The sequence below is a fragment of the Limanda limanda genome, chromosome 21 (assembly GCF_963576545.1).
Source record: "Limanda limanda chromosome 21, fLimLim1.1, whole genome shotgun sequence".
NCBI classification, from domain to species: Eukaryota; Metazoa; Chordata; class Actinopteri; order Pleuronectiformes; family Pleuronectidae; genus Limanda; species Limanda limanda.
In genome coordinates this window covers 20,883,544-21,005,439 of record NC_083656.1, presented here as the reverse complement: position 1 = coordinate 21,005,439, position 121,896 = coordinate 20,883,544, and the positions used below count along the sequence as shown (strand labels likewise).

At 41.0% G+C, this 121,896-nt stretch overlaps 5 protein-coding genes across 6 annotated transcripts in view; 2 read left to right on the top strand and 3 right to left on the bottom strand.

Moving 5' to 3' along the window:
* Positions 1-1,471: 1,471 nt before the first annotated feature.
* Positions 1,472-6,913, bottom strand: LOC133027956 (nucleoside diphosphate kinase A2-like). The gene is made up of 5 exons (XM_061095139.1): positions 6,824-6,913; positions 4,839-4,971; positions 2,284-2,385; positions 1,980-2,092; positions 1,472-1,892 (listed from the first exon to the last, which is right to left on the bottom strand). The coding sequence occupies exons 2-5, from the start codon at positions 4,965-4,967 to the stop codon at positions 1,778-1,780; spliced, it is 459 nt and encodes a 152-aa protein (XP_060951122.1). The 5' UTR covers positions 4,968-4,971; positions 6,824-6,913; the 3' UTR covers positions 1,472-1,777.
* Positions 6,914-23,763: 16,850 nt separating this feature from the next.
* tmem94 (transmembrane protein 94) lies at positions 23,764-59,672 on the top strand. 2 transcript variants are annotated; one of them, XM_061094989.1, is made up of 32 exons: positions 23,764-23,876; positions 25,560-25,932; positions 33,168-33,287; positions 33,558-33,685; positions 34,508-34,644; positions 35,251-35,456; positions 35,572-35,723; positions 36,490-36,592; positions 36,721-36,807; positions 37,069-37,185; positions 38,982-39,056; positions 41,304-41,408; positions 42,651-42,824; positions 42,982-43,203; positions 43,295-43,607; positions 45,483-45,656; positions 45,793-45,895; positions 46,396-46,604; positions 46,706-46,887; positions 48,116-48,248; positions 48,934-49,049; positions 50,128-50,227; positions 50,975-51,083; positions 51,790-51,979; positions 52,642-52,719; positions 53,034-53,119; positions 54,500-54,581; positions 55,244-55,404; positions 55,617-55,711; positions 56,917-57,010; positions 57,203-57,373; positions 57,932-59,672. In XM_061094989.1, exons 2-32 carry the CDS (start codon positions 25,909-25,911, stop codon positions 58,002-58,004), a joined length of 4,119 nt encoding a protein of 1,372 aa, XP_060950972.1. In that variant the 5' UTR covers positions 23,764-23,876; positions 25,560-25,908; the 3' UTR covers positions 58,005-59,672. The 2 variants fall into 2 exon arrangements, with proteins under 2 accessions (XP_060950972.1, XP_060950971.1); XM_061094988.1 differs by lacking the exon at positions 38,982-39,056.
* Positions 59,673-65,597: 5,925 nt separating this feature from the next.
* On the bottom strand, positions 65,598-84,470 carry plcd3b (phospholipase C, delta 3b). Its single transcript, XM_061095077.1, has 16 exons — positions 84,380-84,470; positions 77,789-77,844; positions 77,589-77,700; positions 74,541-74,769; positions 74,167-74,296; positions 73,195-73,420; positions 72,755-72,956; positions 70,943-71,087; positions 70,295-70,447; positions 69,414-69,557; positions 68,761-68,914; positions 68,537-68,653; positions 68,256-68,434; positions 67,557-67,692; positions 66,205-66,354; positions 65,598-66,097 (listed from the first exon to the last, which is right to left on the bottom strand). Exons 1-16 carry the CDS (start codon positions 84,468-84,470, stop codon positions 65,937-65,939), a joined length of 2,385 nt encoding a protein of 794 aa, XP_060951060.1. The 3' UTR covers positions 65,598-65,936.
* A 2,590-nt stretch (positions 84,471-87,060) lies between these two features.
* acbd4 (acyl-CoA binding domain containing 4) lies at positions 87,061-96,172 on the top strand. The gene is made up of 11 exons (XM_061094695.1): positions 87,061-87,254; positions 88,240-88,353; positions 88,864-88,984; positions 89,680-89,764; positions 90,142-90,262; positions 90,707-90,865; positions 92,041-92,138; positions 92,663-92,849; positions 92,933-93,150; positions 93,409-93,468; positions 95,351-96,172. The coding sequence occupies exons 2-11, from the start codon at positions 88,263-88,265 to the stop codon at positions 95,477-95,479; spliced, it is 1,269 nt and encodes a 422-aa protein (XP_060950678.1). The 5' UTR covers positions 87,061-87,254; positions 88,240-88,262; the 3' UTR covers positions 95,480-96,172.
* Positions 96,173-97,955: 1,783 nt separating this feature from the next.
* Positions 97,956-121,896, bottom strand: part of LOC133028338 (rho GTPase-activating protein 23-like) — a 62,567-nt gene continuing 38,626 nt past the window's right edge. Inside the window, exons 2-24 of the mRNA XM_061095533.1 lie at positions 116,487-116,678; positions 115,196-115,226; positions 114,462-114,554; positions 114,027-114,105; positions 113,877-113,937; positions 112,021-113,464; positions 110,333-110,497; positions 109,070-109,178; positions 108,112-108,151; positions 107,105-107,242; positions 106,149-106,457; positions 106,011-106,072; positions 105,773-105,879; positions 104,513-104,625; positions 104,171-104,323; positions 103,989-104,067; positions 103,233-103,306; positions 103,032-103,121; positions 102,829-102,954; positions 102,692-102,736; positions 102,450-102,543; positions 100,779-100,810; positions 97,956-100,674 (exon numbers count right to left, since the gene is read on the bottom strand). Of these exons, the coding sequence (XP_060951516.1) occupies positions 99,685-100,674; positions 100,779-100,810; positions 102,450-102,543; positions 102,692-102,736; positions 102,829-102,954; positions 103,032-103,121; positions 103,233-103,306; positions 103,989-104,067; positions 104,171-104,323; positions 104,513-104,625; positions 105,773-105,879; positions 106,011-106,072; positions 106,149-106,457; positions 107,105-107,242; positions 108,112-108,151; positions 109,070-109,178; positions 110,333-110,497; positions 112,021-113,464; positions 113,877-113,937; positions 114,027-114,105; positions 114,462-114,554; positions 115,196-115,226; positions 116,487-116,678 (4,626 nt within the window). The 3' untranslated portion in view covers positions 97,956-99,684. The remainder of the gene's footprint in view (positions 100,675-100,778; positions 100,811-102,449; positions 102,544-102,691; positions 102,737-102,828; positions 102,955-103,031; positions 103,122-103,232; positions 103,307-103,988; positions 104,068-104,170; positions 104,324-104,512; positions 104,626-105,772; positions 105,880-106,010; positions 106,073-106,148; positions 106,458-107,104; positions 107,243-108,111; positions 108,152-109,069; positions 109,179-110,332; positions 110,498-112,020; positions 113,465-113,876; positions 113,938-114,026; positions 114,106-114,461; positions 114,555-115,195; positions 115,227-116,486; positions 116,679-121,896) is intronic.

Here is a 121,896-nt window from a genome sequence, read left to right as displayed (position 1 = left end):
AGCATTTGGTTCTTACAGGAGCACTGTGAGGCAGTAAGGATAAATGACAGACACTTAAAGGAGCATAGCAGTGGGTCAGCAAGGATTTTAGGAAAAGTCATATTCACAAATCACTATTGTCCTAATGAGGCGTCACAAGGAGCAAAATCCTTCATCCTTAACAGGGAAAAGAAAACCGAGAAAGCAACATGCAAGCACGGCGACACACCAGGGCACGGGGGGGCGAGAGCCATCAGTGCAGCCAAAGTCAAGCCCCCTCAGGCATTTTAGTAATCTATATTTTTTATTTTTTAATAATGAATATATAAATAATAAAGACTACTTAAAAGTTAATAACCATACAGCGGCCCGCTCCTAACTCGATCCCAGACTGCGTGCTCAGGCTGCAATTGTACCATGGGTGTGTGTGTAATGCAGTTCTTCTTGTGGCCGCACTGACGATATTTTACATCTAAGGTTGCCATAGACAATTATTCTGTAACATTGTAACCAAGGCATTTTAGTGGAGCATATATATTCATATACTTGTGATAGCTTGTTTACCGGTATGTTAAAAGCATGTGTGCAGTTGTCGTTGCTGCACTTTGGATATTCTTTATTAAATCTCAAATTTTGTGATAACCTTTTTGTCCAGAAACAATACTATTGCAGAGTTGTCTTGTTATGCATATCGTATTTCTATTTATTGTGCTTTTGAATGTGCTATGAATTGAAGCTGCATATGTGCTGCCTGGTGCTGCAAGATGATTGTCATTTCCTTGCAGTCATATGTAGTTTGTTTAACATTATTTTGGCAAATTCAGTATGTAACAATACCTATATTGAATGTTTTGTGCACCATGTGTTTTTATAGGGAAAAATTAGAACTTCCTTTTAAGGTTACAGAACTGTAAGAGATGCTGGGTGAATGAGAGCACATCAAGTATAGTAGGTATTGCCAGTAATGGTAGTATTTGAGAGTATGCATATCATATGTCTAAGCAATGTATTTGTAAGCATAACCCATGAACAGCTACATAAATCATCTGAATATTATTTGTGGTATAAATGTTTATTCATTTTAGTAATGATTCATCTAATAAAACAGATTTCTAATAATTTTGCAGCTTTTTAGGATGCTCTTGCATTTAACTGCAACATTGGTTTTCATATTAGTATTTCTGCAATTTTGAGAAGTGTTGTCACAAGTCCTCAAAATGATTATCAAGTTTCCAATTTACTGAAGGTGTGGCAGTGCAGTTTAGCAGAGGGAGTCTACCTGTAATGTGTAAGTTCTAGTTTAGAAGTTATTTTGATTTAACATTTTACAGTCTATATTTGAAAATAACCTCCTGTGAGGCTTCATCAGTCCAAGTTAAACAAACAGATCTTTACAGTCTGCCGAGGATCCTGCATGATCCACATCACATTCATTTCAGATTTATAGGATCATATGTACATTAGTGTGTAATCTGAAGGACGAGACAGTTGGTATTGTGAGCGTTTTATTGAAAAGCAGATCACCTTTAAACAACAGTCAAAGATAAGTTTCAAATCGTTAACTACTGTCAAGGAGAAGATGGAATGTCACTAAATGGAATGAGCTCAGGAATGTGCAGACTAGACCTCCGCAGAGACCAGATCCAAGTACAGTATGACAATGGAATGAGGGAAATGCGGGGACCATGAAGAACTTGAAAGTTCTTCCCTTTTCTACAGATGAAAAACTGGAAATCTGGAGGCAAAACTTTCAGTGGTCTCTGACCAGGGAGGGAACTGCTGCAGGAGCCAGTACAGCTCAGTAGAGCCAGCTGAAGGCACAGCTTTCGTACTTGACCACCTCCTCATCTGTGAACCACAGGGCGATCTCCTTCTCGGCGCTGTCTGTCGAGTCGCTGCCATGGATGATGTTCCTGTGAAAAGGAAAAAATTAAATTTAATCCCAGTCAGCATTTTACATACTGTATGGGACGTTTACAGCCGTCAGATTCAGCACTTACTTGCTGACGTCGATGCAGAAGTCTCCTCTGATGGTTCCAGGCTTGGAATCAGCTGGGTTGGTCTCACCGAGCATCACTCTGCCTGTCTTCACGGCACCTTTGCCTTCCCACGCCTGTAAACAACAGTGATGGTGAGATAAATTCACTTTTCTAGTAGTCTTCAAAATGAAAACACGTTTCTGTAGCAGCAGTCATACTGGACGATCATTTGCACAGCAGCCTGGTAGCAGAGCTCTCTCCAGAGTTTAGCCTTTCGTATATTGTACAACGCAACATACTGTCAAATACAATCATCGCTTCTTACCATGGCAACAACTGGTCCAGAGCTCATGTAGTTGATGAGGGTAGGGAAGAAAGGTCTGTCCTTCAGGTCGATGTAGTGCTGGTTCAGGAGTTCCTTAGAGGCCTGCAGCAGGGGAACACGTAGACACAACGTCAGAGTCCAACTTTACTTACACTGATGCTGAGAACACATTCCTTTGCCCTGAACATTTTCCTGTGCTAGACATCCTACAAATGTGGATTGGTCACATATGACCAAAAGGGGAGCGATTTTCAGGTCCGCCGCCCGCACCGCGGTCACCAGCGAGATAAGCTCGCTCTCTGTTTGCGCCACGTAGGTGACGCAGGCCTGCTTCGCTATCTTCTGGATCAGCGGAGTTGTGTTGTCCCGCGGCATTCTGGCTGCGGGTGCGGACGGCAGCCCGGTGCGCTACTCTCGTTCGCACGTGATAATCGCGCACGTTGCGATTAGGAAATCGCGTTTTATCATATCGCGATTAAATCGCAAATGCAATTAATCGTTCAGCCCTAGTCTGAAGTGTCTGCGTCATTGACTAGAGCGATATGAAAAAAAAACAACATTTAAACATGTCTCGAACTCTAAAGCGAGCCAAACAAAGTAAACCTCAGTCCTGTACGTGTCATAATAACTTGATCAGTGATGGTGTTTTTTAAGTGTACAGTGAGCGCAGGTCAGATGTGGAGTGAGGAGGAAGCAGACTCCGACAGAGACACAGGATGACTGGACATTTAATGCAAGTCTGTCCTGAAGCAGCAGTGTTATAACTATTCAGTGGTAAAAACCTGCTGAAACTAAGAATATAGCTCAAAACATTATGTTCCGTCAGTGCATCGATGCGGAATCGTCCACTTCTGTGCAGGAGCCCAAACATTAACAGGTGTGCTGCTGCCCCTAACTCTACTCCAACCACATGATTAGGTCAGCTCTAGGCTAATTGGCGGTTTGTGTTGTCAGTCAAAACATGGACACAAGTCTCAACTTTCTAGCGAGGAAATGTTATATCGCGATAATTATTGATATCGTTTTATCACTCAGCCCTACCATTGACTTCATTCGTATTAGAATCAGCCGCTACAAAGTTTTCCCAGAGACTACAGAAGTGTTTTGTGGACTAACACTTCACCCAGCCCTCAACCAGCATAGTGGTGAGTAGATAATAAATGTTCATTTTTCAGTGAACCATCCCTTTAAGAGAGGTCACTGTGGGCCACCTCCCACTTGAAGGTGTGTAGATTAGAAGCGTTGCCTCTTGATGCTGCCACCCTTGAGTATACAGGCTATTTTAGCGGAGGATGTTCATCTTGAATTAATTATCTTGGAAGTCTTCCACAGTGAGTCTGGCTCTAGAGGTTTCTTCCAGTTAAGAGTTTCTCTCCACAGAAAATCTGATCTAGCCCATTTTAGCAAATCACAGTTTGACCAATTGGGCTTTGACAAGGTGCATCTTGTGCCCTTAACCCTCAATAAGAGAAAGGAAAAACGACTAAAAAGTCTGCTATGTGTTTGCTTGTTGTGAAAATTGTCAACCTCACTTCTCAGCAGACAGCTTGTGGTTTTTAGTTCAGAAACTGGAACATGTCAACATGCTGTGGGGTGCTTGGGTCTTTTAACTCATGTATTCCTTTGTAAAAATAAAAATGTGTTGAATAAAAAGGTTAATTAATAAACACTTGGCCAAATATGCTAATTTTTTTAAGGAAATCCTCCACCATGTCGATCAACTGCCATAACATCTGACTCCTTTCTGACTTCAGACCAAGTATTAATAGCACCTCACAAGGTGGCGTTTGTCTCAATCTCAAGTGGGTGAGTGTAATCCGTGTTTGTGCCTGAGGACAACTGTGGCAACCATACAATACATCCCACTCTAACAGTGTATAACCACAAATCCTGTAAGAAGATGTCTCAACCAATCAAAAAGAGCAAACATCCAGAAAAACAGGCCAAATAACACAAAATTCAGTCTGCAATTTATTTAACCACGATTCCCTTTCAGAAAGACAGAGCTCAAAATGACTCATAACTGAGAAGGAAACATTTCAGTTGGATGACTAGTTGAAATTACATGCAAGTCTAAATTCAAAAAGCTCTTCCTCCTCTGGACACTGTTCAGTGATACTTAGTCAGAAAGTACTTGGCTCCCACTTAAATTTCCCTTCCTGCTGAATTACAGACAGCAGGATTAATTAGAATCAATCTGGCCCTCAGTGACAGTCATTTGTATCGAGACCCAGAAAAATACAGGTCATTTTAAAAAAAACAGAAATTCTTTCATAATGCAGGGTTATAAATGGTGCACAGTAAAGAAAACATCCCAATCTGTCACAGCTCAGATGTTCAAGGATCAGGGGACGCTGGTCGTGCTGCAGTCAGGAATAGACAAGCGCAGGCTAAGCTGCTCACCGGAGGTCTTAAGGGTTACTCTGCACACTTACATGATCATGTGCACATCCTAAAGCAGTTAAAAATATCACCCAGTGACCTTCACGAAAGGAGCCACTGTAACATCCCTCACCCTAAAAGGTGAATGCAAGCATTATATTCTGTTTACTTACATGAACCATCTTCATGGCCACCAGTTTGAAGCCCTTAGCCTCAAACCTCTTGATGATTTCCCCAACGATGCCCCTCTGCACACCATCGGGCTTGATGGCAATGAAGGTTCGCTCCTTAAGCTCGGCCATGATTCTGAAAACAAAGGGGAAAAAAGGATTTAAGACAATTAAAAAAAAAAAAAAGGGTGTAAACTCCTGGAGGAGGAAGCCCGAGTGTCACTCACACCACTTGGTTGCATTTGGCACAGGCGGGGCCGGCTGCCGAGGGCCCCGACCCCATCGTACAGGGAACGCACAGGTGATGTGAAGGTTAGTGCCGATCTGACTACTGACCCACTGTGGCTTGTGGCCAGCCCCGCCCACACAGGAAACAACCTTATCCCTGGAATTCCAGGTACAGCGGACAGAGTCCAGCACAGGTTTAGCTGCTCACACCTTGTGCATGTAGCAAGTCCCTGAAGAATTAAGTCACTAATAATTTCAAGAATTTAATTAATTATGAACCAATTTATTTTCCATGTGTAAAATTGTCTTAAACTTGCAAGTGTAGGAGTCCTTTGAAGGGCCCAACACATATGGATTTTAGGGATCCAATTCAGTTCTTTGTTAGATTTATTGGCAAGTGGCCAAAATATCAAGCCTCATTACTGCCATCTACTGGATCTTCATCAATCAGACAGAATTGAGTAAGAAACAGTACAAAGAAGGAAAACTGAACCCAGGTAAAATATGGAAAAGCAACACGATCAAAATGAGTTTTGATGCAACTAATTTCCTACGTTACACGGGGAAAAGAGATCTGAAATATATTCTGAGTCCATGTAGTGATTTTTAGGCAATTAAAAGGACATTAAAATCTGTTCTAAAAACAGTGTGTAGCCTAGTAGTCTTTAGTTTTTGCCATTTAAACATGTAAAAACACGGATGCAGTAATCCAGGCGTGATGAGCTCAAATGTAAAATTATTTCAGTCTCTTCAAAAGCTTAACACAGGTCAGAACACTTGGCATATTTCATAAAAGCATGACTGTACAAGTTATGTGATGTGCCGTTTGAAGCGCAAGCTGCATTCAGAACAGGCTTGATGTGCTCCCACATTAGGGAGTGACAATTTTTTCGATACCTATTAATCAATATTAAACATTAAAAAGAATTTGGCAATGATTCTAAGGCGTTATTTAACCCTTATGACAAATACATGCATTTGAAAAAACTGCAATTGCAAAAAGGCGACGGGGGGGGGGGGGGGGGGTCGGTCTATTTCACAGTCAGGATGAACTGCTGGTCAGACAACAAAAGAAAGTTCAGGACACCTGCTCGAGCTACATTATAGTTTCACTTTTTCCAACATTTAACTCAGATAATCACACACTCACACTAGACCAGATGAACGTTATGCGATCAGGCTCCGCCAGGTTGTACAGCTCACTGAGTTCACTCAGGAAGAGGATGTGGTCACTGGTGTAAATGTCTGTGAGCTGCTGGCTGCACTTTGACAGTTCTTCAGTCTGTCAGATGATCGAGCTTCCGGCTGAAACTCATTCAAACCAGACCACAGCTCCATAGATCTATGCACAGCTCCACCAGCAGCAGCAGAGACCCATTCAGGGAACCTGGGAATCTCCAGCACAGGCCCGGGCCTTCGCCAACAGCCACATGGTCTTTTGTTCGCGGCGCCGCAGACCAATCACTTCCAGCCCCGTCAGCCGGTCAACGCCTCACTGCGCCACGACCGCACCGGAACAACGTGTCCTTCACTTCCACATACAATGTTTCCTTATACTTTTAAATAAATGAGGATTAACTGAGCTGGAAGGAAGCTAGTGTTTGTAGATCACGTGTCGGTAATGCCGGCTTCTTCAGATAAGTGTCAAAATGAGGAGCGCTGGCCTCAAACTGCTTCCTTTAAACCACAGGGCTGATAAGGAACGTGTGTGATGGGCAGCTGGACACACACAGCGGTAAAGAAGCGGAGGTGGACCTTACCTGACAGTAGAGAGATCCGGTGACAGCAGCTGAAAGCCTGGTTGACGTGGGAGAGGAGCACGGAGGCTGCGCGAGCCGCCTTTTATATGCGAGGCTGAACTACGGCAAGTCGGAGGAGCCACAACTGCAGAGCGCGGAACGGGGCGGGTCACGTGTGCGTGAAGCCCAGCTCGAGAAAATCTTCCCTAGCTAAAGTCAGGAGCATAATCATGTCGTGTTATGATTAAGTGCAATATACATAGAGAGATTGTTTATTGAAATATAAGACTGTCAAAGAAGGTGTTGAAATGGAGGGGATATAGACAATACAAATAATTACAGTGTAAACAGATGTGTTAGTATTGTGACATTCAGTTGAATTTGTTGTGTAGTCCCAGAGTTTGGTGCATACTGGGAGCAGTGGTGGTTGTACAATGACAGCAGCAGGGAGGAAGGACCTGCGCTACTTCTCTTTCAGACACTGAAATTATACGTTCTTATACACAATCACTCTTTGTTGTATTTATTATACGTAATTTTGTGTCTGCTGAAACAAAAATAATCAGGTCTGAGATAAAGACCACCTTAAACCTCTCAGACTGCACCCTTTCAGTAACGTCAAACTATTTTACAATCCAAGCCCACAGTGGGGTGCATGGTTCAAAGTAAACCTGACAAAAAACTTTAGAAATCTGAAAAATTATATTACCTTAAGTATGGTAAGAATAATATAATCAATATTGCTGTGTAAAAACAACTGAAGTTAATTTCACTTCAAATAAAATGTTCTGTTTGATTAGGCAAAAAATTTAACCAAAGCCGGCAGCTTGGCAAATTTGTAAAATAATTTAACACAGAAAAGTGAAAATAATTTATCATTTCATCAGACTTCATTTATCATCATTACATTAAATTATGACTTCCTATCAAGGAGGTTATGTTTTGAGCAGAACTACTCCATCAGTTTTATTGAAACTTGGTGGAGGGATGGGGTATGTGGCAAGGAAGAGCAGATACAATTTTGGGGATGGATCTGGAGAAAGAGGCAGATTCAGGAAACTTTTTTATCACAGATCTTGATGAAAAAAGGCAAATATTTAGGATATGTTGCCATGGATGTGAGGTCCATGGCAACAAATGTTTCGGCAAATGTTTTTGAGACTATAGGGCCATGTGGTTGAAAGTTAAGCTAGGTGATGTTGACAGATATGTCATGATACTGATTCATTCATGTTTTACAATGCGAATATGATTCCTGACTGACTCCCCTCCAGTCTTTCCTCTGCAGTTTGAGACAAAGTGCTGAGAGTACTTTTTTTTACACAAAGTTCAGCCTCTCTGCAGATGTATTTGGTCATTTTAAATTTACATATAGCAGCTAGTACATAGAAATAAAAATGCTGGGAGACATGACATTCTCTGCTCCACGCACACCATTAAATGCTTAACTTTCAGGCTGTTTTGTATTAAAGTCTGTGTTTGCAATCCTAGGTTTCCCATTATGACCACCATGATAAGAGGATTTGACTCACACAGATGTGTTTATATGAAAAAATGTTTGCACACATGTTCTGTATAGTTTATTTACTGATTTATATACTGTGTAAGTATTCTATATCCTCGGGCTTGTAGCCTACGAATAAAGCTTTTAAGATGAATTAAAGATTGACATCTGCAGTTTTTATATTTTATGGAAAGAGCTGCATGATAGTCATAAAGTCAGTGCGCTTTGCATCATATTAATGGAAATAATCTTGATACATCCTGTGTGTTCCAGCCTTGCTCTCAATACCTTATGTAGATTAATGGAGTTTTCTGAGCCTTGCTTCCTAGGAGTATGAACATATTATGTATGTCGGGCCTTATCAAATCTCTGAGATTGAATCTGCTTTGAAATATCCAGTTCTCATACGTTGCTTCCTCAGCTGGCTGCCACTGGCTTTATTAGAAGCTGCAGCAGAGTGTGAGACCCAGAGATGAGTGCATCCTTCACACTGGGAGTGTTTGTGGCTCCGCTGCCTCTGATCAACTCTGATTGTTAGACGGATGGAAGACATGGTGGAATACACAAAGCCTCAGGTTGAGATCACTTTTCCTGAGGTGAAATGAACACCCCTGCGCACATGCACATGCTTAGAATTACAACTGCCCAGTTCCATCATAATATATGCTTGCTCTCTCTCTATTACACACACACACACACACACACACACACACACACACACACACACACACACACACACACACACACACACAGACACACACACACGTTTCATTGACACTCGCAATCATTCATTGCAAAATTGAGTTTGCAATCAGTGATTTACTCTGCTGCGGCGTTTTGATACTCAACCTTCATCAGGCAAAACTCCTATGCCCTATATTTGGGGGACTGACATTCAGTGCTGCCTGACTCAATTTAATGGGCCTTAGTAGAGGTGTGTGCTCTACTGAGTGTCATTATTTCCCCCTGTTATCATTTTCTCTCCCTGCATGGGCTCTTTCTCCTCTCCTCTCCTCTGAATTACTTTCTTCCTGCACCTCTTGCAGTGAATGCTCCTTTAAATAAATAGAGAGTTAATCCATTGTTCTAATCTCCTTCTCTCTAGGCCCAGTCCTATTTTTACCAGGGTTTAAAGTCAGGATTAAACCATGCTTCTCTCACTCTATCTACCTCTGTTTATATAAGGGATGAAATTATTGACAGTTAAGTACACCACTCCAAAGCTGTGTTTTGTCGTGGCTTGTGCTTCTGGCAGAGTAGCAGATGCAAAACAGGATGCAAACTAGTTATTCAAGCTCGGGAGAAACAGAACAGACCAACTGACACAAAGTGAGAAGAAGCCCTGTGCAGAGGCAAAGAGACACAGGGGAAACATGGGTGCACTAGAGCAGGGGGTAAAACAACTGCAGACATGAGGAAGGACATTTTCCAAAATGAAACAGAAAATAAGAAAACTAAATCCATGGAAATTAATAGATTTGAATAAAATTTTGAATAAAAAAAAATATTCAAACAAGAGCAAATGTCGTTCCATATATATATTTAAAGAAGTGTGTGTGTGTGTGTGGGGGGGGGGTGTGGGGGGGGTGTTCATTTTGTTACTATGCTATATTTGTGGCTCCAGGTGTTTAATCTATAATTCCTCCTACAGTTTATAAGAATAATTATAGATAAAGACCTGCAGTGTCTTTTATGAGCCACACTAGTCATTAAGTCACTCAGAATTATACTATTATTAATACTACATGTATATTATTATTACATAACAATAATGGAAACACAGCCTGTGATATTCAAGTAAAACCAAGACGTGTATCCCTCTGAGAAGGGATATCGGTGCCAGTGGACACTGAGCTGAGGAATCAGGTTGGTGATCTCAGCAGAACAGAAGGAGGACTGGGCACATATCCCAGAGGCTTGGAAGACTCATGGCCTGGAGGCTAGACGTTACAGTTGGTACCCCTCAGGATGGTGGCAAGTAGGCCAGACAGGCAGAGCCACTCCACAGGGCCAAGATGAAAGCAAGGATGAAGGCAAGTTTGTCAGTGGGGGCAACCTACTGGGGTCGGGAAAGGTATGGCCAACCAGGAACATGGAGCAGGAGTCGGCTGGACCACAGACTAGGGTTCAGGAGTAGGAGTTGGATGGGCCACCAAAAGACAAGACATCAGCTTGAACCCCTGACTCAGGAGCAGATACAAATCGCTGCAGAGCTGGTCAGGAGGTAAACACCAGGTAAACAATAATAAGAGGTCCAAGTACCAAGTCACTCAATTGGCAGATCATGTTCTGCTGTTACCTCACAGGCCTCCAGGCCCATTCAGGACATAACCGGTGCCCTACTTTGATGATTTCCTCTAGACTGTGCTTAACGCAAAAGGCAGGCGACATCTTCCGCAGAAAATATCAATCAGTTTACTTTGTAATAGAAAATCGTCATTTTGCATTTGGTAAATGTTGATAAGGATATTCTTGCAGTCAAAATGTTTGTTTATAGCATCAGACTGCCTATTGAAAAATGCAAATAAGTGATTAAATGCACCATCAAGGGTCCCTTGTTGTGCTTTCAAATTGGGGAGCAAAATTGGAAAGAAATGAATATCGGTGGGTCCACCCAGAGATTTAAAATGAAATCGAAAGCAAATTTCCTGTATTTTCATGCAACCTAAGCTCTTGGATTAGGTCAAGAAAGAGCCACCTACACAACTCGATAGGAAAAAACAATAATGTATCAATCTGTGGATATACCTGGGTGGATTAGGACCTGAAATTGTTTGATATTTAAAATTATATTTCTAACCAAACATTACATTGTTATGGTTGCAGACTATGAGATCATCTTCAAAATGAAACAAGGACAAGCATGAAATGATAACACATCACAATGTGGTTTAGATAACTTGGTTCAACAATGATAACCATGATAATGACAACTCAGTACAGAGCAGCTGGAATACATGGAGATATGTAACCTTGTATTTCAAAATTAAAGAAAAGTAGTCTGTCCAAAATTAAACAAGTTTTGCTCCAATCGATTTGTGATGAGTTGGACTGAACTCCAACTCATGGTCCAGAAAAAGGGTGGTCCAAAAAGGTATGTTTTTTTAAATCTTGTTTTGGTCAGTTGCTGCAACTCAAGTTATTTTTCATAAAGAAAAAAAAGTAGAGTAGCAAAAGCTTTTTCCACCTAATAATAATTTATGAGGATGCATTTGCTCCCTACTCAGGTGCCTCTTGGTGTCATGCTAAGATTCTTTATCGCTGGCAGCGTGGAGTGTGGCTGGAGTGTGTATGGATAAGGCTGAACACATGCATGAACACACAACTGCAGCACCACCTGCCAGCCTTATCGGTCCATCACCCACAAGTGCAGAGATGCACCAGAGTTCACTGACACTGATGCAGAAGTTGTTTTTGTTTTTGCTGGATTCGCTTTAATGAAGACCGTAGATCTCTGCAGCATCCTCCTGCCCTAAGAGGATTATTACAAAGCAGAGAATCATTACTGTAATATAACCAACATTGCTTTGGGATAGAAGTCATGATGAGCCAAAACGGCCACAGTCCAATGCCTCTGACTGTGTTACTGCATAAGGAACTGGCGTTAATTCAAAAGGGAAAGAGGCCTCTTTCGAAACTGTTTCATGAATGCACACTTTAAAGTAATACTGAACCACTCGGATCCACGATTATATTCTTATCAGATAAAAGGGTTTTTACAGACATGACCTTGCATAAGCACATAGCCACTCCACTTACCACTTACCACTAACACTTACACACACACACACACACACACACACACACACACACACACACACACACACACACACACACACACACACACACACACACACACACACACACACACACACACACACACACACACACTTTGGCATAAAGTTCCCTTGCCCCTAACCTTAACCATCTAAACTAAGTGCATATCCCTAAATCCTTACCCTAACTAGTAAACCTACACCTAAATTTAAACCTAATTCTAATCCTAAAACCAAGTCTTAGCCCTCAAACAGCCCATTGGAAGTGGGATCGGCCCAAATGTCCTCACTTCGTAGTTTCTACGTTTAAAATGGTCCTCACAAAGATATCTGTACAAGTACACAAACACACACACACACACACAGTTTCCCACCGTTCCATGTATATGAGCTGTTGAGCTTTTGTCAGAGAATCTGTGCAGGAATTTTATCACATTATTTCACAGACCTGAACTCATGATTCAGACCTTTAAGCTGCGGCTCCTGAAACACACACAAACACACACAGAGCAGCGAAATAACTGATGGTGTCTCCGTCCTGTTTAAGCCCTGAATAAAACCATCTCTGATTCTCAGAAATCCTTTTGAGGATAAAAAGCTTCACAGCTTAATCCAGTCCATTGCCTCCAGAGGTAGCCATGCAGGACCCCAACCAAGACCGGGCCAAGCAAGTGCACAGTTATGTAATGTGATATAATCTGCTGTTTTATATGATTTACTGCACAGTGAGAGCTCTTTCTTTTGAGCCACACCATTGATATGATAAAAAGTGATAGCAATGTCCGTCTGTCGCTTGCTCATCCTTCTAGCTTTTAACAACACATGTTTTTATTTATTTATAACTATTGGTTATTAATTTACCTTTTTTAAATTTAATTTATGAATGGGACAGACTGTAAAATGACTTGCTCTTTTTGGAATAGATGATTTTTCTTAATCCGAATCTGAGCTCCACCACTTTGGTCTTGACTGAAATGTCTTAACAACTTTTCCAAGATGAAAAGTTCTGAAGAATGAAGGGAGAGGGTTCTCTGTGTCTGTCTTGTGGGAACAGAGATGCTTGTCTGAGTGCAGAGGCTGGAACAGAGCAAGAGGTTGCTGACACCTCTGTATTGAAGCTGTACAGGACAGAGCAGGTCAGAGCAGTCCCCAGATCAGCTGGTGATGCTTTGTTAAACTGTCTGAAGTGGTATAGCAATGTTGCAGAGTGGTAAAGGTGTTGCTTTGCATTAAGACCAGTTGAATTCAGATATGTGGTGTATTGTGTATATCTCTTGGTTAGTTAATAGAATATTGTAAATATATAAACTGTGGTGAAAACATGAACAAATTGATACTGAATGTTGAAAACTGGGACATTTGGTGTTTCATATTGGTTGACTTCTTCTGACTTTATCCAGTCAAATAAGCCCAATGCAGCTAGGAGCTCCTGACGAGCAGCATTATGACTGTATAACCAGCGCTGTGATGTTCAGTGTGAGTATATTCCTGAAAGATTATAGGCCCATCCATGTAATCCTGGTATTAACTCCAGATGAAAACAAATCTACATATTATTATTATTATTATGCCTCATACAGTGAGTTTGTACATTTTGCTCTTAACTGTCACTAAATGTCAGAATACAGCAAAGGTATCTGCATCATTTGAATCCAAATTGTAAAGTTATAACATAAAGTTACCTAAAGTTTGCTTGATGTGATTATCTTCTAACAACTTTTACTATGATTTACATGTTTCTAATATTTGCAGGACATTGGAAAAGTAATTGCACTAAAGAATTAAAACAAAAGCATAAATCAGCTTGACAGTTAATAGTGTATCAAACAGCACGTTTGCATCAGAGATGAAGATGGTAAGTAAGACCGGAGTGGCTTCTCTTCTTCCAGAGACAAATGTTTCAGTATGATAGTCTCACCTGAAAAGAGAATGTGGACTAATACCACACACTGTACAATTCAATCTATCAAAATGTGTCTAGATTTCAGAAGCTAGACAAGCTAGTCTGGTGGCAGGCCTATGCTTCCCTCTGCTGGACAACACTGAAATGCAAAACACTTCTCGACAGTTTGCTGGGTTATGATTTGATTTTACTGTGGCGTAAAGAGAACTCATGTTACATTGAAGAACAATTACACCAGTTACTTCAAAAAAGGCTGAATAGCTTTAGTTTAACATCTTTTTTTTTTTAAATTTAAATAAGATACTGCACTCGGACATAACAATGTCTTGTAGTTTTCTGTGATTTCTTATAATGTATCATATGGAGGGACCCTGATTATGCCCATACAAACAAAGAATTTTTTTTACTGTACAGTATTTAAGGGAAAGTCATGAGTAAACTCAAAACGCAGATATCAAGTGTTTTTATATTCAAGCAAAAAGTCTAAATACAAAAACAAAGACTGTTGTGTCTGTTAAGTGTCTTTCTATCCATCTGAGAGAAAACTATTCAATGACAGTTTAATGACAGTACATGAGACAACTCAAATATCTATACGTTGATTTTGATATTGCGCTTGATGAATAACTAGACTTGGACCAGGATGAGACCGGAGGAATCATTCAATTTATTTTCTTTATAGGTAAAAACAGTTCTGTCGGACGACCCTCACTCCCTGGAGTTCAAATCGTTGCTTCTTGTTGGACACAACAACACAGAGAAGCGTAAATACACACAGATCCACATTAACAGGTGCAATGACATTTTTTACAGTGTATTTGTGACAGGAAATGCTTGAAAGTCTCTCTTCACTGGTCACATGTCAGTAAATAAAAATGATTCCCAAGAAAAACACTTACTGTCAAGTTGAAATAAAGAAGACACTCTTTCATAACTGCCACTTGTGTTTTTGAATCAATTTATTGCAACAAACTAACCTGAGAATAATTGCAATATTTATAGAGCAGCTCTATCACCAATTACTGCAGAGTGAGGCAGGAAAGAGGAGGCGCTAACGATTTGACTCAGAATAGGACACAAAGAAATATTTACCTCAAAGGAAGGACATGATAGAGGGAATGAAGACAGCAGGACTAACAGGAGTAATACTGGAGTGTGGTGGAAGAGGTCAAGGCAGAAAAAATCTGGTTAACTTTCTAAAGAGAACAGGACTGACAAGACAAACAAGTCACTGTAGGAGTTCACTAACTCCAGAAGATGGCAGTGATGCAACAGACAGCAAAGAAGCAAGCTGCCGTTAAGAAGAAGAATACGTTGTTGTTGTCATGATTTGAGGCCGCTGTAACAGTTACCGAAGCTGTTTAAGGATAACTATCGCTATTTGTGACTTATTCCCTGAGATGTATAGTTTATGAATGTTTATCAGAGTGTTACTGTTCTGAGCACCAAGAATAAGTGATTTGTATTTCTCCTCCTGTATTGTGAAACAGGCTGTGCTTAAATGTTGTTAATGCTTTGCCTATGTTTTGTGTCATTGATCTGAAGCCTGAAATCCCACTGCTGCCAGGCTGCATTAGGCCTGTATATTTGCAGAATTTGACAGCACTCTGTGTTTAGACAAACATAGAAGGGCTGGGTACTATTCTAACAACAACATCAAGCAGTCCGATGTGCACAAAACACTAGGAGTGTACCTGGATCACAGTGCAGGTGTTCTGTCCTTGTACAGAGTCTCATACCCCATGACTCTCCTCCACAGAGTCCAGACCACATTCGCTCAGCCTCTCTTTGCTGGACTTTTGGTTTGTTCTGGATCAGTAGCTGAGTTCATTCATCGCAAACTGACTCAGGTCCTTTAAAGAGCAGTGATTTAGATTCTGTGTTTAAATCTTGAACTTATTTTGTCTCCATGTTTGTTGCTCAAGTTTGTTGTTGTGACATTTCCGCTCCACACAGAGATCAGCTGTCAATTAATCATGGTGGGCGGCACTTTAACGTCCTCTCATTGGTCGTTGTGTTGATATTTGAGCTTGTTGAGCTGGAGACGTGCTGCTCACTGCTTGTTGCTTTAAGCTGCCAAAGCTTGAGTGCATCTTTCACATTTCTCCCTGTAGAACAAGTGCAATCTGAAAACTGATGCACAACCACAAGAGGCACCCTCCTGTTTATACTGTTGACGACATCCTGTGGTGTGGGTTGTGCATACAACTTTAATCTGTCACAGCCTGGCTCTATGAAATATTCAAACATTTTTCTTTACCTTTAACCACGCTGCAGAGGTTATCCAAATGAATCCTTTTCAACATGTGGCATGAAAATCTAAACTTCAGTTTTTCTTGGCTTTTTCAGAATGATGTGTGGGTGTATGTCCAGTACACTTGCCCATATGAAAACATAAATATTATGTTTTGCAGGATATATTTTCCATGCTGTGTGTTAATATTACTGCATTGCTACAGTTTTACCTCTTTGTTTTCTTCTCCACCTCCCAAGCTTAAAAGTTGAAATATGTAACTGCACTTTTAATTTAAAAAATCCCCTACATGACCGTCTGTTTTCATTGTTTGCCTCTTTAAAGTAGCTTTAAGTCTTTATTTGTATGTTCCTTCGTTTCTGTACCCCTTCACACACTAACTGAGCCCATATTCACAAATCACAATTTGTCTCATAGGGCTTTACCAAGGTGTGACATCCTCTGCCCTTAACCTAAAAAAACCTTTTAAAGGGTAAAAATCCACCAAGATCATGATCCACCATAAAGATCAGATGCCACTATCATTCACATTCATTGTCCACTGCCGCCATCAGGATCCACCATCAGCTGCCACCTTGGTCGTGGTTCATCACCATTTTCAGACTTTTAGAGACTTTAGGGACGATACGTAAGCCTGAATTCTGGGAGCACAGTGCTCTATGGGGTGATTTGGTACTATCAGCTCTTTAAGGTATAATGGTGCCATATTATTAAGGGCCTTGAAGGTGAGGAGGAGATTTAACTGGGAGCCAGTGTAGTGAAGCCAATACTGGAGAATGGTGGTCTCTTTTTTGCTTCTTTTCAGGACACGTGCTGCAGCATTTTGGACAAGCTGTAGAGTCTTTAACGACTTACTGCTGGAGCCTGATAATAAGGATTTGCAATGTTGGGACAGGGTTTTTGTGAATCCAAAATGAATTTGTTCCGGAGAAAACCAGAGCAATGGATCTCAGTCTCAATCCTGTAAATCATTTATAATGTATTAATTATCTATGCCTATGGAGTAAAAGCAACAGAAACACAATAATGAGAATTATAAGAATTCACTGTCTTATTGCTAGAAATCACACTTGTAACAGAAATCATGGAGAGCAGTAGGGATTTGTAGAAACAAACATTGATGGCCTCACCCACAGGGGTGAAGTCATGCTTTCTTCATTGTCACTTACATTAGCTGCGTGTTTCTCTTTGCTTATATGGAACTCAGATGTGCAAGTCTTAGGAAAGTCTTTGTTCTTCTGAGTCTGTCATGTCTTTGTTCTTCTGCGTCTGTCAGGTCTTTGTTCTTCTGTGTCGGTCATGTCTTTGTTCTTCAGCGTCTGTGAGTCTCGATATGTTTGGGTGAGAGGGATTTGCCCTCTGCTGTTATCACATGACCCAGGAAAGTAACTTTTGTCGAACAAATTGCAATTCAGATTTTTCCCGTGAAACATAGGAGTCCGTACTTGTGAGTGATGGCATGGAATGATTACTTCTGCTTTTCGTAATGATTCAAAAACTTGAGTAATGCCTTTGATGGCGTCAGTTTTCAATGGATATTGCTGTTGGCAGGGCCTTAAACCAGATTTAGGCCATATAATTACAGGTTCAGCATTTTTTATTCAACATCATAGCCCACAGTGTCTTAGGGATTTCCTGTAGAGCGGAGATCTATTTTAAATAAAAAGGATTGGAGGATGTATTCTTAGTATTTTTCCAATCAGGGACATTTGACACTTTTTAGCAAAGAGACCTTGGTCTTTCCAGTTTTGTTTTTCACCTTGAGCAAGGGAAATGTGTGGGCTGTAGTCTGAGACTTAAAACATTTCAGACTGTTCGATAAGATAATTAAACCCACACACTGATCAGTGTCGCAGCATAAATATCTTATCAAAGGTTTATCATTTTGCATTCATCTCTAAACCATTGTTTTTTATAGGTGTTATCAGAAACCATATGAACATCTGATGTACAATGCAGAAAAGTAATTTTTCATTTCTAAGCATGTGATGCTCCAACAGCAGGGTTGGTGGGGCAGCACCACTGGAACAGGTGGACGTTGGCTTTGCTGCGGGTACAGGAGGTTTGCTTCTGTTGTCTGGTGTTCTGTTTCTGGAGTCTGGTGGATGGGAAGTTGTTCGTGGAGGAATATAGAGCGGAGGTGAACGGCTGAAGCTGAAGCAACTTCAGGTCCCTGAAGAGGGGCACATTCGAGATCGTGGTCCACTCTGACACACTGAGGCACTGTAAGATACAAAGAAAACTTTTTCTGTGCAGATTTATCTGTTTGTTCACACTGCATTTGTATCACATTCTTTCTTCTTTCCCTCTCTCATATCTCACAATAATTAATTTTTTTTTCTTTAATCCATACAGCATTTACATTATTTTCAACTTTTGGGCCTCAAAATCAGGGGCAAGTGTCAGGATTTAATTTAGCTCCTTTGTTTCCCATCTGTTAGCAATCCCCGATTCCCAGACCTTATTCTGTCAAACAGTCCCGGACCTTTGACACGAGTACACATATTATTCTTTAAGACGTGATTGTCAACACGATTTCAGATTGTTTAACGCTACAATGCTGAAAAAAGCCATCCACCAGTGGTCACAATATTCTTTTCCAAGGTCCCGGACCTTAGTAATATCGACCTGACCGGGTATGACGTCGGTAATCAGCAGACTTACATCAGATAGGAACCAAAGGACGTATTGGCTTCAATTTGTTGACTAAAATTATTTCAGAGTCTCACCATAAGGACAACAACGGTCTGTTTGTGTGGAGATCCCAGTGGTGACTGTCTGGGGACACGACGGTCAGCCCTCTCGTCTCTATGGTTCACTGAGGTAGAGGCTGAAATACTTCTTCTCTCAGGATGATCAGTCACTGTCCGTTCGTGGCTCCAAACAAGTCACACAAGGGATCCCACTTGTGACACTGAGTTTGTAAGGGAAACTTGACCTGGTGAGACGTCTGAAATAAAGAGACTAGAGAATCATAGTCTTTTAAGTATACTTTATTCCTTGCAAGGAAGGTCAGACAATCATACAGCATGCAAAGAGCATTCTGCAGAGGGAATGACAAAGAAACAGTTGCAGGCGTATGCTTTTTATGCAGATGCAATGAAGAGATGTGTGTGTGTTCTGCTTTCCATTACAGAATTTTACCACGGAGCTAATTTAGTATGTGTTAAATGTTTCTTTTTTAGAGGCGCTTTTGAGTTTAATGTTAATCGTAATGACTGTACATAGCTATCGAAAGATGGTCAATCTCAGGGTTTTTTTAAAGAATTTGTTGGTTATATCGACGATAATACGGGTTCAAATGTAATTGGAATTATTTCCTTAAATTCAGCTTCAGCATATCAGCTCATTCGATTACACCTTGGAGCTCGGAATGACGCTGCAGCTGTTGATAGTTTTCCAGTTGCACAGGAACAATGTTTATGTTAGCCAACAAGGCATTGTTAGCCTAGACAGTTCACAATAACGCATTATGCTGCATTTCAAGCATACTAACACCGTAGTAAAGAGTCCACAACCAGTAATTAGACTGTGTACGACACATTTAACGACAATGTGCTAATAAACAGTAAAAATTACAGCTTTCAGTAATGTTGGTAAATAGAGGGGTCATCTTCGATTTCAAAGTCAGGAAATAAACTTTCACCCCGACTTCTGCGTTCACACCATTGACTATATTAAAGCTTCAAACGTCAGGAGGCTATTTCTTTTGTCTCTCTAATGATCCTGTAGAAAGATGACTCTGGTTTTCAGGTGATCTGTCAGTACTTGGGTTGTGGACAGGTCTGGAGCAGGGTGGAAGTGTATGGGGTGCCGTTTGTCAAGCAGCTCACGCTGAAAATAACAGCAACATTTTGTCACATTTAGCTTCAAACCATGTTTAAAAAACTGGTGTGAATTTTTGAGAGTCACTTTTTTGCACATTTACAACAATATTTGTCAACTTAGAGATATTTTAAATATTTAAATCCAAATGTTAAATGTTACACTTAAATGTTAAATCTAAATGCTAAATCTAAATCTAAATGTTAAATTTAAATCTGAATGTTAAATTTAAATCTAAATGTTAGATTTAGATTTCAAATAAATGTTAAATCTAAATCTAAATGTTAAATCTAAATTTAAATCTAAATGTTTAATCTAAATGTTAAATTTAAATATAAATGTTAAATTTAAATCTAAATGTTAAATCTAAATCTAAATCTTAATGTTAAATCTAAATGTTTCGGGTGAAACTAAATATTTAGCTAATATGCAAATTCAAATGCCGGTTACAGGAAGTAGTAACAAAATAAAAGCTCGAGGAAGTCAGAGTGTGTTTATTACGGAGCCCTCCAGGGGACACGGGGGAAAATGAGGACAGCAAAATGACTTTTGCGAGATCCCGAGAAAGTTTAGGACAATGTATCTCATAATAATGACATATTAAGTCATTATTATGAGATACGGGTTGTGGGCGGGGCGCCACAGAGCAGGGCTGAGCGGCTTCGGGGACAGCCGCCCTTCTTGCGGAAGTGGGCGACTGTGCATCGATACAGAGACATAACAGGATCGATCCATGTTTTCTGCTCCGTTCATTGTCTTAGCGATGTGCTGCCGCTGAATAATTATAACCAGCGCTGCTCCAGCATCAGAACAGACGCTCATTAAAAGTCTGGTCGCCCTGTGTGTGTCTGTGTCTGCTTCCGCCTCACTTCCCTCTGTTCCCCGCTCACTTTACACTTTAACAATAAACACCAGTGCTGATCACAAGTTATTAGGACACCTACAGGACTGATGTTTACTTTGTGTTTGTTTGAGCTCATGAAACACATGTTTAAACACCGTGTGCACGTAGTCCCCCGCTCCACACAACACGTGACGTGACGCGCACAGTCAGGACCGTCAGCGTTAAAGTGACGGAGCGATCCGAAGTCATGATCGGTCATCATCGGATAATAACTAAAAAATACATGTGATTATCAGTTTTAGTGAAGAGGAACAGAGACAAGCATACACCCCTCCAACACACACACACACACACGCACACAGCCCCCCCCCCCCCACACACACACACACACAGTCTCCCATGACAGATCCTGCAGTCAGTATCTCATTATTATGAGATAGTATGAGATCATAACATCAGTCCTGTAGGTGTCCTAATAACTTGTGATCAGCGCTGGTGTTTATTGTTAAAGTGTAAAGTGAGCGGGGAACAGAGGGAAGTGAGGCGGAAGCAGACACAGACACACACAGGGCGACCAGACTTTTAATGAGCGTCTGTTCTGATGCTGGAGCAGCGCTGGTTATAATTATTCAGCGGCAGCACATCGCTAAGACAATGAACGGAGCAGAAAACATGGATCGATCCTGTTATGTCTCTGTATCGATGCACAGTCGCCCACTTCCGCGAGTAGGGCGGCTGTCCCCGAAGCCGCTCAGCCCTGCTCTGTGGCGCCCCGCCCACAACCCGTATCTCATAATAATGACTTAATATGTCATTATTATGAGATACCCGGATGTACATTGTCCTAAACTTTCTCGGGATCTCGCAAAAGTCATTTTGCTGTCCTCATTTTCCCCCGTGTCCCCTGGGGGGCTCCGTAATAAACACACTCTGACTTCCTCGAGCTTTTATTTTGTTACTACTTCCTGTAACCGGCATTTGAATTTGCATATTAGCTAAATATTTAGTTTCACCCAAAACATTTAGATTTAACATTTAGATTTAGATTTAGATTTAGATTTAGATTTAACATTTAGATTTAAATTTAACATTTATATTTAAATTTAACATTTAGATTAAACATTTAGATTTAAATTTAGATTTAACATTTAGATTTAGATTTAACATTTATATTTAGATTCAGATTTAACATTTAGATTTAAATTTAACAATTAGATTTAAATTTAACATTTAGATTTAACATTTAGATTTAAATTTAACATTTAGATTAAGATTTAACATTTAGATTTAAATTTAACATTCAGATTTAAATTTAACATTTAGATTTAGATTTAGATTTAGCATTTAGATTTAACATTTAAGTGTAACATTTAACATTTGGATTTAAATATTTAAAATATCTCTAAGTTGACAAATATTGTTGTAAATGTGCAAAAAAGTGACTCTCAAAAATTCACACCAGTTTTTTAAACATGGTTTGAAGCTAAATGTGACAAAATGTTGCTGTTATTTTCAGCGTGAGCTGCTTGACAAACGGCACCCCATACACTTCCACCCTGCTCCAGACCTGTCCACAACCCAAGTACTGACAGATCACCTGAAAACCAGAGTCATCTTTCTACAGGATCATTAGAGAGACAAAAGAAATAGCCTCCTGACGATTGAAGCTTTAATATAGTCAATGGTGTGAACGCAGAAGTCGGGGTGAAAGTTTATTTCCTGACTTTGAAATCGAAGATGACCCCTCTATTTACCAACATTACTGAAAGCTGTAATTTTTACTGTTTATTAGCACATTGTCGTTAAATGTGTCGTACAGTCTCATTTTCCCCCGTGTCCCCTGGGGGGCTCCGTAATAAACACACTCTGACTTCCTCGAGCTTTTATTTTGTTACTACTTCCTGTAACCGGCATTTGAATTTGCATATTAGCTAAATATTTAGTTTCACCCGAAACATTTAGATTTAACATTTATGTTTAGATTTAACATTTAGATTTAAATTTAAGATTTAGATTTAAATTTAACATTTAGATTTAAATTTAACATTTAGATTTAAATTTAACATTTAGATTAAACATTTAGATTTAAATTTAGATTTAACATTTAGATTTAGATTTAGATTTAACATTTATATTTAGATTCAGATTTAACATTTAGATTTAAATTTAACAATTAGATTTAAATTTAACATTTAGATTTAACATTTAGATTTAAATTTAAATTTAACATTTAGATTAAGATTTAACATTAAGATTTAAATTTAACATTTAGATTTAAATTTAACATTTAGATTTAGCATTTAGATTTAACATTTAACATTTAAGTGTAACATTTAACATTTGGATTTAAATATTTAAAATATCTCTAAGTTGACAAATATTGTTGTAAATGTGCAAAAAAGTGACTCAAAAATTCACACCAGTTTTTTAAACATGGTTTGAAGCTAAATGTGACAAAATGTTGCTGTTATTTTCAGCGTGAGCTGCTTGACAAACGGCACCCCATAGAGGTGCTGCATAAGAAGAATAGCCTAACCACCTTCACAAAGTTAATTAGGTATCAACAGCACATTCTGCCTACAGACCGGATGCTTCCAGACACAGCAGTGCCAATTGAACCACAACACCTCACGCTGTGATGGATCATAGTTGACACTTTAAAAGTCTATTTTAACCTCATATATTGGCATCAACACGTCACTGAACTGTGGTTTCCTATTTCAAAATACAACTGCCGCACAGCGCTGCAACGCTGGTCCGCCCACTCTCCCCTGAGCCAATTAGAGAACGGAGCACCGTGGAGCTGTCCAATCACCACACAGCATGCTCAGCTCGGGCAGAACGCTCCCCAACATGGCCGCCGCTGCACGGTGAAGGACCTGTATTAGATGCATTTGTTGTTTGAGGGAGAAAGGAAAAAATACACAATACTCAGAGGATATCAACGACGAACTGGAAACAGGAAGAGGTGAGCTCGCAGGCTTGTGTGTGTGCGTGTGGTCAGGTGGGAGCCGCTGTTGTCTTCGCGTCTGTCTTTGACGTGAAGGACAGGGGACGTTCACTGTATGAGCAGCACGATAGAACCTGCGTTACACTCAGTGTTGTCAACGCCGGTGTTGTCATCATTACATGTGTTGTTTTTCACCCAACCGAAACAACAACGTAACCATCCGCCCTATTGGACAGTTATAGATATAACACAGTGCTGTGGCGCTACTGTGGTGTGTGTAGTTCCCTGTGGCTGGCTCCTGAACGCTAGTAACAGGTTCAGACCCAAGGGACACTCCTTAGAGCTGAAAGCTGTCATATCCTGACATTCAGTGAACATATCACTGAAGCCGACATGGCACAATTGGAAAAACAGGGATGTGAAACAACTGATTTCCCTGAGATGATTTAGTACCAGGGCTGGTGCTGTCAGTGCTGGCTTCACTGGCATGGATCGCAGGGACACTTCAATGGAGGATTGCCATTGTTTTTGTTGTTTGTAACATCTCTGATATTCCTACAATAATCAGTCAAAATGTGAAAAGAAGTCTTTGTGATTACTGTTGGAGAAAACAAGAAACAATTTCAACTTGTGTCTGTGAAATGTGCCTGCTGAATGTGGCCATGCTCTGTAGCTTTCTGCTTGACTTGCACTGCCTTCACTTTATAGTGTGGTCCCGCAGGAGGACTTGTGGATCCTCCTTGGACAGTCTTGCGATGGAGTCAGTGCACCTGCTCACCTTTCAGTGTTTCTGCCGCTTTTTGTTTGGCTGATCACTCTCAACTCTTTGCCAATGGAGACTGCTGACTCTGGAGTTCAGTGAGGTTTTTGTGCCAGAGGAACCTGCTTATGTGGTCAGAGTGAACGGGCCTGGTGTCAGATTCAGGGCCTCAGTCTGCTTTTCTGTTGTGCTACAATGCGCAACTCCATTGAACAGATATTGTGTTAAAGTCTAACTCCAGACTTGCTGTCCTTAAAACTTTTTTTCCCTCGAAATAACATATTCAAAATGTTTGTCGAGAAAAAACTTCCCTCACTGCCTTAAATGGCATACATGTAACTACACCTTCCTTCCTTAGTTTGTGATTGGGAATATACTGAATATGCTAATATGTCTCCAGCTCTGCTCCTATTCGCCCTTACCTCACAGCTCACTGCTACTGAGAACCACCCTCAAGTTAACAGGATTGTGAAATCACAAACCCTGGCTGGAGCAGTGTTAAGGGGAAAATACTCTCGCATATATTCACTGCATATCAGCCACAGAAGCCAAAAACATTTTTTACAAATACAAATACGTTTTTTTGTTTCTCCTATAGCTAGCTGCTTGCTCTAGCGGTTCATATGTGACGTATGCCATAAAGCAGGTCGTAACATTCAGTTACATAGTGCAGTTCTAGAGCATCCAGGGAGCGCTGTAGCAATGATAGAATTGCCATTCTTCCTAAGTATGTGTACCATTAAAATGATTTTAGGCCATAAACATTTCCTAGTGTGGCTTGAAAGTCACAGTGGGGACATGCTAATATGTTTTAAAAAATGTGATGTGAGGAGGTCTCTAATTAAACTTGGCCTACATTGCGGTGAAATACTGCAGTACAGGCCGATGTAGATGTAATTACACACGCTTATTAATTGATTTGTGTTTTGTAATTTATCCAGAGGCCCCTACATGACTGCTGAGAGGACGACCCATATGCTGCACCTGAGAAACGGTTCACCCTCCAAACAAAAACTCCATATCTGAAAGTACCCTGCTTCTCTACCGAACCCTGCAGGTGTGGGCGTGCCTCCTGTCACACTGGCAGGAAAGACAAGGGGGAGGTGTTGCAGGGTGGGGTACCAGGGCTGCACCCACCTGCCTTCTCCATCTTCCTTGAGCTTCAGCTTCCATTGGCGGTGGGCTGAGAGGGATTTCGGCTAGGAGCCTTGAGCGTGTGGCCTTTGACAGGGTCTGCCAGGTGGCATTGGCTGGTTGAGGAGCAGAGCATGTTGAGTGGTTGTGGTTGCCATGGAGCTGCAGGATAAGAAGCAGGTAAGTCTAGTTGCTTAGCACAGTATGTGTCAATGCTACCTAAATGCCCCTGAGGTGCAGAATTGTTTACCCAGCGGGTAGTGCACTGTGATTAAGGTTGGTGTTAATTTTGTCAGTTGCTTTTATAACTAATCCTGAGCTCAGAAGTTCTCTTTCGTATTAGTCAACTTCCTCTATTTTCAACCTCATCCTCAATTTTTTATAATTTTTGTAGTGAACTCAAACGCTGTACATTTTATTCTTATCTTAGTCAAAGAAAGCCATAGACATTTAAGTTTGTATTTTTTCACGTCATAATTTGAAATGAGAATTTCAATCTACAGATTTTTGGCAAAAAGAAAATGGAAAATAATCCACAGTATTAACGTGAAAGAAACCCCTTCAGACTCAAGAAAACCCCCGTACATCAGGATCCCAAACCGTAATAACCTTTATTTATATATATATCTATCTATCTCATACCTTTTTTATGGTCAAAGCTAAAAAAACAAATTTCCAGATTATTTTAATGCATGCATCAAAGATTATAGCATAAATTGATTGATTATTAAAGCAGTGAGAACACTAAGTTGTTCACTAACAAAGTGAATTATTCCACTTTCCACAATACTACATCTAAAAAAATCATAAAATCCAGCATATGGACAGTTATAAATCAAGAAAGTCTAAAATGTTTTAAAAAATGATATATACAGGACTGTCTCAGAAAATTAGAATATTGTGATAAAGTTCTTTATTTTCTGTAATGCAATTAAAAAAACAAAAATGTCATGCATTCTGGATTCATTACAAATCAACTGAAATATTGCAAGCCTTTTATTCTTTTAATATTGCTGATTATGGCTTACAGCTTAAGAAAACTCAAAAATCCTATCTCAAAAAATTAGAATATTTCCTCAGACCAAGTAAAAAAAAGATTTATAACAGCAAAACAAAATCAAACATTTGAAAATGTCCATTAATGCACTCAGTACTTGGTTGGGAATCCTTTTGCACGGATTACTGCATCAATGCGGCGGGGCATGGAGGCAATCAGCCTGTGGCATTGCTTAGGGTTTATGGATGCCCAGGATGCTTCAACAGCGGCCTTTAGCTCATTTGCATTGTTGGGTCTGGTGTCTTTCAGCTTCTTCTTCATAATACCCCACAAATTCTCTATGGGGTTCAGGTCAGGGGAATTGGCAGGCCAATCGAGGACAGTAATGCCATGGTCAGTACACCAGTTACTGGTGGTTTTGGCACTGTGGGCAGGTGCCAGATCATGCTGGAAAATGAAATCCTCATCTCCATAGAGCTTTTCAGCAGACGGAAGCATGTAGTGCTCTAAAATCTCTTGGTACACAGCTGCATTTACTCTGGACTTGATGAAACACAGTGGACCAACACTAGCAGCTGACATGGCTCCCCAAACCATCACTGACTGTGGGAACTTCACACTGGATTTCAAGCAACTTGGATTTTGCTCCTCTCCAGCCTTTCTCCAGACTCTGGCGCCTTGACTTCCAAATGAAATACAACACTTGCTTTCGTCTGAAAAGAGGACTTTGGACCACTCTGCAACTGCCCAGTGCTTCTTTTCCATAGCCCAAGTCAGACGCTTCTTCCGTTGTCTTGAGTTCAGAAGTGGCTTGACCATGGGAATACGGCTATTGTAGCCCATTTCCCGGACACGTCTGTGAACAGTGGCTTTTGATACCTGGACTCCAGCTTCAGTCCACTGTCTTTGAAGCTCCCCCAAATTCTGGAAGCGACCCTTCTTCACAATGCGGTTAGGGCTGCGGTCATCTCTCTTGGTTGTGCAGCGTTTCCTGCCACATTTCCCCCTTCCAACAGACTTTTTGTGGATGTGCTTTGAAACTGCACTCTGTGAACAGCTTGCTCTTTGAGAAATTTCTTTTTGTGTCTTACCCTCCTGATGGAGGGTGTCAATGATGGTCCTCTGGACAGCAGTCAGATCAGCAGTCTTCCCCATACTTGTGATTTAGTTTACTGAACCAAGCTGAGTGTTTTTCAAGGCTCAGGAAACCCTTGCTGGTGTTTCGAGTTAATTAGACGATTCAAGTGATTAGTTGAATACCCTACTAGTATACTTTTTCATGATATTCTAATATTTAGAGATAGGATATTTGAGTTTTCTTAAGCTGTAAGCCATAATCAGCAATATTAAAAGAATAAAAGGCTTGCAATATTTCAGTTGATTTGTAATGAATCCAGAATGCATGACATTTTTGTTTTTTTAATTGCATTACAGAAAATAAAGAACTTTATCACAATATTCTAATTTTCTGAGACAGTCCTGTATTTGTGTATAAATCTTGTGTAGATTCTACAAAATCATTTTTTAGTAAAGGAACATTTTAAGAGCTATTGATGTTTCCCCTTTATGATCCTCAGTGTTGCACACAACATCATTGCACGTTCTCCTGTTTCACAAGAACTCACATCATCCTTAATAACTTTCAGGCATTTTAGTTTACGCCATCTGAAGGGTCGAAAGCTCAAACTTCTTCAGTTAAACATATAGAGGCGTTTCACAACCAGGCAATGCTGGTTTAACATATTGAGAGTAGGAAATTAAATGTGCCTGCCGCTGACCTTACTGTATGCCTAACAAGCGGGAGGAAGAGCTTTTTGGATCCTCTTTTATGTTAGAGTTCCCACCTATGTGCGGTGTTGTGTTATATAACCATTCATTCATAACTATACAGTCAGAAAACTGAACCTGCCCCTCTCTCAAGGAGATACAATGTCACATAAGTTCTAGAGGCAGACTTGGTTTTCACATATTTGCATCACAAGACATTCATTTTAGTATAGTGAACATTTCTGTTTGAGTTGATACTTGTGATTATGGTATGATGGTTACATAATACATTTAGCATATTTACTAGGAATAGAACAACATAATGAATCCCTGTTGAATGTGCCAAACGCTGAACAACATAGGACTACCTTGTAATCCACTTGTTTGTTTTTACTGTGTTACTCATAAGACTCTATTTGAGCAACCCGCCATTGTGGTATCTAATGGTGTTGAATAATCGCATTGTGAAGGCCTCAGTTTGTTAATAGAAATGTTCAGTAAATGCATCTGCTCATCATCTCATTCAAATCACTGCCTCTCTGGTTTTTATGTTAAAGTTAAATTACATTTTTTTTTACATGAGGCAACATCAACAAAAATGGCCATTTAAGGCAAACATTAAATGTCTCCAACTTATTTGAATTGCCATTTAGTCCCAGCTGATCATGATGTAGTTCAGCTTCAAGCTGTAAAAGAAGCAGTGCAGTGAAGCTCCCACCTATACAATAGAAAATCAGGTCAGTCCTTGTTAAATTTATTTTAACTCTATGTCAACACCTAACCCTTATTTAAACTTCTTTAACACAGTTCCCACTTTTCCAACTTGTTCTTCTTTAGCTACATTCAAATGTAAGCCAACAGTACAGCACAGCGTCTTCATCATCCTCACTTCAGAGATTTCAGTCAGTTATTAACTAGTGCTTTAATGTGTAAAAACTGCAGTAGCTACGGGTTGAAATGTAACCAATTTTAACCACTTTCTAAAGTGAGATTTTATTCTGTACTACGTATAATGTTTAAATTTACTTTCCCTTTACAAATTAACAAAATATAAAGTAACAAATAAGTAAAGCTGTGATATAAAATGAGTTGACTCATTATCTACTCACCACTAAGCAAATGGAGGGGTGGGTGAAGTGTTAGTCCACAAAACACTTTTGGAGTCTCAGGGGCAAAACAGCATTGCAGCCAAATCCAACACAATCGAAGTAACTGGTGATCAATTCTTCAAATGTTAACAACAGCGGAAAAAAAAAAAAAAAATGCCTCCATACTACTCCTGTGGTGTCATCCAAGTGTCCGTAACCCCGACATTCATATTCGACTTGTGTTTTAAGCCTAAAAATAAGCTACCGGAAGTAGTGATGCTAACACACTTGGCCCTTGGGCGTGAGCTTGGGCGAGAGTATGGGCACAATTTCCAGTGTGTGTTCCGGACACTTGGATGACACCACAGGAGCAGTATGGAGGCAGTTTCTTTCCTGTTGTTTTTTGACATTTGAAAAATGTATCACCAGTTACTTAAACTATATCGGATATGGCTACAATGCTGTTTACCCCTGAAACTCAAGCGTTTTGTGGAGTGAAACACTTAACCCACCCCTCCATCGGCATAGTGATGAGTAGATAATGAGTGAATTAAATCTTTTGGTGAGCTATATAAGGAAAGAGAAAAGAGTTTCCTCTTATAATACAAGCAAACCACACCACTGCATTTTATATAGCCTGTCAGAAAAACAGTGTAAGTCTTGTTGTCTGTACTGTCCTCTCTACCATTGATATGCCTCCATCACTGCAAAAATATGCTAAGCTGGAGAGAATGAAAAGGCCAACAGGGTTAAACAGGCCTGGTTGGCATGGTTCCTCACATCAAAAGAGCTTCTCATCCTCCCTCCATTATATACCCGCTGCACCCCGAATGAAATGAATTGAATGAGCCCTGGTCCATGCCAGAGAGTAGGCCAAACGGGGCATTTTTGAATTAAAGTCCAGCTGGCAGTGAGCAGCGCGGTGACGCTGGGCTCTTTTTTCCTGCATCACAGCCACAGAGGAAGGCTGGGTGAGGTTTTGCAGCATCACCATCTCAGCAGGCAGCGTCTCCAGTTAGTCCACTCGCATGTTGAGAACTTGTTACTGCAGTGTAATAATTGTCATCATGTAGCACAGCTGCGGTTGCACATCGCCCTGTGAGCTCAGCTGGAGTGTGACAGATTTGGAAAGAAGCAGCGCAGGGCTGTCAGCGTGTTAAAGATGAGAGAGGAGATCTGTCTGTGGAAGAGTCGTGTAAGTTGTCTCCTTCTTGCTTCTGTTCAGTAGGTTGCTGAGCACACTTTCCTCAATGGGTAAACGAATGTTTGTTGCTTGTGTGGGTGAGCGAGTGGGTGATCAATTGGTGAGCCTCCACAGTTAATGTAGAACCTTCCTAGTTTGTAGACAAACTCTGCTTTACTCAGGCTGCTCCGGCTCCCTGCTCTCTGCGCATTGACATATATCTGGAGGATTTTGTTGAGGCATTGTTACTCTGGGGAAATGAGAAGATATTTATAGCTCGGCTGTGTGGGATGTACCGCTTGAAAGCAGAATCCCTTGTGTGTGATTTCATATTTGTGTATTTTTCTGTGTGTGTATGTGTGGGTCTTTGTACACACAGATCCTCACAGTGACATGGAGTGTGGGAAAGGTTACTTTCCCATTAACATCAGAAAGGGCTCTGTTTCCCTTTCTATTATAAACTGATTAATTTCCTCTTGACACAACCGCTTTAGTACAGGTATGGTCTATGTATATATATTTATATTATGGGTCAATGTAAACAATCACTTGATTAATCAATTTGTTCATTAACAAAATGTAATGATAGCAATTTTGACAGCTGGCTCCAATTCTGCTGCTATTTGTATTGTTACTTGCTCTGATACTTTATAGAACTGTTGATGAATCAGATAACTGCAGTTAATGGCCCATGAAAAAAAGCAAACTAGCTCAGTGTTTTAAACATGTAGACCTTGTGATTTCCCCAATTTACCATTGACTCATCCTGCACTCAGGAGTGTCTAACATATATTAGGTTTTTATTATCATTATATATGGTCTCTCTCCAATAAGGATTTGATCTTTGTTGTGTTCCTCTGTTCAATCCCTGTCCAATTCATTGATTAAATCTGCATGCGTATGATAAGATGGTGGCGTCCTCGCCAACAGAGAGCAGAGTGCTGTTGTCATGACTTTCCCTGTTGAGTTGCTTTCTATTATATCTGGCATAGGGGTGTGCAGCACTTTCAACATTATTGGCTTCTGTTAATGATAATCAATATCCAGGACTATGGAGGGCTCCATAGTGCTTGGTCATGGGAACTGTTGGGTTCTCTCTAAAAAATTGTAAGGTCTTGACCTTCAATTTAAAGTGGCTTAAAATAATGGATATTATGATTTGGCGCTATACAAATAAAATTGAATTGAGTAGCCTTTTACTTTATCCGGAAACATGACAATATGCACTGTCATGACATTCGGTTCACATTGTCTTTAATTGTACCTACTGCAACTGTGGAGTGAGCTCAGAAATGAATTGTTTTCTGTAGAATTAAATAGAAATATTTGTTATTTCATTCTGTTGTAAATTTAAGATGGGACTGCCTGTTTTTGAGTGTGAGGTGTGTGGATGGGTTTGTCTGATCAAACCACCAGCCTTAAGATAATTATATGTGCTGAGGCTTCCTTGCCCGTAAATTGCTACCTCGGCGTGATGCTGAGCAAGTTAAAATATAATAATTAAAATATATTTGTTTAAGTTAAAAGCATGGTCAGTTGTTGCTGACTTAGAATACTCCTGTAGGTGTGAATAGTTCGCTGTCTTTGCGACTACATCCACATTAATAAGTTTAAAAAAATACTATTGTAGAAGCAGTGTCTGTCCATAGTAACACACCTGAAAAAGCACATCACCTAACCATTCACCTACACTGTCCTTTTTCCTATAAACTGCAAGCAGATTGTCTACACTGCAGTTCATTGCTTGGTTTTCAGAAAATAACAAGGAACACCAATTTTAAGAATTAAGGCTAAGAGCAGTTATTTCTTTGCTTGGACCGACAGAGAGGTGAAATTGACAGTATTTGTGAAAAATGCTTTGCCCTCACTGCTGGTAGTTGAGTCGGACTGATAAGAACCAATCAGACAGAAATTTTAGGTGTCTACGTCGTAGTTGTCAAAGGTAGGAGTTAATGTCCATCCACACTAGAACACAACCCCAGAGTTTTCAAACTAAAATAGGGCCAGCCGCCTTTTCATAAGGGGCTTGAACTAGTGTGGACATCAGGCGTAAATGTAGAAGACATGAGGCATGTTAATACTAAAACATGTTTGTCAGTCTTCTGATTGACTTGAAACCCCTGTGTCGCCCCCTATTGCCGAATGTCAGCTTGGAATGGCTCCAACCAACATGAGCTTCACGGATTTATAAGCAGACGTAGCTTATGGATGGATGGACATTTATTTAACGGTATAGCCTATTATGTAGGATTTGGTGGTAGCATTCACAAAATATTTAGCATAAAGCTGCAACATTGACAAAATGTAACAAAAGTAAAGGGTTCTGAATACCTTGTGACTCAACCAGTCTATGAAGGGGTTGTTTTATTTGTTGTTGCAGGAGGAAGATGTTGTTACTTTTGGCCTTTCGACTGGCCAGGCTCTGGGGAAGCTCCGAGACCAGCTCAGCAACTTACTAGAGCAGCACCAGAGGGCTGCACACAAATCAACCTCTGCAAAGGTATACATTACACACTCACGCACACAAACACACACACATTCACACGCATATGCACATGCACATGCACACACACAAATACGCACACAAGATCTGTCAGTTTTTCCAAAAGCTCAAATGAAGTTGACAAGACAAGAATTCACAAAAACTCAAATATATTTAATCGTCAACCCATCTACTAAAAGCAACACAGTTCCTTGATCATTTGTCAAATGCATTTCATGACAGATACATATTATTTAGCTAATGCCTTGTTTTGCCATGTTTTCATAGGAAAAGTGGATGAATAGCTTCCTTTACCATGGCAACCGTAGTTCCTGCCTACATTGGTCTGGAGCTGCCCACACTCTTATGGTGGTGTTGGGACTCATATGTTGCTATGGTAGCCAGCCAAAGGGCAGGTAGGTAACCTCTCTTTGATTGAACTGTAATATTCTGGAATGTGTCTGATTCTGTGAATTAGGGGCGGGGACTCTACACTTCAATTCATACTCATTAGGCAATTACAACAACAACAAAAAAGCTACTCAAAATTACAAAAAAAATTTACATTAACATTTTCTTTGTGATCAAATTAAAATAACATAAGATTGTAGAATTACATGTCCCTCGGGGTGGTCCCTTTCGGCTGTAAGTCTGTAAGGTCTTGGTCAGGGAGAAGGAATGTCCTTGCTGAGAAACATCATTGCAACTGTCAAGAAAAGAACAGCAGTTTTGGAAAGTTGGTAAAGACAAGCCAGCAGTCTAGTTTGCAAATACGGACTCGCAGTGATGAAAAATCTCATCATAATTACAGCTGGAAAAATGCAGCCAAAAAGAAACAATTTTATGGTACTGTTCTTTGATAGAGTTTATGTTCTTCATTTGAGTTTCAAGAGACCACACTCAGGGCACTGGCATGAAGTAGACAAAACACAGGTCTGTACCAGGTCTGGGGCCTCATTTATAAAACAGTGCGTGGGATTCATACTACTTTTGTGCACAAAAGCCAAAAATGGCATACGCAAAAAAAAGATTCCGATTTATAAAACCGTGTACAAACACAGCTGAAGGGAATTTCCCTTTTATAAATCATAGTCCACCTGGAAACATGATTACGTCTATCTGCGTGGAACTCCGCCCTCTACAATCTCATAATCAACCATAAATGGTCCATGCAAAGCACCTCATTTCTACTTGATTTGTCGCATGTTAATGTTTCATTGTGCTTTTTACGTCCACAGTTCTGGTATAGAGCTGATGAACGCTGCAGCCCTCCTTCTCCTCTTTGTGCTGAACCTGCTGCTGGTCGGACGTCAGGAGAGGCTTAAGCGCAGTGAGATGGTCCGCCGCCTCAAGGACATTATAACACAGCTCAGTGGTGAGTCAGGCGCGTTGACTCACCACTGGAAATGTAAAATTATGGCAATTGAAAAGAAAATATTGGTTTACTATAACTTTTGTCTCACTCAGCTACTTGTTACTCATTATTGGCAGCATTCACAATCAAAGTGGTGGAAACACAGATTAGTGTCAATCATCAGAATCCACAGATGGGATATTGTCCCATATTACATTTTTAACTGCTTTACTATGATATAAAACTGGTATATAAATTGACTAAATGTCTTTTGATTTCTTGCTGTGTCTTCATCAATGGTAAATTATGTTGCTCTAAAGGAATTAGGCATCATTTTCACTGTTTTGAGTACAATGTTAACCACATTTTGATTTGAGTTTCAAGGTCTCTGCTGTTCTCATTCCTTAGTCTCCTCGCTCATTTATTAAACAGTTTTTTAATACATAACTATTCAGGACCATACTTAAAGGGGCATCCCTAAACTACAAGAAATTGCCTATTTAAAATAATAAATATAAGTTAATAATACAATTTGCATAGAGTGACATGCTTGCTGTATTCATGCAGGTTTTCCCTGCCTATCCCCTCCTTCTGAAAACATCCTCACTGTGTTTCCCTGTATTGCAGACTACCTGTCAGGGTGTGAGGGGGATGTGCGGTGGTCTCTGTCACTGTACCCTGACCTCTACACACCTTCATCCCCTTCGTGGTCCCTTCACTGGACCTACCGTGACTCCCAGCTGGTCAATCTGCCTGTGAGTCTGCTGGTGGAAGGAGACATCATCGCTCTGAGACCTGGTCAAGAAGCATTTGTCTCACTCAGAGGCATTAAGGTGAGTAGATACACATATAGGACCTATGTGCACACTCTTGTTTTCTTTTATTATACAGTATACAAAGGTGTCAAACTGTTCCTTTAAAACTAAGCTAGATCATTTCCCTCCTCAGGATGATGAGCACATTGTGTTGGAGCCAGGAGATTTATTTCCCCCATTCTCCCCTCCTCCTTCCCCTCGGGCCAATGAGAAGAGAGGACCCCAGAACCCCCAGCAACACCGCCACTTCAGAGTGGTCCGGACTCCTGTGCTGGACACAGTCAGGTAGGGAACTAGGTCCTGTCAGGTCTGGGTTTTGAGAGCTAGTTTGTTTTACAGAATAATTTTGTAATATGACAAGTGATAAGTTGCAAGAATATATTAAAAATTTAATGAGAAAATGTAACAATATAACCAGAAAGAGAGGATTGCTTATTTAGGAAATGAGCATCAAGGACAACTTATGCTCCCTAGAGTCCCATTCTCTCTAGATCTTAAACCAATAATTTCTTGAGCAACTATGAAACACCTTTGAATATCACACAGATGTAACCAGCGGTAGCTTTGCAGTCGACCACCACCAAACATTTCCACTAAGTCTGTGTGGTTCCTTCTTCGGAATAGATAGTTTTTTGGCCCAATCTTTTCAAAGTCCCACTTATATTAATATGGTTCTGACGAGCCAAAAGATTAAGCATATTGTTATTTTTGAAACTTATACTCAATTATAATTTAACACAGTGCTCTACATTAGTCATTTTAATGGAGGTGACAAGCAGATTTTTTGATATTTCCCCTCGAACATAACACTTCTAAGTCTAAGATAAGATAATGGCTTTATTCTCTCAAACAATTATAACTTTTTTTCTCATAATATTAAGACTATTTTCGAAATGTCCGATTTTCTTTTCCCTTTCAGTTGCTCTAATACTCCGTTGTACTTTTGACAGTCTGAAAAACATAACTTCTCTGAGTTCTCTGTGATTGAGAAAAAAAATTTGGAAATTTATTTGTTTGTTTTTCGATTTGTGTCTTTTTATGTTTTCAACAGGAACAGTTTGGAGTTGGCGCTGGCTCGGCCGATCACGGTTCTAGATAACGAGAGGTTTACAGTGCAGTCGGTCATGACCAAGATAGTCTCTCCTGTGGTGCTGGTGAGCATTTAACACATTATCATTTTGTGACAGTGTATTTGTAATCACTGGCTCTCTACGGAAAACAACACGGATGCAATGTGTGCCACCTTATCCTCACTGGTATTTCTTACGGTCTGTGCCTTCAGGTTGCGTTCCTGCTAGTGAACACTGTCCGCTACTTTTGTGACACACCCAGCCTCACCCCGGCCTGCTACAATTTCTTTCAACTTCAGGTACTATCATTAAAAACTACAGACTCACACTTAACAGAGACTTGAGTGTGTGCAGAATTTTGACAGCAATTTTCTTGCTGCACATAAGCAGATTGTGCAAACATGTCAACTAGCCTGAATCAGAATCACATAAAAGTCAATTATTTATTGTTATATATACTGTTCATAATATTGTAATAGACCATATACAAATAAGTTAATTAGACATTTATAAACAATTTAGTGTAAATTAAATGATAGATGTGTTAATTCTTTGTGCAGTTGATGGGTGTTCTGCCCATCTTGCCGCTGCTCTTCCCTGTCATGTGGGTGCTGGTGAACGCCTTCGGAGAGGCCAGGGTCCTCGCAGAGTTCAACCGGTTGTCACCAGCTGCGCTGGTGAGTGATAAAAGCATAAATGCACAAAATTCTTATATTGTGATGTGCACTGGCACTAGAGACAGCTTCAGGTGCTAATATGGGGTTTTGTGTTTGTGAGTATGAGCCAATATCTACACACACAGACACAGAGACATGTGCACACACAATCACACACGATTTAGGGTTAGACTGATACCTTGGTTTAAATCCCAATGACAAGGTCCATACCAACCGTCAGTAGTCCTACCTACAGGATATGCCGAACAATAATAAAATATATAATATACATAATATAATTATTTATTTACTTTTATGTAAAGACCACGCAGGAATTGGGCCATAAGAAAAATTGTGCTATGCATAAGGTCAACAATGAGCTACAATTCCGAGACTGTCAGACCACTTATGTGGCTGTGAGCATATGGAAGTAAATCAGTCTCATCAGATTATGAAATTTTAAAGCCTTTGAATTTCTAGCACTGAATTTTTTTACTTTGAAATTATGCATTTCTTATTTCAGTCTTCAGTCCGAGATACCAGGAAAAGCAATCGATAGATCTCACATCACATCTCACATCGAACCAAACCTCGTGTTGGTTTGATGCCATGGCCGGTCTAGCAGCAAAGCTGACAGTATGGCGCTTCTCGTTGTCGCAAGCACCACCTGACGTCACCTGAAATTTAGTGGCAAACAATGCAAATGCAAAATTTCAATAAAAAAGAGCATCTGTGTCCAGCTGTCCGCTTGTTTCTGTTGTCTTTTTGCCCAAATCTGGCTTTACGAGTTGCGCTTTTTGGACTAAAGTTCCTTGTCCAAGGATTTAAAAGACTCCTGCAGACTGTGTTTTACCTGCATTTCTATCGCAGTCTAAAGACCAAGGAGATTAGACAAATTAGCATGACGTTTGAACGGCCCCGTCAGTTACGGCAAGTTGCCCTGCTTAGCCCATCAGGTAGCAGTAATGCAGAATAGTACACAACAACAATTATACTGCATAAATCAAGCAAGAATAAACATGGAGGAAATTCAAAACGTGCTTGATCGTGAATTTCTGTTTCGAAAATGTACTACCCACTTGGCAGTGACCTTTTGGGGGGTAAAAAGATTTTTTACAGAACTTAACTTACCCCCTGTCTACATAATGCGGATATTTTGCCAAACTAAATCTTCTCTCTGTGTTTGGGGCTTTCGTCCATACGCAAGCAGCGTAGATTTTATACAAACGCATTCCAGAGTGAATATTTGCAAAAACAGCCATTTTGCAAAAACTGGATTCCATTAATTCAAATACAAAATATGAATATAAAACGATGACGTCACATGCTCACTGTTGTCCCATTTCTGTTATTCATGGCCGTCTGCCTTGCTCAATATAACTTAGACCACAGTGTTCTTCTCTGATAATTTACAGATCATTAGAGTTCGTCTTTATTGCCTCCCATTTGTGGTTTGTTTTTGTGTTCTCGTCTGGACAGAGATATTTAGTGAAATGAGTGTGGACAGAGATTTTATGGAGGCGAAATTAGCCATTCAAAAATACATCTGCAGAAGTAAAGTTAGTTAGTTAGTTAGTTCTTGTCTGATTACTTATATATCAAAAAATCAAATCAGTCTAACCCTTACACACACACACACACACACACACACACACACACACACACACACACACACACACACACACACACACACACACACACACACACACACTCAAACACACACACTCACTCCCACTCATACGCACACACACAGAGAGAGAGAGGAGAAACACACACAGAGGAGACACAGCGAGGGCCTCCCTCTGTGTTTTAACTAGACTCTTCTCTTGCCCCAGCTTGCTAAGTTCTCTGAGGACACTCTAAGCAGCTACACCGAAGTGGTTTCCTCCCAGGTATAACCTCTCACTATCTCACTCCTTCCCTACCCTCCTCCACTTGCTTGGCTCCCAACTCCACTCGATCCCACCTGTCTTCGAATCGCTCGATGTCCTCGCCCTTTGCAGCTCCCTCTATAGCTGTTTTCAGACATGAACTGTGGAAAATGGGGTCCGGACAGTTTCACATATGTAGAACGCAGCATGAGATTTCTGGGTAAGAAGAGACAGAAGGAAAAATGTTCAGGATATTTGGGTGAGGGATGGAGCCTGGGTAGAGCACGCAGGAGACAGGGCATGATGTAAAAATCTCAGGCTCAGTGTTTTTTGTTTTTTTTACAGCACATTGACACCATTGTTAGCCTTAATTGCCAAAAGGGTTTGAATATTGAGGCCTTCTACCGAACGGCAGATATTTGTATTCTTACATTTTTGGATAATGAACAGAGCGATTGACTTTGACGTTTGCGTTCTTACATACAGCCCCTCCTGGAAATTCCAGGAAAATGTCCGGCCTTCAGTGCATGTCTGAAAGCAGTTTATGTAAACCAGTACACAGCAGTCATTACCCTCCTACTTCCACCCTCCTCAACCTGAATCTTCAATCACACCTCGCCATTTCTTCATGAACCTCTCCTAATTCAGGCCACCTCTATGGTTTTTCATGTCTTCACTAGCTCTTTTACTTCAGTATGAGCACTTAACTTTGCTTTTTGTGTGCAACATGTTATCTCCTCTGCTCTTTTTTTTTGACAATCAATCCTGCCCTTTTATGATCATTTTCACATCTCATGGATACAACATCTGTCTCCTCCACCTCTCACAGTTTATTTCTGAATCCTTCTATTGCCTTCCCTGGTTGCTGGGCTGTCGGTCTCAAAGAAATACAAAATGAATCAACAGTCCTCATTAGATTACCACCGATCTGAAACCATCAGTGTTTTTTTGTCTGGCTTTGGCATTGCTCAAAAGGACCTCATAGCCATTGTCAGATAAAAAGAAGAGATTATGCTGAGATACTCATGAATTTGTCCATGAGCTTTCACCTCTGCCTGTTTGCCTACACTGCATGACTGATAATGAGCCCCAATATGGGCCTGTGCTTGGAATTGTGTTCTTTATGTTCTTTCCTTGATATATAGGCTTCTGGCTGAGAGGCAAGTATTTTGGATGCTTTGGAATTTTAAAATGTGTACGCTGCAGGCCGATCTGTCTGGTAGCCAATCACAGAAGTCATTATGTTTCAGGATGGGTACAGGAACTTGCATGTACTTGATAAAAAATGTAAACAACAGAGAAAACAACATAAACATTACCCTTGCAGACAGAGCAGTGTGTCAACCCTGTGACCAATTAAAATAGACAAAACCCTTGCAGACAATTCAAATTGGATTTTTTCTAATATATGTGCATGGTTGCTACTGTGCACTTGTGACTTTTCTCGTAGACTGCAAAAGTCAAGTTTAGCCTTCTTGGTGGAGATGCTTAGAGCTGATCCCTTTTGAGTTGGATCCAAATCGGGCTGACTCCACTCACAGCTCCCCAACAATGTGATGCAGCAGTCGTTGATGAACAACAGTCTGGAATCAGGCCTGCTCAGCTGGAAATCTTATTTCAGCTGAAGAAAGAGATATTTGTCTCGTAGACAGGAGGTTTGAATTCTCTCTGCTGTTTTCTGGGACAGTTGAAGTTTGTGTTGGATAAATTAGATAATTTCACTTTCCTTAACAAGAATCATTGTATACTCAATCTTTTTTGTGAAACAGATGAAAAAGTAATTGCCCCTAAAACATAATAACTGGTTTTGACCTTGGCAGCAACAAGTCAATGAAGTCAATTGAGGATGATACCTGAAGAGAGAGGGCGAGCAAGGGAGTTTGTGTTAAAGAGTGTTTCCCTATGCAAGTTGTGATTGTTTGTTTCCCTGCTGAAAACTCATTGTGGATTTCATCCAAAAAGAATCAAAATCTGCCTGGATGATTTGGATCACTTGCAAAAATCCTGCCACTTGTTCTAGGCTTCTCGTCTCACCTTGTGCCACTAGCACTGTAGCTCTGTACCTCTTCTTTCGTTAGGATGTTGTCCAATCACAAAGCGGATCAAGTCATCTATACGTTTTAGTGCTGGTAGCATTGTGATTTTTATATATTTATTTATTGACTAATATACATTCTGTTTTTATTGTGTGGTGGAAGTCTGTCCTCTAATTTATTGTATGTGTGTCTGTGTTTGTCTGTCTGTGCGCGTGCACGCCTATTCATGCAGGAGATGCTGCGTTGTGTGTGGAGACACCTGGTCGGCGTCCTAAAGGGAGAGTCTCAGACACTGTGCTTCACTTCCAGCCTCTTACACACTCTGGGATCTGTCACTGTGAGTATTACAGGGTTGAACTGGAGCATATACATCTGAGCTGACCAATATTAAATAAAAAATCGAATGTATTATATATTAGTCAAAATAAGCTTGTTCAGATTACTCAGGTAAATCCAATAAAATTATGGAATTCTTTGTTTGTAAGATCCTGACAAAGTTGGTTTTCAAACTAGTTATTCAGGGGAAACAGCTTTCTAAGTCAAGTGCAAAGTAAAAAGTTCTAAAGTAAACACAGGGTAAATGTTATATTATTCTAACATTCAGAAGTGCCATGATGGATATTAATGACAGCTACATACTTGTCCTTCATGGTTATATTGACACCTACAAATGTTTTTGTAACACACAGTGCACTGCAGCCTTGTGGTGGGATATGGTAGAAACAGCTTTTGGGAGCTACAATGTGACAATGAATAATTTACAAATACTCTGTACTGCAGGGATATTTGTTTCATATTTGTTCACACTTGGTGAACATAAGTTAACAGGTGATCTCAACACAAGTGGACAATGTTAATACCAAATCATTGTACGTGAAAGTCTAGAAGGGTGAAAGTACTTTTGGTTCATTATGACACTGTTGCAGGTCAGAGGACGTCAGATGAGTGGGTGGTCCTTCACTGAGCCCGGGACACAGTCATGTCCACATTGATAACAAAATGTGGCCTCATGCATCTCATGATTGGACCTTAAATGCATCCTCAATGTTTTATTGGTTGTGTTCACACCTGTACTTAGAGCTGTTGACATGTGGTCAGATCACCTGAGACCAATCTTAATACCACATCTGAACTTAGGCATTTCAGATAAAAACTTGGTCCTTAAAGCTAAACAGAATTACACATATTTTTATGATTCAGTTATTTATAGTTCCTGATGACATTGTCTCTAATGTCTGTTGTGAACATACATCCTTAAAAAAACTTAGAAATTCAGTATCTACAGTACTCCAATAATCTGTATCTGTACAGTTATGGTTACATTGCAAACATGAACTTCTGTTATCAATTTAATAACAGTTGACACTTCAACACAGTTATTAATCTTTTACATGATCTTGGGTGTGTCTTTGTTGTCATTTGGGTTTCCTTCTGTTGAGTCTCTCCAATGTTTGGTGAAGCCTAAGGCCTCATAATAAACAACCCTCATTATACCCATGTACTCAGAAACCGTATTGAAGACTTGTTGGTGAGTGCTCAGTATGTGCTTAAGCTGTAAATGGTTTGTGTGCATGTGTAGGTGCTGTGTTGTGTGGACAAACAGGGTATCCTGTCCTGGCCTAGTCCCAGTCCAGAGACTGTGCTGTTCTTCAGTGGACGCGTCGAACCGCCTCACAACAGCCAGGACGATCTCAGAGACGACCTGTCTGTCAACTCCTACTGCAGAGGGGAGACGGAGGATGACAGGGATGAGGTGAGTGTGTGTGTGTTTGTGTTTTCAACGTCACCAGCAACCTAACTCTTGAGATTGTTACTAATAATTTGAGAAATGCAAAGCAGAAGATTTGAATTCATTGCATGATAATGTACGGTTTTGTCTCTACCCCTGACTTGTTGTCATTGATGTGCAGGTTGGGGAGGTGCAGGCCCTGCTCTGTCTTCCTGCAGAGTCCTCCACTCAGCTTGGGGAGGGGCTCGAGCTGATCGAGACCTCACATGACACTATTTGCTCCTCCGAAACTCTCCGGCTTCGGCGTTCCTGCCAGCCCGCACACAGCCGAACCAAACACCACTCTGGATCCAACGTTAGCTTCAGCCATGACACTGAGGGAGGCGTGGACGACCAGGCCCTGGTAAAAAAAATGGTTGTGATTGTAGGAAAAATATGAATGAATTAGTAAGTAAATGAATAAGTCTTCTCATTTCGATTCCTTTTTTCTCCAGGACTTCGCAATGGGCTGCCCGGAGACGGAGGCAGAGGACTTTGTGTGCGACTACCACCTGGAGATGCTGAGCCTATCGCAGGACCAGCAGAACCCAGCCAGCATCCAGTTCGATGACCTCTCCTGGCAGTGCCACCTCCCCTCCCTCAAGCCGCTGGGCCTCAACATTATGCTGAACCTCTGCAACGTCAGCGTCACCCAGCAGCTCTGCCGCTTCTCTGACCACCTGTCCAACCTGGCTCTGCAGGAGAGCCACGGCACCGTGCTGCCAGTCTACGTACCCTGGGGGCTCTGTGAGCTCTCCAGGCTCATAGGTGAGGTGGTGATGGTGTCTGTTCTTTTTACATCTAGTTGGTTTAGAGAAACCTTCTCATCCCATGACACACAGTGATCACACAGATCACTGTTGATTGTCGGTGAGTGAATCTACTATTGTTTCGGGAAAACTGTATTTACTGCGAGAGAACCAGAATTTGAAAAAGTCACATGGAAGCTGAACATTTCTTTACTAGTCCGACAGGGCAAGTCCAACTGAAACTTTTCAGATGAAGAGATGTGGACCTGTGGAAGAGTGTACACAATCATCCATACCTCAAGCACTAGACAACCAAAAGAGATAAAACCTGCTGTACAGGTGCTCCAGAAGGAAGTGCTTTACAAAACTGAAATGTGTTCTCAACCAACGAATGGTGAATTATAGCTCTAATTTCAGTACAATGTCCTCACCTTTCTTCTACTATCTATTTATAGCTAGATTTGTTCAGCTCATTTAATTTCCCATCAGTAGTGACTGAGCAGCAGCCACGGCAGTCACACTTTCACACATTTTCTTCAGGATACTATAATATATTTCTGTAGTTCTGGGTGGAGCTTTCCAAACTCTGAGCCGTAGAGAGCGCTAATAAAAGAGTTTTAAAGGCCAATTTATGCCTCTCCGTTTTTTCTATTACGACAGATAAGACCGCCCTATCCGTCGTGAAACGTCCTCTCCGAGGGCGTCGGACAGCTTTTCGTACACGTCTGATTTTTCTAACTATGCGTCTTCATGTTGGAGACCCGACGGACCGCTCTTGGCTGTGATTGGTCCGCGAACGACATCATTTCCGTATGACGTCATTTCCGTATTTCCGGACCTCTTCCTGTTTACTTGTAGCAACAAACACGAACACAACTATGATTCTACGATTAATGTGACGTGTGTGTTAAGCCAGCGGAGTTGTCCGGCTGACGGTGGCTCGTTAGAGCACTGAGGGCATGTGTGCACGGTCACATACGGTTATAACGAGCTTTCAAAACGGCACTAGCAGGCTAGGCTAGCCACCATGCTAACTGCGGTGGTAACAGTGCAAGAACCCGCCGTCACGACTTTAATTCCACTTCTATCATGACACTGTTTCTATAATACCGTCAGGTTAGAAGCAAAGTAGTAGTAGTTAGTGTCGGGAGTCCCTGCTGACTGTGTGTGGAAGCTGGGGGGGAGCTAGCTCCGGGTAGCTTCTAGCTACATGTAGCCTCAAGCAGATTCAAGCTGTGGAATCAGCAACACAGTTCGGAAACAAGACCGGAGAACCGCTGCGCTAAGAAACGATAACATCAGCATCTTGACCCGCTGGGTGTCACTTTATTTAGTTCTGTTAGTTGCCATGGTTCAGTGTGTGGGACGCAAGCTAACATGTAAACAGAGACACGTGGACTTCTTCTTCCCAAATGGGGTAGGCTTCTCTGAGCTCGTCTTCCGTTGCGCCACCTATGGGTTTGGCGATGAATTTTTTCCGGACGTAGACTGACGGAGAAGTAAAAATCAAAAAGACTCTTTGTCTCCCGCTGAGACCTCTCCGAGAGTGTGGTGTTGTTGTTTTAGCCATTCCCCATTGTTCAGGTGTTTCCCTGTGGGCACACTATGCACACTCTTTTGAGACGCGACCTGAAAATACTCCACTGACATGTAGGTTTAGAAAAAGGCACACACATGTGTAAAGGACCTTCTCTGAAATAGAAGCGTTTTAATCGTATTGATATAATCAAAAAAAAAACTTGGCAGTATTTTTATATGTGAGAATAAATGACTAATTGTGATTTCAGTTACACTTAAAGGCTCTGGACTGATGGGAAAGATCATCAGTGTCTTAAAGTCTGTTTTACAGTAACTCATTACCCTTGTCTTTTTGCATTATGTGTTTGTGTGTCAGGCTTCACTCCTGGTGCGAGGGAGCTGTTTAAGCAGGAGAACCACTTGGCTCTGTACCAGCTGCCAACTGGAGAGAAAACCAAAGAGTTGACCTCCCGCCACCTTCATTACTTCACCAAACGCCAGCCTCCCATGTCGCACCTCATCTCTCTGTTCGTACGAGACTCCTCCTCCCGTGAGTCCATACACACTTCAGTCTGCCCATGTTATTCTACTGCTCAGATTTTTTTTATTTAACATTTTTTATGGAAAATGGATAACTATTCTTTCTTTTTATCTTGATGCTAATGTTGTTGAGGTCTTTGTTGTAGATAATGTCCAGATGCTGTCACATGGCTCAGCTGACCTCATCTTGGAGGCCTGCACTGACTTCTGGGATGGAACTGATATCTATCCTTTATCAGGTTCAGACAGGTGCAGTCTCTCATCACTCATACAAGGGTTAAACAGCCAGTGTCAACAATTGCTTAGTTGCACTTATCTAATACAACAGTCTTGTGATAAGTCCTACCCCCTCGAAGGTTAGAACTCCTGGATCCGCACCAATATGACCAGATGTAATGGGTTCTTCTGTGACCTATACTGCATCCTTCCACCAAGTTTTGTGGTAATTTGTCTTGTACGTTTTTGTGTAACACTGCTAACTAAAACAACAAATGTAGATGAACAACATAACTTCCAGTGGTAAGAGATGGTCAATAGCACCACCAACTACATCCTCCGAAATTACAATACAATATAGTTGAAAGAGAATCTTTCTGAAATGGATCAACAAAAGAACATGAATATAAACTTCCAGAAGGTAGGATTTATCATAGAACTGTTGGGTTGGATTGTGTTAGTTTATATCCAACTAACTGCCAGCTGAATGTATGACTAATATCATAATTGAAACTGTGTTATTTGTGTTACAGAAAGAAGGTTCTGGACTTTTACCAACGCGCCTGTTTGTCAGGTTACTGCTCAGCCTTTGCCTACAAACCCATGCAAGTGTCATTGTCAAGTGAACTGAGTGGGAAATGTGTAGAGCTGGCCCCCGGGCCCTGCCTCTTCTCTGGAGTGGAACTGCCCTCCACCACCCCTATCAAACAGAACTCCTACAGGAACAGCTGGAGCTCAGATGGTACGAGTCAGTGACAGAGGGAAGGACGGTTGAGATGATAATATAAATCTCTAATTATTTCTCTCTTTCTTTTTTTCCATCTGTGCTCATCTTGTCTGCAGAGGGTATTGGTGAGGGGGTGGAGCGTGAGGACTGCGTTCAGGCCCTGAGTGGCCAGATCTTCATGGGAATGGTGTCGTCTCAGTTCCAGGCGAGGCTGGATACAGTTCGACTTATTGATGCCTTGGTCACTGCTTGCATCCGCTTTGTTTACTTTTCTATGGAGGATGAGCTCCGCAGCAAGGTGAACACACACATGCTCAAGTGAACATTTAGTAGTATCTAGTTTATGTTTATGATAGTATGTAGTTAATGCATCTTATTAGGCCTTTTCCACACAACTGCAGAGTACATACTGATATGGTTTACCCCTCTATTAAAAAAACGAAACAAATATCTGTCCACACAAATTTTGTTGTACAAAATAATTTCGTCCAGACAAGAACACAAATTCGACACTCAAATTAGCATGCTGGGCCCGTAGGTGGCGATAAAGTCTGCATCGTCGATCCATCAAATACTAGAGAATAATACTGTAAGCATGCTTTGTGAGCTTATTCTCCTTTGGTGGTAGTAACAAAACCACCAGAACAATACTAGCTAATCTGGGCGGCTATGGCTGAGGGGTAGAGTGGTCGTCCTCCAACCTGAAGGTCGGGGGTTCGACCCCCAGTCTGAACCATCTGCATGCCGAAGTGTCCTTGGGCAAGATGCTGAACCCTAAATAGCCCCCCATAGAATAACAAAGTGCTGCAAGTAGATGCACTGTATGAATGTGTGTGTGAATGGGTGAATGTGAAACTGTACTGTAAAGCGCTTTGAGTGGTCTTCATCAGACTAGAAAAGCGCTATATAAATACAAATCCATTTACCATTTAATCATTTTTTTTACTTTAAATATAGCTGTAAACGTGTTATTAGACCTTTTAGTGCTAACCAAACATAGAGGAACTGGTGAATAGCCACCTTGCTGTTGTTTCTGCTGCATGCTCATTACACAAAACACCAGTGGGTATACACTGGGGCTTCATGATATTAGGAAAACATGCAGTATGTGATAACGATAGATTTTCGATATATCGAGCATACACAGAACCCCAAATTTTTGAAAATCTGCAATTTGGAAGGGGTTAGTAATAGTTGTACATTTAAGTGCCTTAAAACCTGCAGATGAGATCGAGGCTCGAACAGAGTGGGACAAGTTTGTTTTTAGTGAGAAATTGAAAAAACGTATGTGTTGTAGCCGCTTCAGTTTTTTTAACAACAAATAATTCCAGAGATAAAAAATAAAATAATGGTTAATGAATAGTATATGGTTTGTGTTCATTTGTAATAAAATGCATCTAATATATATGCAGAATGCTGTGGAAAATCTACCAAGTGTCAAGAGCAGTACACAGTAGAGAAGTGTCAGTATACATGCTGTGCATAATAGTGTGTATATATAAGTGGCTGCTTTTGTGTATGTGCAGGTGTTTGCTGAGAAGATGGGTTTAGAGACAGGCTGGAACTGTCACATCTCTCTGACTCCAAATGGAGAAAGTCCCTGTGACGGAGCTCCATCCAGCCCCATTCATGGATCCCTACATGAAGACCTGAACCAAGGTAGCAAACCTGTGTTTTCACACAGTGACCGTTTTAATCAACTTGATACAGTTACTGTCTGGATGCAATTCCTGACTTTTCTACTGTCTGCAGGTTTGACTTGACGATAATGGTGGATTGATACGTTTTCAGCTGAAATGTTAAATGTGCTGCTTCTATCAGTACATTGTTTTAATTGGCCGCTGTAGGTTAGCATGTGGTAAAAAAAACAAAACGATCCATATAGTGATTCTTTTTAATTTCAACATACAGTAGTAACAATGGAAAACTTAACCTGCATTATTTTCCTGTACTGTGATCAGTTTTTATTGAATTTATTTAAATTAAACTTTGAGCTACTTGTACTTTATTTATATATTCCCATTATGTGTTACTTTGTGCTTATATTTCCTTTTCTATGCTATTTGAGAGGAAATACATTTGGTATAAACTATTAGTCTGAAGACGTCTTCCAGCACTGACTGGTGATACAAATCTAACCAGAGGCAGAATTAATGACTTTAATGACTCCATAAGCAAACTTTCACAAAGGTTCCAAGCTCATGCTCCCTAAATTCAGCCTCAATGTGGGAAGAAAAGGCAAAAAGAAACCATTGAAATCACGTTTTGAAATGTGTGATGTCGGTTCATTTGAGTTTTAGACAGACTTACTAACTTTAAAGAACTCACTTCAATGGTTTCACAGATTCTCGGGATGAAGCAGAGGGTCCGTTGTTGCCAGAGGAGGAAGGCCACTCTGACCTCGCCAGTTTCCAGCCCACAGACAGTGATGTGCCCAGCTTCCTGGAGGACTGCAACAGAGTAACAATATGTTTATTTAAACCAATTAAGCTACTGCTCACATCTCTCTACAGTGGAAAAAAGTATCAGTATCTGTTTATCTTGTCAGTCTTTTAGACTGATAGACAGTTTTCTTTATTGCATCAGTTGATAACATGTCAGCTAAATATTTTAAGCTAAAACTAGCAGAAAGAGCCATTAGCACAAAAAGTTAACAATGAAAGAAACATACACAAATACAAATCTGACTGACAGGGCTTGTGTTCACATAAGTTAAACAAAGTTGACCACAGCTCAGTTGTCTAGAAATATTTAAATGTTAGTCATTATTTTTGTGGTCTGTGCATTTTCCTTTATTGTATTGAGGCAGCTGTGGCTGAGTGGTAGAGCGTTCGTCTTCCAAACAGAAGGTCGGCAGTTCAATCCCCAGTATCCTCCGTCTGCATGCCGAAGTGTCCTTGGGCAAGATGCTGAACCCCGAATTGCCTCTCATAGAACAAAAAGTGCTGCTAATAGATGCACAGTATGAATGAATGGGTGAATGGCAAACTGTAATATAAAGCACTTTGAGTGGTCATCGAAACTATTAAAACTCTATATAGAATATAAACCATTTAATCATTTATTGTTAATTAGTTGTATGAACTTGGGATGGGGATTTCATGCATCGAAACTATGTGAACTATTCACATGTGCACACGCACGCACACACACACTCTCTCATAAGAGCGAGACATACGTAGACATGCTAAATTTACCTACCAGAGTTTGCACAAACACCCTATCTTTGTTTGTTTAACTGTAGCGCGAAAAGTCCATGCATGTCTCTTCTGTCTATTCTCACTTCACCACACATACTTTGCCTTACCTCCACCTTCTGATGGCCTTAGGTCCGTACGTACACCTTCAAATTTGGCACAAATGCTCATAAACTGATTTAGACAATAAAAAATAATAGTTTTTATTGGATTATTATTGGATACAAATATAAGTCTGAACATAGATTTTAACTATAACTTGACTGGTTGGCGGAGGAAAACAACTGCAATGCTGGAGTCTTATTTGACTGTTCCTTTTTTGTATCCCTGCTCTTTGTCAGGCCAAGCTGCCCCGTGGTATCCACCAGGTCCGTCCTCATTTGAAGAACATCGATAATGTGCCTCTTCTGGTGCCACTCTTCACTGACTGCACCCCTGAGAGTGAGTATCCCTCATGTGTTTGTGTTTCATCCTCATTATGTGTACTACTGCTTTCTTTTGAACGTTCTCTTACCATCAGGATACCATTGTAATGTGCAGGGTGCATTGAGCCTTCCATTGATATACTTTATATATATTTTTGTTAATTGTAAATCCATTTTTAAAAATCTTCTTGACATGGAAATTGACCTGAATACATGTTAGAATAAAGGCAGACTCAGCCTTATGAGATAATTTGCTCAAAGACTTTTTTTATTGCAAATAATTATTTTTCATAAATACATTTTATAATTAATAACTAATTAAACCCAGACTTATAAGAAAAGCAAACATACAGTTAAACCTACATCAGTGTGATAGGAATAACCGATAATGACAGACAGCAAACAGGTTGTCTCTAAAAAGGATTATGTATATATACATATTCCCTTTTTAATGATTATTAAATAAATAAAAAGTATTGAGAATTGGGAAGATGAGAAAATGTCTCAAATGTGACAGTGTTTAGTTTAAAAAGACAGAAGTAATGATGTCTGATCTACTGAGTGGGCCACATGGCTTTAACTCAGGGTAAATAGTTCAATTCAGTTTTATTTGTATGCCACCAAATCACAACGTACATTATCTCAAGATAAGATTGAGACATTAGAATAAGGATTAATTCAAGAAAAGAGTTGATGACCTGTGTCTGTGTTCTAGATTTGACTTACAGTAATACATACACTTACACTGGTGTTTTCTTCACAGCCATGTGTGAGATGATGAAGATCATGCAGGAAAACAGGGAGGTTACATGTTGTCTGGGAAGCGCTGGCAATTTCCGCAACAGCTGTCTCTTCTTACAGAGTAATCTCAGGTAAACACACATTACCATAGTAAATCCCTCCCATTAGTAAACTGATGTTACTGTGGGGCTTGACCAGTGTTTGTTTGTAATTGAAAAAGTTGATTTTAATTATTTTCACAATTAGAACCACAGTTTTGAAGACTCAGAAGTTGTATTTATATTATCAAAAATCTGAAAATCACGATTAAACTCCTACGTTCCTTACAATTTGTGGAATACAGATGAAATGTTGCATTGGACATTCAAATTATGGAAAGGAGGTTGATCTCTGGTACCTTTATTACTATTTACTTGTGCAAAGATTTTTTATCTTATTTGTTCCTGAGACTGCTACCTCCATTCCAGTACAATGGATATCGAAATAATACAAGTTCAGAAAGCAACATGAAGTAAAGTACAGTCAGTTTCCCAGACTTGTAGCTACAATCACACCTCCTTCACCTTTCCAATTTGATATCTTTGCACTTCTTTACATAATTTATGTGTAATTTTTCAGTAGAAATAAAACTTCATTCCCTTCTTTTGTACTGATATGACTACAGGTAAATGAGAAAATGGTTTAATGTTATATGGTGGACTGAAACTTTACAGACATGCATAGATGATACTAATACAGATCGTTAGATTATGTTACAATGAATAATCGCAAACTAGTTCACATAAATTTTGGTCCTGATTGGCCCATGTGTGACTTTTCACCCGCGTATCTCCACAGCATCGCTCTGGACCCTCTGTACCCGTCTCAATGTTCATGGGAAACTTTTGGCTACGCCACCGGAGGAGGGTTTAATGGAGAAGTTGAAGGTCTGTCTCCTCTGAGGCTCTCTGGACAGCTCAACACTCTGGGCTGCTCCGTCACCTTCCACCAAGGAGAGAGCGTCAGCATGATCAAGCTCATAGAGCAGGTAAGACACACACATGCAGTCATACACTGATACTGGGGTCGGACGACTTGATTTTAGCCCGAGGACAGCCCCTGAACTAGAAAGACGTATGGCAGTGGGCGGGTTCAGAAATAATCAGTGGGTATCGGGGATGACAATCAATCATTTTATAACATGTAATCTGTCAAAATGGATGGCAACTGACATCCTGAAAGAAACTCTTGCATGTTTTTTACCTTCCACGACTTAACATTTGTGACGTTGGTCAATACAAGCACAGCTGACAGTGCTCTGCCTGAAGAATTGAATCCACAGACAAATATAGATATGTCATAGCAAAAGAGGAATTTTCTCTGGTGTCACAAGGTGGAAGAGGAAGGGTTTTAAGGGTTTTCAAAACACACACCACCTCAGATGCCATGTTTGTTTACATAAGTCCCTGGAAGTCGGCCACAAATGCTTTATTTCCGGTGATATCATGCACAATGTAAGAAACAGCTAGCAGCTGGTTAGGGTTAGGTTTAGTCTGTCCTGTCTCTCGGCCACGACACAGCAATATCCTTATCTGACAAAGTGACCATTAACACACAATTCTATGTTGTATTATATGACCCCAGTATAAATGAGTCAAAGAGAAACTTTACTTTTATTCATGATTTTCTCTTTGGGTGAATCTTTTCCAGGCACGACACACAACCTATGGCATCCGCAAATGCTTCCTTTTCCTGCTCCAGTGCCAGCTCAGTCTGGTCATCCTCCAGGTGAGAGAGAATGCGAACATAAGGATCCTTACACTGTGCTGTACTGAGTGTAAACTTCATTTAATCCCTCAAATACGATGGTGGTGTACGGACACAAATTGAATCAAATAAATAAATATTTCAGAAAAAACAGTAACTTTGACTGACTTTCCTTCATATAAGATCGATCTTCTCCAATTCAGTCAATAATAATGAAATCCATCCAACTTTCAGAATTCCAACTGTTATAATTGACAGTATTGAGGCAGATTTGTGTAAATGAAATGACATGATATTAAATTAACAGATGCTGTATATCTGGTGTTTGTCTGTAGTTCTTAGCTTGTCTGGCTCAGCTTCCCCCTCCACTGAACATCACTGACATCCTCTGGCTGTCCTGCTTCAGCTGCCCACTTCTAAGGTACACAAACACACACACTAAAGGCCAATTTATGCTTGTACGTATTTTTTAAAACGGATAGATAAGACCGCCCTATCCGTCGTGGAACGCCCTCTCCGAGCGCCTCGGAGAGCTTTTCGTACACGTCTGATTTTTCTAACTGTCCGTCTTCATGTCGGAGAGCCCACGGAAAAGCTCTTGGCTGTGATTGGTCCGCGAACGACATCATTTCCCTACGACGTCATTTCCCTACGACGTCATTTCCGGACCTCAAACTTCCTGTTTCCTTCCCTGTGTCACATCAAACCCAAACACAACTATGATTCTACGATTAATGTGACGTGTGTGTTAAGCCAGCGGAGTTGTCCGGCTGACGGTGGCTCGTTAGAGCACTGACGGCATGTGTGCACGGTCACATACGGTTATAACGAGCTTTCATAACGGCGCTAGCAGGCTAGGCTAGCGGGCTAGCCACCATGCTAACTGCGGTGGTAACAGTGCAAGAACCCGCCGTCACGACTTTAATTCCACTTCTATCATGACACTGTTTCTATAATACCGCCAGGTTAGAAGCAAACACTGGATAGTAGTAGTTAGTGTCGGGAGTCCCTGCTGACTGTGTGTGGAAGATGGGAGGGAGCTAGCTCCGTGTAGCTGCTAGCTCCGTCTAGCTTCAAGCTACAAGCTGTGGAATCAGCAACACAGTTCGGAAACAAGACCGGGGAACCGCTGCGCTAAGAAACGATAACATCAGCATCTTGACCCGCTGGGTGTCACTTTATTTGGTTCTGTTAGTTGCCATGGTTCAGTGTGTGGGAGGCAGAGATAAACAGACACACGTGGACTTCTTCTTCCCAAAATTGGAGTAGGCTTCTCTGAGCTCGTCTTCCGTTGCGCCACCTATGGGTTTGGCGGTGAATTTTTTTCGACGTACAGTCGTCGGACAAGTAAAAATCAAAAAGACTCTTTGCCCCCTGTGGAGCCCTCTCCGAGAAACGGATACGTAGAAGCATATAAGAGCCTTAACCCTAACCCTAACACACATGCACGTCTCTCTACTGTTGTGAGGACACTCATTGACATAATGCATTCCCTTTCCCCTTACCCTAACCTTAACCATCACAAATAAATGCCTAATCCTTACCTTAACCCTAACACTGAGCTAAACCTAATTCTAACCCTAACACCAAGTCTTGATCCTCACATATCCCATTTAATTTGTGAGGCCCAGCCAAAATGCCCTCACGTGGTCAAAATGTTTTCACCATGAACCAAAATTGGCCCTCATAACTATAGAGAGACTTGCCCGCACTCCCACACACACTCTGTAAACAATTTAACTGTTTTGTGCAGAATGTCATAATAATGATTCGTCATGGTTCATTTGTGTTGTGTTGACAGTGTTTCACTTCTGGGGAAACCTCCAGACTTTTCCGTCATGGCAGTTGCCACAGGGAAGAACCTAGACGCCATTCCAAGAAAGGTGTGATCCCACCTCTGACATTTTTTAAACCAAGTGTATTTATGAATCCTACGTTACTGGATTATTACTGCTAAAGCTTGAGGAAACATATTCATATACTATAAACCAGTATGTTATAGTAATCATACTGTAAAGTGAAAGTGGAAAAAAACTTTCCTAATAGCAGTAATGTTAAATTCCACAGACAACAAACCTTTCTGCACTTTGTGGTTACTCCAGGTTAGACTAAATAAATGACTACGTGCTTTTTCTCACCTTAAACTTTTCAATTAAATGCTGTCTTTATTTTCTACATCAATCTACACATCTGTTGTACACTTTTACATTTCTATGGCCTCGTACTAAATCTGAAAAATCTGTCTGACTTAGCGTAAATACAACATTTAGACAACTGCTCTGTCTCCTCTCTCCCTCTCTTTTTCCTCTCTCTATAGTATTGTAAGGTCACAACCTTAATTTGTGAAGTTTACAAAATGTATATTGTGATTTAGCACCATACTAATACAATTGAACTGAAATTCAATAATGTGTTCCATTGAGATGAGTATTGAGATTTTTCATTTTCAACCTGTACTACTACTAAGAGAGACTTTTTACATTGTGTCTCAAAATAGAAATGATTGACTTGTCAGACCTTCATCATGTTTTTTATCTTTAAACAGACCCAGAACTACTTCCTTGGCTGTTTCCTGTTGAAGTTTGGTCTGACAGTGTGTGCCTACCTGTTGGCCTTTGGGTTTACACTGCAGGAGGTTTGCCTCAGAAGCAGCAACTTCACCTTAGTTGAAAACAGCACTGCCAACTGCAACATATTCACAGCCAGGTAAGAGAAGCTTTATCTCCAAGTGCACCAAAAGTTCCATTCATTTGTTACAGCTCTATTCAGAATGGTGCTAAATGTTATAGACTGGTAGTGAACTGCTCACTGAAAGTCACATGTTGGAGAACTGATACTGGAGAAAAAGACAGACCTCTGGAATTCTCGTGAAACTGATGAGTCAATGGATTGAACTGTTGTCTTCTTTATGACTGCAGCTCTTCAGACGAGGCTCCTCATTGGTTCAGTGAGCTGTCAAACAGCCTGCTGCTCACTCAGAAGGTCATGGCAGGGTTCCTCGTCTTACACACAGGTAAAATTGATTTAAGGTCAACCCTGCTAATGCCTTTTCATTTTTATTAGTATTATTGTGGATCTTGTTTTTGTCTTCAATTCTTCAACAGATGGTATCAAACATTCACTTCCAGGTTCATAAGAGTAGCGTGACAACAGTATATTGACTTCAGGGTATGCCATGGTATGAAAATGTATATTATAACTACATTATAGATTATACATCTACATTTTCTTATTACTGGTATTGAAAGGAAATGTGAACGAACAAGAATATCACCTCTGTGTGCATTTCCTTTTCTCCTCAAACATATATAAGCTGAACATTTTAAGTCCCAGCACACTGACATCTCATTAACCTCCATCGTCATCATCACTGGTTACTTCCACAGTGGCAAAGATCTCTATCTGATTTTCTTAAACTTCTGGCAAATAACTCTCATCCATTCTTGTTTCAGATTTCAAGTATAAAAAAGCATATGTTTCAACAAAAAACTAAAAAAGGATCATTATAACCAGTAATGGTAAATGGTCTGTATTTATAAAGTGCTTTTCTAGTCTTGATGATGTCTCAAACTGCTTAACAGTACAGTTGTTCTATGCCATTCACCCATTCACACACACATTCATACTGTGTATATAGGGGCAGCACTTTTTCTATGAGAACGACACAGCTGTCAGGGGCAATTTGGAGTTCAGTGTCTTGCCCAAGGACACAGGATTGAACCACTGACCCTCTGGTTAGAAGAGAACCCTTTCTACCCCCTGGATTTTATAATATTTATTTTAACTTAATCTAATACTAATCAAACAACTGTTATAACAAAGAGAACAGAGAACAAATGTGGCATGCAGGGGCGGTTTGCAGAAATCCACAGTCCCTGTCACTCCATGGTGGAGAATCTCAGAGATGTACATTACAAAGGACTGTTCTAATTCCTAAATATTGCCGTGTCACATTGCACAGGACTCTCTGATTGGTTTAATCATAAAGATATGGCAGTGTCACAGAGAGGATTATCTGATTCAAAATATTGTTGAATCCTAATTGTAAGGAAAGCACACGCACTTCGCTTTACTGTCCCCAGTTAACCTTGACAGATTTGACTCCTTTGCAGGTCAACATGATCCTTTTCCTTTCCACTGCTCTGTGCATACGTGTAATTAAGTGTAGTATTTATATCTAATTTTCTCCTTTTTGTCGATGTTTATCTCATTTTCCAGCGGTGATCTCCCTCAGCTACGTCCACCGCTCCCAGCCTCTGTGGAAAAAGAGTCCATTCAGCAACACCTGGTGGTGTCTCACTGTACCTGTGGTGTAAGTTATTACATCATATGTATGCTCTACAGATTTATAGAGTTAATCTGAGTTTCTATACAAAGTTGCAGGATTCCCTATAATGAAATGCACCAACCACAGATCAATACAAATCAAACTGTCTTTTCTTTTGGGCCTCTCCCTATAGATCGCACACTGAATTGTTAACCCTTGCTCTCTTCTCTCCTCCAGGCTGCTCGGCCAGCTTGTTCAGGCCACGGTGGATTACCAGCTGTGGCGCGACCGGGGCAGCTCTCTGACCTTTAACCTGAGTGACATACCGCTGCTAGCCTGGCTGCTGGTGTCTCTGTCACCGCTGCTAGTGGTGGTGGTCAACGAAGTGGTGAAAGTACACGAGATACGGTATGAAGCTAAACCCAGCAAGGAGGACAGTTGTAATATCGTCATTCAGTGAGAGAGCTCTACATGCAGCTTGTTTCATGACTTTAAGAGAATTGAGGTGTAGAATAGAAATAGTGTAAATAGCTAGAATCTATGAGAAAGAAAAGCACAAACAGATAGCAGGAAAAAAAAGATGTGATCAGGTGGACTACTGAGGATTATTTAAAGGGATAGTTCACCCAAAAATAAAAATACTTTTATAAAATAAAATAATTTTTTTTTAATCGGAAGAAGGATTTCCCAGTTATTTCTGTTGCATTGGATTTAGCTGCAGTGCTGTTTACCCCTGAAACTCCCAATGTGTTTTGTGGACTCAAATACTTCACCCACCCCTCCATTATCATAATGGATAGTAGATAATGAGGGAATTTTCATTGTGGGGTGAGCTATCCCTTTAAGGATCAGATCAGTCTTCGATCCTCTCTCATCTTCCTCAGAACAGGGATGTGTCCTGAAGCTGGAAATGTTGAGCAGATTGTTTCCTCGTCTTGATCACAGGTTCTGGTTTGTCCATTTCAGGGTGCGGGTTCGCTACCAGAAGAGACAGAAGCTTCAGTTTGAAACCAAGCTGGGAATGAACTCTCCGTTCTGATGGCTCTCCGTCTGAGGAAGCTGACGTCAGGGTATTTACTGGGAACAAGTCAGGAAACTGGGGAAGGGCAGTGTGCAAACACTGCAGTGCCCACCATTATCACTCCAGCCCAGCAGCACTGCAACCATCAGGTGGAGCAGAGCAACCATCAACTCCACTCTTACTGGGGAGCAGGTAAAGGATCATTTCAAAGAAGTCAGTGCCACTGAACACAAAAGACCCAGAGACTTTATTGTCTGCTTCTAGTATATTTTAAAGGCATGGGGAATGTTTCGAAGAATGTTGTATGCTTCCTCACTATCACCTCACCAATGAATGGTCCCTTCTCATCTCTAGGAAGGTTTCAGATTCCAAACAGTTTACTGAAAGCTCGTTCTCGTGTCGTCCAGTCTGACACACCAAATCATGGCAAATCAATCTTTCAGTTTAATATAATATTACTGTTTTTAAATTCAAACAAAAAATCAGGATTGAAAAGAAAAAGGGTCATGTAACTACAGAACTCTGGGGCCATTTATGATCCATATATATGAAATAATCATTCAGTTAAATGGGTAAAGTATATTAATGAAACAACAATTTGTGGCTCCTAATATAACACATTGACCGAATGTGTTTTAATACAAACTGTGGAAACATTTTGGGGCTCTAGAACTTTTTGGATCGATGCATTTCTGCCTTTGAGACCCATTTTAATCTTCACTCTGGTCACCTGCAAGACATTGTTCTGTCTCTATTGTGTCTTTGGACAAAAGCTCAGTTTCTGAGTGAAGCCGATGTCCGAGCTGCTGTAACTACAATGGAGGATGAGGATATGCTTGCATTATATTTAAGTATAAATATGTGTAGACGTGTGGAACTGAACAATGTGCCAGCATGCTGCTCTGAATTCTTGCAGTGTGCGGTGATCTTTGCGAGTTCTCTCCCAAGGGATGAACTCACTGTGTGTGTGTATAGCAACATTCACCAATAGGGGTCCCACCACACCAGACTCATCTGAAAGGTGCTTCATATTATTCAGTTGCCTTCTTCTGCCGCCTCTTTCTGTTCCATCTCTCAACTGCTCCACACATTGTCCCCATTACCCCAGGTTTCATATTTGAACTTCGACTCCATAGATCAAGATTTCTTTAAATCTTATGTAGCCCTGTTAATCTGCAGCCGTCAACATGTTTAACACATTTGACATTCTTGTGTTTTCTTTCGTCTTTTTTTCAAGACCCTTGTTTAAAGGCATGAATTATTAATTTCCCGTTCAGAATTTGTAACGCTCTCACTTAAAACCCTGCGCAGGAAATCTAAGCACAAGCAGGGTATAATTGAGGTCGAGTGCATGGTTTTGAGTGAGAGCATTTCAAAATTGGAACATGAAATCAACAAGATTGGAAAAGACCCCCCATACATGTCCCTGTGTAATGAATGACTACAGTTCCCGTGGACCCTCAGCAGCAGACGTCTGTTTCACTGTTGGTGTTTTTTCAATCCGACCAGCCGTCTCCTGTGGTGCTGTTGTTGTTTCAGATGGACAGGAATTTCATATTGCTACTGTACACAAGTGGGCTGGCGGTATTTATTGGTTATACATTAGAATACCAGCTGTTTACACATATGGAATAAAGAAGGTCATTTTTGTCAGTGCCAGATGAACCTAAGGGCTCGGGGTACTAAACAGGGAGGGGGGGGGGGGGCCCAAAGTGATCACTCTCTCAATTTAGTCACAGATAATGTATTATATCCCAACATATATAATGATACTGTGTCACAAAACTCTATATACTGTAATATAGTTTTTATTTTTTCTTTAAAAAAAACAACACTTATTATGCTGGAATGAAATGGCATTTACATATAAGGTGTCACAAGTTTACCTCAGTTTTTAAAATGTTATTCCTTGAAAAAAAAAAATTGTCCAAGAGGATTTGATTTGTATCCTTGTTCCAGCTGTTTCTGAACAGCACTGCAGCTAATGAAACGACGAGTGGCCCCCGGGGGCCCGCTGGCGTCTGTTCAGCCTGGAATGTGACCACTTGTAGTGAAGGTCAATCTAAAGCTGGTTTAATGAAGGGTCGTATGAACACTGAGGACAGTGTCTTTGTCTTGGAATTCATCATTTAAAAACCACCTCTTTATGGATATTTCACTCCTCTTTATGGATTATAGATTTCATATATGTACATATGACTACTTTTTTGGCCCAAAACAAAGAAATTAAGAAATTAGCATTTCCTTACCAGAAATTGATTTCTGGTTGTGCGGCAAAGGTTTTGAAATCCAAAATTTACAGACAACATAAATGAATACACTGTTAAATCATGAAATATCAATTTTTTTAATTAAATAATTCTGAAATTTTAGATTTCTTTTATGGTTTGTGGTGGGGACTTGGACTTCTGACCTCAGATGAACCTGTTTAACCTGTGTGCTCACTCCTCTGGGACTGTTGTAATTATTCCATGGCTGCAAATAATGTTTTAAGTTCTACATGAGAGTGGAGCTGTGTGTGAACAGGTACACATACACCTGTTTTTACAGAGGTTAAGTACTCGTGGATGTGGACTGGCATGAATCCACTGATGATGGTTGTGAGACAATCACGACGATGCAAGAAAACAGTTCTGCTTTTAAATTTTGGGATTTTCTTAAACTTTATTGGTTACAAACATATGATCTTTGCTGCATGAATAAGATCCATGGGAATGCTCTGTCTTAACCAGTGTACACGTAATCTATTGTTCTACTGTTTGGTTCAAAACAAAGCATGCACTTCACACTGTATGTGACCAGGCCCCCCCGCTGCAACATTTTGATAACATCCCCATGCGGAGGCTCGGAGCTGATGCCTGTGTCAGTTCATTTTTATGACAGGGTATTGGTGGATGGACAATGATATGTAGTTGTTCACAAGAAACACAAATGTATATTTTGTATTTTTTTAAATTTCAGGACTTTTGGCAAATTTGTTTGTATATTGATTGTTTCATGTTAATAAATCTGTTCTTTTATTTACAAGAATGTGGTGTCAAAACATTTTTTCACAACACTGATGGATTGGAGGAAAAATACATATTCATCAATTGGGCAAAATTCGGATTTGGTACGAGAAAGTTCTGGTGTTTTCAAGATACCAAAACAAAGTTCTGAAATCGATTGTAATCAAACTTTTTGAGTACAATCCATGGATTTACCTCAATAAATGTTCCTTTGTTTTTGGTAAATTTGTATTGATCCATACATGTATGCATCCATCATCTATTCTGCTAAGACCCTTTAAGGGTTTCATGGGTGCTGGAACAAATCTCAGCTGACATTGGACACCATCACATCTCCTGCAGCTTAATAGTATTTGATCTTTAAATTATTGTTTGCTTCCAAGTAAACATACCAAACAGTTTTACTTATGAATTTCACTTACATCCTATTTTTACTACGTCAGAGAAAAGTTGTAGGGCATGTTCATAATATTCTGTAGACGGACCAATAACAAAGACATCTTACAGTGAGCCAACATGTGGTGTATGCACTGGAAGTTGTAGCTGACCCAGAAAGACAAAAATATTAGTCACACCACCCACAGACTGCCCCCTGTTGGCCAGTAGCACTCACACACAACCAAGTTCTTGTCCTCAATATCTACAACAGAATTGGAACGGCTGTCACAACCGTCTACGCAGACAAACAACAGCGTTGGATGCAGATGTTTTTGTACGAGGTGAGACCCCACTTGCAGCTGGAGGCGCACACAGATGCAGCAGCATTATTCTAATGGGCAACTATGGGATGGCTTCGAAGAGAATTTCACTTTACTGGTGCAGTGACAATAAAGTTAAATGAGCTGTACTACACCGAATACTACAAAACTCATAGAAGAGGGAAAACTTCATTTCAAGATATGAATATGTATTCATATATCCATATATATATATATATATATATATGTGGGGCAGTGGTGGTGAGAGCATTGAAATCACCCTCAAACAGTAACATCAGTAATTTGAGCAAAGTGTAAACCCTGACTCCAACAGTAAAACTGGAAAATCTAAATGAAAGATCTTTACCTTTTGTTTATAGCAATGACACACAAAGGAAAATACGATGCTGGACCTTCACTTTTATTTTCACTGTAAAATACATTTCAGTAATAAACACTTCATTTAGTTAAAACCCGGAGTTGATCTGATATCATGAGGTTCTTCAGTCCGATCATGTTACATTTCTATTCTATCATTGAGTATACATTTATTACATGGCTACATAAATAATATCAGAATTATTAGCAAGCAGCTGGTGCAGAAAAACACAAACAGTTAAAAAAAAAACAAGAACAAAGTCAAAATATGATCTCGTGTGCATTATTTTTTAACGTATTTATCTTTCACTCTCAGTTCTTCATACATGTAAGTGAGAAAGTGCAATATCGACACAAACAGATTTGGTTTGTCACATACTGGCAGCAGCTTCTAACTCCAATTTCAACACAATAAAATACAACTTCCTGATTAAATTATTGATCTACTTGTGGCCACTGTCATAAAATATCTTTAATAAAAAGTCAAATCTTTTGTCATTGCGGAGCTGCACAAAGCACATTGATTCCCTCGGCCCCCCCTGATCCGGCTTTCTCTCGCACATACAAACACACTGACAACAGACCTGTGGGCCGCAGTCAGACAAAAAACTGGCTAAAAACAACATCATTTGGTCTTTGTGACCAGAAAGTTCAGAAAGAAAGAAAGTCGCTTTGGATAAAAGCGTCAGCTAAATGAAATGTAAAAATTTGCATGTAGAGCGGGCAAGTGAGATTGGATCACAAGTGGTCACTGGAGACGCCTAAACAGGGGCGTTGCTAAAGGGACGGCTAAGCGGAGGCCTCACCTTACCAACCTTCATAATTTTAGAGGTTTGGCTGAAGACTAATCCATGTGTATGGGATGTTGGGTGTTTGCACTTAAAGCTACGGTTGGTAATCTTTGAAAAACTAGCAAGTGTAGACTACACTTTAAAATTATGCATACCCCCCCAAAACACATGAATGTGCACTGACTGACAACTGCTAGAGGATGACTTTTTCGTTACCCGCCCGCTAGCTATCGTCCCTCAGGCTCAAAGCAGTCCTGATTCTAATGCCAGGTGTGAACAGATGTTTCACACTTTGTCAGGACAGATGTTGATACCAGGTCCAAGTCTGCACTGTTCATCTCCATGCACCCAATGCTGATTGAAAACCTGCTTCAAGTCAAAAGATTTTTTATGACGTACACACATCATGGCATTATTTATAGTACTCCCTGTTATATGTAAATAAACAATATGAATGTTCGTAAACAAATCCTACAATTTCCTATTTTAATAAAAACACTGTATAAAGCTTTTTCTTTAGCACAATAATCTACAGTGGATACCTTCACAGGGTGATGTCTAACAAAGAAATGTGGTGAGGAGTCAGCTCAAACACTGACCGTTCATAAAGGCTGCAGTTTGTGTGCACAACAGTCTATCGTCCAAAATTAAAGCAGCGAGCAGCAGCGTGTTTGTTGTAAAACGTACAGTTCTTCAGCTGCTGTAGCTGCTGTAGCACTTTGGCCTGAGACAAATTTCCCAATGGGACAATAAAGTAAATCTGATTTGATTTGATTTGAACACAGCAGGAGATTCTCCGCTCAAAAGCAGAAAGCTGTTGTTCCCTTCAGACGAGGGGTGGTGCATCAGGCAGATGATTGTTTTTTTCATTGTTGCGTCTGTCGCATGTTAGAAACGTCATCATCACACCCACCCGCTCACGGTGAACCTTTGGGACGATCTCCTGCACTTTCTCACATTGGCCTGCGAGGGGATTAGCCCCAGAAAGTCTGCAGAGATCCCGGGGGCTCTCACTTCGTTTTGTCGTCACTGTGTGTGCTGCACAATAAAGTCTCTAATAATATAATGTTAAAAAAAGGATCATCAGTCAGGTTGGCTCTGGAGACAAACAACATCCATGTATCTGAACACTGAGTAAACAATGGCAAAGCAATACACAACAAGGAAAACTCATTTTAACTACGGAGCATTCTCTGCATAGGTCTAAAAAGCTAACAATAAGGCAGCAGCTGTATCTAGTCACCACGATAATCTTGCTATGGCATAACTGAGCTAATTCTATCATATAAAATCTAAACCCTGTTAAGCATTGAACATGCACTAGGCTACATTATAAAATAACTGGATGGGATCATTTGCACGTCTCGGACAAGCAGCAACAAAAGCTACTTTTGTTTTTTAAACGAAGATCTAAGCTATTTTAAATTGGATATGTTTTATTTTGCATATTGCTTTTGATAAATACAGAGGTATTGGGGACATTGCCCAAATTGATTAGAATTACAATTTATGCCGAGAGCTGCATTCAAACCTGAACATCTCTATGATGAGGTCAAAAGGACATTTTCTTTTTCTTGATACATGCGATAGAGATTCATGACCTTCTGAACTCTTTGGGTTTTGTGGGAAAAGTGTCTCAAGAGCTTTTCCCTGAGTTTTCAGTCATATCCGAAAGTGTCACCATGAGTCCTTCTGAACTTTGGACAATGAGGACAGGATAGTAACAGAGAAGAAAGAGACCTGGAGAGACTTTGTTACCCAGGATTTGTCTGGGACACCTCCATGTTCAGCTGCTGTTCCCATGGAACCTTCAACCCCTTCATCCTGCAAAGGTCTCATTTCAATATTTGAATGAGAGGAAGAGGCTTCAGTATGTGGAGGTGGCATCTGAGGCAGAGCAACATGCCAGGACAACATTAGTTCTCCCATTGGAGGTGGACTGCAAGGGTTTTATTACATCCATGGGCCATGGGCTCCAAGATGTTTAGGACATGTACCCAGGTCTGATCAGCCTGTGGTGGTCCTGCCTAAGAAGAAGGGGTCTTGTGTTTAAAAGGCCGAAGGACCTGTTGACACTCAGGCCCACAACTGAAGATATTTCCCTAGCATCCGCTGGTGGTGGATCACCAAGATCTGCACCAGTAGACCTGCAGACCCAAAGGTAAAGACAGCAGAGCAGGTGGACGCAAGATATCAGAGAGAGATATATCCCTGTGATTTAAATTCCATCCGAAGTAAGAGTAAAATCAGTTCGACTGAAAATGTCAAATCTCCGTCTGTTCTGTCTCCCTGCAGCACTAATGGTCAGTTGCTGCATGAACTGAAGTTGGATTGATTTCAGAAAATAAAAAATAAAAAAATGATTACAGTGACCAACTGCTCTTCAGGTGAATGCATCACATGTGAGGGACTTGATTATGTCACACTTCATAGAGGACGGCTGCTTCACATACCATAAATAAAGTCTATACTATCTGAGTAATCTTCAAATCATATACAAGCAGGCTTTTCTTTTCAAATAAAAACAGACTCTAAAATAAGATAAATATAAAATAAATAAAAAAGATGTCAGAAACTTGTTTTAAATACTAAATCTGGCTTTGGAGTTAGTCTCATATAGATTCTCTTGACTCATGCAGGCTGGATTGACGGGTTGTCCTACTCCAAGAATCAAACCTTGATCCAATGAGGAATTACAGAGCAACTATCCACAACATCACAGTGAGTGGTAGATTCTGTATAAAGGAATGAGGCTGGAGGTGAAGTTAAATCACTCAACACTCAAAATGGACATTTGGTTCATCAGTGATGTTACTCCCCTTAGTCAGATCTGGGACCTGATCAGAAAACTCAGCACCACGATCAGTGTTTTCATCGAACAGTAAGAACGGCCTTTAGTGTCCTCGCTACAAATTTAAAATACTGGTCAGAAACTTCTCACCAACATTACAGGTTATGGATACAGCTACATACTTTATAACCAGTTTGATGAGTTTGGGGCCAGATCTTTCATCGCCCGGATCCAGGAAGTGTGTGATCTGAGCTCTTCCCTGGTCCATGCTTCTTGGGAGGGGATTAGGGTCCTTTGGTTGACGTCTTGGTCGGTGACCTGGCTGGTGATTTGGTTGATGATTTGCTGGGACTGCTCTCACAGGGGCCGACCGTGACGTGGACGAAGAGCGATGCAGGTGAAAGGGTGGAGCCGTCCACCTTGAGCAGTCGGACGTGGCGATAGCCTGCAGAGATCAGAGAGAGACGGCAACGGCAGCAAATGGTTATCCACAGTGTAGGTCTCACAGCCGCCATATCAGCCATCATACAACAGTGCTGTATTTAACCCCACCTGTGCGGAGACTGGTGAAAGGCAGGGTGTATTGCCCCAGGAAGTCATTGCTGGACGTGTAGTCGTGGTCTTCCACCATGAAGCGAACCAGGGCCAGGTCAGGGGCATGGACGGTGAAGTTAAAGGTACAGTCCCACTGCGGATTAAAGCCTGAAGCAGAGACACAACACTTTCATCTGCGTTGCTTGGTTTGTTAGTTATCAGAATTATGTGGAAACTCCTGGATGGATTACCATGACACTTGTGCATCCATACATTTACAATGAAAATATCTGAAAATAATGAATATTATTTTTCAAAATATGAATATGAAATAACAACTTTGATTGATATTACAGTAACCTTGGGGCACCACCCTTTAAGCAAGGGAAAAGATAAGCCAATTCCCTGACTCATTCTCAAAAATTCCTAACTATCAATTTCTAACTTGGATTAATAATTGAATTAATAAGTATAACCAAAATGACGACATCAGTAGTTAGCAAAGGTTGAAGGACTTGGAGTTCTTGATACTGCAGAGGTCGGCCAAATTCACGCTAGTGCAAAATTAATAAATACACAGCAAATACATTTTTTTGTTTTTTTTTAAGATACCAAGTTAAAAAGCAAGGGAATCAAGGAATCAGTCAATTTGCTCTCTCTCAAGGACACTTCAAAATGTGTACAGCGGGAGCCAGGGATCACACCACCGCTCTAACTCTTGAGCTCTCCAGAATTAATGAGTTGGATTCTTAGCTTTAATTGTGCATAATTAAATATTCTGTTTCTGAATTGCAGCAGCAACATGTCAATTAGCACATTGCCGAAGCTTGTCCTTTACTTTTCTACAATTTATCAGTTAATTTTGGCATTTCTCCTCAACTTTCACCTTTTTTTTTTTACCCAAACGAATTATGTTCTGGCGTTACAGCTGATTCAATATTTAGAAATCATTATTCATATTATTGTAAATTACTCGAATGATAAATGGACAATATTAATACAGAGCTTTTCCAGTCTTATCAACACATTCAGCCACACCTGCCAAAACTCTATAATTCTCCACATTACCCCCTACCCCCACCACTGACACGTATCCCGGGGCAGGAGTCCCTAGTCTTTGCTGTGATCGTCATCCCTAAGAAACTTCAAAGTTCAGTGGTCAGTTCATTGCTGTCACTTACAACCCATACAGTTAATCTGAAAATCCTTTTTTTCACCCACAATCCAATTCATTCCTGGGGCTTCAGCCACAGTCTTCATTACTACAATATTAACTGATTGACATTCTAAAACCATGTAAAATCCACATACTGCTGCTGCCACTGAAGCTGTTTAATGGCTGAGAGGTCTTTTGCCACCAGGGTATTTACCATTGTTGTCAATATGAGGAGTCTTCTTCTTATTGTTGTCGATGGGAGCTCCATGAATCTCCACCCACACCTGAGGGTCCACAATGGAGCTGGGCTTGTCCCACTCTGGCTTGGGAAGCTGCTGAGCTGAAATAATCTGCAATTCCAATAAAGATACTCTTCAGTTCACTATCATTACAGAATAAGAGTCTGTCTCACATAATGATATTCTTTGAGTATATGTGTGTCTTTGTGATCGTGGTGTGTCATTGTGGGGACATTTCAATCAGAAACATCAGTGCAGGGGCGGATCCAAGGATGGATCCAGGGGGGGGGGTGGGGGGGGACTGGCCCTGGCTGAAATCTGAAGTGGCCCTGTCCTGTCAGTAGTCTTTTTTTTTTTTACTTACTAGTCACTAACAATACTAACAATAAATATGAGAATTTGTTCAGATTTTTTATTTTCGAAGTTATTTTCAAGTGCACATTGTGCTTGAACAAGAAACCATTTTCAATATATGTTTAATGACATGAGGCTTTTCTTTAAGCTAAGGAACTAACATTAAACAAGGACTTACTTAAATGTGCACCTTATGGAATCAGGAATTGTGCAGAGATATTGGACATATCATCGATCCCTCTGTGTAAATCTAATGCAAACTGAAAGTGAGGAAACACCTCTGTTCTTCTACTTGCTCCTCGGTTAGAAGACGGTCTTACCCGGACAGTGAGCAGCACAGGTCTGTGGCCAGGACCTCCACCCACATTCTCTGGGTTGAAGGTGGTGCCGGGCTGGCACATGAAGGGAGGTTTCAGCATGTATCCACACTGACCGTTTTGCAGGAACCTCCCTTGGTTTAGGTCCATCTGCTCACCAGGCGTCTGGAAGTTCAGAGCAACTGCAGCACAGGGCGTATTACGGGTTATGATAGTTAGGACAGATTTTAGTCTGAGTCTGTTTGCTGCTTTTGATCATTGAATTAGATAAAATAACCCCTCACCAATCTGACAGCCTGCATTCCACATCTCCTGAGGGTTGTAGTTGGACGACTGGAGGCGCTGACCTGAGGGGTAGATCCTGCTGAGCTGATGACTGTTGTGACGCACAAAATACATCCCTGGATGTGAAGGATAAAGACAAGGACCGTCCAATCAGTCCAATAGTCCAATTGTGTATCCACACAGGTAGGCTACAGGTTAATGTCGTGACAGACACACATCATACCTGAGTCTTTAATGTGTCTGGTAGCGTCACTCTCAGAGAAGGAGGACAGCTCAGTTGCTGGGTTTCTTGCAGCGTGTTCAAAGGTTTGAAAGGAAACGCTGCAGGTGTATACAACCAGCTCTGACAGCTCGGGACTCAGCTTAGACACACTTGGCTAGGATGAGATACACACACACACACACCCACACACACACACACACACCCACACACACACACACACACACACACACACACACACACACACACACAGACAGAGAGAGAAAGATAAATCCATCACTTTATTTTCTTAACTAGAACAGCACTCAGTAGAGCACATACAAATGCCAAGGCCCAACAGTTCCCTTAAATTCAATCAAGCAAACAAATTGCACAGCCAGAGACTTAAATATACGTTCTCTGAGAACTGACTAACTTTTTTGCATCATTATTTCTTGAGTAATTCACAAAAATTTGAAAAGATAACTATGTTAAAGAAATGTCCAATTCTTTGCTCTATACCCCATCCTTACACCTAATTTTCACAAAATTGGTTTGGCCGTTTCTGTGTCATCATGCTCACACACAAACAGACAAACAACAATATGAAGATAACCTCCTTGGTGGTTACAGGCAAACTGGTAAACACCTAGCCTTGAAATAGAGGAATAACCCACCTTCTGGTCCCCTTTTTTGGAGGGGTGTTTGGCTTCGGTCCTGCTGGCCTCCTCATCTGAGGAGCTGAGGTCTGAAGTGCTGGATGAGCCCTCCCCCGCCCCATGCTCCTTCTTTCCCTTCACAAGGATCTTTCCTTTGAGATCCTGCATAGACAACACAACCAGCAAACACACACTTACCACACATTAGCAGTTTGCTTAATAATGATATCCATAGTAAGAATATGAAAGAGAAACTACTTGCTACTTCATGACTGACACTATTACTCCAGTTACTACTCTACTCAAATCCAACTAGAATGGCACCCAGAGAGCACATACCTCCACTAAGCCCTAACAGTCCCATTATTAACCTGGAGCAGATGGCCCCAGGTTTCAAGTGTAAAACAAACAGTAAAGTTGGACAAAATGTCTGACGTATATAACAGAGTAATAAAAGTCCTGCCACACAGTGTGACACAGTCTTAATATTATAAGTGCGTCAAAGTGAAATCCTGGCTGATGAATTAAATTAAGTGGGTTATTGTCTATTTTTAACCATGTTCAGATTCCACCGAAAAGTAGCAACCCCACTACAAACCTCTCGGTTGAGAAATCATTTATCCATTTGTTTTTGTTTGTGTTAAATATTCAGGCAACTGCAGAAATATTCCAAGTAATTTTGCAAGTGAACCTTTGGGAAATGGCAGTGACTTTGTCCTAAACAATTCTGCTAGATCTACAGAGATTCTCTCAAGGCATTCTTGATATATTATGTTCATACGAATTGGACAGACCGTCAGAAGACCTAATGCCCCTGGCTCACTAAAAACACCATTACTCTCAATAGTAAAATCGTTTCTTTGGAAACTGATCTCTCTGAACTGGAAACATGTCCCTACCTCTGGAGAGGGCAGGCTGTGAGGATCAAGACCTCCGAGAGGCTTGGTGAGGAGCTTGTCTCCCAGGATGGATCGCAGTTGTTGAGCCATGACTGTCTGCTGCTCCACGGAGCAGTGGTTCTCCAGGGACAGGATTAGAGGGTAAGGAGATGCCTGGGAGAAGAGGGTGAAGGCAGCACGTCAGGGAGTTTGCCTCTTCACAAACACTCTCACTGAAACTATAACTAATAAATGCATTACATTTATATACATCTTTTTAAACCAGACACAGAGCTGCACACTACAAGTCACAGTCTCCCATTCACACAGCACCTCTACATCTAGCACTGGGTTGTCGCTCACAGTCCAATTACACACTGACAGCAAAGTGACATCGCCCGATTAGGAGTAATATGGTCAGCGTCTTGACAGGGATCAAACAACCAACCTTCCTATTTTTGGACAACCTGCTCAACCTCCTGCACAATACCACACTTATTGCAAAGATTAAAAAGTATATCATCTTTGTCCACACACACTTATCAAAGTAATCAGTTCACACAGTTCATGTGTCTAAACTGTAAATATGTGACCAAGCCTACATACTGTGCACCTGTATTTATTTGTATCTGACAAGTGAAATGATTCTGATGTAAATAGTGTACTTACTTTAAAAGCGTACTCATTGATAACCTCAATGACATTGACAAACGGTATCTTGGAGGTGAGTGTGTGTCCGTGGTAGATGACCGGCTCTCCTTTATCTCCATCCCAGCAGTCCAGCTCCACGCAGCGGCAACCGTGATTCAGAGCTCTGAGACAAAAACAGCATCATGAGGAATTACTACTAGAGCTAAAACAGAAATTTTTCTTAAATGTTTCTGCGTCCCACTATTTTACATATATAATAAACCACAACAATGAGCATAAAACAAAACGCTTCAAACATATTCCTTGTCCAGTTTCCTGGGTCTAAGAACAGAAAATCCATTTGATCGACAATTTGACTTATTTTGACTACATCACACATTATCTATAAGATGCAGTCACTCCGAGTTATCACATTCAGTCTATATTCTATCAATAATTGAGGAACCAAAGATCTCTTTAACCTATTCGGTCTCAGCCTTCGGACTCTACCTCTTCTATGTGATGTCGAAAACTTTTTTCAAATATATTATGAGTGTGGTCAGATGCATAAATACCAGTCAGAGACAATATTTTTTTAGTATGAGCTTGACTCAAGATACAAATTCTGAGCTAATAAAAAAAACTTTGTCTTGTTTCTTTTTCGCTTTAAGCCGACCCGAGACACAACTTTACGTAAATGTATCATGATCTGTCCCTCTCAGTGGACTAATATTATTTCCTGTGTGTAGGTTGTTTTAGTTCCTATTTTTGTCTTGTTCTCCCAACTCTTGGATTATATGCTTGAAATGATCACACAAAACCCAGTCCTCCAGTCAACAAGCCTTTAACCTACACCCTGGCCTGTTAGCCCCCCAGCCTGCAGCCCACTGGAGATCTTTCGCCTGCAGTCATCTTCCACATCCCCATTCTCTACTAGTCTTCAGTCAGTTTCCTAGTCAGCTAGTATTGAGTCCCCAGTCCTCAGACTTGCTTCCATGATGCTAGCATCCTGTCAGACTCAGACCTGGCAGTGGAAGCTGGAAGTTTAGTGGAACTTGATTGGCCATCTTTGGGTTCCAAGGAGGCTGTATGAGAAGAAAGGGACATTATGGGTCCCAACACCAATAGAAGATTTTATTTCCCAGTTCAACAGAGACTCAGATGCTCAGCCAGCCCAAACCTCAGCCCCAGTTTCCCAGAAATCAGCTTAAGCATCAGCCTCAGGTTTCCAAGCCTCACAGCAACACTATCAATGCAAAGGCAGATCCTGAGCCAGGTCCTGAGGTGGTTGTCTCCATGGACATGCCTTGTGATCATGCACTGACAGATGTCTGGGTCGGGGGGTCTCAGTCAATGTCTCATCTATTTCTACATTGGGGGTGTCAGCCATCAACCTGTTATCTTCTCTGTCAGATCCTGGTCATCGGGCTGACATCTGATCCTGCATTGGCCATCCAGTTGACATCTGCCTGATTCCAAATCAACTCTCCCTGACCATTCCTATATTTACCTCCAATCTCTTTGCCAGTCTTGAGACAGTCCACTCTGACGCCTCCAAGTCATTCCCCCGAGGGGCTGTGACACACCTGGCCTGCCTCCTGAGGGGACTCGCCCACGCCTATCTCCATTCTTCTGATCCCTGTTGTGAGGCCCTGGATTCTCTGTCTGTGTACGCCTGCACTACACACTCCTCAAACTCTGCACACTGATCAAGCCCAGCAAATTCACACCATCTACAAATAGCAGAGCTGAAATCATAATGGGCACCTTCATTTATTTTTGGTCAGCTAATAATAGGATTCACTACAATGACCTTTATAACACTATGTGTGGTGCCCTGCTGATTCTTACCGTATGTATGGCTCTATGCTGCTGTCCCCAGTCAGCTGGTCCTTGGTGAGGTATGTGTTGTGGGAGGAGGAGATGAAGTAGTGAGCCAGTGGGTGTGTCATGTCTTGGTAAACCCTTGCATGTTCCGGGTTTAAGACACAGTTCTCCTTAGACAGCATGTACATGGTGAAACCATTGGGGGTCATGAACTGGTTCTTCTGAGCTGTACTGGGCAAAAGGCAGAAACAAAAGTTGAACACAAGCCTGGGTGTTGCAGTTATCGTACAGTTTCTACAATACACCTAAATACTTAGCAATCAGATTTTTAGATGCTTAATAATAATGTTATTTGCAACAGCCAGTTGCTTAGTTTGTCCAATGGATTTTTTATCAAAGATGTTTTGCTAAACATAACATATAAACTTTGGTATCTGTCAGTGTATTGTTACTTAGCATCGTACCCCATTCATTTAGTTCATATGTGAGAATGAGGCTTTGGGCATGGAGGAGTGAAGCATCCTCCCCCTGGTCCTTCAAGAAATCCCTCAGGTCCACAGTGGAAAGTACACAGTCATTTGCAGAGTAGCGGAGAAACACAGTGTCCAGCTCCGGTCTCCGTAACAACTCCCTGCAAAAAATTTCAATCTCCTCGTGGTCCAGACGACTGTCAGCTGACCGGTCACATTTCTAAAAATAAATTCGAAAAACACAGTTAGACACAGTTGATCATTCTTCAACATCAATTTAAATAACTGGCTTAAATTTGCCACAAGCAAAGCAATATAGTGAGGGTCTGTCATTTATCAGGTGAAATTAACAGGTTGCAGTCAGGGTCGGGAGCTAATGGTTTATATGTAAACATCATTACGTAATCAGAATACGTAAATATATCAAATATATACTGTATATAAAGTATATCATATTACCATCTGAGAGGAACCCATTTCAAATCTGAACTTCCCACCTCAGTTAGCTAGCTAAAGATGTGGGAGGGTTAGGGGTTAGTTCAGGTTTTGCATTTTTCTTTTAGCTTGAATTTAGTTTAAACTTTTTCACTGTTGTGCTCATCAGCTCATTCTCATCTGCCACAGTAGTATAAGGTTGATATCAGTGATATCTTAGTGTATAATTAGAAGCCTAATATGCCAAATACACAAACAGAGAAGAGAGAAGAATAATATTAGAGAGAGAAGAGAATATAGCTGGAACTCACCAAACTTTTGTGGCTGCATCTATTATAAGTATAAAGTGCAATAATTTAAATGTATGATTTTGAACTAATCCACAAATATTTCTATTTAGATTACATAATATATTATATTACTAATAATTTGTATTCTGTACCTCAAGATATAAGTAATTTGACCCAACAAATGAGTTTAAACCCTATATAAGGGTATCAGGTTTAAATATAATTGTGTGTGTCTGTCCACCTGGAACAGGCTGCGGGCATATTGATCACTCAGATCAATATTGATCATCTGCAGCAGAGTCTGGACTTCTTCATAGCTCATCTTATCATCGTGGTTCTGGTCAGCCCGACTCAGGTAAGCATGAATCCAGGTGACACACACATACAGTCAAGGAAACAACAAGATGACACAATAGTACACACAATAATGTTAAATTGTTCTAGTCTGGGACTAAAGGATCAATGTATTGGGCTCATGGGGCGACCAATACAAAATCTTAATATATTTTCATTCATCCTAATGAATATGGAAGTATCTTGTGTCCTTATTGTTGGACTTGCTGTATATTTTCTCCCCGTTACAGTGTAATTCCAAATGACCATCAGTAAGGATATTGGTCGAGTTTGTCCTTCTGGCTCATGTTCTCCACTCTCCCTTGCAGCTTCCGGATGCCGCGGGCCCAGTGTTGAGCCTCCTCCTGGCTCTGGCAGAGGAGATCCAGGCTCTTTCGGGGTCCTTTGAAGACCACCGTCAAACCCCGGCCCTCAGGTACCGAATTACCCAGCTGCCGCAACATCTCCGACTGGCAACCCTCCCGAATGCACTCCACCTCCAAGACAGAGACTGAGAAGGAGTGATGTTCAATCCAAGAGGAATGTTGTTTGTAATGGAACGACAGTACTCATTTACAGTCTTTCTGAGGTATAATATCATATGGATCCTTGACCTCAATTAAACACAATGGAAATATAAGAGCTTGGACACAAAATATTTGCATAATACATCAAAAAAACACAATACAAACATGGCAATTAAGAGGCCATTATTCTGGGAAGATGGATCAGTAAATTGAAGAAGTCTGTCTGCTGTGGGTATCCGGAACAGAAACAACACAGACATGTTTCTCCTTACAGTCATTAAGACCTAAAAGATCAATATAGAAAAAATCCTTCTCTATACTCTAAGCCTCTATATTGAAGAGAGGTCCATTTGTCTCTATACTTCCCATTAAACCCTTAAGATCTGAAATAAAGCCCCTTTCATGGCAAGAATAAGTTAATACCATAATACCATAATAAACAAGAACTTTATGTACAAGATCACTGTTTGGGTAAAGATACGCACTTCTTCAAGGTTAGAGGATCACCGTAATCATGGTAACAATAATAATGTTCAACCAATCTCCAATCCATCCACCCCAACTTCATCAATAATCCTGCTTTTGGATTCGAGAGACTTTCCAGTTTTTCTGGGTTTCTTTATACTGCTAATATTTGTCACTCTGTTTCTAAAATATACCGTATTTTCTGTGTCAGTGTTTACTGTGTTGGATCCCAGTTTAGACCTATAGTGTGTGTACTATCCAAACACACTTCTGTGTGTGTGTGTCAACAAGGGTCTGAGTCTCATCCAAGGACCAAAAGAACCTCCATGAATGCTTGCAGTGTATCGTACTAGTGTGTTGGCCTAGAAACTAAAAACACTGATGAAAGTGCAGTACTTGTCTTCAGCGCAGCACTTCAGTGGACCTTATCTTATTTCTATTTTAGCTCATTGATGATGACATCTACAGATGCTCCAAATAGCTCTGCCTTGGGTGAAGATGTCAACACTGCGACTCTTCCAATGACAAGACACTATTTTACGAAGGGGGGGGGGGGGCGGATTTAACTCAAACCTTTAATATTCCAAGTTTTTCTGACTGTTCACCTGCTACAGTTCAGCAGAGACAAGTGAGAACTGTTAGGTCGGATTAGAGTATTCACAATTCAACAAAGGTTTACTAAATAGTTTACATAGTTCAATTTTTTGGGGTATACTACCATTATTACATCATGTGGTTAATGGGATTAAAGGGACGAATGTTTACACAGATTATTTCTCTTCTGGATTTTTATTTGGTTTTTAATAAAACTAAAACCTTTTTTTTTGAGGGGGGAACTCACTCTCTTAATGAACTGCTCCCAGCTCCAGTCCAAACTAAGGAAATAACCTGCAATTGGACACTTTACTTAATTTTAGGGGTCACAAACCAGATTTGTAAGCATAGCAGTAGACCACCCAGTGAGGATATAGTTAACACGGTTGATCTAAAACTAGTGGGGGAAATAACTGGGTGAAGCTTCTGCTCTTAAATGTAAAGTCCAGTTACATCAAATTCAGAGTTTTCAGATGCAGAGAAGTGAAGGCAAAGTGTCATCATAAATTCTCTTATAAAGAGGATATGTAGTAATCCAGGGTGTCATGAAAGCAGGGGATGCAGTGCGGGCACACACACACACACACACACACACACACACACACACACACACACACACACACACACACACACACACACACACACACAGACACACACACAGTGCCACATCACAAGCAAATATAATGTTGTGGCAATTAAAGGCCCTGTCCTGCAGCTGGGAGGCTAACGTTGTGGTTGAGCCATGTGGTAGCCATACAACACCAAACCACAAGCTCCAGGGCCAACTCCCACCACCATGTAACGTCCTATAATCTCACTGTTTGAACAAGAGCAGCGTCGGCTGCCATTTTAGGCTGAAAATAGATGAGCTCTGTAATCAGGGCGCTGTGTGCGACCCTCAGATAGCAGAGGAGACGCAGAGCAGCCGGTGTCTGTGCAGAGCAGTAAGTAGCATTTAAAGTTAACAAAAATAGACAAAGTAAATTCATGTTTCACCTCACACGCCCAGTCAGTGCTGAGCTCTTCTGGTACTGAAGGGGAAAGGACAGGGCTGCTCGTTACCAATTATGATCCAAACATGGCTCTTAACCCTCTGGGTGGAGCCCCTGATGGAGGACTTCAATGGTTTTATGGAACTGACTCTGCTGTGTTTCATGTATGGTAGAGGTCTTCACATGTCCACTTGGTTCCTTGCAACTAAAAACTGAGGCTGAGACTCTGGCTCCAATATAGTCTCATCCTGTAGGGTGCTGTTGTATGGCCCTAGGTCTTGAGTCTCTATCAATATTTCTAACACCGTGTCTACACTGCAGTTGTCAGCGTGTAGAACATGTTAGCAGAGTAGCAGCTACAACAAAATCCTGCAATCTGGAAGCACCCTGAGCCCAATACCACGAGCTCTCTTAACATCTTCATCATCTTATTATTCGTGCCTGCATCACTATTTCATCCTCAAGCAGAATTTGTTTTTGTTATTTTCATTTTTGAGTCTGTCAAATGTTTAAAAATGACTTGTGACTTGTGTTGACAGCTGGACTGATTAAAATAAAAGATGTCCGTTCCATCCATTAAGTGCAACACTGTGTAGCAGACATTATTCAGAACCATAAGCAAAACTGTGACCATTAAATAAACTGAGCTTCTTACAGTCGTGTGTGTTCCCGCAGCGGCTACCATTACAAATTCCTGTGCTCCAACAGATGGATTGTGATCTACATTCCGGGAAAATAACATAAACACTTACATGACTGTTGCTCCTTGGCGCGGGAGGACGTTTTTTGGGACTGACACCACACAGTGACTCCATCTTCCAGCAGCTTTAGAGTTCGTCGCTTCTGCCAGCGAGGTGAGCGGACCTACACACATGATCAGTCCATTAGATATCATGTCCTACTAGCTATACTACCAATAACTAACTTGGTCAAATAGTTTTAAATTATTTACCTTCACCATACTGGAGCCCTGCAACATCCGCTTCACATCTTCATCCTCACTGACTCCTGGAAAGGAAACAGACAAAAAGGTTGAAGAAAGACAGACAGTAAACATGAAGTCATTATCTGAGCTCAGGTCAGTAGCACTGAGAGAGGTGAGGGGAGAAACAACCGGATGAACTGAGAGAAAATTAGTAAATTACACTTTATACATTGTATATAGACTATAAGTTTGGACCAAATTTAAATAAAGACATGTTTAAAGCTCACTGATTAGCATTATGTATCTATGCAAATACAGAAATACAGAAAACAAGTTGTGGTTTTATTTTGCTGGAACTAGTTCAAGGATCCAGTGGCTTTCAACATAAGGACTGTGGACAAAGCCAGAATAACTTTACTGTGTAACTATTTCTAACCTAGTCTTTGTTTATTGTTTTGTTCCCCCACAGCCTCCTCCCAGCGGACAAATAAAGTTCTCTCTGTGTAATAGCAACTGATAAAGACAGAGTCAGCAGCAGTTTAATCCATGACTATCTAGTAAATGTCAGTCATGTATAACTAATCCGCAACGCTGCATCTCTGGACAGCTTCAAAAGACTCCTTAAACTCCACCTGTTCACTACGGCCCTGGCCTCAGCTCACGCTCAACCCGGCCTTCAGTGCTGTTTATTTCTGTCCTGTTTTGTGAAAATTACTTTCTTTTTCTTTTTGCCCCCACTGACACATGTAAAGTGCCCTCGGGTCTCTTGAACGCTTTATAAGTTAAAGTTATTATTATTATTATGTGTGCCTGCAGGTTATAAAAGAAAAGTTATTAACTTTCAGTATTATTAAAGTACAGTGAGGTTGCCTGTAGGCTACTGACTCCTCAGCTGAGTCAGCAGGAATCAAACACAAGTGTTACTGTGGTTTGGGAAGGGCTGGGTCACTACACTCACAGAAGCATTCTGATACTGGAAAGAAACGCACACACACACACAAACACAAACACACTGCCCTCTCTGTACAGCAGTACAGAATTCGGTGGGTGTGTGGCTTTCTGTGCTTGGGGAGGAAATGAGACAAAGTGTCTGAGTGTGGCTTAGAAACAGACTGACCTCATTAGAGTGATTGACCTGGACTGTGATGAAACCATGTGGTTTGATTAATGATGCAGGCTTCTCCATGTATCCTGCAACAGCTGCTGTACTGTACATATACAATGTGCTCCTATTTCAGTCAATCAAGACATTTGAGATAAGGGCCAAACTCAAATAAAAGCCCTTCTGCTGCACTAATACACACAATAACAAGGTGTGTGTGCGTGTGTGTGCCAGTAATCATTTAGTAACTGAATAACTAAACTAACAACCCTGACATTACTTGGAGGATGTAGGCTCAATTTCCCAATGCTTATCTCAAGTTAAAAAATATGTTGGTGCATGTTTTACTGAGCTGAGAAACTGAGATGTGACAGGTTACAGACTTGATGTTTATGCATTTGAGGGAAGATGGTGCTCGACTTCATACATCAGGTCAGTGTCCTGTCCCTGATCTCCCCCCCCCCCCTTACTGTCCCTGATCTGCATTTGTTTATTAAATTCACAAAATAAATAAAAAATATCAATGAAAAAAATAATGAAAACAAACTTCAATAGTTATCTACCAAATACATTGGTGCATGCTTTACAAAAAATCATATTCAGTTTTATTTGATAAAAACATATACATCCTCACTAATGATATGGTTTTGGACTGATGTATTTTGCTAGATATTTAAATGTGTATTAAAAATAAAGATGAAATGTTTTGTGGTGGAAAGGGTCCCTGTCATATATGATCTACACATCTGCACTGATAATAGCTTAAACTGAGACTGTTTTTACGTGAATCTTCACTAAAACAACACTACAAAACTTGATAGAAAAATGTTTTGATGAGAATGTTGTGCTACATGACCACATAGCATCAGGTAGGCTAGAGCAATTCGATATTTGTTACCATGTCTTAAATGCATGAACATTACTACCAAGTCGTAAAAAAAACATATTTCTTCAAGTGTTCATAAATAAATGGTCACTGACAAAGGATTCACAGTTATATTGAACATATTGTTTGGTTTCAGCTGATGTAGAATTGATGCAGCAGTCTAAACTTGAATAGCTGGTACATCCCAGTCCTTAGTTTAGTAAAGTAACAACTGCACTTATAGTCAGAGGTCCCTGCTCAGAAAAAAACAATAATTCCATTTTTTGCTAATTGACAAACAGTATATATAGTAAATGTAATGTTTAGATTATTGTATAACTTCACTAAAAAAGTTTGTATAATTCTGTGAACTTTATATCATGGTTGACATTTGTATGAATGGGCTTAATTTATGTGTATTTATTTAGACATTTTCATGTTAACGTTAATGTACCTAAACTCACTTAGTTTCATCACATATATTTATTCACTCACTCCTTCACTCACACAAATTAAGAGGCATAAATTCACATAAAAGACCTGTGTATAACCTCAATGCAAACTAATTCAGAGAACCTAGATGAGAACCTACTAATGTGGTTACAGCTGTATTTCCAAACACAAACCACAAGAAGCAGCACGAGTACAGATAACACTGAGGTGACATTACTAACCGTAAGCTGGTCACCTATTTTCAAACCGCTCAGCCACAGAACCATTAACATGCTAACCTAGTATATACAACCTGTACTCTTTGAACGCTTGAGATCATGTATGTTGAATTGAATTGAATGTGTCTAAGTTTGTACCTGTTGCTTTAAAAGGAATAGTGTAATATTTTAGGGAAGATCACGGTCAGATGATGGTATCACTTTCATTATCAGAGTTTTAAAATCAAGACTTTATTCTCTCAACTTTTGGACAAACACTGGGAAAAGAGGAATCAACTCCCTTAAGCTCACACATCAACATGTTGTGTCTCATTTTTACACAAACAATGACAGAAACCTTGTGTTTAAAGGTTATGTAGGAATTACACATGCATCTTTTATATGAAAATATATGACTCAATTTAAAAACATTTTTTAGTGTCAGGTTATAATTTATGTTGAAAATGAGCCCTTCCCCAACCATCTCTGTTGCCTATTCCCTGTGGATTCATTTTACGTATAAGACTTGGGATTCATCTCTTCTGCTACTCTACAGAACCAGCACTGCGCCAAATTGACTGAAGTTGGCTCTGAAATGCAGTCCACAATGAGCAGAAAGCATAAAAAGCCAAATATTTAACAGATGTTGGAGAAAAACAGGTCAACATCAGTCGATAATAATAGGACGCTTTGTAGACCCTGTAGTAAAATAATCAAATATGTAGTGTTGCATTGCCTGGCCTACACTGTGCCAGTGCTGTAGAGTCAAGTAAAGTCAATAATACAGTTTATAGTAAAACTGATGATGATGTCAGTCTATAGTATTCACATTGTGTAGTTGGACTGGTCGTCACGATTACAGGGAGCAATACCAGTGGGCTGTGAAACAATCTATACAGTTTTTACTGTCTCTGTCCCTGGTACATGTTCCCTCCATGTGATTGCTGTTACTGATGGCTGCAGGTCTCTTTTCTGTAGTCTCAATGAATTCCATTCAGACTTCATATACTTTTTCTGAATACTTCTTCTGCTGGTTATCCTTTGATTGGCACCATTCAGGGCTGGATTTCTTTCCGTTTTCTTTCACATCACTGTTTTGGTCAGTAGCCTACTCACTGCAGAACATCTCTTGCTCCATAGACTGCTTCCACTTGAAACCCCCAGCACATTATAGTGTGTAAAGAGAGACGGGATGTGAATATTCCTTGAAGGATCTGTATGGTGACCCTTGGTTGTACCTCACATTATACAAGGCTAATAACAGTGTAACATACACAAAGCATTTGTTTCAATATGTTAATGCTCAGAGAACTAAACCAAAACACAGGTCAACAAATAGAGAATGTGATTATTGCAATTATAAGTTTGACCATTTTCATTTTTGGGTGAACTATCCCTTAAAGGACTTAGTGAATGAAATGTGTGTGTTGTTTCCTGCTCCGGATGCCCACTCCAGACAGGCTTCCTCAATTTACTGATCAACCTTCCAAGAATAATGGCCTATTAATTACCATGTTTGTGTTGTTTTTTTTAAATGTATTATGCATTTCATTTTTGGAGAATTATCCCTTTAAATACTTTGTGGAAGCCCCTTTGGCAGAAAGCTCTGTCAGGTCAGATGAGAAGCATCTGTGAACTGACGTCTTCATGTCTCTCCTCAGATGCTCTATGGAGTTTAAATCTGGACTTTGGCAGAGTCTCTCAGGGGGAGAGACAGACTTGTCCTACGGACAAACCGATTTGTCCTGAACACAATCATACAGAGAATCCTCTTGGAGACACCCGGTTTTGTCCTGGCTGTTTGCTTCAGGTCATTTTCGAGCTGAAAGATGAACTATTGAACAGTCTCAGGTCCTTGACTCTTTGCAGGTTCAGTTGGCTGCTTTCATCCTACTCTCAGTTCTGACTAGTCTCTCTGCTCCTACTGCAGAAGAAAAAAACCATAACATGATTCTGCATCCGCTATTCAACACCATACATGGATATGGTGTTCACCAGAGATAGTAGTTCTGCTTTAATACATGTCTTATATATCAGATAATCTTTGTTCTCTCAGACCTTTAAATGCTGATTGACAAACTCAGCAGAACCTTTCGAGTCTTACACTCATAATGTCTTCACTCTGTCCTCCCTAACATGAAGGTCTGATAGATGGAGAGCTGCTGAGATGGTCGTACTTCCAGCGGGTTCTCCATCTCTACAGAGAGCTGAAGCTGAGTCAAAGACTGATGGGTCCTTGACATCCTCACTGACCAAGGCTCTTACTCAGTTTGTCTGGATGGTCAACCAGGGAGAATCCGGCAGCTTGGAAACTGCTTCTATTACACAGTTATTGATGCCTCAAAGCTTTCAAAATGGTTCTACAACTTTTTCCTCTTCTAAACCTCACCTAAGTTTAATCATAGGTCCACACAGAGCTCTTTTGACTCATGTTTGATTTTTCCTAAACAGTGTGAGCTGTTTGACCTTAAATACACAGTGTGTGTCTTTCTTGACATTGGCCAGTCAGTTCAGTTTGCCACAGGTGAACTACAGTCAAGTTCTAGACTCATCTAAAGCAAAAAAAGACACACATAAGCACAGTTTGGTTCCACAGGGTCCCAACATATTTGAAAGTGAGAAAATCCAAAACATGTTTTTTCTTTATGATTATAGCTTTTTGAAATGAGGCTGATTGGTAATTTTTTTATCAAATTATAATGAAATCTACAAAAACCAACAGATGACAAACACCTCTGTAAGATCCATTAAATACTGAAGCAGATAGTAAATAAGAGAAAAGCAGCAGCGAGGATAAGGTTTGAGCTGCACAGTGTGCTAACATAGTGACCCGCTTTCACTGGCCACCCCCATAGAACTGTCATGAGGAGGAAAGCAGAGAAATCACAGGCTAGCAGAATTTGTGCAGTGCATGTCTGTCATTAAAGGGCCTCACTGTCTATAACCTTGTTCTTACTGTAAACCTGCTGCCATAAATATCTCCCCTGGTTGTAGAGGAGAGGGATTGTAGAGGAACTTGGTAAATGTTGTTTTGTTCTCATGCAACGTACCAGAGTTTAAATCAGTCTGGACAAACAGCTGGGACATCACCACAGAGCAGTGATGGAGTCCAACTTACACACTCCACTTTAATTATCCTACCTGACACACATGCGCTACAGAAAGTGGCAAATGTACCAGTGATGCTTGAGAGTAGTTTGCTCTGTATGATTGAAGGTGCAGATCAATCAATTCAGGCAGCATTAGCAAGCTCCGCACACACATATTATAAATAATGCATTCCCTAGCCCCTTACCTAAACCTTAACCAAAGATGACTACCCCTACCCCTGACAATAACCTAAACCTAAACCTTACTCTAACCCTTAAGCTGGTCAAAATTTTTACTTTAATTCTGAACAGGTTTCATTGCTGTATTTGTTGCATGAAACAGAAAGCAAAACAATTTTGGTCAGACACAACAAGTAATTTGAAGATGTAGGTCTCTGAGAAATTTGTGAAGGACATTTTTCACTATTTTCTGACATTTTATATACGATATTCAGTGCAACAACGAATATTAACCGACTAGTTATTGTATACATTTATATATCGTCATCTTACTTTAACTTACTGTAGTTCAAGTTTATATAATAATAATAATAATAATAATAATAATAATAATAATAATTGTTGTTGTTGTTATAACATGTAATTCACCCCTAACTTTGAAAGTTAAATGTGTGTTGACTTGCAGTGTTTCCCTGCAGAGGAGCATATATGTTTAGTGTCAGCCCAGAGAATAGTCGATGACCATAGACTGACCTACACATGAGTAACTGACTAGTTAGTGATGGCTGACCTTCGGGATTCATTCCCACTCTGTGTTGATACATTTCCTCCTCATATCCGAGGGGGGCGGTGGAGACCATCAGCGCTGATATGGAGAAGCGTCTGGTCCTTGATCACTGATCATTGAATACATTCAGACAGTATTGGCTGTGCAGCAACACACACACTCACCGAGGTTCCTCAGAGGATCGATGGCCTTTAACCTGGACGTCCCGGCTCCGTTCTTCCCCACCGGGCCCGCTTTCTTTCTGTGGCCCAACATAACGCCAAGAAGCAAGCAATGCTCGGTGCTCCGCAGCTCTGCTTCCCCCGCGTCCTCCGCGTTCCCTGTCCCGGATCACGAGATGTTTCTCTGGCTGCAGATCAGCGCTCTGCTCCGTGGAGCTCCGCGGCGAAACGCATGCTTTTTATGCAGGAGGAGGATAACAGGAGTCAGGCCAGACCTTCCCACTGCTGATTGGTGTTAACCACAGACCTGTCCCAGGCACACACACACAGACACACACACGCACACACACACACGCAAGCACGCACGCGCACACACATGCACGCACGTCAATAACCACAACACACTCACACACTTCCTGACGAGAATTTCAGAATAAAGCCCTTCGTGTTAGGTTTAGGTCAAAATAATTCACATTTTCATTTGAGCTTCACTTTTTCATTATTTTTTACTTTGGAACCGTCTCACTCATGAGTTTTGTGCTTGTGCATATTATATGTATATTAAGATTGAATAAATAAATACATTTTAAAAGACATACCAGTAAAATGTGGTTCATGTAAACTCAAAAAGGCTTGACACACAAAAACGTTTTTGTAATACAACCATGACTCTTGCTAATATTTTTTTACCAGTCTTAAATTCCTACTTAAGATATTTAGCTACTGTTGTTAATCATTATATCATTTTAACATAACTGGGCAAAACTTGAAATAGACACATTTGAATCAACGTATATTAAGTACCACAAGTAAAACATTTGTATGCAGAATGACCCATTTCAAGATAATGTATATTAAATAATTGATAATGATACAGCTGGTGGAGCTAATTTGAATTGGTTTGAAACTTAATCTTATGGAACGATCACACGTTATTAACAATAAAATAAGAATTCATGGTTTTGAGTTTGTTCTTTTTTATTATTCTTAACTGGACATGTAAATATCAGATAAATGTTAATAGGTATCAAGTAGCTACAATATTTGCCTCTGATTGGTGGGAAGCAACATAACACAGAAATTCCTAAGTAAAATACAAATAGGTCTCAACAGTATAATTAGTAAATGGATGGATTTTGTATTTATATAGCGCTTTTCTAGTCTGATGAAGACCACTCAGAGCGCTTTACAGTACAGTTTCACGTTCACCCATTCACACACACATTCATACAGTGCATCTACTTGCAGCACTTTGTTATTCTATGGGGGGCTATTGTGGGTTCAGCATCTTGCCCAAGGACACTTCGGCATGCAGATGGTTCAGACTGGGGATCGAACCGCCGACCTTCAGGTTGGAGGACTACCACTCTACCCCTCAGCCACAGCAGCCTTAGTGTAATGTATCCCGTACTGAAATAATGGATTTATTTGTGTCACTGTTATTAAATTAATAATTGAACTAATAACCCTGAATGGTGTCCCTGTTATGAGAGCTATACCTTATATCTGGATGGAGTATGTTGGGTTATGTTTCTCATTTTTGCTCTATAAAATTGATGGAAACCTCAAAACCCGGCACATTTTTTTTGTTATACTACATTTGTTTATCATTCATTCATTTGGTGATGGCAAAAGCCGTATTTTAAATTACAATATTACAATTATTTCGCTATTATTTTAAATTGAAATGCAGAGCACTTCCGGGATCAGTCTATGTCCGTTTGACCGTGGGGTTAACAATAGAAGGATTTGAAGTGGATTATGGAAGGAGGAGAGACTGTGTCTGAGGTGAACAGACTGTGGCTCTGAGGTATAACACTGTTATTCGTCCCCGTGCACCGAGCTCTGATTTCACCCAAATCACCGTCTAAGTGATGCTCTGAAAATAGTTGATCCTCTAATACTGTCCGCAGTGATTAGGACAATGGTGTTGCGTAATGCGCCTTAATGCGTCCAGTGTGGAACCCGCGCACTGTGTGTAATACAGTGATGGCTCCAGTGGATCTGCAAAGGCCCAGCTTCTGTGCAGTCATTTCAACCTTCTCCTAAATTGTTCTGAAAAAATAGTACTCTGGATCCGATTTTTAACACTGTAAGGAATAATGTTATTTTTTAAGAATAGTGATTCTTCTTACAAGGCGCCACTGGATTTGGAAATTATAATAATTTCATGTTTGTGTCACATGGCGATTAATATATTAATTGTTCATTTCAATTTCTGTCTGTCTCTCTCTCTCTCTCTCTCTCTGTATCACATGCACACACACACACACACACACACACACACACACACACACACACACACACACACACACACATACACACTCATGGTTTGTGAAGGTAAAAATAATGCAAGAAATATAAAAATTAAATTCAAAAAGATAAGCACGGGGTAGGGATTGTACAATATGTTGTACATAAACACGAGAGACTGGAATGTCCAAAGTAGAGTTAGTTCGGTTTTGGCCACGGGAACACTTGGATATAAATGATAAGACAGTTTTTAATTATTTGAAAATAGATTTTGTCATTCCAAGTTTCTGCATCATAATCAAATTTAATTTAAATAGATTTAATCGGATATATTTAATTTTTAACAGTCATATATTTTCTACGGTGTTGCTTTAAATAGCGAAGTGGGCGCGGTCGAATGGGTCATATGACGCGACACGGAAGTCTTCTCCATTAGGCACATCTCGGTGTAGCTCCCAGGTTTCAGGTCAGATCTGTAGGTGACAGTTTCTCCGACTTTACCGTCAAAGTGAAGCCGGAAACAAGTGGAAGTCCAGAAGCTCTCCTGTCTCTCAGTCTCTGTGAAACTGTCCTGCTGTTTGCATGCTGCTGCTCATGGCCGGTGGCGGGACACACACTCACTGAGGTAAGTCAAGTTAGCAAGCTGGTTAGCTAGCTCAGCTAGCTTCCATGTCTTCAACTTCACATGTTGTGTTTTTGTCTCATCAAACCAAACCTGAATTTAGTCACAAGGCGATTCCAGGAATAAATATCCATCAATATTTGCTTCACGTGTATTCGGTACGAAGGTCTAGCTCATCAGTTTGAAAGCTGCATTGCAACTAGAAAGAGTTGTTGTTAGGCCCTGTCATGCTTTCTTTGAGTGTTACACGATTCGTTTCTGACTGCTATTAGCTGAACAAACACTTAAAAACAAATTATAATTAAGTAATTGATGAGTTATTATTTATTACCAAACCAGATAATTAACAAAAGTGACACGTGTTATCATATAAAATAAGTCTGTATATTGTTGGCAAACTAACTGCTGAGAGTTTCTGACAGAAACTTGCATGATAACCAATGAACATCACATACAACATGTTTACTGAGAAGTAAAAACCAGGGGAAGTATATGTGGACATGTCATCACATTCCTTTGAATTTATAAATGCGGGTCAGGCATAATAAAGAACACACTGAGTCTGGGTCCTAAGAACAGGTTTATCAACAAGTTAACCCCTGAAAGCTACAGTAACTGCTTCCAAAGGCATCCCTGCTGTATGATGACTTTTAAGGGGTGAATAACTAATTAGTAAGATAGTATTGTCCTATTTTTAATAAGGCTATATCAATGAATTTCCAAACCCCCAAAAGCTGCTTGGTGTGGATAGTAGTTGACCTCACAAAAATCTCACAAAACAGGACTCAAGGTTTTAACCTCAAGGTTTTAACCTTGAGTCCTGTTTTGTGAGATTTCTTTGAGATATTTGAGCCTTTCCCAGTTTTTATGATCTATGTCACATGCAGTGTTGCATGTGACGTAGATCAAGATGCTTGCCACACACATAGTAAGTTTTGATTTCACTCTTCAACATGACCCTTACATGTATGTTTGTGTTGTGTTTCAGCTCCACCTAGGTTTACAAGGGTCATGCCAGTCCCAGTGATGGACGAGCCTGTGGTCGATCACCGGAAACGGTTTCAGGCTGCTGTGGATGTCATCCATAACCTTCCCAAAAATGGTGGGTAACATTATACAACCAGGTCATGATTGCACAAGCCATGTGAGAGGAAGTTTGCTGCTAGTGAAGTCTTAAGGAGAGTTGAATAAACCTCTTTGTTATTGTTTGATGCACCTGTGGGACTCAGCACTTAATTTAATAATACGGTCCTGTTTCCAGAACAGAAGCCTTGGACCAAGTGCAGCTGTGATTCATGCTGAGTTCTTATGCACAGAGAACAAACTTCATTAAAATGTATTTTCTTTTAACAATGCATTGTGAGTGTGGGGCTGTTCAGTGCTTGTAAACTATCCAGTGTGCAGAAGGATCACTCTGCTGGGTTTTACATAGTATTGACAGTCAGCCAACACCCAACACTATTTTTCTCTAGTTAATTGAAAGATGATGGTTCTCTCGGGTGGATGAAAGCATTTAAAATCCTAAAATTGGTTCTATATATATTATGGCAGCTACTAAATCATCTGGATGGCAACATATGGGAAACATTGATAAATGACTCCTTTGTTACAGGCGTCTACCGGCCCTCCTACGAGGTGATGCTGCGTTTCTATGGTCTGTACAAGCAGGCAGTGTGTGGACCCTGTACAGCATCGAGACCCGGGTTCTGGGACCCAGTTGGCCGCTACAAATGGTGTGTATAAGTGTGGCTTGTATATCACTCTGTAGTTAGATCTGGGTTACTTGTTGTGGCAGACACCTCAGCTCGTACAGACAGCCTGGAGTCTGAAGTGTTTTTGATGTGTTACTAATTGTTTTTTAGTGAGTTTGCCAGTAGATGTTACTAGATAGATAAGCTAAATATTCTTGCATTGAAACTGGTGTGATGTTTCTTTGTATGGATAAGCAATGTTTTACTCATTGTTGCTGGTCATCATTCTATTTGAGTTTACCTCATAGAACAATAGTTACTAAAAAATGGCCTGTGGTTCCGGATCATACCCAGACGCCTTCCTATCTGAACCACGAACCGATAAATTAAGCCATTACATCTGACATCTCTGTTCCATCAATTATGGATTTACTATTGAAAGTTAAATAAATAATGTTGCATTGAATTAACTATACAAATGACTTCCTCAGTACTGCTGTGTTGAATTTTTGTTTATTTATTCACCTGTTTTGTGTAATATAATCTTAAATGCACTTATTTGTCAACTTCATATTAAAACGATGAGGTGAGGGCTACATAGTCATCTAGGAACATCTAGTGGATTTTTCTTTACTAGCCCTAACCCTAACCCTTACAAGCTAAGGAGACATTTGTTCCCAGTAAAGTTGTGTAGTGGCAGACCTGTGTTTTAATTGTTGTACTGGTGTACGTGTTAGGGATGCGTGGAGCCACCTGGGGGAGATGAGCAGTGAAAGTGCCATGGCTGCATATGTGGACGAGATGAAGAAAGTCGCTCAGGAGGTAAAGAACAGATTTATTGATTTCAATCATGCATTTCAGTTCTGTATTGAAAATGGTATTTATGACAACATCTACACCTCCATTTGTAGGAGAGATTTATTTGTATACCCATATCTCAGATAAATGAATGAAAAGGATGATTACACCCTTGCACATAAATCTAACATTTGGCGATCAGGCAATGTTTAGATTATATCCCTAATTTGTTAGGATCAGTTTTTTTTATTTTGTGTCTTATCAGATCGGTTCTCAGTAGCATTGTGAATATGAAGTAGGACATTAAATAAAACTGGATAAATACAATTCAATTCAGCCAAATTCACACAGACATGTATTGTGATGAACAGAGATAAATACAGATTTCCACTGGTCTACAGGTCATCGACACCATGCCTGTGAATGAGAAGACAGTGTCACTCTTCCACCACTTCGAGCATCTCTACCTGGTCATTGATGATATGCCTCAGCCTCCAGGGTCCCTGCTCGCACTTAGAGAAGGTGAGGGGGTCTGCTGCAGGGGGCACGGATGTCAGTTCCCTCCACCTGTGGGGACCCGAACCTGAACGCTTTGTAATGTTCTTCTGGTCCAATAGTTTCAGAAACTGGCCCCACCTTAAAGTCAGCTATTTGCGTCTGAACCTTTTTTTTTTAAACTTTCTGAACAACTTGTAAAAGATAGAGGGATGTTTTATGGTGAAAAGGGGTGTTGCAATAGTCAAGCATGTATTAACATTTCCATCTCCACTCGAGACATAGTGGTCTTGAGCTTTCATAGTGAAAGCTTTACAGTCAAACAGCTGTCACACAGTGCCAGAGCTGCAAACTGTCCCCACTGCAGTTTCCATTATCTCTCAGCTCTACAGGAACTTTATGGAGCTGTGGTGACTTGCTGATGATTACCAGTGTGAATATACATAGAAGAATGTTTGTCTTTTACCACAGGTCTTAAAGCCAGTGAGCATGCTGACGGTCCAGCAGAGATGAAGAGTGAGGAAGAGGAGCCGATGTCTCGCAAAGAAGATTCTTTTCCTCGAGAGGATCCAGACCTGGAGTTCAGCCTGGCTGAGGTTATAGACCTCACAGCCAACCCCATCCCTAATGGTGGGTAAAGAGTGTAGCTCTTTAAAGCACTTTGAGCGGTCATCAAGACAAGAAAACACAACATTAATACAGACCATTTACCATTCAGCTCCTGTCCACACCTCTCCTCTACTATATAAGCTGTCTAATTTTAAAATGTAGTTCTCGTGTGAAAACAGACAAATATTCCCAGGTGGTGTTTATAAAGATCATAGCCAACATTTTGTACGAGGTGATAAAGAGAGCCTGCTGATCAAACCAGATTTAATGATGGTGACTTCTGACCTCATTAATATAGGTGTTAAAGTTGACGATGTTGGCTGAGATGAGGCTTACACAGGAGACAGACAGAGGGACTCCAGCTCTCTGCTGTGCTGTGTAGTTCAGTGTTGGGTGTTATTGATACAGGGCAAAATTGAGAAGTTGCAGTGAGTCTGTTGTTTCAGTCCTGCATTTCCAGTTCTTCATTTGAGTTCAGAAAAGAGGCAGCCCCATGGGCTAATGTGGAATATTCATGAGAGAGTTGAGGGTTGTAGAGCAGAGAGCACTAAGATTGATCCTCATCTTGGTACCAACCTCTATTTAGAGATGTTTCTTTATTCACATCTGTTTATTTATTTAAACTCATTCCAAATCTGAATGTATTTTTCAAAAAACATCAGCGGATATGCTTTTTTATAAGGAGCCTCCCACCTTTGCGTTTCCCAAAATATATTTTGCATTATCTCACAATAGTTTTCCATTCCCATCATGCAACATCCTCATTTAATTTGGCCAACAGGTGCAAAAAGATCAGTCATCTATATACATGCAGTTGTTTTGGTTACGAATTAATCAGACAGCACCTAACAGATAACTGCACTGTGTTCTCATGGAGACACCACACGTCTGTAATGTGGGAAAACAACCAACCATGTGTGTCAGTGACAAAGTTGAGATGAAATGGTTTTAAAATTTTGTATCAGGTTTTTGTGACTAAAAGATTTAAGATTCTCAGTATTATCGCTGTATTTTTAAAAAGTGCAGTAAAAGTTACTGATACACAAGCTGTAGTATTTTTCAAAATTGTTTATATTGTCATCAACAAAAATCAGGTTTCATCCCTAGTTTCCAGTCGGATCAAACTGGAGAATCTGAAGAATAGACATGAAAGCTGCTTTTCTCACTTATGTCAAATCCATGTTGTGCTGCTGCAGACTCTGGGGTGTGTGAGGGCTTGGCGCTGACCAGTGATTCTGAGAGTGAGATCTTCTGTGACTCTGTGGATTCAGTGGAGCAACTCAGTAACATCAAGGTATGACTCACACCGTCAAAAAGCCTGGAGTAAAACTTGTGACGCTGCCAACAAACAGTATAAAGCATGTTTGGAATTCCAGCACCAGTGACTGAATATAATGATGGTTGCCCCCTGCTGGCTGACTTCCTCCATGTTGGTAGATGCTGAACAAAAAAGTCAAAGAACATATCTAGAACTGTTTCTTAAAGATTGTTTCTGTCATTTTAGGTAGTTCTTATCACACTGATGCTTCTTTAAGTGTTTATGTTTCTGATAAGATTAAACAAGTTATTGGCTCTCACTGGTTTAGCATGTGTATTGATAGAACCTTGATACCACGGCTCCACTCCATCACCACAGCATAGACATAAACATAAGATGGCAGCACCTGTATCCATAATACTTGGCTTCTTTTTTACAAATGTGTCCATCTTTATATATAGTCATTGTCCAACACGGTGAAATCACTGTTCCAAAGAGCGGAAGTATTAATTACACTATAAGATATATTTTCTTTTGTTTTCTTCTCCTGGTCTTTACAGATTCCTGTAGGTAAATTCAACGGTTTTCAGAATGGCCACGTGTCGTTGGAGACATCCGGCCGACTGGAGGTCCGGCAGGTGGGAGCGGGTCAAGGTGGAGAGGGCGGTAGCGATGGGAAGGGTCAGGGTCCCACCAGCAGGAGGCGAGACAGTGGGCGGGAAGGTTCCAACCACAACTGGAGAGAACGTAAGCTGTTATCACCGGCGCTTTGCTCTACTCTTTTCTCACACTTGCCATAAGCAATGCTTGGCCTATGTTGTTGTCCTTAGGCGGTGTCCCTCAGGGAAGTCCAAGGTGGGGGGGCCCAGGTGGCGGCGGCGGCGGTGGGGCTGGACGAGGAGGAGGGGATGGTTCCGAGGGCGGGGCAGAGAGGATCCATGACACCCAGCTCCAGCAGCAGATCATGGTAGCACTACGGAGGCTCCGAGAGGACATGAGGAGTGTGATGGACCGGCTGGAGGTTGTGGAGAGGCTCGCTGCCACACATGTAAGCTTCTGATGATCATTCTGTTCTGTCACACACTAGTGAAGATATACATCTTTAAAGAGAACACCTCACACATATACTTTCATTTTTAAAAAAAAGGATCTCATGGATCAGTTGTGATACTCATTCTACTTAGTAGGAGACATTTACTGTGGGTTTGCCTCTGTGCCTGGGATCTGTGGACAAAAAGACAAATCTAGAACATTACCAGACCAGCCCTTTAACTCCCTGAGATCATTGCTGCTTTCTGTGTGATAGGCTCAGGGCTCAGAGTGGAGGACATGTCTGCAGTGTGAAACCACAGCTTCACATCAGCAGGTAAGAACGTCAACTCTTATATTTCCAAATGTGTGTGTTCAGCAACTGTTGCTCATGAATGTACTCAACGGAAGTCTAACTAACCTCTGAACGTGGGCATGATAGTTGATTCTGGACCTTGGTAACAGGTCAGCAGGTCAAACTGTCGATCAGTTAAAAATGCATCGTGACGACTTTAAATTGACGACTTTAAATCGATGCAGAGACAGATCATATCAACATATTCGATTCATGTTTTCTGCTACGCTAACGATTTAGCTATTTCCATCCTCTGCATAATTATAATCACCGCTGCTGTAGGATTAGGACAGACACACATTAAAGATCCAGTCGTCTTTTATCATGTCAGAGTCATCTTGTCTGAGTGTCGTCCCCTCCACTCTCTCACTGACCTGCGCTAAGTAATAAACACAGACACTAATCAGAAGTTATGACCTGAACAGTACTGACGTTTATGTTGTTCATCTGCTACACACAACACGAGACAAGCAATCAGGACATCAGGGTTAAAGTGACCGGAATGGCTCAGACTTTGTGAAAAGACATGACGTACGCCATTTTCTTTGTATATAGAGCAGGAAGGTGAGACCTGATGACAAGTGGTCAACTCAGAACAGGGCATTTGGTTGACAAGATCATTTTCTTACCCCCGACTTGATTGTTTGGTTCAGTCTCACAGTTCTCATCGACTGCGTTTAGAGAATGGGCAGTGATGAACCCTCTGAACATTAGACTCATAAGCTGGACACAGACCCTACGCCAAATAAATGACTGAGCGGCTTCATGTCTACTGGGAGGGGGGATAACATATTTTCCAACAACCTTAGATATATTTACAGCTTGTAGTTTGCCTTCCTCCAAGTTACCAAAGGACCTTCGTACAGGGAATCTTGTTACTTATCCACATTCACAGACTTTGCTCCCCTAAGAGGTCACGATGGCCTCTGCCGGAATGCTACAGATTAGATGTATTGTGTCAAAGAGGGGACATCCTGTCTGGGAAGTGTGTGGATACAGAGGTTGACCATGAGATACGAAATGCTTCTTTGTACTTCAAGCTTTCTGGTTTGACGGTCAGCATGTACGTTAAACCAAAAATCTCCCCTGGATACAGATCCATGTTGTAATAAACTCATACTGTATATTCAAGTAAGGACAACTGAGGCTCATCGAGTTAATTCTGATTTGGTAGATACTGATTAGAAGTTCAGCCATCTCCATCACACATCTGTGCACTTGGTTGCAAAGAGCAGGCACACAAAATGGCCAAGGACAACAGCTGAAAACTGTTGAGCTAACTCAGGGGTAGGCAACCTTTACTATGGAAGGAGCCATTTTGGCCCCTCTTTCCCCAAATTAAATCTGTCTGGAGCCGCAAAACATATTTGATAACACAGGTTATAAAGTTATATATATATATAGTTACAATATATATAAAAACTATGGTTGGTTGCATTTATAAAATTATAGAAAGACAATAAAAACAACTGTATAAGTAAGGAAGTAAGTAAGTATATGCTTGAAAAAAGTTATTAAATGCCGTTTTTAACTGTAGGCTCCAGAGCCGCAGGTTGCCGACCCCTGAGCTAACTCATTTACAGTCATTTAGCTGTTGATTAATGTGCATTGTCCCTGTCAAATAAACAAATGAATGGGGAAAAAAATGGTACTGTTCAGTACTGTTTTAAAGTTTGTGTTTTCGTTGTATAATGTGTTTTGTTTATATTGAACTCTTCAGCCACTATGAAAAACATAACCTCTCAGGAGAAGCTCTCACATAGACATAGTGAAAGCCAGTTGTCGGGTGTGTGATTACTACGTTCTTTAAACTCCTGCTCGTCTTCTTTGGGATGAATAATGGACTGATTGATTTTTCTCTCAGGAGGAGGGGTGGTGGCCATTTGACGTGTCGGGTCAGACAGTGCTGCTCTTCATGGTGTGGCCCTTTGTGGCTCAGGGTGTGGTCTACATGCTGAGGAAAGCCCAGAAGAGAAGACACATATCTTCGTGAATTGACACTCAACCATTCAGCCACAGCGATCCATCGGTGCGAGGAGTTCCATTTCTACAGCAGAAATGATTAATACCAGTATGAATTCACAAGAGGGATTCCTCCTCCACCTCCACCCTGAACACCAGGAGGAGGGAGAGAACTTTGTGGACTGTCTGTTGAGAGACAAATGTACCTCAGGATCCAGAAATCCGCTCACTCACTGCAGATTCTTTATAAAAAATATTCAAGTGGCTTCATGAGCTGGCCTGTGCCGGGCAGCAGGAATCAGATTATCAACACGATATTGTTTTCATCAAACCTGAAGATGTGCTTATACTGATCATGACCAGCCTGAATTAAAGACTCAGATTTTATTATTAATATATTATGTTAGCGAGACCTAATGTGCATTCTCCCTGTTCCTCTTCTTCTGGTTTTGCTTCCACACCATCAACATCTACGGAAAAAACAGAACGTTTGCTGTGAGTGTTGAGACTCCTTGTGTTTTCATTTGTAAATGTTGTGAGCTCAGGTTGTGGGTCAGTGTCTCCTACATTGAATTTGTGTGTAATCGTTCTGGTGCTGCATCTCTTTGACGTCCTGTACGTTACAGTGCACTCAGACACCTTTAGCTTTTTACACGTTCCATAATGTGTCCTAATTCTAAAATAAATAAACGAACAAGGCAACAACAAAACAAAATGTGAAAAAGGTGAGGGTGAGTGAATCTTTCTGAATGCAACGCACAGCTCAACTGTTTGATCACAGTGTAACTTCACCATCTCACTTTGTAGATCCATCATCACGGTACAAAATCACATTCTCCCTTTTCATGTTGAACTACTGTAACTGCAGGCATAAGCAATTACTAAGTACCCAGACTGAGATACACCCATCAGCTCTACCAGTTGATACTGGGCGAGAGGCAGTACAGCGTGGACAGGACGCCAGACTGATATCCAACTGTTATTGAACACAAGCTCAAATTAAAGATCTATATTTACTATACGGCTCAACTGTCTAAATCTGTGGCAGCAATTGTGTTTTTCTTTTTTCATGAAAGCTTTTATTTTCACAGCAGTACAGTAATCCTAATCTGTCACATTGCTGAGATGGTTGTATTCAAGCAGGTTCTCCGTCTCTGCAGGATACTGAAGCTCTGTTAGAGAGACTGTTGGGTTCTTCATCACCTCACCGACAGGGCCCGTGTTGTCCCGCTACTCCGTCTGTCTAGAATGGTCAACTCTGTGAAAATCCTGCTGCTTCATCACCTGTTTCACAGTTATCGTGGCCACTGTTCTCCTGGGAACACTTGAACAAGTCCACAGAAAGTGTTTTGAATCTGATGGCTTTGTTTTTATCCCGAAATGCGGAGTAAATAAAAAACTGTACAACTCAGTTCAGTCAAGCTATAGAGTCATCTCAAAGATAATTAAATCAAACATATGGCTTTAAGGGAAGATTGATGGGTGAAAAACAGCATTCCTTTCAAATGTTAACTATTATGCTACTTGATTACGTAGTTACGTTATTATGTAGCATAATAGTGTTAATAGTGTTGTGAAGTGTTCTGAACACTTCACAACAGTTCTTATTTACAGCAGATAGTGAATAAACCAGACATCTGTTTACTTTAAGTTTTTGGCAGCGGCCGTGGTTCAGGGGTAAAGCGGGTTGCCCCTTAATAAGAGGCTTAATGGTTCGGTCCCAGTCTTACTCATTCTGCATGCCGAAGTGTCCTTGGGCAAGATACTGAACCCCAAACTGCCCCGAACGGCTGTGCCTTTGTCGTAGAAGAAATTGCTGCACGTGGATTTTGAATGTGTGTGAATGACTGTACTGTAAAGTGCTTTGTGTGGTCATAAAGAATAGGAAAGCTCTATATAAATACAGACCATTTACCATTTGTTGAGTATAATTCATCAAATATATTTAACATGAGATGGTCATAATGTCCTTATTTTAAAGTCAATTTTCCAGAAATTTCAGTTCAGTAATTTGGGGACTCGTAAGAGGAAAAAAAAATTGAAGACTGATGTGAGGTAAGGCAGCTGAGATTGAGGAAGAAGCTCCAAGAATTCTACCTCTGAAATTTCACGTAATGCAACTGGAGAGTGTGTCAATAGAAACTCAGCACCTCCAGTTTTGAACTTGTTATAAATAGTTTGTTGGTAATCCTGAAACATCATGAAAGGTATATTCTAAGATTGGACAAACCTCATTCATATCTAACCAGGTACTTCATACGAGGCTGAGGGAGTTTTACTTTGTGAGTCCACTGACCCCTGTGTGAAATCAATAGAACTAAGCTGAACGTGATCATTCATTTTACAGATAAACTCCTGTTTAACTGTGATGCCAGCTCAACCGGTTTAGTTTCTGTACTGCCTCATTTGCACATACCCTGGTACCACATCACTGTCAAACTACACAGTCTTTTATATCGTGGGATAAACAAATTATTATGATGAATAAATAAAAACATGCAAACCCATTTCCAAAACAAATAATTTAATATATTAAGTATAATATTTATATACAAAGGTTAAGTTAACAAGGCTTTGTACAACTGTTACAAAATTGGTCCACGCACAGTCACCCACGTACACAAAGTACACGTCTGTTTTTACAGAGGTTCTGGGAAAAGAGTAGAACACTGAAAATGTGAAAAGGAAAAATGCAAAAATATCACCCAGGTAAGACTCTGTGGTTTGGGATTTAAAGAGGTTACTGGTTCACGATCATCTGCTCCCATGACAATGATGTCTTTATAACACTGATATAACGTATCAACTGGAGTAACACTTTTCTCGCCTCAGTACGTCTCCGTACTGCTCACACTGTACAATGACCCAAATAGAAACAACAAGGATTTTGGCATAACTTGACATAGCTGCCTCAAACACTTAGTTCCTCTGACGAAACAGTCGTCAGTATCCTCAAAACTCTGACATCGCTCTCTGAACGCATACATACACACACACACAGAGGGAAGAACAACAGGCTTGTGTTGAACACTTAGGCTTTGCATATTTTTATATGTCAATAACCCCATGCATGCATTGTTTGAGTCCATGGAAGCTTCGACGTAATGCCCACGTCACATCATCCAGAAAGTGAGTTCGCTTTTTACTCCCACTGATCACTGAAGTTCGCTGTAGATCCACAAGAGGACTTTGAAAGAGCTTGTAAAAGGCAGAGAAGTGAACTGAAGCTGCATCAGTGCACTGTGATATTTGCCCAACGAAGACATTATTAGTGAAAACTAGTAGGAGGTGGGAGGGTGGAGGGGGTACCAACATATGTACAGCGCCGTTGAAAATGAAAAACATGGCTGATGACTGTGCTCTGTAGTTTGCTGGTGAAGGGAAAGCTGGAATTTAAAATGTCTTGTCTGGCTTGGTTTGTCTCAGCTTTTACACCATCTGTATTATCATCGTTCATTAAGTTGACATTCGAAGGAGTTGCATCCCAAAGCTTTAGAAATAGATGTTAAAGTCATTATGTTTAGGAGATAAAGGTTCCTTACTTTGACACTGTACAACATTGACTGCACCAATTCTCACCAGGATGTATTTAATTTTCTACTAACTTTATCCCAACAATTTCACTCAAAGGGATAATAGCGTTGAAATAATTATCATTTTTGTTAAATTACCTCCTGCCATAACTTGAGTTTGATTTTAGAGTTTTTTTTTTAATCAAATCATCTTTGAAGACAAAATACAAACCTTAACATCTATACCTTTTTTTTGTGCTTTTTTCTTCGATTACCCTAAACCAAGCTTTATTTATACCTGTTGCAATTTTTATTAAACCTATTCTGCAAGAGCAAAACATTTCACGGAAGGGGAATGTCTTGCAGATGGTTTGAAACTGGTATCTTGTTAGCCATACACCAAACAGTGAAATAACAAGCGATTTAGCTCAGAGAAATATGCTGATTGATTAATGCCAGCATGTTGCCAGTTGGTTAGCCTGTTAGCTATTAGTTCACCACCAGCTACATAAATGAAACTTCAAAGCTGCTCATAGTGTCAAAGAATTCCTAAACCATGGGATTCCTTCTCCAACTTTACTGCCAGCAGAAATCCAAGAGGGAAGCGTTTTTGAGACGACTGAGTCACATGACGGAGGGCTTCAGTTACAGTGACACAGGTGATCCAGTGTTGGTGAGTAAATGGGAAGTACTTGGTAAAGCATTAATGGGAGAAACAGTCAGCTTAAACAACCACTGTATGACGACGTCGCGCTCTCATCTTGTCCCGTGGGTCCAGTGCCGACCTCCTCATGACTACAGAGGAGGATCCCGGGGAGTTTTGATCTATCCATCCAGATGAAGAAGAGGAGAGAGGGGGAGCTCTGTGGGGCAGACGAGGGAGGGAATCTATTTGCGGCCTTAACCTGGGGCCAACAATTGATCCCTGAGGAACCCTGACATATCCATGCTGACCTGGTGCTCCTTCAACGACTCTGATCACCTCCACCCTCTCCGCTCTACATCCTCTGACTCTGTCATCATTCCTACCCAGCTCAAGTTCCAGATTCATGGAAATAGCCCTCGTCCTCCCTCCTCTGGTCTTCCTGTAGCAGACTGCTGGTGGCTGTTTCCAGTCCGGCTGCTGGCTCCCATGGAAGCTGGAAGCATTATAGAGGCTGGGAAGCCTGGTGGGGGAGATCCAGAAAGGGACTGTTGGACGTCCTGCTGCCAGATTGTCACCTCTAAAGTGGGAAGGAGGATTTATCATAGATGAGGGCCTTGGGTGTCTGGCATGGATTTGGTGTTGTGAGTGGAGATGCTTGTTACGAAGCTGCAGTTGGGTTCGCGGCAAGGTCATTGTCTGTCTGCTCTCACTTTCGGGATTTTTTGTGCCATTCCCTATTTCCCTCCCCACTTCCTTTCCAGCCCCTTCTCTCTCTTTTTCTGCGGCTTTTTCTCCATTATTTACCCCATGTTCCTTTTCTTCCCATTTTTCTTTTTTGGAAATATGTTCTCCCTTGACTTCCTCTTCTTCCCCTCTCTCCTCTTCTTCTCCTCCTTCTCCTCCCCTGCAGTTACTGGCTTTGACTGGCTCATGCTCGGAGTACTCCTCGGCGCTGCTGCCGGGCAAGTAGGTGCTGAGGCATTTTTTACGTTTTCGGGCAACTGCAGTGATGATGGACTTGGGCATTAAGTCCCTGGCGTTCCGGTCTTTCTTTGGGTTTGAAGAATGCTGAAAGGTAGAAATATCAGTAATTTAATGATAACACTATCCTTTATGTTTCAAAAGGCATGATCTCCATCCTAGATTTTGGGTACAAGTAAGGTCGTGCTTACCTTGGACTTAAGTGAATCACTGGTAGTGGAATCTATTAGAAAAGAATAAGATGTAAATTGGGTGCCATCATTGAACACATGGTAGCATTAGCGTTGTTAGGAGGTGGTACAAAGATGTGATGTCTGGCTGATCACAACACACAGAACCACAACCTTTCAGGAGAACTCTAGCCATTGTCTGAGGATTCGTCCTAAAATTCAACTGCAACTGTTTTCACTGCTTTTACTTTAAATTGCAACAATGGCTAGAATTTGCATTTAACACCATCAAGGCTGGGGGTTATGGCACACTGGGGGGGACACCAAAACTGGTGAAAAGAAAATGAGTGGGCAAATGAATCCACGTGCAAACAGCAAGCACAAAACACAAGGAGAAGACCTGTTCCTACCGAAGAGGCTGATCCATTGTTTCAGCTAGAAGGAAAGGAGTGCACAGAGGTCCAGGAAAAAAGAGAAATTGAGAAAAAGTGGGAAACATCATGAGTATCCACAGGCAGAAACGTAGCAGCTGGAGAAACAGAACAGACATCTACTGGGAAAGAAAGACACTGAGCTGAGTTTGACCTGACAAGGCCACCGATCTGTAGCCTTAACAATACAGAATGTAGAGGGTAGGTTATATGTAATTAGTATTATGGGTTTTAATTAGCATTAGTCACCCTTATGACAAGCCTAGATACGATCTACACTCGTTTTTATCTACGAAAGAGATGTTAAAATGCCCTGTTGTAAAGTTGAAAATCTCTGGAAGCAGTCAACTTCCTTCCTGGTGGAGCAACAGAAAGTCAGCACTCCCCCATGTTTGGACGCCCTGTCTTTGTGATATATGCAATATATGTATACGATATATAAGCTTAAAGGAGACAGAGTGTTCCCAACAACCCACACTCCACTTTGAGGGGCTCCATCGCCCGGAGGCCACCAGAGACTATCTGGAAATGGAGATATTAGCCACCATCATCAGCTGCTAGAAATGCTTAGTTAAAAAACAGAGAGCAAAGATGCGTCAAGATCTAGGTTTTGGCTAGTTTAGTATACACTATGCTTACATGGTGCATTTAATCTAGTTGCCACAAACTAACAACAAATTCATATTAGAGCTGATACATAACTTGATGAAGAGTGAAGAGTTATTGCCTATTGCAGTTATTGTATTAATAATTGACTTGCACTGATAAGATCAAGGTCTCAGCTAGGTGGAGGTCAGCTCTCTTTACATGCACATCCAGCTCAACTCTTTGAGTTATGATATGGAAAGTTAATAACTAATTTTCTATTTCTGTTTCTGGTTAGTGAAAATATTAAGTCGGCACTGTCTGAGAAAATGGACATCAACCTTTACTGCAGTCACCAGCCAACTCAATGTCAATGGCTTAGAAGAAAATGGCATAGCTTTTTTGCCAGTTGATCACAGCGCCCCCATCAGACTGACTGGGATCGTCATGGACATCATAGATTTGGGCCAAATTTCATGTTTGTAGCTCATTTCAGCCGACATTTTGCGTCTCACCCTCAGCGTTGAGAATAGAAAAAGGTTTAAAAAGGGATTTTTTTCATGTCTGTCAGTTAATCAGACAGAAAAAAAGGATCCCCTCATAGTGAACCTGTATCTCTATGAGAATGTTACAGATCCGATGAAGAACTCAATATTAGATTATGACTCATCCTCACCAGATGCCTCTCCTGGCATGCCCGGCCTGCCGATGTTGGACAGCAGATGGTCAATGTTGGGCACAGGCTGCATGTCCCGCTTATCCTCTGGGGCCTATGAACGCACACATGAACACACATGAACACACATGAACACACACACACACACACACACACAAAGAAATACTGAGATTCAAAGTACTGATGAGAGATGAGAATACATGACTTGACTATTAACAATTATAGAAAGCACAACAACATACCTTCTCTTCCTTATCAAACTCTCCTTCACTGAAGAACCAGTCGCACTGTTGAAGCAACATCACACAGTATCACTACACACTGTTACCACACGATACAAACTCTTCATATCTGGCAGTAAAAAGATGCTGCTTCTTACGTGCAGGATTAGTGTCTCTACTATTTTGTAGCGATCAGGCATGTGAGTGACCATGTCCGTCATGTTGTCCTCTGACGTCCTCACCAGAGTGGGACCAAACACCAGAGCTAAGTTTCTTGGCTCCATCTGAAAGTTAAGTTAAAGTCATGTCATGTCTGGCTGAACTCCGAACACGAAAACCTAACTGACCCAAACTAACCTACCTTATTCTTGTCAGCATTATCTGCCACCTTCTTAAGGTGACCCACCAGGAACTTGAGGGTGTGATGATAGTGATCAGGGAGGTCATGGATCTGAAAAAAGAATGAAGAATGGAAACAAAAACTGTAACAACAAATATTTCAAAATAAAACAACGGGAATAAATGAAAAAATATTCATCGCTCTCTATTTTCTGACACATACCAGCTTTTTCATGGTCTTCAGTCGGTCCTCTGCGTCTTCTATTCGGTTGGCATCGATGAAATCAATGTATTTGTCTGTCGGCAGAGAACATGTCTGTGACTTCTTATGAAATGTAACCATTTCTACTTTGAAGTGTTTGAGTCCAAAAAACACTTGTGAATCCTCAGGGGTACACAGTGTTGCAGCAAAATACAATACAATTGAAGTATAAACAGAAAAAAACATAAAATGCCCTCATACTGCTCTTGTGGTGTCATCCAAATGTCTGTAAGCCGCGACATTCAAATTCGACTCGAAACTAGGTCATCTACATCGTGTTTTTAGCCTAAATGTCCTTTGTGATCCTCCTCTGAGTCACATTAACACGCACACTCCGGAAAAAACACACACATTGCACACAAGCTCTCGCGGGGTACACTCTGGGTGTGCATTAGCTCTTTACTTTAGTAGTATTTGGCTGCAACGCTGTTTACCCCTGAGACTCCAGAAGTGTTCTGTGGATTCAAACACTTCACCCAGCCCTCCATCGGCATAGTGGTGAGTAAATAATGAATGAATTTTGGGTGAACTATCCCTTAAAGTATATATTTTCCACATGCAAACAACACAGTGTTTAAGAAGCTGATTTTGGAAGAAAAATAAATTTTATATGTACCCAGTTTGAGGACATAATCCATTTGCTGCCTTATTCTTATACAATATACCCGTTCATTAAGATCGTGCTACACTTCACAGTAAACAAATGACTGGCCTCACCGTCAGTAAACACAGGCTCGGGCAGTTTTCTGAAGAATGACTTCAGGAGGCTGCTGATCACATTCAGGTCCTGCCATCTCTGTGGAGACAGACAGAGGGGTTACAACATCTGCTGTAGAAAAATATAAATACGCATAATTTTTCTTGGGTTATTAGGTCGAACATGTTTCTGTCCTCCGCACCTCCTCAGCCGTGTTGATGTCCATGCCCTTGTTGAGATGCTCCTGCAGGTTGGACACCATGGCGTTGTTCCCGGGCACCCGGTAGATGCCGGTGTACTCCAGACCCGTCGCCTCCACCATGTCACAGCACATCTCCACTGTCAGGGGGACAAACTGCAGACAGAGGCCAGAGGTGGGTTAATGAGGAGCAGGAGAGAAAGACACAGAGAGAAGTATGTATGTATCACACAGCGGATGAAATGAAGAGGAAGCTTTGAACAATTATTATATATTTTTTAAGTTGAATCTTTCTCATCATGTGTTTTGTTGTTGGTGTAGTTTTAAAACATTGAGTGTTTTTACTTTGTGGTTGACAGCGGGCTGACAGTCCTCCAGTCGCACACCGAAAGCCTTTGGACTGCTAGTCTTCTTGGCTTTCTTCATGATGTTGATGCCCCACAATGCCTTGCAGTCATCTGAGTGTACACACACACACGCACACACACAGGCACAGATTTTGAATAACTTCTGTAAGAGTCTATAGGAACGCGTGGGCTAGTGTGACTCATTCACACAGAGCAGCTACTCCAACACAGAGTTGGGATATTCGGATTCACATTTGATACTGTTTGCTTGGTTGGTGGAAAATAAATGGAATAGAAACAGAAATGTATGAACAGAATATGACAAAACTGAGAAAACCCATATGCTGTATATAATATATGTAACTGTGAGAGAGCCTAATGTGAAACACAGCTGCAGCAGTGGTTAGGAGCAGCAGGAACAGCCATATGACCAACTACCAACAATAGATGGAGCAGTGAAAGTTCTAATAATAATGTCCAAGGATTTGTGTCAGACTGGTTTCATCCACGAATAAGACAAGCTAATGTGTCCTCAAAAATAAAAGTTTACTGACTTTGCTGCAGTTGGTTCTTTAATATGGTAATTTTATTGAAGTTTAACGAGTCAAACATTTTTGTTCCTCAGATTTACTGACATTCTACTGGTCTTTGGTTAAAATCAAATACAACTCAGACAGGATTTGTAATAAATTTTCAGTGACAGTGAATAGGGCTTCTCTAAGTTTTGTTGTATGCTGTATATGTGCTCATTACAACAACTCACCCCATCAGTGAAAAAGCTCTTGACCCTTTTTGGTCGTTTGCTGTGGAGCAGAAAGCTTTCACTTTTCCTAAGGCCGCCACCACTGTGTAGATCCTTTCCTAATCTTTATTTTGACTAATTAATTCACGTACATAAATAATGCAGTATTTTTGATAAAGAAGGTTCCATTCAATTGCAAATATTAAAAAATACTTTTCCCTAAAAATAGAAAATGTGTCACAGGGTTTAAAATAAGATGCTTTATCTTTAACCTGAAGCGACCCAAAATACATTCCTAATCATGAGTCGTTGTATTCTTCTAGTTAATACATGAAAATCGAATAGATTTTTCTTTGTTCATCTATTACTTCTCTTTGTTACATGTTCCTGTTCACCCAAATGCCGGGGGCATAAAAAGCCAAACTGATCTATGAGTGGTACGTTTGTTGCTTTTTGCCATCAGCAGCAGTTTATGCTACGATGGCGAACACTGAGCAGAGCCGTGTGTGTACCCACCTGCTCTGGAGCTGCGGTTCACTAAGGAGTTGTCAGTCTTAGCCAGGAGGAAGGGAGGCATCATGCGGTGGCCTCTGGGAGAGGAATCTGGCTTGTTACCTGTCAGACTGCAGCAAGAGAGAGAAACAAAGATGGATTTTTGAAAGTGTCTCTGTGATGAACTCATTTTTTTGTGAAAAAAAAGAAGGCTCTCTTTGCTGCAAGAAAATGTTCAATTATTGTTGATCCCCATGCTGACCTGTGTTTTCTGTAATCATTCAGCTTCTTGTTGATCAGAGCTTGTCTTGAGAACCCAATCTCCTAGGACAAATGAGAAGTAGGAGTTAGATTGTGTTTGTGTAACCTGTACAAGACTCACTCGGTGTAAGGATCTAACCTCGTTGTCGGTCTTGCTGTTCTCCCGGATCACCCGGATCCAGGCCAGCATGTCGTCCCTGTCCTCGGCCTGCAGCAGGTACTCACAGAAGTCCTGCGTGGTGAGCCGCAGGGTGTGCTTACGCTTGGTTTCGCTGTAGGCGATGTCGATCAGGCAGCCGCGGATGCTGACGGGGGGGTGCTCGTCCTGGCTGGGCCCCGCCCCCGCCCCGTGAAGGACCGCCTCTCGCTTGTCCTTGTAGAGGAAGAGCAAATTGGAACGGAGCACAGAGAAGACGCGTTTCCATGGCCGCATGCCGCCGCCAACTTTCTACAATGAGAGGAGAGAGGAACAAAAAACTGTAGTGTGAATTTCAGGATCAAATATCTACATGAGGCAGCTCCTTATTAAGTCTTCTCTCCAACCCTCACCCAAACAGCAGCTGTCCAATCATAGCAATAGTATCAAAAGTAACTTGACATGGTAAATCTGTCGCGGTTTGGATTTGTCCACATGGCTAAACTGTTCTCTGTTACTCGTGGCATCTATTGCACTTCTGTCCTTCCTAGGAGAGGATCCCTCTCTCTCAGGGTTCTACTTTTTCCCCTCACTATTTTTGAGGGTTAAGGGCAGAGGATGTCACACCTTGTCAAGCCCTATAAGACAAATTGGGTTTTGTGAATATTGGCTACACAAATAAAATGTGATGGCGACGATAGTGAACATTTTAGCCAGAAAGACGTACAGTAACTGGTTACAAATGTTTGTATTTATCTGCGTCCGTCTGATGTGAAGGATCCATTGTTTCATAAACAAAACTAACATGCACTTCAACTGGTTAAACTGTTGCCATTTTGTAAAGCTTGACATACAACTGCAACTTTGGCTCATTGAAGTTCCAAACAGCTTGCTGCAGCTGTGTGTGTGTGTGTGTGTGTGTGTGTGTGTGTGTGTGTGTGTGTGTGTGTGTGTTGTACCTTGCCCTTCTCCGTGAGGATCTGTTTGTAGTGGAGCCAGCCCTCCTTGCGCACGTCACTGAAAGTGATGGTTCCCAGTTCCGAGGTGGAGTGGCGTTTGGACCGGGCCTCCTCCTGAGCTCGCAGGCTCTCCAGGGACTGAAACACAGAGTAGGGACATTAAGGGATTCCCATTCGACACTGTTTGCTTGGTTGGTGGCAAATGAACGGAATAGAAACAGAAAATACATGAACATATGCTGTATATAACATGTTAATCGTATTTAATTCCTGAGAGATTTTGTTTCTGTGCTGTGTGTGAAGCAACTGTTAAGCATCACGTCAAATGCTTGTTTCTGTGATGTTTGCATGTAAATGAATGGGCTTGTAGCACAGTCCCCTCTGGGACAATTAGCCTATCTTACCTTATTTTACAATGATGTCAAAGTTTAAGTGGAGGGTATTTTAGTTGATTAAAAAACAAGCAGTTCCGATAGACTGCACAGAAAATACAGGCCCCACAAAACAACCTCAATGCAACAAAAGTCAGTTAACAAGTATTCACTGCAACAAAAGAGATCACACCTAGATGTACACATTTCCTGAACAGTGTTATAAAAAAAATGTGACCACAACAGCTCCCTCACTTCTGTCCTGGGTTGTGTCTGATGGAATGAGGCTCTTCATCATGAGGAACTGACTGAACAAGACCGAAACCAGACTGTGAAAGAGTCTAAAGTGAAACACAGCTGCAGCAGTGGTAAGGAGCAGCAGGAAGAGTCACATGACCAATAACTGCCAACAATAAAAGGAGCAGTGAGCGTCCTAATAATAATGTCCACAGGACCATCCACGGACAGGACGAGCTAATGTGTCACCAAAAATAAACGGTTACTGACTTTCGTTGCAGTTGGTTTCTGTTTCTCAGAATAACCGACCTTCTACTGGACTAATACAACTCAGTGACACTGAGTAGAGCTGTTCGCAGTTTGTTGTATGCTGTATATGTGCTCAAGACAACAACTCACCCCATCAGTGAAAAAGCTCTTGACCCTTTTTGGTAGTTTGCTGTGGAGCAGAAAGAAAATAAATTACAACAACAATGTGAGTGTGGACAGTGTGACGACCTCCTTCACCCTTAACTGAACGCTAGGGGCCTGATCTACTAAGACCCGTGTGCATTATAACAGATTGCACGTTTGGTTGGTGGGCGTTTTGCGGGTGATCTACTAAAAATAATTTCGTAAATGATTACAGGTGCAAACATGGCAGAGGGAGTAGTGTTTTGCGTGTGTTACTGCTTTCATCCATGGAGCAAGCGCAAAGCTAAATTGAATGCCATGGAATTGAAGGTGTTGGTGGAAGAGGCAAACAAACCTGTTGTAGAAATATATATAACTCAAAGAAACGCTATATGGGAGAGTATCTGTGAGAAAGTAAATGCTGTGGGTAAAACAAAAAGAACAACCGATGAATTAAAGGGAAGATGGCAGAACATAAGAAGAGGAACAAAAGAAAATATAGCTCATAGTCAAACCTTGGCATAAAAAACAGGTGGTGGGGGGTGGAATAGATGCCTCTGATCCATATTGAGCAGCAGGTGTAGTTCACTTTCTGAAAAAACCTGTTCTCTCCGTCTTCTTCCTGCCAATGTACTTAATATAGACGCATTCACATCACCGCAATTATCACAGGCTTTGTAAATCCCAATTCGCCTGCTAAATTTAAGTATTTGCATGTACTCGTCCCAATATTTAGAGCACTTAGGTAGAAACTCTCGCTATTGCATATTCATTAAGGCAAATATACTAAATGGACACGGCGCGTTAATCTACACGCAATCCTCAGTGTGCACCGTTAGTAGATCAGCTATCAATGTTATTTTGCAGGTGAAATCAAGTTAAGTAGATCAGGCCCTAAGACTATATACTGTAGACGTATTCATAATGCATCTTGTCTGAGTGTTGTCTGAGTTTCGGAACTTACGAGAAGACACGACCTTCTTCCCTGAAGGTGTTGAGCCCCTCGTCACAGGACTTGGATCTCTCGGTGGTGATGGCCAGTAGGTAAGAGGAGCGACGACCTTTGATGCTGCCTGAAGAGACAAAAGACAAGTCAGAGAAGAGAGGAGAGGAAGATGACAAAGAGGGTTCAAAAATGCACTCTATGGTGGTGACATGAGAAACAACGAGAAAATGAGTGTTAAATGGATATAACAACAGAGAGGGGGGTGGATTAAAGGGTTAAAGGTGTGTGGTACACATTCAAAATAATGCCTGCCTACCTACCTACCTAAGTTCTGGATGCATTTTAGCTATGCAAAATAATGTCAGTTTAAAGTCTTAAATGAAAATGATTATAAGATGGGAAGAAATTTCCCCAGTGTGGCAAGACAACACTAATAACTGAGGACTTCAAACAACGCCATCAAATTATTTTGATGGTGATGTAATAAGACGAGTCAATTATGACCCAAGGAGCATTTCACAGAGAATCATCCAATCACAGAGCTTACAGCTTTTAGCTATCAGACGAATAAGATTTTCTGGTTCATTTGAAATCATTTCAGTATGAAACAAAGGTCGATTTGCTACCAACTGCAGCAACAAAACGATCTGAATTAGTTCCTGCTCTGATTTGCATTACTGGAACTTAAGGCTCATGGGTAACACAGTGTTTAAAGCCATCTGAAATACCAAACTATCTTTCTATCTATCCAATTCTTTAAAGGTTCAGTGTGTAAGATTTAGGTGAAAGGGACCTTCTGGCAGAAATTGATAATAAAATAATCCTAGTGATGTTTTCACTCGTGTGTAATCAACTAAATTGTACGAATTGTTGTTTTCTTTACCCAAGAATCAGCCCTTTATATTTAGATTATTATATCTTCATCGGTAGCAGGTCCTCTCTACGGAGGCCGCAAGGTTTTTTATACTCAAAACGCTTTGTAAAGGCTGCCACAGGTTCGTTCTCATGTTTGGAAGGGGAGGGTGAGGTGAGGGCTGTTAAGCTACAACATGCAACTTTACCAAATAGATGTCACTAAACTGAACCTTTAAGTGTAAATGTCACTGTATCTCTTTAACTTGAGTCTACGGGAAAGGCCATACAAATATACAAGTGTGCCACGATCACTCATTACATAACTGTCTGTCACGTTGGCTCAAAAACATAATAGGAAGCTAACTCTATATTGGTCTAGCCCTTTCTAAAGCCTTTGAGTATTCACAGAGGGTGAGTGAGACTCACTGCAGTCCTGACAATGAAGTCGGACAAAGGAGGAGATGGAGGAGAGGGTGGGGGAGACAGAGGTGGAAGTGAGGATGGCCACAGTGGAGGCCTTGGAACCGGACACCAAAGAGCAGGCTGGTACATAGCAGGCCTGTAGGTCAGTACTAGGACTGGTGGGTTCATCTGCAAAGTCATCATGACAGGTGAGCAACAAGGAGGGAGACACGAGGGGTTAGACAGTGACAAGACACAACAGTTTCCTCAGGTGGGAACATCTCCCTGAGGCAGAGCTACTGTGGAGGCAGATACACCAACCTACCTACCAAGCAACCTCCCAAACAACCTACCAGCCATCCATCCTTTTGTTAGCTACCTGTTTGACTGAATGTAACTTTTTACCTATTGACTGCTAAAGTGTAATGCTGGGTTGCGTTCACATCCAAGACTCTGTTTCTTGTGATACCCACTCACAGGTATTAGATTTCTGACAACTTCAATATCATCCCCTGGGTGAAACACTAGCTAAAAACTCACTTACATTCAGTAGCCTCCGGGTCATGTGCCTAGCATCATAGGCTGATTCTGGGGATATGAACAGACACCTCTCTGGTGTCGGTGGAAAACCCAGAGTTGGTGTGGGAGGTGAGAACGAAGAACTTTTGTTTGACCTCACAGCCATGCACAGAACTGGTTCTGGAACCAAACGTCTGGTGAGGATGATGAATTAATCAGTAAACACTGGCTGAGCAGTGCTAAAAGAAAGGCTCTGACTGTTGTTTGTGCCAAGAAATATGTGAACACGCACGCCAAGAAAACATTTTTTAATGGATGATGGATTGAAAAAATGTTTTTAAAACAGCACAAGCCTCTTCTTCCTCAGACTCGGTCAGGGATAGTTTGAAACTGAGTCAGAGGAAGAACTCTGTGCTTGACACAACACTACTGCAAATAAAATCCTTTTAGATGAGCCTCTAGGTCCGTGGTGTATCTCCTTCTTTCAGACATAAACGTACTGTGTCTATGTACCAAACAGCAATCTGGGTGGGAGTCTAGGGGTGAGCTCCTGGGAACCAGTTCTTTTGGGAGACAGAGCTCAAGTTGGCAACAATACAAGGAAACTGAAGGGGTTGAATGGGAGGATCTGAATCCAAGTGATTTGTTACTAGACTTCTGTGCGAGCCGTAACAACACCATGTAAGGCCAAAATGATCGATGGAGGAGGAGAGTGTCTCATTTGAGAACCTCAGAAGTGCTTTTCTGTTCAGTGAACTGTCTCACTAATGTCAGTAACATGGCTAAAAGGTTTGCTAATATTCACTTTATTACCAATGGGTGAGTGGCTACAACCTCTCTGTAGACTGAAATAATTACAGTTTAAAAAGTGCCATTCATACCCAAATAATAAAAGCTAACCTTCATTTGAACTAGCCTGAATATTTTCTGTCTGCCTATGAGATTCTGTCTGCCTCCAGAGCAGCTCTGATTCTGAGATAAGCTTTCAGAACTAAGACAGTGTACAAACGATGGACAGGACAAGGTTTAAAGACAAATAAACGAGCATGCATCAACTCAGTCAGAAACACAAACATGAGACTAGATGAACAGAGTCATTATGTCGACATAAAAAAGAAACAAACGTCCCAAAAAATGTTAATTTGTAACAGACATTTCACACCATTTGTAGTATAAGAGGAAAGTTCACTAACCTATGAAGGGAATTGAGGACAGAGAGTCATATGCATGCCGTGCTAGGCTTCCATTGGCCCTGCGGCTAGGGGCAGGTCCCCCGGACACAGGAGAGGGGGTGTCTGGTGAAGGTGTTGATCCAGGGGGCTCTGGTGACTCCACATGTGTTGTGTAGTGGGGATGTCGAAGAGGCTGAACAGGCGTCCGGCGGCCTAAAGGAGGCTTCTTCTGCCGAAGGACCACCTCTTGATTCAGGGAGATGGGAGAGACGACCTCCCTGTCCACCCCAAGCCTGGCTCTCTCCTCATCTGATGCAGACAGGGCAGGTGTGGACTTGGGCCTAGGTACCATCTGCCCCTTGCTGTCTGCAGTGATGCTCCTGCCGCTGGGGCTCAAGTTGAGGCGGGGGCCACTGTAGCTGGGCTCTTTAAAGGAGTGGGCCTGCTGGAGGGGATGGCCATTTTTGTGGGAGAACGAAGGACTGTAGCTTCTGTAGCCCACAGGCTCTTCCTCTTTCACTCGCCTTGTTTGGGGCTCGGCTACCTGCTGACCTGACTGCCTACCACTAGGAGACACTGCTGAAGGGGTTGTAGGGGGGGCTGCCACTGCAGTTTGGTGCTGATGCCCTTCTGAGTTTTTAAGGTCTATCTGCTCGCTGAGTTTTGTCATCTCAGTTTGTGAAGTGTGTTCATTGTGTGGTAAGACCAGTGCAGAGGCTTGTGCCAGCGTCTCAACAGAACGCCCATAGTTATGCTCGTATTCAGCGTAGGCTGCCATAAGGCCCTCGGAGCACGACCTGCTTCCTGGTCCTGATACACCCCCCCAGCTACCTAGCCAAACGGAATCATGGGAAGCAGCAGCTGCCTGGTGGTGTTGCAGGAGGGTTTCTCTTCTGCGTTGCTCTGCAGATATTTTAGGGACAGAGGAAGGTCCAGGGCCAAGTGCCAACCCCAGGCCCAGCTCCACTAAACGATCCTGAGAAATACTGCGGTGGCGGGGGGACATGCGCTCTGCGGCCTCAGCCTGGCTGTAGTACCACTCAGACAGGGCCTGGTGGCAGAGGGCGTCAGTGTGGGCACGGGCTGGTAGGCTGCTCTTCCTTGGCGTAGGCAGTGTTGCGGAGGCAATGGCAGCATTGTGGTTAGCAAAGTGAAAGTCCAGCGCACTCATGGTTGAAGAGCAGCCAACACGGTGACGCCCCGACGGGGCAAAGTTGCCACTTGAATCCTCAGGCCCCCCCGGCCAGCCGGAGGTGGGCGTAGAGGCAGCCTGGGGCTGGTTATCCAGTGGCGAGGTGGTAGGGCCAGATCGGCACTGCCAGTTGTCCAGGACAGTGTGGCTGGACTCAGAGACCGTGGTGCCGGGTTTGGTGGATGGGTAAGAGGGAGGCGGTGGTTCCGGGAGGTTCTGGGCTTCACCCGAATATGGCTCATTGCCTCTCAGGTAGGCATCCTGGGAGTACGCCTGCGGACAGGAGGGGTTCAGGCACGATGTAAAACATGACAGACCGGATGAAACAACAAATGTGGCAGGAACAGCTAGAGGGCAGAGTGAGGCAGGTACAGCGTGCACCATGCAGCAAGATTTCTGTGTTTTTTACATCATCAGCTTAATCTTTATTGTACAACCAATATTCAAACTTTATTACCTTTAACAAGGTAAATACTGTATTTTGGAGTGCATCTTTTATAATACAATATTTCTTATCTTCTATCACCTATATTGTCTTTCACTTCCTTCTATTTTCATGTTAATGTATTTCTTTACCTTAGTTAAGGTATAGATATATTTAAATAATACGCCTGGCTGACTGCTTTACATAGTAAAAAGGAGAAATGAAGGAAAGAAGAGAAAACAGAAGAAAGATCATACTCACACTTACCAACTGCAACACATCCTCATCTTTTGGCATAATACAGAGCTCCAGAATGTTTTCACTGCAAAAAAACACATCAATAGACGTCAGCATAGAAACAAGAGGTCAGACGTGACCTTACAGTGGCATTTAGAAACAACAGTGTCCCACCTGTTCTGGATGAGTGCGATCACCTGAGAGTAGGTTTTCCCAAGAATGCTTTCCCCATTTACCTTCACCAGCCTGTCCCCTGTAGTACACACACAATACAGCCAGATGTTATGCATGAAAGGACACTTTCTTCTGCATTCAATGAATTGACCTGATTATAAATATGCAGCCTATTCCTTTAGCTCGGATAATGCTGTCTATTTTCCCTGAGTGCCTTTTCAGGAAAATATTACCAATTTACAAATTACAAATGTAGATTCAATTATGTTTTTATACACACACAAATACCTCTTTCAAAACAGTTCTAACCCAATTGTGTGTGTGTGTGTGTGTGTGTGTGTGTGTGTGTGTGTGGATGTGTTTGTGTGTGTGTGTGTGTGTGTGTGTGTGTGTGTGTGTGTGTGTGTGTGTGTGTGTTTGTTTGCGGCATTCTACCTGTACACAGTCCAGCTTGTTGGGCAGGGCCATTTTCTTTGACACTCTTCACAAAGATGGTGTCCATCGGCTCCAAACGAGACCACCGGCGGCCTGCTAACACACAGCACACACACATTCAGAATCCAAATTCAGAGAACCTTTCCTAGATATTGTGCTTTAGAAGCCAAACACAATAGATAATCTTTCCCAAAGGAATGGAATAGAACAAAACAGGACTGCTTGCTACAGTACAATGATGTCCTGATAATACACTAGAGGCTGTAGTAACACACTTTGTACAGACACTGTCATCAGCACCTGCAGGTAAGTGTTCACATTTACATTTGCTGTGTCTTTACCTCACTTGAGAGCACTGACAGAAGAGAAGGACTGCCGTCAGCTCACTGCTTTACTACAGCTCTGCATCAGTTAAGTATTTTTAAGTAAAATGGTAAATAATCTGTATTTATATAGCTATTTTCTAGTCTTGATGACCACTCAAAGCACAGGTTTTTCCCATTCACACATCACACACACATTCATACAGTGCATCTATGTGCAGCACTTATTCTATGAGCGGCCAAGGGTTCAGTATCTTGCCCAAGGACACTTCGGCATGGAGATGGGGAAGACTAGGATAAAACCCTGACCTTCTGTTGAGAGGATGACCGTTCCACCCCCTCAGCTACAGAAGGCTGTGTAGTCATGACATTTACTGTGTTTGTGTAATCACAGAAACATGAGAAACTCACCTGATCCAGAGGGATTTCCATTTTCTTCATCCTGTTGGAGAAACACAGTGAAGATGCTTAAGACATGGACCACAGGGGGGCGCTGCTAAGCTCTGGCATTAACACTCAACCCAGGTATGACACTCTGCTGTCGAACTGAGTATCTGTGTGTCTCATTGACTGTCTCACTGACAAAAGAACCATCTCAGAACTTGTCTGACTGAGTGTCCAACAGCACTACAGTAGTACAGTTCTACAGTACTACAGTACTACATCAGTCATAAGTGTGTGGAGAAGACAACTAACAGGCTAAATACACATACTCTGACACAGTCAACCCCATATGATGTGTATACACTTTGGTTCTTCAGATTACCTTTTTGACATGGAATCATTTTTTCCATATGTGTTATAGGCCTTTATATAACATATACACAGAATCAAATAAAAGGAATCAACCTGAGCTGCATGTCTTTGCACTGTGGGAGGAAGCTGGAGAAAACCCGCACAGAGTGAGGCAACAGTGTTAACCATTTTTCCACCATTCCTCCCTACAAGGAACATGACTGTGTCTATTCAAGCCTTGTTTGGGTAAAACTAATCTATCAGCCTCCAGATGTTGTGGGGAACTGGTCAGTAACATGCTGTGATGCAAGGGTTAAGAGACCAGTTATAATAATTATAAGAGCTCATTTTGAAACAAACATGACCCAGTGTGATATCAGTTGTATGAACACAAGTTTCATGTTAAATTCCCAATCCAATCTTAACTTTCTTTTCACTCTCTTCATAGTTTGCAAACTGACAGACTAAAAGGGAAGTTTCTTCATCTTCCATTTCCAGACTATTTTCCAAGGAATCGGTCGACCTCTGTGTTCACTGTTATGATCAGAAAGACAGGATCAAGTCTGGTCCCATCAAAGCTTCACACTGCAGCTGAGAAGTGAATGTTGACTTTTATTTTTAGCCGCATGTGACTTCTTGGTAAAATGTGCTCCTGGAGACACTTATAGTTGGAACCTAACTAGTTGGAACAGCCCCAGAGGTGGTTGACAGTTCTCTGTCCGTCAGTCTGTGTGTGTCTGTCTCTGTCAGTTTGTGTCACTGCAGTGGCGTCACAGCTATGTAACATACAGGCTTGAGATCAAAAATGAAAAATTAAGTTCAAAGGTGGGTGTGATCCAACCGGTGCAGATTATCAATGTTATAATAGAGTAATCATCTTATACTGTTATAATATTAAGTGAGTCGTAAATGACAGAAGTGAGTGAGATTTCTTGAGATATATAAGACTCAGGCCAAAGCTACTGACCTTGAGGCTGTAGAGGGACGACTCTGGTGGGTAGACGATGAAGTGGCGCAGAGTGAAGCCGAATCCCTGTGAGTTCTTCTGCAGGAAAATGGTCCGTGGGCCCTGCCACGACACGCCCTCCACCTCACCCGATGACAGCGGCCGGCGCCTGTTCTCATTGGAAGACACCATACCATCTCTCCGCCCTTTAGCCTGTTGAGGAGAGAAAATGTTTAATACACTTTTCTTTACTTTTCCTCTTTGAAATGAAACAGAACGTTACCATATGAATATTAAGGAATATCTCCAGTATCATGTTCAGGTGTCCCCATTGAACTTGTGTGTGATTGTTTATTCATCCAAGGCTGAACACATTTAAGGGAAGTGTGTGGGAAGTGGGTGTATGTGGTCCATTCACTGGGGTCTCTGTCCAGATCCGACCTGGGCAGAATTTCACCAATGCCAGGAATTTCTTAGAGACTTCCTCTCACCAAAGAGGAAGCTCTATAATCAGTTTTAATCACATTTATTACCTTCAGCCAACAATGGCAGAGTTAAAAATACATAATCTATAAATACCAGTCATGGAACAACAGGCACTTATTAGGGCTCATAAACACATATCTGGAAAATTCATTGAACAATAGACAAAGAGAGCTTCACAGAGAGTGAAATAGGCACAGTGGCCAACACTGCTAACCCACACAAAGTTGGACTTTATTAGAGATGTTCTTAATAAAGCTTTTAACAGTTATCTCTGCATTCCTGCTGCAGAACCATCTGAGCGTATTCTCCGTCATTGTTTTCACGGTCAACAGTCAGCAGACTAACCCAAAAGCATGGGAACATCTTCATGTGTCTGGATAAAAACCAAGTGGATACTTAGTCTACTATGCTGAGAACTGAGGTTTAACTGGGATTTATTTCATTTTGCAGTCTGAAAAATATGAAAATGTTCACCTGTTTAGGTTGTTGGATGTTTTCATTCATTTTAATGTGTTTTTGTTTTGCTCATATGTTTATACCATAAACTGCATATGGGGAAGGATGTCATGACAACTCAAAGGAAACCAAATCGTTTGGATGTGGCCACCTGGTGGAGGTAATGTACTGTAGCTGCAATATACTCCATGTTATTGGATGGGACAAGAACCGAACAAAAGATTCAAAGTACACATCAAATAAATTTTTCACAAAAATGGTTTCTGTCATTTTAGGTCACATTGATGTTTGTCCAATTGTATATTTGAAGCCAAAGCTACTCAATCCCCACCTGGTGGCTGACAGTGAGGTGAGAGACACGAGAGAAATATATTTTCTGATTTAAAAGGTCCATACTGTGTCTATTCGTCCGTTTCAAGTGTCACATCACATCTTTAGCAAACTGTAGATATCATTCAAAGCAGTGAGCAAAGCAGTCATTTTAAACACATATTGATTAGTGGAGCTTCAAATATGGGAGGCAGTTTAAAACCAGAATGGACAAAACACAGTGGACACTACGGAGGATGGATCATAGAGATTATGTTTGACTGACATCTCACTGCTGGAGCGTGATCAAAGAATGACCGGGGTGAAAACATCAACTACACACTGACACGGATAAAAAAGCCTCAAACCCCGACCCGAGCCAGTTACAAAAACAACAGGAAGAGTGTTTCTTGAGACAGGAAGTGGATGGTGGAGCTCTGGGGAAACCTTCGCCTCTAAGAATAGTCCCAGGGAGAGCCGGGAGGAGACACATATTTTCCACAGAGGGAAGCCAAGCAGTTCCGATTCATTTCTTTATGTTGTATGTTTAAACAAGTAACAATAACTCTGGTCAAATCACTGACAGGCAGAGTTAGGTCTTGCTGCTTGCTCACTTTCTGATCAGGCCATTTAGCAGCAGTGAAATGACTCAGTTTGTGGTCATTCAAATACCTTTAGGGCTTTTACTCCACAATGACATTTTCATTACGTAACATTTATTATTTTCACCATCAGGCTTCAACACGATAAAATAACCTCAGAGGATTCCTGACCACTGACATTTATTTGTGTGTGTGTGGTAGCTGGGGATACGTTGTTGTGTTGGATCCCTCATCATCTGACATCCTTGCAGGTGGCATTTCACACACATGAGGGAATGTACACCGAGGTGAGATTTTGTGCATGTTTACTTCTCCCTCGCCATCTCTCTTTCACTCACACACTAACACACACTTACCCATTCACCCAGAAAGTGAAATGTGTGAAATGCCAACATGCCAGAGTGTGTTTTATACAGCAGCTTTACTTTTTTCTACCTGTAATTCTTTACATGAACATCTTGCTTTGTATACTTGTAAAAATAAACTTAGAGCTTCAACCACTTTATTGACCTGACTGTCAATGTGTTGTTTCCTCATTGTACAACAAACACACACTTAACCAAGTTAATAAGAAGTTTTTTTCTTGAAATTATGATTTTACAATAGATTTTAGGGCTGGGTGATAAAGATGTACAATAAAGATTTAAGGAATACTCAAGACCTACTTTTTTATTCTAGCATACATTTGAATATTGGATTTTTTTAAAACTTCTATTTATTTCTATTCTTTTTACTTCTATTATTAATTTAGCAATTTGAACTTTATTTTTAAATATTTTGCTAAGTCGATTGATTCACCAAAGATGAAAAGAAGTGGTTTTATCTACCTGGTAGGATCTGAATCTACATGGGCCATTAATAAACTTTTCTTTTCACATGTTGAAAGAAAACCTTATTAACAGATATTTAAAAAATTGCATTGGTCACAATCCACAATCCCAAAATCCCCAGTCCTCATTTGAAATAAATATATTCAAAAGATATATTTATCTGAGGCTGTAAGATTGTTAGACACTTGCTTGATATTAGAATATATATTTATACACCGAATTAATTAATTTGGCATCTTTTGTGTGGTGAAATATCCACCTCCTGTCGAAGGGCAGCTTTATTAAGACTAACTTTGGCAAGATGGTATTAATAATATATAGTGTCTGAGCAACTCTATCTTTTTATAAGCATATACGTTTATATGGTTGATGCCATGCTCGGCCTGATTGTGCAGCCTAAACCCAACAACAAGGGCTCGTTGTGCCATCTCAAACAGAGCTCCTTATATACATGGGCCTGCAGCTCACCCAGTTTACTCGTCGTTCTGTCTGCTGCACTAATCATTTCACTTCGCTCACTTGGATTTAGGATTTGAATGTCAACCACTCGTCATTGGGTATTTAATGATTTAGTAATTGTGCTTGTCTGACATTCAGACCACAGGAGAGTGAGCCGCACCGAGAGAGGAAGAGTGACACGATGCAAAAAGACACACATCCAGCCTGCATACCCAGACACAGATAACACAAAGTGACAGGTACTTTGTATGATTCACACAGAGTGTATACTCGACACAGGATAACTAAAACACTGCTTCTACCAGCAAACAAACATGCTATAAGCAGTGAGTAGTGAGGTGGTGTGATCATTGAGGCATATTTAAAAAAAAAAAAGGAGATGTAAAAGCACAACCACGCATACACACCACCCTCACACACACACACACACTCACACACACACACACACACACACACACACACACACACAAAAACACACACACACACACAAACACAGACACACACACAGACATACTGTACACACAAGAGATTATATAAGGCTACATGAATCTCTGTGCGTAGTGAGGGCATCAGCCTCATCTCTTGTCCCCTCTGCTAGTCAACAGCCCCCTCAGTGCAACATTACATAACATCAAAAGGAGGCACACACGCACGCACGCTCGCACGCACGCACGCACGCACGCACGCACGCACGCACGCACGCACGCACGCACACACACACACACACACACACACACACACACACACACACACACACACACACAAAAAACACAAATTAATCAAACGCCATGTGCTGAATCAGTCTCTATCCTGACACAGGATGGACTTCACACAGCACGGACCTTAACCTTCACTCCCTGTGTTAAAACCAGGACACCTACATGGCGGAAAAGGACAAGGACAGGGTATTTTAGCGTCCCTCCCTTGCACTGATCAGAAAAGACAGGAAAGGTTAAAGCAAGATAGCGGAAGAAACGTCCCAGAGGAAATACACCTGTCCACAGTCATCAGATCAGATACGAGATGAGGAGTGTGCCATTGCTGACAGCCATTGCTGTTTTTAAAGATGCATCATATACCAGGATGGACCGATGGCAACAATCAAAGTGTGTCCAGTATAAAGCTGATACCACTCTGGAAGGACCACAGATGTAACGGAAGAAAAACAACACTTTTGTATCTCCAAAGTGACTAGTCCTTCATTCCACCATTCCACATTATACACTTGTGTAGGGAGCAAATGCACTTGCTTCAGGAAAGATTGTCAAATCAAGATTGGATTAAAATTTTCAGTCTTGTTGGAGGCACTGGGAGGTTACCACAGCCCACATAGGTCCATTAAAGCTGCATTCATCAATATTTTGTATCAACATTGGGTCAGATAAGAAGGGTGGAGTCAATCATAGTGACTTAGACACAGAGAACAATCACCAACTCTGCATTTCTTTGCCGAGTTTTTCAGCTCATTGTTTACATCTTGCCCAGAGTATTAACTGTTTGTTCTTGTAAAGCTTGTTTGCAGCTGCAGTAGACATCTGTTCACAAACAAACCCACTGAAATGACCTGCTTTGCTGCAAAAAAATCCTCATGTCGCTCTGTATATGCTTGAAGTGGATATATTTGCTACCAAGTTCACCTAAAAGCTTAAAATGATGAAGGGTCAAGTGTTGTTTTAGCAACTAGTGGCTAAAAAACAAAAGCTAAACTTTTCGGCTTAACAAAAAACTAAGCAAAATAAATCTACCTTTGTTCAGGGTGTGCTGGATTTTTAAATTGGTTAATCATGCTAAGACATTAGTAATACGAATGGTATGGCCACAATACTTACAATATTCAGCTTGCTGTGGTGTTCTCTCAGCTTAGAAATGATAATTTAAAAACTTTGGTGAAAAAACTTGGTTACATGTAGAGGACACAATAGTAAACAAAGTTGTCATTAGTCAAAATAATGCTTGAAGTCTTAATTTGTAGAGTAACCTGTTTGTGGAAAGCTACAATATCCTGCTGACAAGAAATTAAAATCTTTAAAACTGTCACAGTAGTTTGCCTTCTCTTTATCTATTTGATAAAATTCTACATACAAGGTTGCTTCATGTGGAAAAACACAGTTCCACCGGTGCAAGGTTGGTCCCTGGCATGTACAGTACTTTCCAACCCTAGAATTTACGACTGTGGTTGTCTTGTTTGACATAGTGGCTGTCAAAAGACAAGACTAGTCTCTAGTGTGAGGCCTATATAAGACCCTAAGTAATGCATTCAAAGCTGTATTTAATAAATCATCCCCTAGT

Excerpts from the sequence above, each read along its gene's own strand:
- acbd4 (XM_061094695.1), top strand. The coding sequence starts at position 88,263 with ATGCCAGTCCCAGTGATGGACGAGCCTGTGGTCGATCACCGGAAACGG. Across the intron at positions 88,354-88,863 it reads CCATAACCTTCCCAAAAATG|GCGTCTACCGGCCCTCCTAC; the intron begins GTGGGTAACATT and ends CCTTTGTTACAG. Across the intron at positions 88,985-89,679 it reads CCAGTTGGCCGCTACAAATG|GGATGCGTGGAGCCACCTGG; the intron begins GTGTGTATAAGT and ends TGTACGTGTTAG.
- tmem94 (XM_061094989.1), top strand. The coding sequence starts at position 25,909 with ATGGAGCTGCAGGATAAGAAGCAG. Across the intron at positions 43,608-45,482 it reads TGAGCTCTCCAGGCTCATAG|GCTTCACTCCTGGTGCGAGG; the intron begins GTGAGGTGGTGA and ends TTTGTGTGTCAG. Across the intron at positions 49,050-50,127 it reads TCCTGGAGGACTGCAACAGA|GCCAAGCTGCCCCGTGGTAT; the intron begins GTAACAATATGT and ends GCTCTTTGTCAG.
- plcd3b (XM_061095077.1), bottom strand. The coding sequence starts at position 84,470 with ATGTTGGGCCACAGAAAGAAAGCGGGCCCGGTGGGGAAGAACGGAGCC. Across the intron at positions 77,701-77,788 it reads AGGGCTCCAGTATGGTGAAG|GTCCGCTCACCTCGCTGGCA; the intron begins GTAAATAATTTA and ends TCATGTGTGTAG. Across the intron at positions 66,098-66,204 it reads TTTCACCAGTCTCCGCACAG|GCTATCGCCACGTCCGACTG; the intron begins GTGGGGTTAAAT and ends TGATCTCTGCAG.
- LOC133027956 (XM_061095139.1), bottom strand. The coding sequence starts at position 4,967 with ATGGCCGAGCTTAAGGAGCGAACCTTCATTGCCATCAAGCCCGATGGT. Across the intron at positions 2,093-2,283 it reads CTGGACCAGTTGTTGCCATG|GCGTGGGAAGGCAAAGGTGC; the intron begins GTAAGAAGCGAT and ends TGTTGTTTACAG. Across the intron at positions 1,893-1,979 it reads TTCTGCATCGACGTCAGCAA|GAACATCATCCATGGCAGCG; the intron begins GTAAGTGCTGAA and ends TCCTTTTCACAG.